Source organism: Pristis pectinata, chromosome 22 (assembly GCF_009764475.1).
Source record: "Pristis pectinata isolate sPriPec2 chromosome 22, sPriPec2.1.pri, whole genome shotgun sequence".
NCBI lineage: Eukaryota > Metazoa > Chordata > Chondrichthyes > Rhinopristiformes > Pristidae > Pristis > Pristis pectinata.
In genome coordinates, this window is record NC_067426.1 from 14,644,496 (window position 1) to 14,788,674 (window position 144,179).

Consider the following 144,179-nt stretch of genomic DNA (forward strand, 5'->3'; position numbering starts at 1 on the left):
CCCCCCCACCTCCCCCTTCACCCCCCCCCGACCAACCTCTCCAACCTCCAGCATGCCTTCCCTGAATCTCTCTATAGGACCTCTCCCTCTTTACCAAATTTAACCCAGACCCTGATGGGAATGGGCATTCTGTCGAAGGCTCAGCATGAGCAGATTCAATCAGACAGGTTGAAATTAAGCTTTAAAGGAGGCACAAAGAGGCAATAGCAAATTCCTGCTTACTATCACCAACTACATCTAAAGCTGCCCAGTGATACATGGCTTCTTTGATCCTACCCATCCAGCTCTTTTGCTTTCTTCTTCCCCTTCTGTTTCCTTTCTCATTTCACCTTTCAACTTTGACTTTCACATTACCAAACCTTGTTACGTTCTATTGTCTGAAAATCAAACACTGCAGATGCTGAAAATCTGAAATAAAAACTGAACATGCTAAAATCACCCAACAGGTCAGGCAGTATGTGTAGAAAGAGTTAACACTTCAGGTCTGGGACCCTTCATCAGAACTGGGAAAGAGAAGAAAAGTAAATTAGCTTTGGGTAGCTACTTCTCTGAAACACACTGGATAACCTCATCCAGACAACTTCAAACAAAAACACTGTGCAGTTGAAAATTGGTCTCACCTGGAGTAGAGCTATCTAAAACTAACTTGTTTTTCTCTCTTTCCCAGTTCTGATGCAGGGTCTTGGACCTGAAACATTAACTGTTTAACTTTTCATAGATACTGCCTGATCTCCTGAGTGTTTCCAACATTTTCTTGTTTTATTTCCTGTTCCATTGTCTGCCTGTCTAAAGCACATCAAATTTTCTGCTTGAGCGATGTGATCTCCAGGAAACGAGTCGACCTCATTTGGTCCAGACTGAATGGTTCTGCTGCCCACAAAATTTTGCGCAATCTCCTTCAAATGAGTCACCCCTTTTATTCTCATTCTTTTGCAAAGTCCAGCTTTCACATCTGTACAACACTACTAGGGAAGACAATGTTCCAACTGTTCTTAATTGCCATAACTGTATGTTTGTCTTGCATTTTCTTTAGCAAGCCTGATTTTTCTGTTTTTCCTAACATGAGCCTTCTTCTGGCCTGCAATGGTATGGTTTAAAATGGACGCTGCTCGCCATTGCCATTTCTCCTTGGTACTGCACTAATTATTTATTTTTGTAATTTATAGATGTTTATGACTTTGCACTGTACTGCTGCCACAAAACAACAAATTTCATGTCATACGTCAGTGATAATAAATCTGACTCTAATTCTGTAGCTGCTTCTCTAAAACACACTGGATTAGAAATTCATCCGGACAACTTGTAAAAAAGTGTTATACTATTGAAAATTAGCTTCACCTGGAGTAGATCAATTTTGCGCAATTTAAATCTTAGCACTGTTACGTTTGACTCAGGGAATTCTGGTGCTCAGTATATTATAGAGTCATAGAGTTATACAGCATGGAAACAGATCCTTCAGCCCATCACGTTCATGGCGACCAAGTTGTCTATCCAAGCTAGCCCCATTTGCTTGTGTTTGGCCCATATCCCTCCAAATCTTTTCAATCCATGTACCTGTCTAATTGCTTTTTTAAATATTGTAATTGATGCACAGGAGGCCAGAGTCATTGGCCATCACCAGGTCTGCAATGCACCCCCATAAATTCAAATCAATGTCAGTCCATCACTATGCAGCCTATTGTAGGGTAAACACACCATAACTGGGATGTGATTTCTTTTCGAAGAGGATATAACAGATATATGGCTAAGATGAACAGATAGAATGGACAATGAAGATTGTCCGTGATCTATAATAACAGCTTGAATTTATTGTAAACATCACTGTTAACAAATAAAGTTTGACATGAATAGGTGTCCAAAAGGTTGTTCAACTCAACAACCACGCCCTGAAGGCACACTCTTTATCAGGTGAAGTGCTTCAGCCACTCCCTGGGTGGATGTCAGCACTTAAGTGTGACACTGAGGCAAACTCGAATCCAATGCCTGAGAACCGTGTGGCAGGACCGAGCAATATTTCACATCCCGTGCCTTGCTGAGTATCGCACTCTACTATTGATACCAAGTCAAACTTAAAATTTACACCCAAAATTCACCCTGCCATCCAGGTCAAGTCCCTCGTCAACTCTCTGGGCGAGTGTCCATGTAACACAGCAGCTTTTTGCTGACACCAAGTGAAACTGACCCGGTTAAAATACCAGGCGGACACAGCACAGTCCAAGCTGATTGAATATTTCAGCAGAACATACATCCGACTGATTTGAATCCCAATAAATCGTCTCATCCTCAGGTCAGGTAGTTTGGCTGTATCTTTTTGTACTGAGACTTTCCAGCCACCAACAGAGATAGCCAACTCTGTAATACCACACACAAGGTGCTGAGCAACTAAACAGTGTTTCAGTGGACCGCTTCAATGCAGATCTCTGTTGGCCTTGGAGACAAACAAAGGAGCAAGGTTATACAGTGGTTGAGCAGAGCAGAAGGTTAGTGCATCTCAGCCTCTCCCAGGAGAAGCACAAGGCATGCAGGCAGACCTCCTTTCCTGTGCAGCTTAAAGGCTGCAGAATATGCTGTCATTTGTCAGTGAGCTTCCTGCTGGTGCTGGGAAGATTGCTGCATCCATCAACAGGCTCCGGAATAGAAAAGGATATTCCCCATATCCCCCTCCCCCTCTCCCCATCTTCTTCCAGGTGCTTGACCAAGAATCATTCACAGTCTGTATCTAAAACAGGCTGGAGCCCTTTCCTTTTTAAAGAAGGTAATGCTTTTCTAATTTGCAATCCTGCAGTTCCACCGCCGCAGTCAGATCTTTGGTATTTCATCAAGGAGACAGCCTGATGGTGATCACTGGTGTGCTGTTCCCTCATGGGAAAATAGGAAGCAGGTCACACCCAGTACTTCCAGCCCAGCTACTAAGTGGCCAAGTCAGCTGGGACCAGATATGAAACCTGGAACAATAACAACTTATATTTTTACCGTCCCTTTAAATGACAAAAGGTCCCAAGAGCTGCACTGGATTGTAATCAAACAAGATCTGAGGTCAGGTCTCTTGTGACTCCACATAACAATGATGTTCAAAGGAAAGTTTTAAAAGAGGAGGGAGTGATAAAACCAATAGTTACAATTCTCATATAAGAAATGTATCAGCCAAACTGTGCACAGCAAGATCCCACAAACAGCAATGTGATGATGACCAAATAAAGACGTTTAACTGAGGGACAAATATTGGCTCAGTACACTGAGGGGATCGTCCACTCTTTTCCCTGAAAACTAAGCTGAGATCTTTCAAGCCCACCAGAGAGAATGAGTGTAAAGTCGAGTTCATTGTCATGGGCACAAGTATGGTGAGGTACAATTCAATGAAACACCTGCTTGCAGCATCATCATAGGGCTTTGGTTTAACATATCACCTGAAAGGTAGCAGTCTGATGGTGCAGCACTCCCTCAGCACTGCAGTGGGAATATCATCCTGGATGTACATAGCCAGACCCATTCACTTGATTGCACAATGACCCAGACTGGAAGCCCCTCCCACCAGTGGTACTGACACACGCCACCTCATTGTTAAAACAGAGAGACATGCGACAAGCACGTGTGTGGGATGGAGAGTAGCATCTCTGTTCAACATGTTTAAGCTTGACAATTTGCATGCATCTGGGAATGTTAGGCCAGAAACTGCTGGAAGAAATCCAACATCTGCAAAATATGCAGTCCTATCCACATTGGAATCTTATTTATGCAGTGTGAATGTGCTGGGGGTTGTTTTAGTTCTTCCAGGAAAACTTTGTGCTGGAGTTCGAAGACAAGTTGATCATGTTGAAGCGTTTCAGGAGTGGGACTGAACAGCCCCAGTTTAAGGACAATTCTGAAGACTGGTTGTTTTTTGTGATTTGTTGGCTTATCTGCGCTATAGTTGTAGGCAAACTCCAAGACCTTTCCCACAGGCTGCACTCAAAAGATCCCCTCGTGACGGTGGGGTATACAGTTTATTCTGGGTCTGGGCGCCACTCTGTTCTCCATTGTGCAACTTTCATTTGGCAAGGGAGAAAAGAGATCCTTTGTGCAGCAGGGCATTTGAATGAAGGCGCTGTGAAAAAAAAGAAGGGGGGAGCTGATTGCAAATTATAAACGGTGCTTGTTGATGGCTGATTGTCTTGTATGCAGCTGCACAAAGCCTGAACAACAGGGTGAAAGAAAAGAGCTGCAGACTGACTGACGCCAGGACTTCAACTCTCCCACCCAGACTACACCAACTTCAGCATTGTTTCTCTGCCCTTGTCCCCACCACCTGATCTGCAACTGTGTGGGAAGTAATGGAATCTGAAAGCTATTGAAAGTTATAGGAACTGTACTGTCTACAGATTAAAATCACAGCAAGAGCAAGTTGAAAGAGTTCATTTTTGTTTCAACACAGGGCCCACAGTTAGAAGCTTCCTCTGTGGCTCATTGAGCCCTGCCCAACATGGGAACAAGAACAAAAGAACATCAGAAATAGTGGCAGGAGTAGGCCATTTTGCCTCCCCCCCCCCCCCCCCCATATCTGCTCTGTCATTCAATAAGATCGTGGCTGATCTTTTACTTCAGCACCACTTCCCTAAATTATCCCAAATCCTTTGATATAGGGCATTTAGAAAATAGAACAGTATGGCACAGGAACAGGCCCTTCAGCCCATGATGTTGTGCCAAACTAATTAAGCTAATTATGCCTAATTAAACGAATCCCTTCTGCCTGCACATGGTCCATATCCCTCCATTCTCTGCACATTTATGTGCCTAAGAGGCTCTTAAGTGCCTCTATTGTATCTGCCTCCATCACCACTCCTGGCAGCACATTCCAGGCACCCACCACTCTCTGTGTAAAAACCTGCCCCACACATCTCTTTTGAACTTTCCCCCCTTCACCTTAAATGCATGCCCTCTAGTATTAGACATTTCGACCCTGTGACAAAGATACCAGCTGTCTACTCTATCTATGTTCTCATAATTTTGTAAACTCCTATTGGTATTAGTATTGGTTTATTATTGTCACTTGTACTGAGGTACAGTGAAAAACTTGTCTTGCATACTGATCGTACAGGTCAATTCATTACACACTGCAGTTACATTGAGTTAGTACAGAGTGCATTGAGGTAATACAGGTAAAAACAATAACAGTACAGAGTAAGGTGCAGAGAAAGTGCAGTGCAATAAGGTACAAGGTCACAACAAGGTAGGTCGTGAGGTCAGAGTCCATCTCATCGTATAAGGGAACCTTTCAATAGTCTTATCACAATGGGGTAGAAACTGTCCTTAAGCCTGGTGGTCTATCAGCTCTCTCCTCAGTCTCTGCTGCTCCAGAGAAAACAACCCAAGTTTGTCCAACCTCTCTTTATTCTACGTGCCCTTTAATCTAGGGAGCATCCCGGTAAACCCCTTCTGCACCCTCTCCAAAGCTTCCACACCCTTCTTATTATGGGGCAAGCAGAAAGGAATGCAATACTCCAGATGCAGCCTAACCAGAGTTTTATAAAGCTGCAATATAACATCCTGACTCTTGAACTCAGTGTCTCGACTAATGAAGGCTAGCATGCCACACTGCTTCTTTACCACCCTATTAACTTGTGCGGCCACTTTCAGGGAGCTATGGACTTGAACCCCAAGATCCCATTGTACATCAAAGCTGTTAAGGGTCCTTTATAAAAAAACTATTGATTTCTATACTGAATATACTCAGCAACGGAAGCTCCACTGACCTATTGACTGGAGAATTCCAAAGATTCATCACATTCTGGGTGAAGAATTTTCTCATCTGAATACCCAATCCTCTTATTTTGTGATCCCTCGTTCCAGATACCAATCAACTCCACATCTACACAGTCAAGCCCACGTTTCGATGAGATCGTCTCTCATTCTTCTAAATTCAAGTAAATTTGGGCCCTGACTGCTTAGTCTCTCCTCATATGATAAACCTGCCATCCCAGGAATGAATCAGGTGAACCTTCTCAGCACTTCTTCTACTGCAAGTATATCCTTCTTTAAGTAGGGTGTCCAGATCTGTACACAATATTCCAGATGCAGTGTCATCAGAACCCTATATAATTGGAGAAAGACAGCTCTACTTCTGTACTCAAATCCCCTGCAATAAAGACCATATAGTTCCTGTCTCCATTCCACCCTGGCACTTCTGCTGCTCAAACCCTTTTTTGTAACCTCAAGCCTGACTATACCAATGCTCTCCTTACTTCCCATTTCCCATCCTTAATATAGTTTGAGTACTTCTGCTTCCTAACTTGCACCAAATCATGATCACTCATCACACTCCATTTCCTCACCTAAGATGTGACCAAGTCTGGCATTGCCTCCATTTTGACGTTCTCAAACTTGTTTTCAACTCCCTCATCTCCGTAACCTCCTCTGGTTTCACGACTCTCCAAGAAATCCTTTTGTAGTGTTATTCAAGAGATTGTCCCAATGTTAAATTCTGACTTTCCACCTTCATAAAACCAAATTCTTTGAGTAAGCTTTTGATCACATGTCCTTTGGCTTATTGTCAATATTTGTTTATGTACTTCTGTGAAGTACTTTGGAATCATTTCCTGCCTTGAAAGTGCTATTTAAATGCAAGTTATTGTAATAGTTTGAACCTTTGGATTCTTACCCTACTCTCATAATTAGAGTTCGTTTAATATTCTTGATTTATCTTTTTCAGTTCTTTTGTTATCCCTGACCAACAATTTTTTTTCCTGGGTTAAAGACCTTAAGTTTCTCTTGTCTTTCCTTATAATTCAGTTCATTCATTGACTGCTGCTGAAAAGTGCTTGATGACTCTATGTAATCAAGTCATTTGAGATCATGGTGTGATTTGCAATGTCTGAAAGAGATGCCAAAGGTGCTATATAAATGTAGATCTTTCTTTCAATAGGGATTGGAATGAGGAGGGATTGGGTGGATGGAAAGTTGGGAGATAGATTGTTCCACAATCAGACATAGATCCTGCAAGGAATTCTGAACCAACAACTGTCACTCAGCACATCCCAGACTTACAGTGAGTCCACGTAAGCATGGGTCGTACTTACCTGGGAGCAGCCAAAAGCTGCTGGTTCCACTTAGAGTGCTCAGCCACAGCCTGCTCATTTCAGGTCAGTGTTCTAGCTTGCTGGAGCTCATGATCAGATCAGCAACATGGACATGAAAAATGTTTTCTGTTACAGGACTCAGAGACAAGCTTACTCAGCCTAGGGACAATGCCTACCCCACAACCTTACCCATACTGGGTATCTCCTGCAATTGATAAAAGAAAGAATTGTCATAGAACATAGAACACTACAGCACAGTACAGGCCCTTCGGCCCACAATGTTGTGCCGACATTTTATCCTGCTTTAAGATCTATCTAACTCTCCCCTCTCACATAGCCCCCTATTTTTCTATCATTCATGTGTCTATCTAAGAGTCTCTTAAATGTCCCTAATGTATCTGCCCCCACAACCTCTGCTGGCAGTGCGTTCCATGCACCTACCACTCTCTGTGTAAAAAACTTACCCCTGACATCCCCCTTATACCTTCCTCCAATCACCTTAAAATTATGTCCCCTCGTGTTAGCCATTGTTGCACTGGGAAAAAGTCTCTGACTGTCCACCCGATCTATGCCTCTTATCATCTTGTACGCCTCTATCAAGTCACCTCTCGTTCTCCTTCTCTCCAGAGAGAAAAGCCCCAGCTCACTCAACTTATCCTCATAAGACATGTTCTCCAATGCAGGTAACATCCTGGTAAATCTCCTCTGCACCCTCTCTCAAGCTTCCACATCCTTTCTATAATGAGGCAACCAGAACTGAACACAATACTCCAAGTGTGGTCTGACCAGAGTTCTATAGATCTGCAACATCACATCGCTGCTCTTGAACTCAATACCCCGACTAATGAAGGCCAACACTCCATATGCCTTCTTAACAACCCTATCCACCTGTGTGGCAACCTTGAGGGATCTATGGATGTGGACCCCAAGATCCCTCTGTTCATCCACACTGCTAAGAGTCCTGCCATTAACCTTTACAGAATCATAGAAAGTGCAGCACAATACAGGCCCTTCGGCCCACAATGTTGTGCTGACTTTTAAACCTCGCCTAAAAACTATCTAACCCCTTCCCCTCACATATCCCTCTATTTTAAATTCCTCCATATGCTTATCTAACAATCTCTTGAACTTGACCAATGTACCTGCCTCCACCACTGCCCCAGGCAGCGCATTCCATGCCCCAACTACGCTCTGAGTAAAAAACCTCCCTCTGATATCTCCCTTGAACTTCCCACCCATTACTTTAAAGTCATGCCCTCTTGTATTGAGCATTGGTGCCCTGGAAAAGAGGCACTGGCTGTCTACTCTATCTATTCCTCTTAATATTTTGTATACCTCTATCATGTCTCCTCTCATCCTCCTTCTCTCCAAAGAGTAAAGCCCTAGCTCCCTTAGTCTCTCCTCATAATGCATACTCTCTAAACCAGGCAGCATCCTAGTAAATCTCCTCTGCACCCTTTCCAACGCTTCCACATCCTTCCTAAAATGAGGCGACCAGAACTGGACACAGTACTCTAAGTGTGGTCTAACCAGAGTCTTGTAGAGCTGCATCATTACCTTGCGGCTCCTAAACTCAATCCCAGGATTTATGAATGCTAACATCCCATAAGCTTTCTTAACTGCCCTATCCACCTGTGAGGCAACTTTCAGGGATCTGTGGATATGAATCCCCAGATCTCTCTGCTCCTCCACACTACCCAGAATCCTGCCACTAACTTTGTACTCCGCCTTGGAGAGTGTCCTTCCAAAGTGTACCACCTCACACTTCTCCGGATTGAACTCCATCTTCCACTTCTCAGCCCAGCTCTGCATCCTATCAATGTCCCTCTGCAATCTTCGACAGTCCTCCACACTATTCACAACACCACCAACCTTTGTGTTGTCTGCAAACTTGCCAACCCACCCTTCTGCCCCTTCATCCAGGTCATTAATAAAAATCACGAAAAGTAGAGGTCCCAGAACTGATCCTTGTGAGACACCGCTAGTCACAGCCCTCCAATCTGAATGCACTCCCTCCACCACAACCCTCTGCTTTCTACAGGCAAGCCAATTCTGAATCCACACGGCAAAGCGTCCCTGGATCCCATGCCCTCTAACTTTCTGAAGAAGCCTACCATGTGGAACCTTGTCAAATGCCTTACTAAAATCCATGTAGACCACATCTACTGCACTACCCTCATCAATCTTCCTGGTCCCCCTCTCAAAGAACCCTATCAGGCTTGAGACATGATCTGCCCTTCACAAAGCCATGCTGGCTGTCTCTGATCAGACCATGATTCTCTAAATTTATTCTGCCTTCGAATTCGATCTCCCGAAGTGTATCATTTCACCCTTATCCTGGTTGAACTCCATCTGCCACTTCTCAGCCAGCAGCTCTGCATTCTATCAATATCCCGTTGTAATCTACAGCATATTCCTCATAGATTCATTGAAGGATACAATAGAGAAACACAGCCTTCAGTCCACTGAGTCCATGCAAACCATCAACCACCCATTTACACTAATCCTATATTAATCCCATATTGTATTCTCCCCACATTCTCATCAACCACCCGGATTCTCCCACTCAGCTGCACACCAGGGGCAATTAACCTACTAACCCACACGTCTTGGAGATGTGGGATGAAACTGGAGCCCTGGGAGGAAACTTGCACAGTCCTGGGTGAATGTGCACACTGCACACATACAGGGCCTGAGCTCAGATTTGAACTTGGGTCTCTGTTGTTGTGAGATAATGGCTCTACTAGCAGTGCCATTGTGCCATTCTTATGGTGACCACCCCACTCAAATCATTTTAAAATTGTCCAATGATGCTTTGGAATATCAACCATATCCGTTTCACTCTCAGAAATCTCTGTAACCTGCTCCCAGAATTCAAGCTCAACCAATCCTCAACATGGACTGGGCTAATCTTGGTAAACCTGTTCTGTACCCTCTCCAAAGCCTCCACATCCTTCCTATAGTGGGACGACCAGAACTGAATGCAATACTCCAGTTGCGACACTTATCAAATTAGGTCAACCAACAATGCATCATTTCCCACCCTGGTATCTGCTTCCTGCCACATCCTGACTTCAACTGCCCACTTGCAGGATCCCCTCATATCCCCATATCAGAGGTAGATAAAACTGGAGGAAATAGGTTTAGGATAAGGGAGAAGAGATTTAGAGGGGACATCAGGGGGACCTTCTTCACCCCGAGAGGGGTAAGTACCTGGAATTCATCACCTGAGAGAGTTGAAGCTGGGTCACTGACAGCATGTAAGTGTCGAGATAAGCACTTGAATTGCTTTGGCATAGAGGGTTATGGACCGAGTGCTGGGTGATGGGATTAATACAGAAGTGTGCCCACTGGTTGGCATGACCTGTTTTCATGCTGTATGATTCCATGATTCTATGATTCCAACTTGATGAACCTAGCTCTATCAATGTAAGGACCCTAATTGTGAAAAAAATTCCCCTTCATACCACAATTATGCAGAAAAAGAGCTGATTGGCAGCTCTTGATTATTTGTTGTATGTGTGGATGATTCTTGTCACTTAACCCCCATTTCTGAGTCTGTTATTGGCAGCTCCTCCAACTGCCAGTCTAAACCCATATTAATGTGAGCAACTTCTATTGGAGAATATTCAATATCTTCAGGGTATATAATGCAAAACAAAGCAATTAGTATCAGGAACAAAAACAGAAACACTGGAAGAATTCAACAAGTCAAGCAGCATGTGTGGAAAGAGAAACCAGCTAACATTTCAGGTCAAAGACCCTTCATCAGAACCCTTGTAAGATTTGATATCTTGTATATAAATCTCAATCTGCAAAGGAATGGAATTGAGACTGAGAAAGTACACTCATCCACAAACGCTTTTTTAGTTTCTCGTTGAGTTGTGTGAAATGTTTACTCTGAAAATACAGGCACCAACATCCAACATATGGCTCTCGTTCCACCAATATCCCAATTGCAGAGGAATGTTGCTAGGGGAAGTCTTATCCTTTTTTCCAAATCCTTCTACAGCCTTGTCCCACTGTCTCTGTTGCTTCCCACAGCCCCAAAATCCTCAGAGATAACAGCATGGCTCCAGTTCTGACCTCTTGCGCATTTTGGAATTTCTGTCTTCAAGGACTGGAATTTTCGTCCTAATCTTCCCTCTCTCTACCTTTATGCCCACCTATTTGATCAAGCTTATGGTCATCTATCTTAATGTATCCTTACAACACTCAAACTCAGGTGATTTATGCTAATTACCCCTCTGAAGCACCTTGGTACATTTTAAAGTTAAATTGGCCATATAAATGTAAGTGGTTATTTCATGAGGCACAATGGAAAATCTTTACTGAATCTTAATTTCTAACTTCCTTCGGAGAGACTTAGTATAGGAAATGAGAAAATGAAACATGGCTCAATAAATGGATGTTTCTTCCAATGTGAGACAGAGGAATGTTGTTGGGGAAGGATCTTGAAGTCACCACTATTGATTTTTTTAAGGATGTCAGCCTGGATCCATTGGTAATGCTCTGGATTCTGAGCCTGAAGATCATATAATTAAACCCACCACCCCCCACAAAATACTGCATGCATAATCTCATTGACACTCCCACAGTGGGACTGTTGGGCTTCTGTCTTTCAGATGAACTGTTAGACTGAACCCCTGTATGCACTTGTGGGCATTAGATTTTCCCATCACATCCCTTGATGAAAGGATAGGGGACCAGAGAAGTTCATTCAGCCTTCTGTTAATCCACGTGACTATGACTGAACTGTATCTTAATCCCACTTGTGTTTCTTGTTTTCAAAACCTTTAATACTCTTGCCCAACAAAAATTTATCAGCTGTAGTTTTCAAATTTCCTATTGCTCTGCAACCCCTGCCCTTCCACTCCCGACAACTGCCCCTCCACCCTTGATAACTTTGGAGAAGAGAGTTCCAAGTTTCCTTTGTTCTCTGTGAAGAACTTCTTACTGACATCACCCCTGACACTAATTTTAATGTTGTGCTCCCCTGTTATGGATTCCCCAGCCAGAGAGAAAAAAATACTCTCCATCTACCTTATCAATGCCTTTGACTGTTCTAAATACATCAATTGGATCACCATTTAATTTTCTGTGCTTCGAGAAATAGAACCCTAGACCATGCAAAATATCCTCAGAATTAAACCCTTTTAGCTCTGGTATCAGTCTGGTGAATTTACTGAGCACTGACTACAAAATCCAAGTGGAAGACCATGCACTTCCTCATGTCGAATCACCTGCCACAGTTTTGGTGCTTCTTTCTTCTCCCATGTAAGTCACTTATAAATTTAGTAAAAAGTGCAGACCACTGGGGACATCACGAGTCAAACAACACCAATTTGAGTATATATATATTATCAGTACGATAGGTAAATCATTGTGGAAATGCGTAAATTATATATCACCCAATTCAGAAGATTGCCTTCAAATATATATCTTTCTGTTTTTCCGTGAGTCACTTACATGAAAGGTTTGCCTATTATAAGGTTATAATTCCTCAGTCAGGGATCTGCCTGAAATTTATTCTTGAGGAACAATGCCAAAAAGAGATTATCTGGTCAGTGTCACATTACTGTTTGTGCATCCTTACTGGGTGTAAATTGGCCGCTGTGCTTCCAGCACCACAATAATGATTGTCCTTGAATTAGTATGATGTGTTTTGGGATATCTGAAAACATAAGAAAGGTTCTTCCTTTTTAGCCTAGGCTCTGCTGGCATTTAATGCTAACACTACGTATCGATTGAAGAAGTATTCTCCAATCCTCAGCACTCAAAACCCTCTCCTTGTCCATATGTCTTCTCAGATAAATGTGAAAAAAACCCTCGGCACCATTTTGAATTACAGCAGAAAATGCTGGAAACATTCAGCAGGCCAGGCAGCATCTGTGGAAAGAGAAACAGAATTGACATTGCAGGGTTGAGATCCTTCAACACATCTCTTAATCTGGTCTCTGATCTGAAATGAAATGTTAACTCTGTTTCTTTTTCCACAGATGCTGCCTGACCTGCTGAGTATTTCCAGAATTTTCCAGTTTTATTTCAGATCTCCAGCATCTGCTGTTTGTTTTTTTTCCTAGGTTTCCTCAGTGTTCTGTGCCAATTCTTAGCCTCAAAAAAATTATAACTAAAATAGATTGCCTGGTCATTATAACCTTTTGTTTGTGGGAACCCTTGGTGCTCAACTCAATTGCTAAATTTCCTACAGTACAAATGTATCCACTTTTCAATTACTACTTCATTGGCTGTAAAGTGCTTTGGGACATCCTGGGGCTGTGGCAGGTGCTACAGCAATTCAAGTTTACAAATGAGTGATTTACAGGGGTTAATGTGGAAGTTGATCCATGTACTTCCAGGTGCCTTAACAAAAGACTAAAAGGTGCTAGTGCGGAGATACAGTGATATTGTCACTCAATGGACTGCCCTGAGGGGGGGGAGAGATCTGGTGAGGGGAAATTTTAAAAGTTAAAGTGAAAGGACAAGGCAATATATATCCTAGTGAAATGGGTAATGATATCCAGAATGTGCTGGGAACAGACAGCACATACACGTTCCATTTTAAGTCAGAGCAGGGAAAAATTGGAAAAGGAAAACATTGAAGACTCTTTATCTAAATGCATGCAATATTCATAACAAAGTAGGTGAATTAACATCACAAGCATAAATAAATGTGTACAATCTCATGACTCATTGCAGAAATGTGATTGCAAATGACGAAGGTTAGGAATTAAACATTCCAGAATATCTAACTTTTAGGAGAAATAGGCAAAAGGTAAAAGGAGGAGGGGTGGCTGTGATTTAAATGATGGGATAAAATAGAGAGAAAAGACCAAACTTCTTTTATTTAAAAAAAAGTGAAAGTCAAAGTTAAATTTATATGTATACATGTACATGTGCATATGACAATAAACTCGAGTTTGACTGACCTTTTTAAAATAAACTTTATTCATAACAATATGTACAGGAAATACAAAACAGTACATGGCTTTATATACATTCATGGTGTCATCAAGTCTATACTTTTATAATATTGTCAAGTCAATACATTCATAGTATCATCAGTTAATACATTCATAGTGTCATCAGTTAATATGTTCATAGTGTCATCAAGTCAGAGATCGGTGGTGGTGTGGATAGTGTGGAGGGCTGTAGAAGCTTGCAGAGGGACATTGGAGGATGCAGGGCTGTGCTGACAAGTGGCAGATGGAGTTCAATCCAGAGAAGTGTGAGGTGGTATGCTTTGGAAGGACAAACTCCAAGGCAGAGTACAAGGTAAATGGCAGGATTCTGGACAGTGTAGAGGAGCAGAGGGATCTGGGGGTTCATATCCACAGATCACTGAAAGTTGCCTCACAGGTGGATAGGGTAGTTAAGAAAGCTTATGGGATGTTAGCATTCATAAGTCGGGGGATCGAGTTTAAAAGCCGCGAAGTGATGATGCAGCTCTACAAAACTCTGGTTAGGCCACACTTGGAGTACTGTGTCCAGTTCTGGTCGCCTCATTATAGGAAGGATGTGGAGGCATTGGAAAGGGTGCAGAGGAGATTTACCAGGATGCTGCCTGGATTGGAGAGTATGGATTATGGGTTGAGATTAAAGGAGCTAGGGCTGTTCTCATTGGAGAGAAGGAGGATGAGGGGAGACATGATAGAGGTATACAAGATATTGAGAGGAATAGATAGAGTGGACAGCCAGCGCCTCTTTCCCAGGGCACCAATGCTCAAAACAAGAGGACATGTTTTAAGGTATTGGGTGGGAAGTTCAAGGGTGATGTCAGGGGGAGGTTTTTCACCCAGAGAGTGGTTGGTGCATGGAATGCGCTGCCTGGAGTGGTGGTGGAGGCTGATACATTGGACAAGTTCAAGAGATTGTTAGATAAGCATATGGAGGAACTTAAATTAGAGGAATATGTGGGAGGAAGGGGTTAGATAGTCATAGGTGTGGTTTGAAGGTCGGCACAACATGGTGGGCCGAAGGGCCTGTATCGTGCTGTATTGTTCTATGGTTCTATAGTACATACAGGATCAGAAGTTTGGGTGAAGCTAAGAAATAGCAATGGGCAAAATACATTGGCTGGAGTTGGTTATAGGCCTCAAACAGCAGTGGTAATGCAGGACATAGAAATTTAGAGGTGCGTGTACCAATGGTCATACAATCATCATGTGAATCTTAATCTGTATGTAAACTGGACAAACCAAATTAGTGGCACAAATTCATAAGAGATGTGTTGATGAACCAGTGAGGGAGCAGATTATATTTGTGCAATGAGAATAGGTTAATTAATGATCTGGTAGTTAAGGAGACTTTAGGAAAGAGTAATCATTATTTGAATGAATTCTATTTAAAGATTGAGAGTGACTTAGTTCAATGTGAAACCAGTGTCTTAAATATGAACAAAGCAAACTACAAACTTATGAAGCATGAGTTTGGGAAATTGCATTAGAGGATATGACAGTAAACAAGTAATAGCTAACAATTAAGAAATTAATGCATAATTTACTGAAAACATATCCTTTTAACGCACAACATTCCGACAGGTAAAGAGGTCCAGATGTGGTAAACAAATTAAAGACAGCATTAGATCAAAGAAAATTCTGCAACAAGGAGTAATAAGCTTGAAAACTGGGAAAGTTTCAGAATTCAGCAAAGGAGGACCATAGCATTAATAGCGAAAGGAAAAGTAAAACAAAAAAATAACAAGAAGTACATGTTCCTATGTATATTTAAAATGAAAAAAATAGCAAATGTTACTTTACAGGAAGGAACAGGAAAATTATATTGGGGAATAAGGACATGGCAAAGAAATTAAACAAATACTTTGTGTCTGCCTTCACAGAAGACAGCACAGAAAACTTCCTAGAAGTGGTGGAGAACTATAGGTCTAGAGTTAATTGGGAGCCAAGAGAAATTAGCACAAGTAAAGGAAATAGTGCTGGAGGAAATAATGTGACATAGAGCTGATAAATCCTCAGATTGTCTAATGACCTCCACCCCAAGGTTTTAAAAGACGTGGGTATGGAAAGAGTGGATGAGCTCTATTGTGACTTTGAATGAGCCACATGGAGACCAGAGCTGTAGATGTATAAGGTCTTTATTTAGTACAACAAGCAAGCATTCTGGAAGAATCTCCCTTTGATAGTCTCGAAAAAAATCTAATTGAACTCTAAAGTACATTCAGTTTTTATACTTTTTAAGCACGAAGATAGAAGCAAGTGATTGAATACAACTTCAATATTCACAATTGCAGTTTACTTCAACATTCTCAGTGTAGACATTTGGCTCTCTAGAATTACATATTTACAATGGGAGTAAATCTCAACTGCCACGAACACCTTTGCATATTCAAACACCTTTGTTCGGAATCTAGACATCCCAAACAGCCCACTTTTGCCACTGTATTGACAGATGGCTCTCTCTGCAGACAATGGTGTTTATTCAAGCAGCTATCACTGCAGTAGACTGAAGGCTAGTTCTTAATTGACTGCTATCCATATGACTCCTGAAGGATGTCACCCACCTAACAATCCCTATAATCCCTAACACACTGGCCATCATCTTCCATAATTCGATATGTTCTGGTACAGTTCCCCTTTGAATGATTCTAAGATAGTAAATGTTTTGCCACTATTTAAGAAAGGGGGCAAAGAGAAAATGGAGAAAACTGAAAACCTATTGGGCTGGCTCATCAGTAGTAGTAAAATGCCAGAATCTATTATTAAGAAAATAGTAACTGGAACTATCATAAATAGTATGATAGGTCAGAATTGGCATCGATTTCTGAAAGGAACATCATGTTTGATAAATTTATTGGAGTATTCTGAGGATGCAACTAATAGAGTAGATAAGGGGGAGTAAGTGCACGTGGTGTATTTGTATTTTTAGAATCAATTTAGTACGGTTACACGAAAGGTTACTGAACAAGATTAGAGTATATTGAGGACTGGTTTAAAAACAGAACAGGCAGTGTATGAATAAATGAAATAAGAAGAGAAACTGCTGGGCAGATCGGGCAGCATCTGTGGAAACAGTTGATGATTCAGGTCCATGAACTTTGATAAGAATTAGGCAATATTAGGAAACAAGCATGTTTTATATTGGGGTATAAGGAAATAGCACAGAAATTAAACAAACATTTTGTATTTTCTTTCATAGAAAAACACAAAACCTCCAGAAATATTAGAGTACTGGTCCAGAATTAATGAGAACTCAAAGAAAACATGCTTGCTTCTGCCTATTTCTGACCAAAGATCATGAAACTTTATTTCTCTCTTCACAGTTGCTACCTGACCTGCTGAACCACTGCAGAATTTTTTGCTTTTACTTCAAATCTCCAGCACCTGCAGATTTTTGCTTTTTGATTCCAATCAGAGTGATTTCAGGTTGGGAGGCTGTGGCTATTGGGTGCCACAGCAGTTCACAATCTAGATTAATGATTTGGTTAAGGGTTCTAGTGGAATACAGCCAGAGCTGCTGATGATATAAAGCTGGATGCCAGTGTGAATTGTGAGGATGCAGAGGGCTTGAGGGGGTTATGCGCAAGCAAAGTGAATATGTAAGGAAATGGCAGATGGATACTTTGTGGAAAATGTGAGATCATCCGCTTAGATATAATAGAAAAGCAAAGTATTTTCAAATGGTGAGAGATTGAAAAGTGTTCAGAGGGAGCTGGTATCCATGTACACGAATGAAAGTTAACATACAAGTGGAGCAAGAGGTTAGGAAGGAAAGCAGTACGTTTACCTTTCTTGCAAGAGGACACCTTACTGAACAGGGCCCTGATAAGACCATGCCTAGAATGCTGTGTAGAGATCTGGTCTCCCTACCTCAAGAAGGATAAACTTGTGATGGAGGGAGTGCAGTAAAAGTTGACCTGATTACCTCCTAAGATTGATATTTGCTGTAAATTGAGCCTGGGGCCTTTACTCTCTAGAGTTTAGAATAATGAGAGGCAATTTCACTGAAACATACAGGGCTTAACAGGGTACAATACCCTGCCTGGGGTGTCTAAAACCAAGGGTAACAGTTTCAAAATAAGGGGTTGGCTATTCAGAACAGTCAATGGGTGGTTAATGGTCAGCCTGGGCTTGATGGGCCAAAGGGTGTTTTTCCATGTCTCTGTATGAGGGAAAAGAGAGAAAAATTCTTCACTCAGAGGGTGGGATTTCTTTGTAATTCATTCAGGATTGAAAGCAAATTCAGTTTCTTACCAGTCCAGTCATATCACAAACATGGTGTCAAGTCGAGTTTATTGTCATGTGCACAAGTACAGTGAGGTACGAATACAATGAAAAACTTGCTTGCAGCAGCATCACAGGCACATAGGTTCAGAGAACACACAGAACATAAGTTTTACATAAATTATACAGCAGTGAAGGAAAAAAAACCTATGCAAAACAAGACATTAGTGCAGAGAAAAACACGATCAGAAACAAGTCCAATAGTAGTGCAAGAGGTAATCTGTAATGTTCTGTTGCTGAGGTAGGATTAGGGTTGTGTGGATCAATTCAAGAATCTGATGGTTGTAGGAAAGTAGCTGTTACTGAACCTGGTGGTGTGGGACTTCAGGCTTTGGTACCCCCTGACTCTTTCTCACTAATATGCAGTGTCAGCCCATACTGGCTTAATTTCACTTCTAAAATCACCTTTGAAGAGGACTGTGAAAGCTCAATCATTCAAGACAGGAAGCAAACGAATTTTGGTTATTATGGTAATCAAAAGATGTTGGGATTAGCACAGTGAAATGGAGTTGAGGCAAAACATAAGTTTATTGAATGAACTACTGATTTTATTTCTGCTGCTCTGTAACTCTTACACCCTGGAATCATAGCTTACTAAAGCAGAAAAAAATCTACTCATTGCTGTTCTTAATTCGGAAATCATGGAATTTACATTTGTTCACATTACAAGATTCGCCCCCTCTTTAAAAGAGAACAAATGGAAATATGCAGGTGGCCCTTCAATAAAATCATCTCCACTTGAGGTGGCATGAAGGGGACAAACACATTTCCTTACTGATTTGACACTTCCGACAAACATCCTTGGAGTAATCCCAGACTTTAGTCAAACTGCTGCAAACCAACACCCAGGCCAGAGCATGACTGACAACTACGACGCCAAGGTTACAGCCCAGTGGCTCAGCCCCCGTCCCTCGTTGATTGGGCAGTTCGGAAAAAATATTTGATTGACAGTTTTGTCAGGACTCCTGGTTACAATCACCTTGGAAACCGCCGTAGCGGCGCCAGCGCTGGCTCTCATGAATGGGTGACGTCACGGGGCTGGCGCCAGGGAGTCTGGAGCTGAATCTGCTGATTGCTTCTTGTTCCTGCCAATTCATCACCTGTCAAAACTAGCCCTGTTTGCCTTGAGAAAACGAATCTACCTAGATCAACACAGCTGGCAGGGACAGCCAGATGTGTAAAGATCACTTTTACGGTCCTAAAAAAACGTTATGACAAAATGTGTGCAAAAGTTGAAACTTTGGAAGCTTCGTAACAAGTTTAAAAACTATAAAATGTTGAATCTTTTTACAAAAATGTCAAACTCATTTGGGGTTTTTTAATACTAGAAATTGAAATAATAGAGTAAATATCAAAACTTTTGTCTAAGAGACCAAGTTTAGGCATGTCAGCCTGATATGTTTTTGAAAAGTTTCTGTACAAATTATGAAGCAACGAACTGACATCAGGCATGTGAAATATACACATGCAAATTGAAAGTGAATTTTAGGCGCCAGTAGTTTTGCAGATTAAAACCGTTTGGAATGATGCAAAAAGGCGTTTTTAAAACAACTGTTGCTTTGCACAGCTGTGTGAAACCGCCGCTTGTATTAGTCACAACGAGAATTTTTACAGCAAACGGTCTTTGTGACTTTTAATCTTTTTAAGAAGGAAGTGTATGACAGGAGCTAACTGCACGGATGGCAGTTGACAGTGAACTGGTAAAGAATGCATGGGATCTGGATGAAAAAATAAACATTAGAAATAATGGAGACGATGAAACCTGCCAACAACCGGTTAAAATAAGATGTAGCAGCTCCGGAGCGCCAGGACAAAAAAAAACTGAACTCGCTGCAGTTATGAATCAATGTTTTTTTTCTAGCTGCTGACAATAGCCAGTTCTTAAATATTGATTCTTTTGATTCGTTTTGCTTCTTCTGATTCGTGAAAAATCCAGCGGGAACTTGCCTAAATCTGTAAAAGGTTGTTGAAAATATAATTTAACATCATCTGCTTTCAACAATATTGCTGGATTATTTACTTCTGTATTCTGATACGGAGGAACTCAAAAACTGTAAAGGAATTCTCACTGCAAAGCCCGGCTCGTTCACTACCCCCACGTCTCTCCATTCCTCAGCTGTCCGGCTCTCGTCTCTTCCACCAGCGGCGCTGGTCATTCGTTCCGAACCGTCCTATGGGCTGGGCTGTCTCTGAACTATTGTCGCTCATCTTTCCAAAGACAAGTTTTCACTGGGCGCTGAGAGGAGGTGAAGTGACGTTGCCTTTCTGAGCAAATTGTGGGGGTGTGGCTGGAACTAGGCTGAGATAAATAGAGGAAAGTCCAAAACATAGCTAGCATTTCTGCTTTTAAAACGGAGGCTTATTGTTTGTGTGAACACAAAGGCTGCAATTTCCGAGACCGTGCTCCAAGCAGGAATTTTTTTATTTTTTGTCTCTGTGACAGACGATCCTCAAAAGGAAATCTGAGGGAGGAGAGATGAAAGCCATCAGCCCCATCCGATCTGTGAGAAGCTGTCACGAGGCGGTGTGCTGTTTGTCTGATCAGAGTTTGGCCATCTCACGGGGCAAGAACCCAGTGGAAGACTCCATCACCTTGTTGTATGACATGAATGATTGCTACTGTAAATTGATGGAGCTGGTCCCCAGCATTCCCCAGAACAGAAAAGTCAGCAAAATGGAAATCCTCCAGCATGTTATCGATTATATATTTGACTTACAGATCGCATTAGAAAGCCAGCAACAGGACCCCGAGAACACTGCATCGAGCAGCTCCATCCTAACATTGCAGGTAAACCACTCTCCTGATTTACTTGCAGATTATGAAAGCGTTTTCGCGCTTTTTAAAGTCAAAGTACCTCTAACTTCTCTGTTAACATCTCTCCTCTTCACTTTCAGCGATCGGAACTGTCTAGTGAAGGAGAGAGTTTGGCCTTGTGTCACTGATTAAACCGCGGTGAGTTGCTGTACTTGAGATTACACATTAAACATGCAGCAGTTGGATGCAGGGACGTGTAGCCATTAACCGTTGCTAAAAACCATTGGAAACAGTCAATTCAATTCAAATGTTTAGAAAATGTATGTCTGTATTGACCTGGGCAGTGTACAAATTTACAAAAATATGAACGTGGGCATAGTTCGATTTTGTATTTAAAAACGGAGATTTTTAAATAACTTTAGTGATATTTAACAGTTAGTTTCAAATGCAAGTCTTGCGAAGGAAAATCATTTGACTTGCAAAAATCTTTGGAATAAAGCAGAGTATATAAAATAGGTGGGAAATTGGAATTTGGCATTAGGAATTACATATAAAAAATCAAGAGGCTTTCTGGAAATTATTTAATAGTTAGGATGTGTTTAGCAGCAGGAAGGGAGTTGTATAATTTGTATCCTTACTGCACGGTGCACTAAACTCAGATGTTGAAGAACTGCAGATGTTTATCGAGATATTTCCCCCACCCGCAGGAAGGCGCCACCAAACATTAATATTTTTGTTGCTCTTTCTGGGTAATTTTAGCTCCATCTGTAAAGACTTAGGGACAGCAAACTGTGCCAATTAACAAACACTGTGTGCAGAGGGGATAGGCTTATGCATGTGTGTTTAAACCGGGTTTCTCTCTCCCTCTGCTGATGCTTTATCAGTCGGGGGCTGTGCAGGGTTCCTGCCTGGCGCCAGTCTGTCTGGCCTTGCTCTGCTCTGCTCTCCCATACTCACTGACTGACACGCCTCTCTCCCATTCAATCCTGCAGGTGTGCATTCAACTCGCTGCTCCTAGCATCGCTCCAAGAGTGTCCTGCCAGCGAATCAAGCATCAAGACCCCACCCCCACCCTTTCCGTTTCCACTTCAAGCAGTGCCTTGAACACCAACCATTTCAAGGACAAATCGTGTTTTTTAAAAAACGAGCCAGTGCATATCTGGGAAATGCTTTCCATTTGGCACCGAGTACTGAATTTAACCCTTCGTAGTTTTTTAAGCCACTAAAAGGACCAAAGACGACTAATGGAAGTCATCTGATTTCTTGAAAGATTTTTAGAAATTCATGGAGAAATTATGTGATTAACTTTTGAAAGATGCTGGTTGATTGGAATTTGATGAAAAGCAACAAATGTCAGGACTGTCAGAATGGTTTTATTTTAGTCGAGAAATCTTCTGAGGGGACCAAACAGTGGGGACTTGGCTGATCTGCTGAATCCAGTACTAGAATGGCTTGTGTATTCCCAGTTCCAAATTTATCATTTTACAGTGTTCGACATGCTAGCTCTGTTTTTGCCCAGCGCCATCTGTGGCACAGGTAACCATGTCTTGCTGCAGAGCCTGTGCCTCTTACGGTGCAGGCTATTGTTTCTCGTAGCATGGATCGCACTCTCCCACAGTATGTTTTTTGCAGGAGTGGATGACTTTTGGAGTCACTGTCCTGGGGCTGTTACCTCCAATGGTATGGGCCACTCTCCTGAGGTTACTGTTGGATGAAGTTCACTTGTCTCCAATGAGGAGGGCTACTACTTCCTAGTGCATGAGTGGAACACCTGACTAGTTTGCATGGGTGAAGAGTAACAACTTGCAATAGTACAGGGGACTTCACTGAATCCACTAATTGGGATTGCGCCCCCCCCCCCCCCCCCCATCACCTTCAAACTTGGTCAGGCAGGAAGGATGTAAGATTATTTCAGGTCATGCCCTGACATTAAGAGAATAAATAGAAGGTCTTAATTGGCTCTGAATTGCTGGTTGGGATTCTCTGATAGAGCCACCAATTACACCTCACATGCAACATCAGAATTTTACAAGACAAGGCCCAAATTTCAAACTGTGAACGCAGGGATTCTTCCACCAGCCTTGTAGCACTGTGTCTGGGAATATTCAGATCAGGGAATCTCTTGGTTAGTTAACACTTCTGATGTCTACATTTTTTTTTGGGGCAGCCCAGTTTAAAAAATAGAGCGTGCAGCATTGTGGTGTTCTTCCTATAATTTTTCCAAACAAATCACAAACATAATCCTATTCCAGTTGGAACCTTTAGAACTTCCATTTTGTATGTATTGGGAGGAGGAAATTATGTCCATTCTAGTGGAAATGCACAAATCTTGGAGAACAGCTTCAAGTAGACGCTGCTTCACTGATCTGTAGAAGAGGGAGTGAAGCTCCCCAACTTTTGCGAACTCTATACTAGAGTATCTTTTGTATATTTGTGGGGAGAAATTTTCCTGCAAACATGTATTTCTTCTGACTTTTTTAAAAAAACTTTTTATAAAAGTTTATGGAAATGTAAATTTTATACATAATAAAAAATACATTTACAAACATAATGTCAATTATTGAATGGAAACAGTGCATGAGCAAAGCATGACAGGGTGGATGCAATGTGTGAGGGAGGAACAACTGACTGCACAATTTATCTTCCTTGCTTCTTTGTTGTGGCAAAGGGATGGAAATTAATTGCAATAGTCTATGACACCATTAACATTATATTGTCTGAGAATCAGGGCAAAAGGGGGTAAACTCCATGAACCTTAAGACTTATCTGGAAATTATTCAAAATGATCGCTTCAAACAAATTCTTGAAATGTTCAGGAATCCAAGGGCCAATGGAGAGCTATTTTGCAAAGGTTCTCTTGTACCATTACATTATTTTCTCTTGATGGATTTCACCACCTATTTTCTCATCACACACCCCACCAAAAATTTACAACCCTGGAGATCCTGTAATATTATCAGCTACTTGGGAAACCAGTAAGATACTTACATTCTCAAAGGCCCCTTGAAATATTAACACACTTTCAGAGACTCCATAAAATATTAATGTTTCCCCAGGATCCTGTAAATTATTAAACTACTTGCAACACTGTGAAATATTGTACAACCTCCACAGGGATCCCATTAAATATTAACTCATAAACAATATTAACATATGCAGTAATTTTATAAAATGTTAATATGCTCCCAAAGACTCCATAAAATATTAGTAGACTCCCAGATTCAGGAAAATACTCCCACACACTCAGGAAGCTCATAAAATATTAACACACAGCCTGTTAAATATGAATATGATCCCAGGAACTCTTAATATTTTAAAATTGGAATTTTAACAAACTCCGCGAGCCCATATATAATACAAAATTCCAGCAACTCCATAAAAACACTAACCCAGTCCCAGAGATTATAAGTAACATTCCAAAAGCCCAAAACATATGAAATGGCCAGCAATTCTGTAAAATACTAACCCTCAGAAAAGCTGTAAAGCACTTGCACACTACCAAATGTCTCACAAATTGTTACACTCCTCCAGAACCAATAGAAGATAAACATTTTTAGTTATTCCATAAAGTACTGAAAAAAACCATGGGAGTTCATAATAACAAAATCTCAGTGGGTCTACAAAATACTGAAAAAGTCTCAGGGAATCCATAACAAAATCCCAGCAATTCCATAAAATATTAGAACGTTCCCAAAGACGCCATGAAATATAAACCCACTTACTCCAGGCAATATTAACACACTCCCAGGGAGCCCATCAAATATTAACACAGTCTAAGTGATTCCATGTGACATAAACACACTCCAAGAGTCTCTATAAAAAACTGAAGCACTCCCAGGGAGTCCATAGAAAATTATCACATTCCCAGAGATTCCATAAAATATCAACACATTCTCAGTTACTCCAAAACATTTTAATACAATCCCAGAAATCTCATATAATGTTAGCACTCCCAGAGAGCTTGTAAAATAATACACTAACAGCAACTCTTAAAATTGGAACAATCTCCCACAAGTCCCATTAAATATTAACACACTCCCAGATATCCCATGAAATATTAGCACATTCCGGAATGCTGTAAAATATTAAACAGATCCCAACTTAACATAAATAGTAACGTAATACCAGACAGTGTGTAAAATATTAACACACCCCCAGCAATTCCATAAAATACAAAAAAACTCCCAGGCATTCCATGACTCACTCCTGCAGATCCCATAAGGTATTAACAAACCAAGAGATCCCCTAGAATATCAACAAAATTCTAATGAGACTGTAAGTCATTAACAGTCACAGAGGTCCCATCTAATATTAACTCACTCTCAGAGACTGAAATATTACATATAAAAAAATTCCAATGACTTCATAAATTACCAACAATTTTCCAGAGGGCTGATAAAATACTAACACACTCCCAGTTATTCCATAAACTATTAACAAACTCCCAGGCATCCAGAAAGCCTGTAAATTATTAACATACTTCTGTTGATTCCATAAAGTACAAACACACTTCCAATGATCATTAAATTTTAACACACTCCCAGACATGCTATAAAATGTTAACACACTCCCAATAATCCAATAAAATGCTAACACATTCCCAGTGATTGCATAAAATATAAACACATCTCCATGACTCCATAAAATATTAATTCACTTCCAGATAACCCATAAAATATTTCCATCTGACTGAGGAAAATATTAACTAATTTAAAGAGTCTGTAAAATATTAATGCGCATTAAGAGAATTCATAAAATATTAACAAATTGCCAGTCATTCTAAAAAATGTTAATAGACTTTCAGACATTCCACAAAATATAAATATACTCCTAGCAACTCCCTAAAAAATGAACAATCTCCAAGGGATTGTGTAAAAATATTAATGCACTCCCAATAGTGTGTTAGTAACACTCGTAGCGGGTCCAAACAGTATTAGTACACTTCCAAAGATTCCGTAAAATATGAACACTCTCCAAGGGCTCCATAAAGTATTAGCACATTTCCAGACATCCCATAAAATATTTACACACTCCCAGAGAACCTGTAAAATATTAACACTATCCCAGTAATCCCATAAAATATAAATACACTTCCTACAACTCTTCAAAATATTAACACACTGACAGACGCCCAATAAAGTATTATCACATTCCTAGCTACTATATTAAATATTAACAAGATCCCAGCGAATCAGCAAAATATTGATACAATTCCTCAGAGACTATAAAATATTAACACACGCCAGAGTTTCCATAAAACATTACAGATTTCCCATTGCGCCTATAAAATTTCACCAAATTCCCAATATATGCACGAATTATTAGTCTCCGAGATCCCACTAAGTAATGACACACACCAGAAATTCAATAAATCATCACCACATTGCCAGAAATTCAATCAAATACTTACACACTTAACAGTGATTCTGAAATATTAATAAACACCCCAAGGCACCATAAAAATACCCCCAAAGAGCCAATAAAATATTAGCACACTTCCAACAAGCTCATGATATATTAACAAAGTCCCAGAGATGCCATGAAGTTTTAAAAAAATCCAGAAGATCACATAAAACAACAGATATCCTCTGATCCCATAACATATTAAGAAATCCCCAGAGAGCTCATAACATATGAAAATAATCCCAACATCTCCATAGGTATTAACGATTCCCAGGGATTCCATTAAATATTAATGCACACACAGGTACCAGAAAATATTAAAAGCTCCCAGGAATCCTGTTAAAATATTAACATACACTCAACAAGTCCATAAAATTTTATCAAACTTCTCAAAGTCCTATAGATTGTTAACATTGAACCAGTGATTCCAAAAGATATAATTGCATGCTCCCAGGGAGTAAAGAAAGTAACAAAATGTCTACGGATTCCCAGTGATTCCATAATTATTAAGAAAATTACCAGATTTCCATAAAATATGTGCACTATCAAAATACTCCCAGAATTCACATAAAATGTAAAGAAATTCCCAGTAACTCCACAATGAGTTTCAAGAGGTTCTACCTATGGAAACTCACTAATGAACTGCCAGCAATCCCATGCAATACTATCACATTCCCAGCAACTCTGATAGCTACTAAGGTGCCCCTGCATAATCTGATAAATTTTAACGCATTTCCAGTGACTATATCAATATTTATATCCTCCCAGAGATAGTATAAAATATTAACAAACTCTCAGCAACACCATGATGTATTGGCAATTTCCTGAGTGATTCCATAATTTTATACCCACTGAGACAGTCTGTAAAATAATAACAAACTTGCAGTCATCCCAAAGATCCAGTAAACTATTAACAAACTTAGTGACTCCATAACATATACACACACTCCTAGTGATGCCATAAGATATCAAGACACTCTCAGAGAATCAAAAAAATTTTAAGCAACTCCAAGCAAATATACTGTATAACTGACCAAGAAGGTTCATGCAAAAGGCAAGCTTGTTAATTGGATCCAAAACTGACTTGCTTTTCTGACTGGAAGACTGTGACCAGCAGTGTACCACAGGGATTTGGTGTAAGTGATAGACATTAATGACTTGGATGTGAATGTAAGGAGGAATGATTAGTAAGCTTTCAGATGGCATGAACATTGGTGGTGCTGTGGATAGTGAGGAACATTGTCTAAGGTTACAGCAGGATTTAGTTCAGATGGAATGTTGGGTGGGACATAGGCAGGTGGAATTTAATCCTGTCAAGTGCTAGGTGATGCAATTTGGTAAGTCAAATAGGGATAGGACATATGTCGTAAATTATAGGGTGCTAAGGAATGTTGATGAACAGACGGACCTTGGGATGCAAATCCATAGTTCCCTGGTCTATGGAAGTGGCGACACAAGTGAATATGGTGGTGAAGAAGCTACATGGCGTGCTTGCCTTCATTGGTTGGGGCATAGAATATAAAAGTTGGGATGTTATGTTGCGACTATGGGCATGCTATGTTGGCACTGGAAGCATGTCGACACTTGCGGGCTGCCCCCAGAACAACGCAAAAGATGCATTTCACTGTAAGTTTCAATGTACATGTGACTAATAAAGATGCGTATCTTATCTTAACTTTATATAACACTTGAAATATTATGTGCAGTTCTGGTTGCCACTCTATAGGAAGGATGTGGTGGTGTTGGAGAGATTGCAGAGGAGCTTCACCAGGATGTTGCCTGGATTGGAGAACTTCAGTTATAGGGAGAGATTGGATGGGCTGAGCTTGAGCGAAGGAGGCTTAGGGGTGACCTGATAGAGGTATATAAAATTATGAGATGTATAGAATGTGTAGATTGTCAGAATATTTTCCCATGCTAGAGGTATCAAAAACAAGAGGGCATAGGTTTACGTTGAGAGGAAGGAGTTTTGAAGGGGATTTGAGGGGAAAGTTTTTTTCACAAGAGAGAGTGATTTATGACTGGAACATGCTGCCAGGGGAGGTGATGGAATGTAGAAGGATACTGGCAAATGGGATTAGTGTAAATGGACAAAAAGGTTAGCATGCATATGATGGGCCAAAGGGCCCATTTCTGTACTATAGGACTCTATGAGCCTAAAGGCCCAAATGCTCCTAAATATTAACACACCATCAGCAATTACATTAGATACATTTGAACACTCCCAGATAGCCATTAAAATACTAACACTCTCCCAGAAATCTCTTAAGTTATTGACAAACTCCCAGAGAATCCATTAAACATTAACAAACTCCTTGGGACTTCATGAAGTATTAACAAGCTTCTGGCAAATCCATACAATATTCAAAAGCTTCCAGAGATCCCATTGAATCTTTAAACTATTAATGTACACCAGGTAATTCCACAAAATATACTTATACACTGCCAGCAATACACTCCAGAGTGCCTGTAAAATAGTAAGAAACTCCCAACAATTCCATAAAATATTAATGAAATCTGAGAAATCCCACGAATTATTAACAATGACACCATCAGGTATTAACGGTCCCAGAGATCTCATAATATTTTAATACTGTGGTATCATAAAGATTTACACATTCTGCATGATCCCATAATTCCCAATTACTCCACTGACTATTGACATTGCTTGAGGTCTTATCAAATGCTGACATCCAAGATATAGTGTATTAATATGCTCCCAAAGACCCTATAGCATATTCATTCATTCCAAAAAACTTCTCAGCTTCATAAAATTAAACCTTCATTACATATTGGTTTGACCACAAGCTGATCATAATGTTCTGCTCTGGATGCTCCATGTTAAAAATGGTGAGGGTGAAGAAGAGATTTACTATAATGATTCCAAGCATAAGGTACCTTTAGATAACTGGATAGATTAGAGAAGCTTGAGCTGCACTCCTTGCATAAGAGGATGTCGTGTGGTTTCTAGTCAAAGCATTCAAATCATGAAGGTAGAAACCATGTAGATAGAACATAGAACAGTACAGCACAAGAACAGGTCCTCTGGCCCACGATGTCTGTGCCAACCAGGATGCCGACCTAAACTAATCCCATCTGCCTGCACAAAGTCCATATCCCTCTATTCCCTGCCTGGTCATGTGTCTGTCTAAATGCTTCTTAAACATTGCTATCATATCTGCTTCTACCACTTCCCCTGTCAGCTCATTCCAGGCACCTACCACCCACTGTGTAAAACTTGTCTGATAAATCTCCATTAAAATTTCTCCCTCTCACCTTACACCTATGCCCTCTACTACATGACATTTCCATCCTGGGAAAAAGACTGATCATCTACTGTATCTATGCCTCTCATAATTTTATATATTTCTATAGATCTCCCCTCAGCCTTCAACACTCCAGTGAAAGCAATCCAAGTTTGTCCAGTCTGATGAACTTAACGCATTCTATTCGCATTTTGAACAGAAGGGAAGAGGATTGTCACCACCCACCCTAATAGCATCCAATGCAACTGAACCCGTGGTCGCCGTTGAGGATGTAAGATCAGTCTTCCGGAGAGTGAACACGAGGAAAGCATCTGGCCCAGATGGTGTCCCTGGCCATGTGCTCAGATCATGTGCTGATCAGCTGGCAGAAGTATTTGCAGACAAATTTAACCTCTCCCTGCTTCAATCTCAGGTTCCCACCTGTTTTAAGAAGACCACTATCATCCCGGTACCGAAGAAAAGTAAGGTAACATGCCTCAATGACTTCTGACCAGTGGCTCTGACATCCACCATCATGAATGCTTTGAGAGGTTGGTCATGACACGCATCAACTCCAGCCTCCCAGACAATCTCGACCCACTGCAATTTGCCTATCGCTGAAACAGATCTACAGCAGACGCCATTTCCCTGACCCTACGCTCATCTCTGGAGCATCTGGACAGTAAAGACACCTACTTTAGACTATTGTTTATTGACTACAGCTCTGCCTTCAATACAATAATCTCAAGCAAACTTGTCACCAAACTCCGAGACCTAGGACTCAACACCTCCCTCTGTAACTGGATCCTTGACTTTCTAACCAACAGACCCCAATCAGTGAGGATAGGCAGCAATACCTCTGGCACGATTATTCTCAACACTGGTGCCCCACAAGGCTGCGTCCTCAGCCTTCTACTATACTCCCTATACACTGATGACTGTGTGGCCAGATTCTGCTCTACCTCCATCTACAAGTTTGCAGATGATACCACTGTCGTAGGCCGTATCTCAAACTGCGATGAATCGGAGTACAGGAAGGAGATAGAGAGCTTAGTGGAATGGTGTCATGACAACAACCTTTCCCTCAATATCAACAAAACGAAAGAGCTGGTCATTGACTTCAGGAAAGGGGGTGGTGTACATGCACCTGTCTACATCAACAGTGCTGAGGTCGAGAGGGTTGAGAGCTTCAAGTTCCTGGGAGTGAACATCACCAACAGCCTATCCTGGTCAAATCACGTAGATGTCACGGCCAAGGAAGCTCACCAGCACCTCTACTTCCTCAGAAGGCTAAAGAAATTCGGTTTGTCCCCTTTGACACTCACCAACTTTTATCGATGCACTATACAAAGCATCTGGATGCATCACGGCTTTGTATGGCAACTGCTCTGCCCAGGACTGGAAGAAACTGCAGAGAGTTGTGGACACAGCCCAGCGTGTCACGCACACCAGCCTCCCCTCCCTGGACTCTGTCTTTACTTCTCGCTGCCTTGGTGAAGCAGCCAGCATAATCAAAGACCCCACCCACCTGGGTCATTCTCTCTTCTCTCTTCCATCAGGTAGAAGAGAGGGCACGTACCATCAGATTTAAGGACAGCTTTTAGCCACTGTGATAAGAGTGTTGAACAGTTCCCCTATACGATGAGATGGACTCTAACCTCACGATCTATATTGTTGCGACCTTGCACCTTATTGCACTGTACTTTCTCTGTAGCTGTGACACTTTACTCTGTACTGTTATTGTTTTTACCTGTACTACCTCAATTCACTCTGTACTAACTTAATGTAACTGCACTGTGTAATGAATTGACCTGTACGATTGGTATGCAAGACAAGTTTTTCACTGTACCTCGGTACAAGTGACAATAATAAACCAATACCAATACCAATCTCTCCTTATAGCTAATAATTTCCAATCCAGGTAATATCCTGGTGAACCTCTTCTGCACCCTGTCCGAAGGCTCCACATCCTTGCAGTAAAGTGGTGATCAGAACTGCACACTATTCTCCAAATGTGGCCTAACCAAAGTTTCATACACCTGCAACATGACTTGCCAACTTTTATAGATAAGGAGAAACTATTCCTATTGGCAAAAGGGTTAATAAGCAGTGGACATAGATTGAAGGCAATTGACAAGAGAACCAAGAGAACACAGGAATATACATTCTATATTGTCAGTGCTTGGAGTCTGGAATGCACTGTCAAGTGTAACATTGGAGGCAGATTTAATTGTAGCATTGGAAAGGGAGCTGGGTAAGTATTTGAAAGGAAAGAACTTGCAAGAATTTGTGAGGGGTGGAGGGCATCTGAGAGGGAGTAGCTGGATTGTTCATAGGGCGGCACAGCGATGCAGCAGTAGACACAGGTTCAATCCTAATTCAGGTGCTGTCTGTGTAGAGTTTGCACATTCTCCCTGTGACTGCTCTGGTTTCTTCCCACATCCCAAAGACGTGCAGGTTAATTGGTCAGTATAAATTGCCCCTATTATGAAGGTGAGTGGTGCAACCTCCAGGGAGTTGGAGCAAATAAAAAAAGGATTAATATAAGATATCTTTATTAGTCACATGTACATCGAAACACACAGTGAAATACATCTTTTGCGTAGAGTGTTCTGGGGGCAGCCCGCAAGTAGAATTGGTGTAAGTGGGTGGTTGATGTTTGGTGTGGGCTCAGTGAACTGAAAGGCCTATTTCCATGCCATATCTCTCTACGACTCTCTGAGAGTAGAACTGGTATGCACTTGATAGGTCTTCTTTCACACTGTAACCATTGATTCATTGAATGTGAAGGAGCACCAATATCCCACTGGATTGCAGGGTTAACAGTAGTTACAAAGTTAAGAAACCTCAACCCCACTCAATTTGCCTGCAGTTTGAGTGCATACATGTGGCAGCTCTGTCACTTCCCCTTACTGTGTGCAACAGGATCCTCAACTGCTCACAATAGGATGTGAGCAACTGCTCACTTGGATGCCCGCAGTGAAGAAAACAAATGATGGTCAGAAGGGTTGATTGCAATCTGACTTGGAGGAATTAACATCTGACTTGCTGGGTTCAGTGGCACATCCGTGTGATTATTAAACACCTCATTGCAAAATTACTTGTGGGATCCTACTGACCATAAATTGTCTACCTATGACTTGCTTACAAATTGAAAACAACTTGTTGCTGGTGAAGCACCTTTTGAATGTCCTGAGGATGTAATAAGATTCTCTATAAACGCAGTTAATTTGTTTAATATGTATTTCATCACGTGGGCCCGTAATTCTATTGCACTGGTTTGCAGTATCAATGCCCTTACTCTGAGAGGTGAGTTCAAGCAGTTGGAAGTATTAGGTAGTTCTAGCCCAAATCAAAATAACCAGTGGCACCAATCTCAGAGGAGCAACCTCACATCACTTTCATATTCCCATACAACTCATTTAATGAGTTTATCTATTTGTAAACAGTGTTGAATTGTGGACCCCCCCACAACCATTTCGTTGACACTACCATCATGGTACTGAAGGTGTGCTGCACTTTCAGTACCATGATGAGACATTAAACCATTTGCCTTCTTAAGCAGATGCAAAAGATCCGACAACCACTTTTCATCCAGGATAATCCCTGGTGTCTTGGGTCAATATTTTCCCCCCAATCAGTATCAGTGAAAAAAGTAGTTTTGGCTTTTGTTTCACTTCATTTTATGTGACCTTGCTTTGTGCGAATTGGCTGTTGCATTTCCAACATCAAAACAACAGTTTAAAGGTATTTCACTGACTGTGAAGCATTTTGAGACAACCAGGGGTCTTGAAAGGTGATAAATGTCTTCTTATAATGAACCTGAAGAAACTTTGTTCGGTTGTCAGAGTTCAGCATCCAGCTGTGTCGGATTTCCTTGGAAGCTGAGCACCTCTTTGGAGAGTTGGCATTTGGATGTTATTGAAACTTGTGGTGGTAGAGTGAGCTTGGGATGGGGCGTGTGGGTGTGTGGTGCGTGTGGGTGCATGGTGCAGTGGGGATGGTGTACCATCACAGGTTCTTCCCACTTCCACACACAGATCATCAGATAGTAAAAGGGAGCCGGTACACAGGACATGTTTCTTCCTCCATATCGAGAACCGGTGAGACTAATTCTCACTTTGCATCTACGGTTCAAGGAGAAATCAATTCATTCAATGTGCGTCAGGGTTTGAACCTCTGTTCCCAGGGAGAAAGTAAACTGCGGACATGGCATTGAGCTGAACTGAAGCAACTTCAGCTGAGTTTTTTCATGAATGGACAACTCATCTGCAACTTAACCACCCTCTTGCAGTCGATGCAACCATTCTTTGTATCACTCATTCTCTCCAGGGTCTTACCTTCTCCCGGGCATTTTCTTTGTTACCTGCACCCCTCCCACTTACTACAACTAAAGACATGTTTGATTTCTAACTTTTCCTAGTTCTGATGAAAGGTTGATGACCAGAAACATTAACGCTGTTTTTCTCTCCACAGCTGCTGCCTGACTTGCTCTGCACATTTCTATCTTTGTCATCATCAGAAATCACCAGATCGTGTAGCAAGTGTTGATGCCAATGCAGAGATCAACAATAATACTGATAATCTGAGTATGAATTTTTTACCCCCAGCACTCATCGGAACAATCAGCCACAGGTATATGTCTGCGGCTCACAAATGTATTGGTTATTATAGGCACATCAGTGAACATGATGAGTGAAGAAACCTTCAGCAATCTTCCCTGTTATTCTATTCTAACTAAGTGAGAAAAATGGTTCTACGTTTTTGTGAAAATTAATAAAAATCTGCAGATGCTGGAAATCAAAAATATAAACAGAAAATGCTGGAAATACTCAGCAAGTCAGGCTGGAAAAAGAAATGGTGTTCACAAGACAAGACAAAGCAGCAGAAGTAGGCCATTTGGCCCATCGAGTCTGCTCCAATATTTTCAGGTCAAAGACCCTTTGTCAGAAATCTTGCCAGTTCTGATACTGGGCCTTTAATCTGAAAAGTTAACCGTTGCCAGTTCTGGGAATATTTTCATTGCAAATGACATTCAAATTCAAGAGGGTTAATACAACGTTTTATGTAATCTCAGCTGTCTATGATACTCTTTAAGTTTCAGTACAGCGTCATTTTAGAGATCACACATTCAATCACCCCATGAATAGCAAAGAAGAAGTTGCAGAACAGCCTGGCGGTTATGCAAGCAAGGACACAATACTCAGAATGATGACACTAAGTGAAACTGAAGCTGCAACAAACTGGGTGCTGTTCTGTCCCAGAGTATAACGGCAATTCAGTTACAACATAGAAGCTGCACCCTCTAGTGATGGCACACATATGCTGCAAGATTTGCATCAAGTTTGCAATGAACTTGTGAATCCACCTACCTCAGATCTCAGACTGCAAGGTAATTATATTGTTATTCTGCAGTCACTAACCGAGCATGTTATAGACATTGCTCATGAAGGCCATGAAGGAATCATGAGAACTAAATAATTGTTAATAGAGAATGTATAGTTCCCAGGAATACTGCAGGTTGCTTAGTTGAACACAAAACCAATGAATATGTAGTGTGCTAAGCAACCACAATGTTAGATCTACAACAATAGGTAAAACTGTCAGAGTTACCCATTGGACCATAGGTTGATGTTGATTTTGCAGATCCACAAACTGCTGATCACTTGCTTCTCATTGCCACTAATTATAGTAGATTTTCAGTTCCGTATCTGCCATGATTTCAAATCCTAATCCTGCTTTTGCTTTGTTGGATGCACAGCAAAGAGAGAGGATGGATAATGAATGAACCACCATCTAAGACCAATGATTTCACCAAGTGTGCACCTACACAGGTTTCACAGATCACAAAATTGCACCTTGCTGGCCTCACACCTGCAATGAAGTGGAAAGATTTATGCAAGTACAGAAGAAAGTCACCCGCTGAAGGGAAATCATGGAAACAAAAACTTTATTGGTTTTTAATGAAAAGTGGGATTGGTGACAGGGACACTTGTTTTTCCCCAACCTATGCCATATATCTTAAATGCCGTGAGGTAAATAATCAATATTTCCGTGAGCATGACACTATGCAAGGCAATGCAGAGAAGTGATAGAGCGTAGAGAAGTCCATCAAATGTTCCTTGGACTGTTTGTCTATCATAACATGGGAAATTGGCAGACAATTAGTACATCCACAATGAATTATCTGCTAACAGCTAGATAATGTGTTGTTTGGCTATCAGTATGTTGGAGAACCAATGAAGGAATGGCATTTTTTAGATCTATTACTGTGTAATGAGAAAGGCTAAATTAATTAATAATCTTGTAATTAAAGGGGTTTAAGTGATGATGTTATGAAGATAGAAAGTGGTTTAATTCAATCTGCAAATAGGTCTTAAATCTGAATAATGCAACCTACAAAGGCATAAGAATTGAAGTAGCTTTCGTAGATTGGGAAACTATATTAAAAGGTATGAGAGTGAAAAAACAAAATGATTAATATTTAAAGAATTAATGTATAGTTTACAAGTAGTATATATCCCATTAAGGCATAAAGACATCAGGAATAGTTGTCTAGCTGTGGCTATCAAGGTAAGTTAGAGACAATATTAGATAGAACAAAAAGTATAATGTTGTCAAAAAGAGCAATAAAACTGGGGTTGTTGAAGGTTCAGAACTCAGCAAAGGAGGAGCAAAGCATTGATAAGGAAAGTAGAATCTGAGAATAGACTAACAGCTTGTATATTTATGTAAAATAGAAAAGATTAGGTAAAGTTAATGTGACTCCTTACAGACTGAAACAGGAGAAATTACATTGGGAATAAGGAAATGCTAGAGAAATTAAACAAAGATTTTTTGTGTCTTCATGGAAGAAGGAACAGAATATCTCTCAGAAATAATAGTAAATTACAGATCTACAGTAATTGAGGAGCTCAAAGTAATTGACATTAGTAAAAAAAAAGCATGGGAGAAATTAACCCAGTATCTAATCTGCTTTTGTAACCAAAGTTTTTATGTGGCTGGTCCAAGGTGACCCCCACAACATTGATTATGTGGGAACCAGGGAAAAATAATATAACTGAATGCCAATGGGAATGGGTTAGACTTTTTTTTAAACTGGGAGTGATCATTGACTGGCCATTATGTGGCACACATGTTTTCACATATCAGCCTGTCAGATTGTAGGAAGTGGGGCAGCCAATTTACACCTGACATCATTTAAATACTTTTTAGGCATTATATTAAGGCAAAATAACACTCTAAGTAGAGTAGAGGCAAAGCTCAGTTGGGATTTAATCAAATGGGAAAACAGTCTTGAATGGCATCTTCCCTTGATTTATACAAGGACGGAGAAGTACTGGCATGCTCTATACAAAACCAGCATGTGACAATGTACAATGTGATCTCTTCCCTCTGTCTGGGGATGGATGCCTCCTGATGGAGTCAGCTTAATGGGAAATAAGAAAATCATTCTGTGACCTGAGCAACCTCAGCAATGAGCATCAAGTAGTTTGATGAGTGCTGCAACTGGACAGCTCAATCCAAACCTCTGAAGAAAGAACTTTCTTAAAAAAAATACCCATTCATAGACAGCCTTCCAGTATGTGTATTAGTGAGTGGCACTCCGACCAGCGTTAAAATATTATGGGTATGAGCCCACAAAATCCAGGCCAATGTTTCCTTGGGAGTGAGGAACTGCTTCATTATCTGCAACACCATCCATTAGATGAGTTATGAAATGGAGGTCCCATCTGCCCTTATGAATGGATGGAAAAGATCTCAAAGCACAATTTTTAAGAGCAAGATAATATTATATGTCCTGAGGTCAATAATTACCCATCAACCAACATCAGTGAAGACATTCCTTATTCATTGGATTTTATAGAATCTGACTATGCACACATTTGTTGTCAACAGATGTATTTTTTTGGATGTAAAGCACTTGATGATCTTATTGGGTTCTGAAGGGGCTGTATAAATGCTAATCTTTCCTGAAAATGGCAGATACAGAGCATCATCAGCGGATCTCTGGAAATATTCGACTTAACTCTCCTCAGGTGAAGTTCCTGCAAGTTGCTGCTGAGTGCAGGACGAAAGACAAGCTGCTGAGTAAACTCAGCCACTGTGCTCATTCACACAAAAGTGGATGGCTGGATTTTGTGAACACACTACAAAATACATTTTCACTGCTTTTGCACAATGATTCCTTCCTGCTCCTCTCCTGAAGGTGCTGACATACTCCCTGCACAGCTCACGCCATGTCCTCCTCCCTTTCAGTGCAGGAGACTGGGGAGTGGGGAAGCAAGAGTTCGACACCACCATCATTGAAGTAAACCTCCAACATACCCTTGTTGCAATTCACTGAACTGATTGGAGGGAAGGAACCAAGGAACCATTTTCTCTTCATTTATCAATGGGCATAACCAAATTTTATTTTGGAGTTAGAATAAACAGACAGCTAAATTAAAAAAAATTTATATTGAACACTAAATTTACTGCATTTTCCATTTTTACATAGAATTATTGTTTATTTGCTTATAAGGTTCTTTGCCAGCTACAAAACAATAAAAATTAATATCTTTTTTGTCCCTATGGTATAAAACAGACAGAAAAGGCACTGTTTATGCCTACCATCACAAATCATATCTAGATTGGAAATGTTTAAATAAATTCTGAACTATAATAAGCCTGAGGCAGGGGCTTGAAGTAAAGAGGATCAGATATCATGCAGTGAACCTTTCACATTCACCATTTTCACACTGACTATAACTCTACCAACTCTCAGGGGAGTACAGTTCCACAGGTACTCACTTCCAACGTTACTGAGTCTCACTGGGCTACAGTTACACCGTCACTGACTTTCACTGGCCTACATTTCCATGGGTAGTGGTTCTCCCCAGACTGTACTGCAATTTGCTGAGTTAGAAACAAAAAAAACCCCAAACCCATGATTTAGTAAAAAATCCACTTGACTAACTCTGCTGTCAGTTGTTTGCAGCAAAGGTATCAGCTACAGCCCGAGTTGAGCTTGGGCTCAGAGATTACTGCTATAGGACCAAGGAATTTGGACAAAGTTTGAGTATAACAACTTCCAGTTGCCCACTGTGCAGATATAAACATCTGAACAGCCCACTGGTCATTTACAAATATTACATAAAGGAAGCCCTCTATCCATCTGCACCGTGTACAATGTGTTAGACATGCAACAGGATTATGATGCAGCACACGAGAATGACACGCAGTGGTCATGGTACTGGACTAACCACTCAATGGTACCAGCTTATTGTGAAATGGGATTTAATGAATCTAATAATTTATTTTCCAACAACAGATCACAAAATCCAAATTGGCTCACTAATCTCTCTCAGGAAAGGGGACCTGTCACCGTCTCCCTGCTCTGACCTATATATGACTCCATTTCTACTCAATCTGCTTGACTCTACAAGGTAGCAAGGAATAAGCAATTAATGCTGAACTTTCCCGATAACCTGGAGGAAATGGTGGCTGAATGAATTCTTTCAAAGGGGATAATTTAAAAAAATGTATTGGTAAAAGCTATAATGATGGACAGTGGTAAAAAAGTATCACGTAGGTATAGTTATTTTCTGGTTCCTGTTATTTTCCAATGGATGACATCTGTTGGCGAATGTGGATCATCCTCTTCCTATTCCCCACATCCCCCTCAACTTCTGCCACCTGTCTTGTGAGGCACTACAGGGGTCTGGGGAGAGAGTAGCAGAGAGGATGGCTAGAGAAAAAGGTAGTTCCTGTGTCAGAGGCCTCGTACTTTGGTCTTAAGGAGCTTGTGTTGTTACAGCATCTGAATCTCCCATTGTTGAACTGGATTTTGCTCTTCATGTTTACAGATCATCGCAGAGTCCTGATCATAAGATTTCCCACCTAAAACAAAGGAGGCAAGAAAGACATCAATGCCGACAAATGTGGTTAGCATGTTATTCAAGTGCATGGAGGCTTCTTTTCCCAGTTTTCTGAGGACACTGGCCCTTAACGTGTCCATTGCCATGACCACAGACAACCAACCTCTCAACTGCTGATTTGGGTGAGAATTCATTGACTCCTTACAGACCAAAAGATTGGACACTGTAAGACCTAAGATCAGAAGGGTTTCCCCTTTCCTGGATTTGGGGAGTTGGGAGCAGTGGACAAAAATAACATAAGCCAGGGGCTAGATGAATGTATAATTGAGAACAAGGCTGTATTGTGTATGAAATCAGCAGTGGGAGGAGACTAAGTGGTTGGTGTTCTCTTGGTAATGGGGTGAGTGTAAGTGGGCTGCATGAAGGGATGGGGGCTGAAGGATGGAAAGCCATTCACATTGTGCTTTACGCTGCCTCAATTGGTATGAAATGTTTCTCTTCACCGCTCAAAAACAAAGTTCTTTTATTCTGCTTTAGTTTTGTACGTAATGTAATTCTGTTTTGAAGTATGAAACCAAGGGGTAAAGCAAAGGCCCAGTGTGTGGGTCGCCATTGTGGTGAAGGGGAGAGTAAAATAACTGGGAGCAATGCGGGTTATGAGAAAACAAGCTTTCCTGCATTTGCTGAGCTCTGAGGGATGTGACCCCAGAGCCCAGGAAGGGACAGGGTTTTATACAGTCGCAGGTTGTTGAGGACTGAAGAAATTACCATCTAAAGAGATGGGGAAAAGAGAGCATCAACAGAAGAAGCCGGGTGGGTAAGGAAAATAGCAATAATTTGCGTTTTTGTAGCACTTTTCGTAAAATATCGCTAAGTATGGTATTAGAGGGCAGCAAGCACAGGACTGATGAAGGCACGATTTAGGGTTTAGACCAAGGCAGGTGTGGAGTTGGGTGAGGTCATCTTGACAATGATGCTTAAGTGTGTTTAGAAACTCATCTTAGAGTCCAATATAACACCAAGCTTGTGATCAGTCTGGCTGAGTCTTATGTATTTGCTGGAAAGAGGAATGGAATTGATGTCCAGGCAGTGGAATTTATAGCTTGGACTTGACGTAACAGCTCTAGTCTTCCCAGTAGTTAGATATTTAGGAACTAGCTACTGTCTGAGCTGAAGAACAACATACACAAACTAGTGGCTTATGGAACACTTACCTTTGATGTCGAGCACAAATCCTTCATACAAGAGGCTTCGGATAGTGCCACTGAATTCAAACGTCCAGCAATGCTTTGGTAGCCGTGTCTCCGACCAGATCACCACCTTGCTGCCAGTGTCACCCACAATGCCAATGGTCTGAAGACTCATGTCTGGAGCAAACTGCAAATCCAAACATAAATAAAGACTGGATGATTTATCCACTTTAAGTACTGCCAGACTTTCCTGTAACTCTTCTATTTTAAGTCATTCCATATTCCAGTAACATCCTCATTTTACCTAAGTGAAAATCAAAAAAAGGATACAGATGCTGGGAATCTGAACTGAAAACAGAAAATGCTAAAGAACTTCTGATGATAGGTCTCAGACCTGAAACATTAACTTTGTTTCTCTTTCCACATGTGTCTGGACCTGCTGAGAGCTTCCTGTTCTTATTTCTCATTTTCCCCAACTCTGGCAAAGCCCTCTACTTTGACAAACACTGGGACAAAGGATTTATGTGGCACCTTCTGCTGACAACAGCAGATTTCCAATTTGCTCCCTACAGCTCTGGCAATCCTTTCACAGCGGGTGTGCTATAGACCACTGGTGGGTTCTGTTATGTTAGCTCCCAATCTATTTTCATACCATCTTTGTTTCTATTACTTCCCTTTTCCACTCCCCCATGTGCTTTTTGTATTTTGTCTGCCATCTGACATTTGCTCCTTGACTGCTTCATGTGAATCCCCAGCCCCTCAACATCCTCTGGCTTTGGTGACCCTCCTTTTCTCCTTGTGGGGTACACCTAGACTGCACCCAAACTATCTCCGTTTCAAAGGCTGCTCATTGCACCAATTTGCTCTGCCTGCTTTTGACTCCAATTTACCTGACCCAGTTCTCTTCTCAGGTTGATGAAATTAGTTCTTCTCTTGTCTTGCTGGTGGTTTGCAGAGTGTAGAAGTCAGTGTTGACAAATGGCCTTTTCTAATGCATGGCCATTTTAATGTTGGCCTGGTTCTAACTGAACCCAGGCAAGGAACGATGGTAGAGTGGAGCGAGAGATGGTGATCAAAGACCAAAAAGCCCTCACCACCTTAGCACTCCCTCCTCATGTCATTACCCCTCTCTCACTCCATCCCAGCATCTTCAACCCCCGAATCCTACCAGCTTTAAGCATTTCACCGCATATTAACACCCGACTCTCCAAATCGACACAAGTGTCATTCAGAAAATTTTTTGAGCACTTCAGAAACATTTTTGAGGAGGAGTCTTGGATTATGAATTCCCATTTAAGGCAGAGGTGCCACATGGACCCTCACTGAGCCATAGAGGATCCCCTGTGGATTAGGTTAAGCAACAAGAGGCCCTTACCTTGGGCTTCAACAGCCCTTTCTCATAGAACCAGAGCTGCTCCAGTTCCTTATTCTCAGGAGCAACAATGACCCGTCCTGACTTTATATCCTCCTCACATAGAATTACTGACAGCAGACCATCAGTCTCCTTGTTTCTGATGTTAAAAAATCTTCGTTTCTGTAAACACAAAGATGTTAAGCGGAGGGCATTGGAACAGGGAGTACATGTTCTCTCTTTGTAATTACGTTAAACATTGAACAAGAGGAGTCGGAAGAATAACAAGGGAGAGATATCACTCTTCCCTCCCAAGTTCTTCACAGCTCTGAAGCTGAAGGACTGAGGTCCTCAGTGCAGAGCACCAAGAGGGAGACAGAGGACACAAGCCAGCCAGTTACACCTGCTGGATTGCAAGCTCGGGTTTAACAAGCTAGTTGTTTGTAGGAGGGAAGGAAAGCAAAGGAAGGGAAGGAATTCTAAAGATTAAAGGTGGAGAGTTCCACCAATTAAAGGCCAGGTAGTCCATGGAAAAGTATTCCATGCTTTAGAGGTGAGGGCTTCTCTTTGTTTGTGGTCATGTGTCCCATGGGTAAGAAGCGAAGGATCCCAAAGGCTAAAGCTGCAGAATTCTATGGGCAGAGGTCAGCCTGTATACCCATTCACATTATGGGGGTGGATATCAGGGACGGCCAGTTTATTACATCGTGGTCCTGATAGGTGGCAAGTTAGGGGTGAGGGGCCAGTGATTACACTCCAGTCTGGATCAGGTTGGTGCTGAGGTTCACATTCCTGAGTTTGGCAGCTGATTTATAAGCCCAAGGCTATGCACTAACCTGTATGACTGGCATTAAGGATCCGATCCTAGTGAAGCTGCTGTACTTGGGCCAGTTTGAAATCTCAATGGGTTCCAGGAGCACCTGCCGACCTCGGAAGTTGCTGTACTCGTAAATAACCCAGCTGCAGACAAGAAGAGAAAGAGGACAAGGCTGAGTCACAGCTTGGCAGATGAAAACAAGCTCCCTCAATGCTCTTTAACCTTTGTTCACTATGCAGCCTGCCAGTTTGGTTTGGACAAGCATCGCCGAGAAACACTCTAGCTGCATGCAACAACACAGAGTAAGTAAGTGGGAGATATTAGTGCTAAGGGTTTGCTAGCTCCACCTGCTTGTGCAGGAGTGTTATCCCATGTCACGTGCACCAAAAGCCAACACACAGCATAGACTCATGCTGTGTAGTAGGGCAGGAATATGGTTTACCTAATCCCTCAGGAATCCCTAGAAATAGAAATTTTTCTCCGGGTTTTTACTGCGAGCACCACAAAATAAAATCATTGGCGCATTTAAAAACTGTATCTTTGCATTGAATGTCTGTTTGACTGAGAGCCAGAACTATCCAATCAGTGAAGAAAAAGAATGTTCATTTTCCAAATGGGTGGAGGAGGAGGCAGTCAAACCTCTCAGGCAACAAAGGGCTGCACTGTGAAGGCAGGATGATCTTAAACAGGAATTCATCTGTTGATACCTGTGAAAGAAAGTGTTCAACTAGAGTCAGCAGCTCTATGCAAGGCCCATAAAACTATGTATCTGGTAAGTGGAAACAAGTACATAACACTCATGACAAAACGTGTGAGCATTCAGTAAAGTAGGAAGATTCCTTCCTGTACAGTGAAAAATTACTATCATAGGGCAAGATTCTGGTGACACAAGAGATTCTGCAGAGCAACACACACTAGATGCTGGAGGAACTCAGCAGGTCAGGCAGCATCTATGGAGGGAAATAAACCATCGACGTCTCAGGTCAAGACCTTTCATCAGGACTCTGGATTAAGATTCCATCAAGATTCTGGTGTTGTTTTCTCAAACTGTCTTGTGGTTCTCCTGATCAGACACTTATGCCTTTTCCTGAGATCTTACTGCCTCCATAATTTGAGCTGGAGAGAACCCCACTGGTCTGACTCCACTGGATGTATCCGCTGAGAGATACCACAGCCTTCATCTAACACCTGGCTTTTCAACACAGCTTAGAGAGGAGCTGAAGAAGAAAATCTGTGAACTCGCTTGTTCAGCTCTTTGAAGCTCAATGCTGCAGGTAAACATTCTGATGTTTAAAGATTATACATACAAGGTTGCAGAAAAGGAAAGAGGGCAAATACTGAATACCTAAACTGGGCTGAAGTGCTGATAATACAATAATTTCCATTGCTCCTAACTGGGATCACTCCTACAAGTGGCTGGGAATGATTTTGTGCACATAATTAGCATTATGTATTGACCCTCCACTCTGCTTGTCACTAGATGAATTACCCTGCTTTTGTTGGGAGAAGTTGCTGTAGTTATAGAGACAGGATCAAACAACACGGAAACAGGCCCCTTGGCCCATTAAGCCCACGTTGACCATCAACCACCCATCTGTACTAATCCCATTTTATTCTCCCCACATTCCTATTAATGTTTCACCCCCGCATTCCGATCAACATTTTCCCCCCTCCCACCCCCCACTTTCTACAACTCAACTACACACTTGGGGCAATCTACAATCTAAGCCAGCAACCCACACATCTTTGAGATGGTGAGGAAACTGGGGTTCCCCAAGGAAACCCATGTAGTCACAGGGAGAATGTGCAAACTCCACACAGACAGCACCAGGAGTCAGGATTGAACCCATTTCACTGGAGTTGTGAGGCAGCAACTCTACCAGCTATGCCACTGTGCTGTCCGTGATGACCAAGTACATAACACTCATGACAAAATGTGTGAGAGTGCAATTAGTATGGAAAGATTCCTTTCTGTACAGTAAAAAAATTACCCATGATAGGTTTGAGATCACTATGTCAATGAAAGAGATATTGTTCATTAAATTTAGTTCCATACTTACACTCCACCAAGGACATGGAGAGACAGAACCTGATTATTGTATCCTTCAGAGATCAAATTCTTCTCTTCTGATTCCAATTCAATCTCCTTTCCTTCAAAGTTCTCCAAACTGTGCAAAGTGATTAAAGGCTGGGAGAAGACCTGTTCAACACAGTCAGTCAGTCAGTCAATCTGCTGATGGACCAGTACCAACCCCTCCATTACACTTCCAGTTCCAATCTCAATGATTTTCAGCACTATTCTTATGAGGGACACTTCTTTTGTCATTGTTGTGGGGAAACCGAGTGAGGATCAAAGGCAAGCTTTCCTCAAGAAATTAGCAGTTACACAGCAATCTCCTTGTGTCCCAACATCCTTCAAACACAATGAATTACTTTTTCATTGCAATCATTGTTGCCAATTAACTAATCAGAGTAAATGGACAGCACACAGTAGGATACAAATTTACTGCTTTACATTCTGCCCAAATTTCTTTTTCATGTTCATTTTTTTTAATCACTGAGGTGTATTCATTCTGCACCAATCTCTCAGAAACAGCAGAGAGTTGATGGAAGACAAGCAGCTTCAGGGGGTAATTACTGGTCATGACAACAGGGTAAACTCCCCTGTTCTGCTAAATAATAGCATATTATGCACCCGAGAAAACCAACAATAAACGTCTCATGCGAAATAAACCTGTTTTTGACAATGCAGCACTTGTTTGATGCTGCACTGGATTCTTGTGTAGATTTTGTTCTTGAGTATCCAGAGTGAAACTTGTCTCCACAACATCTTGATCCAAAGGAAAGAATTTGAGAGACAGCTCAGGGCTGAATGTAAGCAGTGGGTCTTCCAATCTTCTGCACTATTCCTCCTCCCTGAATCCTCACAATGTGGAAATTAAAGGGGGAAATTAAACTCCAGAGTGGAAATCTGGTAAGACATCAAGACCTTTATGCCAAGGCTGCAGCTCCATTCCTTTCAAAGGCTGTGCTTCACTACAAAGTAGTCATTGCACAGAAACAGACCATCCGGTCCAACAGATCTATTCTCTTATTTATTTTTATTTCAACCTACTTCTACCTTACTTCAACTTATCAGTTTCTTTCTCCCTCATATGTCCAACTAACATCCTCCTGAATGTATCTATGCTATTTGCCTTAAACACTTCATGTAGTAGCAAGTTCAACATTTCTCTGATGAGGGAAGTTCTGAGGAAAGGTCATTGAACTTGCTGGTGATTGTATGTCTATTTTAAGCAGGAATTACGTGGATAGCAGCCATTAATACAAAAGAGAACCAATCTTCAAAAACCTGCTCACATAAAACTTACAAGCAGAATTCAAATGGACACCATTGTCCGTTTGATCACAGACTACCATTTCATACCAGAGGATTATTTAAGAGATATACTTTGGAAACTGACAAGGCAATCTCTTCTACTGACACTTGAGTTGTGAATGCAGCCCAGTCCATCGTGTAAACCTTCCTCTCCATTGACTCTGTCTACACTTCTCACTGCCTCAGGAAAGCAGCCAACATAATCAAGGGCCCCTCCCACTCCGGTCATTCTCTCTTCTCCCCCATTCCATTAGGCAGAAGATAGAAAAGCTTCAGAGCATGAACCACCAGGCTCAAGGACAGCTTCTAACCCACTGTTATCAAACTCTTGAACAGGCCTTTCATACGCTAAACAATGAACTCTTGATCTCCCAATCTACCTCATTGTAACACTTGCACTTTATTTGTCTACCTTCACTGCACTTTCGCTGTAACTGTAACACTAGATTCTGCATTCTATTTCCCCTTTTACTACCTTGAAGCACTAATGTTTGGAATGATCTGTCTCAATGGCAAGCAAACAAAAGCTTTTCACTGTATCTCGGTACATGTGACAATAATAAACCAATTACAATTCTTTAATAAACAATATAACATCCATCGTTACTTTAAGGACATTGAAACCAGTTATTGCATTTGTGGCATTCTGGTTTTGTGCTATTGTAACTTAGGCTGGACAAAACGATAGATAAATGTTTATGTTAACCGGCCCATATTAAAACTCCCAGGATGAGATCAGGGAAGGGAAGTAAGTGGCCATGCTGTCACTTAATGCACAGTTAAGGACATATTCCTGCTGCTTAATGCATAGTTAAAGACATACTTGTCCTGTCAATCAATACTTGGGCATATCCAGGGAACTGTCCCTCAATACTGTTTAAAAGAACTGTAATTTGAGTGCCAGAATTTTGTGCTCTCAACCCTTTGGACGATCCACAGATGTTTGAATATTCAAAGGTGTCTTGTCAGTTGAGATGCGCTCCTATTGCAAATATGTTATTCTACAAAATTACTTGTCAACACCCAAAATGTTAAAGTGAACTATGCAATTATAACTAATTATAACTGTATTTAATCCTGCACTGTTATCTTTGAGCTTAAAGAGTATAAAACTTCAATGTTCAACTTCAATGGGATTCTTCCAAAAGATTCTTCCAGAAGGCCTGCTGGTCATGCTGAATAAAGACCTTGTGTTCATTCAAAGTCACAACAGATCTGAAATGTTATCTCTGTTTCTCTCCCTACAGATGCTACTTGACCTGTTGAGAATTTTCAACAACTTCTATCTTTATTTCAGATTTCCAGCATCTGTGGTTTATTTATTTTTAATATTCTAACTATTGTCTCCTCAGTTCCTCATCAATGACCTATAACTTTTATCTCCTATTGAACAATGTTTTAATCCATCCTCTCAAACTCTTTCATAGTCTTATTTGCTTCCCATTGGCTATTTGCTTACTTTGGGCCTGCAAAATCGAGTTGTCCATTGGCTGCCTGACTGGACGCGAGGCTTCAGGAGAGTTCCAATGATCAGAAGGAATGGGGGAGGTGTGACCCAGGACAGCAAAAGCCCGAACTTTATGTGTAGCTGCTCCTGCACTTTGTGTCACAGAAATGTAGGTAACATTGTACTCTATCAGGTGTCACAGAGTAGAGTTCCTGCCCAATAGGCCTTTAAAAGTGTAAGAGCATGCAAACGGGAATAGACCATTCGGCTCTTTGAGCCTGGTCCACCATTTGTCAAGACTAAGGCTGACCTCCTGCCTCAACACAATTTTCCTGAACTATCCTCATATTTCTTCATTCCCTTAATATTCCAGATATCTATTGGTCTTTGTTTTGAATGAACTCAATGAATGAACCTCCACACCTCTCTGGGGTAGAAAATTACACAGAGTTGCTACCCTTTGCATGAACAAATTTTTCCTCTGCTCAGTCCTAAATAGCCTACCCCTTCTTCTGAAACTAGGAACCCTGGTTCTTAGCTCCTCCAGCAAGGGAAACATCCTTCCATACGTGTAGCCTGTTGAGCTCTGTAAGAATTCTGTATGTTTCAATGAGATCTCCTCTCATTCTTCTCAACTGTAGAGAATGCAGGTCCAGTCTCTCAATCTCTCCTCCTATGGAAAACCCATCATCTACAGAACCAGTTTAGTGAATCTTCTCTGCATTCCTTCTAATAGCAAGTAGATCCTCTCAAGTAAAGAAACCAAAACTGTACACAACACTCCAGGTGCCATCTTACAAAGACCCTGTATAACTGTAGTAAGTCATCTTTGCTCCAGTACTTAAACTCTCTTAAATAATGGCCAATGTACCATTTGCCTTCCTAATCACTTGTTGCACGTGTATATTGGGTTTCAGTGGCTTGTTTACAAGGACATCTAGGTCTCTGAGCAAAAATGCTACTCAATCTCTTAACATTAAAAAAAATACTCAATGGCTGTTTTCTGTACCAAAATGGATAATTTCACATTTTCCCACATTATAATACATCTGCCACATTCCTGCTCAAACACTGGCTTGTCCATATCTCCTAGAAGTCTCCTCATATCCTCCTCCCTACTCACAATCCTATCTAGCTTTGTATCATCAACAAATTTGGAAATATGATATTTGGTCTCCTCAGCCAAATTGTTGCAATAAATCAAGAATAACCAGAGACCATGTATCAATTCCTGTGGTACCCAACTAGCCAATGCCTGCCCACCTGAGACTGATCCATTTACTCCCACTCTTTGCTTTCTGTGTGATGTCCAATTCTCAGTCCATGTCAGTGTGTTAACCCAAGTCCACGTGCTCCAACCTTATTGATCAACCTCCTGTGTAGGACCTTATCAAACGCCTTCCAAAAAATCTAAACAGACCACATCCTCTGGTTCCCCATAATCTATTCTTCTAGTCACATCCTCAAAGAACTCCAGCAGTTTAATCAGATGTGATTTTCCTTTCACAAATCCATGCCGGCTCTGCTCAATCTTATAATTCTTTTCAAGATGTTCTGTTGTTACATTCTTCACAATTCACTCCTACAGCTTCCTCACCACTAACAGTAGGAAGTGGTTCCCAATGTTTTTGTGGTTATGAAGAAAGACTGGGGATGAGTCAGGTTTTTTATTTGGTGGAAGCTGAGGGAAGACTCGGGTGAGTTGTGTATAATTATGAGGCACCTAAATGAAACAGGAAGGGGCGAAGCAGAAGGGTGAAAAACCAGGAGGCATATATTGACAGTAATTGGCATAAGGATAAAAGGAGAGGTGAGGAAAACCTTTTTCACCCAGGTAGTGGGTAGGAGTCCAGAATTCTGCCTATGAGGGTGTTGGAAGCAGAAACTCCAAGGATCTATCAACAATACTACAATGTATGCTTGAAGAGGTATGTCCTACAGGGTTAGATGCTGGAAGGTGAAATTAGGATGGAGAGCTCTTTTCAATTAGCACAGAGGGATGAATGGCCTCCTGTGTGTCAGACATGTTCTATGATTTCTATAAAGAGATTCCCACTGAAGCCAAGTAAACACCTCAAAGATCCAGGAATAGACTTAGCATGGATGAGATAGACCAAAGAGCTTGTTTCTCTATGACTCTATGAAACAGAAGGATTAAAGTTGCCCAGCAGGGGCGTGGGGTGGGGGGGGGGGGGGGGGAAACAGACAGCTTACTGTTCAGTCTTTAACATACATTCTTCTTGTCTTTCACTGGGAGGAGAGAGACAAGTTTAAAATTATCCCTCAGGACTAATCATGCCATCTGCTACTGTAACTCAATTAACCAGATGGACTAGTTAGTTTTGGGTTCCAGGGTCCAGAGAAATTAAGAATTAATGTTGGATACTTACATGTGGAATGGCCTTGACACATCGGATGTGAGTGGTCATCCTGCAGCCCATTGATTGGAGGTCTGGATACTCTCCTTCACTAACCACAAAGACCCTTCCATTGTATTCCTGGCCTTCATAAAGGGCCCAGCTGAAAGATAAACCTCATTTGCATCAGTGAACACAAATCCAGGCTGGAATACAAGGCTCTAGTTTCCTTCAAGATAGCAGACTAAATTATATATGACTTAATGCTGAGAAAGTGACAATTTAGGCCTAACAGATCCAATGTTGGGGTTTATCTTCCATGAGAACCTCTTCCCGTCCTTCGTCGAGCTCTGGGAACATAGTCAATCTTCCACCCTTCTGTCCTCTTCCCAGCCAGCCCTCTATCTTCACCACACCTTGGATTTATCTATCTTCCTCCCAAGTACGAAATTAATCGAATAATTAATGGAGTATTTAACTTTACTCTGGGGTACTGAAACACAAAGGGAGAGAACTGTTGCTTCATTTGTACGATTCACAGTCAGGGTCATTTCTTGCCACCACTCTTTGAGACAGAAGCCTACACAATTTCACCAGGTTGACATCATGAGGGCAGGTTACATAGAATTGGCTTGCATTTCCTTGAATGAAAAATATTGATCAAGGTGTTTACAGTGATAAATAAATCTACATTTCTTCTGGGGGGAAGAGACCAGAATAAAGGGGTAGATTCTTAAAATTAGACACAAGTCATTCAAGAGTAAAATGTTGACTCCCTTCTTCACACAATGTGTAGAGAAAATCCAGAGCACTCTTCCTCAGAATATGTGAATACTTTAGGGTAGTTGCAGCTACCAAAATATAACTGGAGACATTTATATTATTGGTATGGGTTTATTATTGTCACTTGTACCGAGGTACAGTGAAAACTTGTCTTGCATACCGATTGTACAGATCAATTCATTACACAGTGCAGTTCGTACAGAGTGCAGTACCAAATTAAGTTGCAGTACCAAAGGGCAAGAAAGTCATATAAATGGAGTTGAGCTGCCGATCAACTATAACTTGCAGAACAGCGTAAGGGTTTGTTTAGCCTACCCCAATTGTGAAATGAAAGTTTGGTGATTGAGGAATGCAATACTTCAGGCTTCCAGTGTGAGGAGCCATTGAGCAGAGAGGCAGCTGATTCCCTCTGTGAGGAAACAGGGGAAAAACGATTGCTGGGTTTGTCATAGAGCTTCCAGTGACTAGCAAGAGTACGGAGTCTGCAGAATGTCCTAAACCCTCTATCCCACAACTAGCTTTACAAAAATAGCGCCCTCAATCTCTATCATAAGACAGAAATGCTTTGAATAGCCCAGAGTAACTTCATTTGCATGGTTAAAATGAATTAATCTCACGACAGATTTGGGACAGTTACAAGTGCATGAAGCTTTTAAACATTGGGCTGGATCATGCTAGGTCCGGCCTAGTGTCATGAATTGTCATCCACAGAGCCTGCCCTGGCTATTTCCAGATGCACAAAGCCAAACAAGCTGACCCTCCACATGTGGGGACAGTGTGTGCTCCAAGAGATGAGTGGACCTCAGGTGTGTATGTCAAAGTTTTCCCTGAGAACCACACCAAGTCTTGGACAGCCTGATGGTCAGAGACATTTGAAAAAAAAACATTCAAACAGAAGTAAATCATGAAAAAATGTTGCTCTAACAAATAATTAAAAACATTAAAATAAAATAAAACTAGTTAAGCACTTTTTCCACAGAGTTGGTAATCCCAATGACTGGGATCCGCTGACTGTCGGCAGGCAGACAGCCCTGACATGAAGCCGAGGGGCCAGATACAACGTACAGCAGCCCTTCTCTCCACTCTGCTGCTGCTCTCAACGGTGAGTCCAGTGGCAGTGCAGGGAGGTCAGCTGTGCCGATATCTGACCTCCAGTTTATCTCGGACTTCCACCTCTGGCCGAGCAAGTGCAGACGTCTGAGATGAGATGAGCCGTGAGCAGCTGACAGCCAGCAGTGGCCAATGGGACCACTGGATGCTGATCAGCTTGATTTGGCCCAGTCTGACACCTGATGACTGCCCATCAATTTCTATGATACCAAAAACTAACTAGTGTAGCAGCAGAGTCTCATTCCTTCAGGTCATGTATAGGTCTAGGAAATTTTTTTAAGAACAAACTTCATATTGTAAATGTTTTTCATTTTCTCTCTTTCCTCCCTCTCCGTTTCTCTTATTGTTCCTGATTTGTCATTGAATTCACACTCTTCAGTCCAGCTGCTATTTATTTAAATCTCATTGGTAAAGGAAATGAGCCATGTTCACTCAGGAATCTGATGTCTTGTTTGCATTATTAGCTCAGTAACTTAAGCAAAGTACCTGAGCTCAAATGTGCAAAGCAAACATAACTAAAGCCAAAAACTTGTTAAAGTTCTGCTGGGGCAAAATCTGATCCAATGCACCCAGTATTTACCCTGTACCTACTGGTCCATTTATGAAGCAGGTCTTGAATAATCCAGATTTACTGGAGGGAACAAATCCATGGGTATCACAAGGTATTGACCATCAGTGCACTTACCTGCCACTTAGGACCCTGCAGGATTGAAGCTTAAAATCTTTTGGGATCCCCATCTTGTTTTCTTCGATTACTAAGCAATGTCCATTGAAGTCGTACTCAGAGAAAATCTGGATCTAAGTGATGAAAGAAATTTGAGACTTGATTTAATTGCATGTGGATCAGGACAGCAACCAGAAGCTTTGGTAGCTTTGTTTTATACTTTCCTGTATAAATGTTGGTTTTAAACTGAGTTACAGAGAAAAATGATACATTTATTCAATGCCCCGCACCTCCTCAGAAATCTTCTAGGTGTTTCACAGCCAATGAAAACATTTTAAGTATTGCCACTGCTGTAATGCAGGAACACAGCAACCAATATGTGCACTTGACTTCCACATACAGGGTGAGATTGACCGGTTGATTTGTTTCTTGTGAAGTTAGCGGAGTAAATAATAATGGGCCTCATGTTCCATCTAATCTCGAAGATAATTGTAGAAATTACCTCAGTGACTAACCCTGGAAGTTAATCCCTTAGCTTCAAGGTTTTTGGTATGAAGATATGTCTTTTGACCTCTGTTTAAATCAACATTTGATCATCAGTGTACAGCCCCTCATTCTTGATCCCACAACTAATGAAAAATTTCCATTTCTAATGACTCTCCTTCATCCTATCTGAAGTTGAAATATTTTTACTTTTTGGGACTGGTTGGATTGCCTTGATTGGTTGATACTTGAAAAAAAATAGTTATGGGCGATGGCTAAGAAGCAGGAAATGGAATTAATTGGACAGCCCTTTCTGCGAGCCAGCATAGGACGATGGGCTGAATAGCTCTTTTGATTACAGGGAGTTCCTGGTCTCCTTTGGACTTTACTGAGTCAGACAACTGTGTAAAGATGGGGGTAACAGTACTGTAAATAGCCTCTGTGTCCATGGTATACAGTGGAGATCAGAAGGGTTTCCGATTGTTCTCTTCCACTTTGGTTATTAACCACTAACACAGAAAATCAGGTTTAGTTTCCTCAACAATGATGCAGATTTTCATGTCTTTCTAAGCTTTCATCAACCATTACAGCTCACCATAAGATGTGTCAGAATGTAAACAATCACCCCTCCCTCCCTAATAAACCCAATTTAATCACCCCTCCCTCCCTAATAAACCCAATTTAATCAAGTCCTTACAGGTATGATCTGATGCTTTATGGCAATAAACTTTCTTTTGTATGCTCTGGTTACTGCCAACAGAAACAGTTTCTCTTCATTCTCATCCCATTCTGATTTTCAATACCTCCCTCAAATTTCCCCTTCACTCTTTCTGCTCAAAGTGAGCAACCCCAGCTTCTCCAACCTCTCTTCATATCTGAAGTCTTTCAGCCCCAGCACCTTTCCAGTTCATCTGTCTGTATCTTCTCCAGGGCTTTAGCATCTCTGCTGAAGTACGATGCCCACAATTGGTCTGTATTCTCCAGCTGGGACCCAGTCAGTGTTCCATAAAGGCTCAGCATAACTTGCTTGCTTTTGTACTCTCTGCCTCTATCAATAGAGACACATTAATCTCATTTAAAAATAAAAATAACCAGCTTACATGGAGAATGATTCTTACCTTCAGTCTGAACTGCTGACTACTTGGCTCCACCTGAACACACAAAATACAAGAGAGTGTCACTCTCATAGTCAGCCTGTGCATTAAGCATGATAAATAATACAGAAGACAGTCAAGTGGAAACCTGCGTAGATAGGTTTATTGCTGGATTTGTAATAGTTGTGAGAGTTATCTAATGAAGGCAGGTAAATGGATTTGTGCTAAGATCAGCAATGATTAAACTTAAGGAAAGAATAACCTCAAAGAGCCAAATGGCCTTCACCTAATCCTATGATTTTAAAACCCTAGAAAAATTATGTACAAAGTTCCAATGGCTTGAAGTTTCATTTTATAAGAACTTAATTGTGAGACAATTGCCCTTTCAGTGTGTTTGTGCAGCAGGCTGATGTCTTGATTGCATCCTTTCAGAGTGTCAATGGTTCAGAGTGGACAGGATTACCTGCTCACCTTTCTGAAGCAAGTTGCAATCACAGACATACATCGCATTAGACCTTTACTAATATCAAAGTTAAAGTTGAGAAAAGTTGTCTTCTCAACAGGGAAACAGCTTCACCCCACACTGAACTCTGTCTCCAGAATTTGGTTCTGATTACTTCCATCAAGACAGGTTTCTATAAAGCACCTTTGGTGAACATAACACCTGGGGTACAGGTTCTATCAGTACCATGCACCCGTTATACCCTCACCACTTGTAAATGAAAATAATAAGATGCTGAAACTTTGAAATAAAAATAGAAAATGCTGGAAGCGCTCAGCAGGTCAGGCAGCAGCTGTTGAAAAAGAAACAGGGTCAATGTTTCAGGTCGCAAACCCTTCATTAGCTTACCACAGTTCAATCCAATTTAGCCTCGGCCATGACAGTTGATTTGCCATTCAACGGTTTAAAGTTAATTTGCTAATCGGTTAGTTTGAATTTTCTCCTCATCAAACAACCTCCCACCATCCCCCCAGGGAAGCTGTTACAGAAATTGGGAATAGCAAACACGATCAACTTCGAGATCCTTCTTCCTCAGTGAGGACAGGAGTCACTAATTCTGCTTAAATATATTCCTGGAGATTTCATCATGTGATCTCCCGCCTCTGATTATCCCATCTTTGCATGTGTCACCTGAAGTGCTCATCCCCAACTTCCCTGCCTTTCCTAAGCAAGTTGTACCTGATTGGATGGTTCTGGACTGCCAATCAAAGAGCCTTTTTTTCCACAATTAATGTACAGATGTCATTCAAGAACATTTTACAAATCTCTATTTATTTTAATGCCCAATGATTCTTTTGGTGAGGGTAGGTCTGGGGAGGGGGGCATTATATTCCTGGAGATTTCATCACGTGATCTCCCGCCTCCGATTATCCCATCTTCGCATTTGTCACCTGAAGTGCTCATCCCCAACTTCCCTGCCTTTCCTGAGCAAGTTGTACCTGATTGGATGATTCTGGACTGCCAATCAAAGAGCCTTTTTTTCCCACAAGTATAATTAATGTACAGATGTCATTCAAGAACATTTTACAAATCTCTATTTATTTTAATGCCCAACGATTCTTTTGGTGAGGGTAGGTCTGGGGAGGGGGGGGGGGTTGCTTGTAGTGTTTTTAGGAGGGTTGGCAACCCCAGTCAATTGGTACCAAAGGCAAAACAAGGGGAAAAAGATTACACAGCATGCTGGCTGTCCTGCTCATAAGGCTGCTAGGAGTACCTGGGAATCCCTGGGACAGACCCAACTCTGTAAAAAGATTGATCACCTCTGGGCATTTAAGGAGATTGCATACTTTACTGAGAGTGGGAAAACGGGGCTTTCATTCATAAAGTCTTGGAACCAGTGATCAATACACAAGACATCCACGTAGTTATTCTACTTACCAGTAAAATGGGGTGCAGTGAGCTAATCTTGCAGCTCTGGGCACCCCAGTCTTGAGGATTCCGGTAAACTCCTTTCTCTAATATGTACTGAGCACCAGAATAGTTGGCACCCTCATAGGCTACCCAACTGAAAAAGGAAATGTGAGCTTAGCAGCAAGCAAACGACATTGAAACATTCCACACCTGAGTAATGGATACTGAAGAACATTCCCCTCAGCACTAGGGACTGAAGGACATTCCCCACACCTCATCATCATACATACACTTTCACCTCAGTGCTGGGAACTGTACCACAGCCTCTGCAGACACCTGGATACAAACTCTTCAGTCATCCATTTTTATAACAATCTTATTTTGTTTCTGTGATTTCCTCCTTGGGACACTGAAGGCCAATAGTCTCTTGTTTTTCCCTCAAGATCCTTCCTCAGCTCGCCAGTGTTGACTGTGTTTGACTATGGAGTACAACCCAGTCGATGCCCAAGTCCAACAATACCAGTTTCACTGGGAACACACGGCACTCCACAAAGAACCATTGCAAATTCCATCCCCCCCACATCCAAAGCACTTGAGATGGATTGCAAGATTCAGTTAATATTAAAAATCAAAAAACTGTGAATGCTGGAAATCAGAAATAAAAACAGAAAGTGCTGCAGATATTGAGCAGGACGGGCAGCATTCTGTGATCCTTCATCATCGACCTGAAAAGTTAAATCTGCTTTTCTCTCTCTACATCTACTGTCTGCCACCCTGAGTATTTGCAACACTTTCAGGTGAAATTATATCACCAAGAACAGATCATCCTGCTCAGAAAGACAGTGGAACAATATCGGTTCCTCTACCACTAGGGGACAGCAGATCACACATGTACAGTTAGTGTAAAGAGAGAAGCCTTTTCTAAATGAAGCAGCAGCCATAATGTATGTTAAAGGGCACAGCAGCTGCACACTCCTTGCCTGCGCTAATTAAGGTATAACTCAGAGTGCTTGCTGCTACTTACGTTCCACTCAGTACATTAATGTATTGTATTAAATCCCCAGAATTAGTTTCTTCCAGGTCCGGCACTGAATCAATCGCTGTAGTTGAATTCTCCCCCTCACAATTATTTCCAGGGTATAGAATGATCATCGGATTGGAAAAGTCCTTCAGAACAAAAGATATCAAACAGGATCACCCTCCACACACTCTTTAAAATTAAGCGATTATGAAATTCCATACCCATTTCTCCCCTGGCACCATAATGATGCATTTGCCAGGGCAACATTACTCAGGAACGTATGGGTCATTTCCCCAGGTTCTTACTCTTTCACTGTTAATAATACTGGAAAACATTCATTCAAACTAACAATAAGGGCGATTTGTTTTTAAATAAAAGAAAAGCTTACAGAGATAGTGGGTATTATTACCATGGTTTTGTTCCACAGAGGGAACTTCTAGCAGGTCTCACATTAAATTGAATGGTTTTCACCCTCAAGCCTGTTCTACTTATCTGAGCCTGGAGTGTTAGGAGGCAGTGGCTGTCAACACAGAGTGCCTGTCCCCAGTCCCCACCATCACACACAGGCACAACCATTGCACATACACTACACAATCCCACCATGTATACTAATCAAGAGCAGGAATCATGGCTGATTTCCCCCTGCCCCTGGGTCTGGGATCATCAGGACCAATGTTATTACTTCCAACAGAAACATATTGCAGAGAAAGAGGGTATTTGGCTCATCATGTTCTTTGACAATGCCTTCCAATTTGTCCCATTCCTTTTGTCCTTTTCTCATTATTAATGAATTCCCTTCGGCTCCCACTAGCCTTCCATCCCTCGGCTCAGATGACCAACTAGAAATCAGCTAATGGTCTGTCTTCCCTCTCTCTGGCTGAACTACTCACCCACCTTCACCCCCATGCACAGTCATCCTCCCCCCATCTCAATACTTACTGCCCGAATGACACGCAGTGACTTTAAATCCTCATCAGAGCCACCCCACGACCTCCAGTCCAAGTACTCGCCTTCCTCCAAGAGATACTGGTGGCCTCTGAACCCTTCCTTTGAGTAGCCAACCCAACTGCAACAACATTTTAAAGAAACAAATGTCAGCTTACACCATTTAAAGGGCAGCAAGCTCATCAATAAAATTCCAACTTTTTCAGGAGGGTGGGAGCAGGAAGAAGCTCTACATTTCTACTTTCAGAACCTCACAGCTGATGAAATGCTTTATAAGTGCAGTCACCGTCATACAGTGAGAAAGGCAACTGTCAATTTTCACACAGGGAGATCAACAAATAGCAGCTGAAATCACCCCTTCAAACTGTTTCGTGATGTTGAGTGAGGGAGAAATATTCTTCCAGAAGAGAGACACAAGAGACTGCAGATTCTAGAATGTGGAGCCACACACAAAATGCTACAGGAACTCAGCAGGTCAGGCAGCATCTATGGAGGGAAATGGGTAGTCAAGGTTTCAGGTTAAGACCCTTCATCTGGACTGAAAGATAGAGGGAAGGTAGCCAGTGGAAAAAGGTGAAGGAAAGGGGTGAAGCAAGAGTTTCTGAAGCCATTCCCACTCCCCCCTCCGCCTATTACCCCCTCACCTGGATCCACCTATCACCAGCCAGCTCTTGCTCCACCCCTTCCCTCCACCTTTTTACACTGGCTATCTCCCCTCTATCTTTCAGTCCAGATGTAGGGTCTCGACCTGAAATGTTGACTGTCCATTTCCGTCCATAGATGCTGCCTGACCCTCTGAGTTCCTCCAGTGTTTAGTGTGCTGTTCCAGAAGATATGGGAGAACAATCCAGCTCTTCTTTCGAACAGCGCCACAGGATCACTTACACCTGCCTGAATGGGTCAGTGGTGCTGCAGTTTGTTTCATCTGAAAGGCAATACTTCCAGTGATGTAGCACTCCATGGATGCACCAGCCTAGGTTTTGAACCACTTACCCTTTGACTTACAGCCAAGAGTGCTAAGCATAAGCACACAGCTGGCACTCACTGCAGAATGCCTCAGATGGGTGAAAACCCTTCACCATGCCAATGATTAATTCCTCAGATAACTGTCAACCCCCCAATAATTGGCTCATGAACCGGGAAATAATGTGGGCAAATGGTTAGTAGTCCTTCACCCACCGCTTCCCAACAACCTTCCTCCACTCGTCCCTCTACAGGATCAGTGATCAGGAGGCTCCACTGAAAGGCAACTTTAACCCTTTTGCTACTGTATCAAATTCCTGTGGCAAGGTACTTACATTCCTCCATACACCTTTATAGAGCCTGCGTTTGAGAGGGGTGCACCATTGTTGGGGTATCGGGATAGGAAGTCTGAGGAGTCTCCATGCACTTCTCTGCTTCTCCCCACATAATAAGCTTTCTCAAAGATGATGAGCTGAAAGAAAAACAGGTGGCCTTTTAAAAATCAGCAATCCAGGGCAAAGGAGCAGAATCCATTGGAGAGGACAACGGTGAAGAGAAGAGGGCACATTACAACTGAATCGTTGACTTAGACATACGCAGTATGCAATCTATATATGGTGGTGTTCCGATTACGGTGCCTTGTTAGTTCTGAGGGCAGGAACATGCATTTGGATTCCACGTTGGAAGCTTGGGAATCTTGCTACAATTTAAAAAACTTGGAAATAAGATACCTTTTTAAAGGCAAATTTTATTTATACAGAAAGTGGTAGATGCCTGGAACACACTGCCAGGGGTGGTGGTAGAAGCAGATAAGATAGCGACGTTTAAGAGGTATTCAGACAGGCACATAAACAGGCAGGGAATGGAGGGATATGGACCACGTGCAGGGAGAGGGGATTAGTTTGGATTGACATCATGGTTGGCACAGACATTGTGGGCTGAAGGGCCTGTTCCTGTGCTGTACTGTTCTGTGTTCTAACCGGTAAAAGTAACCATCAAACCACATTTTCTTCCTTCAGTGAAGGAAGCTTCTTACACAGTCTGGACCTACATAACACCAGTCCCACATCAATGTGGGTGAATCATAACTTCCAACTTAAGTGGTCCTTTGATTTCTCTCACAGAATGTACATGTCACTCATAAGGCCCCACATTTATTGGCCTTCCCTCACTGCCCTAGAACAGTGGCTAAAGCTTCACTTGTCAATTCAGAGCTGTAGACCCAGAGTTATTTATAGAATGAGAGAGTTATCACAGCACTGAGGAGAACAGTCAACCCATTAAGTCTAATGTTACAACAATCCCACCAATCCAGACCAAGGAACAACAGCAGATTTCCTTCTGTAAAAGGCATTATCAAACCCAAGGTGCTTTTGCAACAATCCACTAGTTTTATGGTCATTATTGATTAGACTAACTTTTTATTCTAGATTTATTTCATTAGTTGAATTTAAACTTCCCATTTGCTCTATTGGGACTCAAGCTTGTATCTCTAGCCTAAGTATTTGAATTACTAGCTCAGCAACATGACCACTATGTTACTATAGTCTGTTACTTACCATATTCTGCTGCTGCACACCAGAAGTTTGGAAACCTGAATTAAACTTTCAAGATGCAAAAATAAAAAGATGGCAGAGGCTAATGTGACCACAAAAATATTGGCCGTTGCATGAACACGTTTAGTTCACTCAGTGTCCTTGTGGAAAGGAGCCCTATTACCCAGGCTGAGCCTACAAATGACTGCAGCCCGACTTTGATGTGGTTGACCTTGAACTGCCCTCTGACGAGGTCTAGTCAGGCCTTCAGCTGTACCAAACATCTCCTGTTGCTGCGGTTCATTAGGGCAGAATGAACAATAAATGTTGGCTTTGCGAGGTGGGAGAGAAGGCAGGAGAGAGAGCAGAGAAAGAGGGAAAGTATTTTCTCCAGCACCATCTTAAAGGATTTCATATGCAACAATACAGTAATCTTCTCTGCTTTTCTTGAGATGGTTTAATGCTATTGATTGGCAGTAAAATAAATGATCCATTCCTTTTGATGATTTCATACCTTTGGTTCATACGGCTTCTCCACTCTGGGTCCACTCTGTAAATACATCAGCAATATGGGATTCAGTGTTCAATTAACAGTGTGGAACCAAAGACAGCTTAGACATCAAGAGATAAGCTATCTTTATTAGTCACATGTACATCGAAACACATAGGGAAATACATCTTTTGCGTAGAGTGTCTGGGGGCAGCCCGCAAGTGTCGCCACACTTCTGGCGCCGACATAGCATGCCCACGACTTCCTAACCCGTACGTCTTTGGAATGTGGGAGGAAACTGGAGCACCCGGAGGAAACCCATGCAGACACGGGGAGAACGTATAAACTCCTTAAAGACAGCGGCGGGAATCGAACCCGGGTCGCTGGCACTGTAATAGCATTACGCTGACCGCTACACTACCATGCCTGCAACAACCAGCACAGAGCACAGCACCGAGGAAGCCCACTAATCCTCGGCATGAGGTGGCTTGGGACCTGAACCAGACCCAAACCAATGGCTGGGGGTGAGAGTGGTGGCTGGGAAATTGGAAGGGTTGGGGAGTGTGATGGAGGGAGGGAGTTTGATGTACAATGATCCTTCAAAGAGTGGAGGGGAGGGGTGAGTGAAACTAATTGGATAGCTCTTTGAAGAGAGCAAGAACAGGTACAAAAAGCTGAATGGCCATTAAATAGATTGGGGCTATTTCACGCTGGGACAATATGGAATGCTCCACTACTGAGCAGCAAGGGATTGAGAGCTTAACTTGCCAACAGATTTTTTAATGCAAGATTCTATCCAATCTCAACATTCTGCTCTGTCATATTTACAGTCAGAAAAGACCACAGTGAAGTCAATAAAACCCTCAGCATGTGGAGAGGAAGACCAGGTGAAAGCTTCAGGTCCAGCTCATAGAATCAGACCTTTCTACTACAGAAAGAAGCGATTCAGCCCATCTAATCATGCTAGCTCTTTGGCCAACTTTTGCACCATTCCCGTGCACTTTCCCCGAGGCCTTGCATATCTTTCCCCTTCAAGTATTTATCCAATTCTCTTTTGAAAGTTATTATTGAATCAGTTCCCAGCAGCATCTCAGGCAGAGCAAGGACCTGAACAGCTCTCTGTGTTTGAGTTAACGAGCCTCAAAACTTGACCCTGTCTCCTCACTGCACTGGAATGATTCCCCTCTTATTTCTCATCATTTGTATTTTTATGTTGCATGGGTTTATATACCATTTGTAGGGTTATCAGCGACCCCACTTGTGCTTTCTCTGCTCCCCATTCCTGTAGCGTGCGATAGCCACCCACTTCCAGGGCACACTGCTGCCCTTCGAAGAAAGGCTCGGAGTAAACCAACCACCTGCAGAGATAAAGATGTGTTAGTGCAGAGCTTTTAAACTGACTTTAAAATTCTCATCCTTGTGTTCAACATCCCTCCATGGCCTTTTCCTCTTTCTTCTTTGTAACCACCTCCCTCTGAGATCTTGGAGCTCCTTCAATTCCAGCCCTTTGCATCACTCCACTATTTGGTCACCTGTGGTGATATCTTCCCATGTGGCTTGCTGTTTGATAATGTTCCTGTGATTTATATGTTCAGGTGCTATATAATTGCAAGCTTTTGTTCCCCCTCCCATCCACCAACCCTTTCCTTTCCCCTCTTCTCTTGAAGACATCAACTGTTTCTTAGTTATCCACACAAATGTTGGCTGCCCTCCAATAATCCATGCCCTATGCAGTGAGTGTCACCAATGTATTCAGGAACGAGGGCAACACAGCCAGGCCTGATCCTGTCTTCATTAGATGTGCATAGAATTCTGGAACAGTTATGGCAGCAGACTTGAGGTTAATTCTGACACCTTTGCTGGGGTTCATATGGGCAGAGCAGTTTTGATCTCAGGACATGTCTGCTCAGTACTATCAACGGCTGCAAATCTCTTCAAATTCTGCTCCCACTCTTCCACCTCAACTTGGTCAGAAGCTCCCAGAATTCAAAGGGTGCCTCATAGGGTGGTGCAGACAAACTCATTGGGGGCTTTCAAGAAGGGCTTGGATGGGCACATGAATGAGAGGAAAATAGAGGGATATGGGCATTCTGTAGGCAGGAGGGAATAGCTATGGCAGCACAACATTGTGGCCTGTTCTGTGCTGCACTGTTCTATGTTCTATGAATGTCCAATCCTCAACCGACACATCTAAAGTAAATCATATCGTTCTTATCATTTTAATATTTACATGTCTTTGCTGAATGCTAACTTACTGCTGCCTTTTCCACATTACAAACACCTAATGAAAGTGTGCAGCTGACTGCAAAGCACCTGTGGGTTGTCCAGACACTTAGATTGGTGCTGGTGAAACACAAGAGCTTTCCTTTCATCAGATTTCCATAGCTGTCTCATAATGGCACAGAGAGGTGGGCAGTGAACAGGGTTCACCACCTTTCTGTAGGACCAGACATAAAGAGCACTGGTAGGATGGGATTACATTCAGCACCGCACTTGGTCCACATTAGATCAACCAAACCTTCAATAAGGTTAACAGCAGAGACGAGGGACTCACAATCCAGAATTCACGATGATGGAGGTGGTTTTTGGTGGATAGCCAAATATTCGAATATCCTCAGATCCACCATAGAACGACAGCTTCTTCCCCTCTCCATTGGCGTCTGGGAACAAAGATATTTGTGGTATGGTGTAGTCCTGAAACACAATAACCCGAAGAATAGATTTGTCTAATTCATGAATATCTTTTGTTGGGTCATCTTTTTGTAGGCTTCATTCCGATTTGGATATTGGGAGCTTGCACAGCAGAAGGACCACCACAACCCCACAGGACTGTTCTGCCATTCAAGTAGATCATGGATGACGTGTCCTAACTCCACCTATCTACCTTGATTCCAGAAACCAAGCTCATTCCCTTAAAAAGTTATATCAATGTCAGTTTTGAAAGTTTCAGTTGGCCCCCAGCCTCACCAGCTACAGAACAAAAGAGTTCCAGATTTCCAATAGTGTTTTTGTTAAGAAGTACTTCCTGACATCATCTAATCATAGTTCCTTAAGTCTATCGTTTTGAACAAGCTGTTGGTCTCTGTACAATAGCTCTGTATGCTCAATGTCAAAATTGTGCTTAATTATTGTTCCGTGAATTATTCCTTTGTTACTAGTTTGAACAGTCTATGTAATTGCAATTTGTTATTGTTATTAAAATGATACTCATACTTGGATACCAAAGTTCATTTTTACAGCTTTCTAATCTCACATTGAATACAGAGAAACTACAGAAATTATTGGCATACTCTGACATCAGGCGAGAAAATTAAATCACAGTTTGGAGACTGAAGCAAGGAAAAGGTCACACTGGCTGTGAGTCATTGTGATGGGTGTTGCCTTATCTCCATGTGGGATTACGCAGACATTTGTTCAGAGTTCAATCCCTTTCCTGTGTTCTCTCAGGGAAAGCTGGCCTCCCTGTAGTGTATGTATATTGATTTCTGGCTTGTGCAAACTGGTTGTTACGTGTAACTGTTACCTTAAGAATGGCAAGGTTGTTATTACCTTAGGAAGCTGCCTTAAGTGGTTAACTTAGCACCACTGTATGTATGACACCTCAGTAATGCTTGAATACATGACTGCCATATTGAAGGCATGTACCCTTGATGCTCCAAGTAAGATTATGTTATGCTCCACGATATAATTTCAAATACACCACATTCTCAGTCTTTTGTTCCCTTTTGTGTGCAGTATTAGTAGTGTGTGGAAACAATATAGATCAAACTCAAACATCATATGAATAATAATTAGCCATTCAGCCACCACCAACCCCCCGCCACCACCAACCCCCCACCACCACCCCCCACCCCCCGGCTTGTTTTCCATGCAGTTAATTGTGGCTGATTCTAATGTCTCTTATTGTTCCAAAGTCCCCAAATCTAACACCCCCCCCCCCACACACACTCACTCACAAACACACACACCATTTTCCAACAAAAAAAACTAGAAATACTCAGCAGGTTAGGCACCATTTGTGGAAAGTAAAAATCAGAACTGATGGAAGGCCATCGACTTGAGACATTAACCCTGTTTCCCTTTCCACAGATGCTGACCGACATTGAGTCATTCGGCACTTTCTGTCCTTGTTTTCAGATTTCCAACATCTTTAATTTTTTGTTGTCATAGTTTTGAAATTTTAAATAAATGCTCAACAGTTTTTCTGAGGAAGAGTGTTCCAGATTTCCACTACTTGTGCAAAAAAAACCTCTTGAATTCACTTGCCCCTTTCAACCACTATAACCTGTCTCACACATGCAATCCTCTGAGATCCTTCCCCCAAGTATTAATTGCCCTACTACAGGCAGCTACACATACAGCCACCTAAGTGCTACATCCTAGAATTCCCTTTCTAAACTCTCCCTCATTGCCTCTTTCCCTTGTTGTACTCCTTCGGCTTTGCCTCCCTGACCAAGTGTCTGATCACTTGTCCCATTGTCTCTTTACACGGTTCACAGTTACATTTTGTTTCTTAGTGCTCCTGGTTACATTTGCTTTGGACTGGGAAATGGACACGTAAATGCAAGTTTTTACAATATGAAGCAGAATATATTGAACTCTGACAAAATGCAGTTCCAAGCCAGCAAGACTCTTCAGGGTCTCAGATATTTATGACTGATAAAGTGAGGGATCTCTTTCTACACTTTTTTCATGCTGGACAATAACATCAAGAATGCAAATTCAAGTTCCACCAGGGTAGCTGGCAAATCTGACATCAGTTTTGAGACACCTGGTATAAAAAGATGGTATCAGCAAGTGTCACTGTGAACCCATAAAACACATTTGGGTTCTCTAATACCTCCTTAAGGAAGGAAACCTGCCATCCATACCTAGCCTGGGACTATATGTGACTTCAGGATGTCCCTGTATTTGAAGTTCACTTTTAAATTGGTATTGGCTTTATTAATGTCACATGTACTGAGATACAGTGAAAAGGTTTTGTTTTACATGCCATCCAGACAGATCAGGCCGTACATAATTATACTGAGGTACTAAAAGGAAAACAGAATGCAGAATATAGTGTTGCAATGCAGAATCTACATGTAAAGTGGCCTAGCATGCTATTCCTAACTGAACTGTGTGTGTTTAGGTTGACAACTTCATCATTAACTTAGTATGACAACTAAAAATTATCTTGAAATTATCTTGAAAATTATCTTGAAAAATGCACCAAGGAAATACTTCTCCCAACTTCTCTTACCCTGACTGCTCTCCGGAGGGAGCCAATGACTGTGGGTTTGGTAGAAGGTGGCTTGGAGTCTTGATCTTCAGTCTCTTCTTCCTGTTCCTCTGCCCAGGGGTTCATCAATTCTACATCTTCCTCCACAAGGAAGATCTTCTTTCCTTTATAATTTGGCTTCTCGTACATCACCCAGCTAAGGACGATCAGAACTTTTTTCAGTCAAGGCTTTTTCAGTTAGATGGCCATCAGGGATTGTGTGACAGGACCACTGTCCCTCTGTAAATAAAATCACTCCTTCTGCCTCTGTGAATACCGTGCACTGTTTGTTAAGAGATGGGGCACCTGATGATCAGGTCATATGTAAGGTGTGCTCCATGCAAATAACACAAGGTTCAAATCTACTGCTTAGAGCCTAGTGGTTCTCTGCAGAACTCCAGGAATTCCATTGAGAAACAAAGGACTGTAGATGCTGGAATCTAGATGACAAACACTATGATGCTGGAGGAACTCAGCAGGCCAGGCAGCATCCGTGGAGAAAAGCAGGCGGTCAAAAGCAGGTAGTCAACGAAGCATTGACTGCCTGCTTTTCTCCACAGATGCTGCCTGGCCTGCTGAGTTCCTCCAGCATCACAGTGTTTTTCATCCAGGAACTCCATTCCTGCTGAGAATTTTTGGATTCCTGTGCAAATAAACTTCTGTGCCAAACTTCCACCCAGTTATCTCTATGCCAACATCAAACCCCTCACAGAATCCAAAGGAAGAGCCTGAACTTCCATAGATTTCCCAGCAGTGACACTGGGAATTCTGCCTGCACAACCTGCATCAGATTAGACCCAACTCAGGAGCAGCTAACCCATTCATTTGGATGGCAAAGTACTGTTGCAAGGGAGAAGGACAACTCAGGTAAAATCAATTAAATACATTTAAATTAAACTTTCTAGAATTACAAATCTATTTTGTGACTCTTTTGTTCAAAAAGGGAGGAAGACAATTAACTTAACATCTGTCATAAGGAAAATGTCAGAGGCTGTTAAAGCCATTATAGCAGGGCACTTCGAAAAATCAAATTAATCAGGAAAAGTTAACATTGTGAAAGGGAAATCATCTCTGACAAATCTATTGGAGCTTTTGAAAGAAGTAACGTCTTGCAGACAAAGGGGAACCAGTGGATGTATAAATATACTTAAATATTCAAATAGCAATTGATAAAGTGCCACATCATGTCCTATGGCTAAAGGTGGAACAGACTAGTTTTTTGTCTAGTGGAGTTTAGAAAAATGAGGGGTGACTTGATTGAAACACAGAAAATCCTGAGGGATCTTGACAGGTTGAATGTGGAGAGGATGTTTCCTCTTGTGGGAGGAACAGGGGTCAGGGGTTTAAAAATAAAGGATGGTTCTTTTAAGACAGATGAAGTGAAATTTTTCTTTTAGAGGGTTGTGAGTCTTTGGAACTCTCAAAGAGCAGTGTTAGCAGAGTTTTTGAATATTTGTAAGACAGAGGTTGATAGGTTGTTGATAAAAGACCCTATCGTGAATAGGTAGGACTGCGAATTGAGATTACAATCAGACTAGTCACGATCTCATTGAATGCTGGAGAAGGCTCAGGGGGTGAGAATTCCTGCTCCCAATTCACATGTACAATAATTTTAAAATCACTTTTAGGATATTGTTAAACAGTTTTGGAATGTTTTTAAATGTCAGAGACATTCAGAAATGATATAACTCACTGACAGCCACAAGCATGGCTTAAATGGCTTTCAAACACTTCCGTGGGGTGCTTTCTTGGTTAGAGACTCACTCATCAGGTGGGAACTGGTCTTCTGGAGAAAGTTTACACTATAACAGTTGCTGTAGGTCAGAGCAGCTTGACTGAGGTGACAGTTGCTCAGAAATGTTTTTATATATTGTAAATCACATCACTTACTCATCAGAAAACAGCTTTTTCATGCACCATGACAGGACAATAATCCTGGAATGACATTGGCTGCATCTCCAGATGTCTCTTAATATTTCCAAAATTGGGCAGCATGTGCAGAGAACCTGACATTTTGTTTTCATCCAAAAACGTGGGCATGCTATTTAACCACAGGATTGGAAGGTTGGCTGATATCCTAGCCAAGGTCTTCCTGGATACTAATGTGGGCATTTTCCAGCAATTGCAAGTCAGATTCCAAGCCAATTCTTTCTCACTCTTACTCCACACTAGCCCAGTGGTACTGAGGTTGGTGTTAACCCCATCTGCTGGTGTGGCAAGGATTGGTTAACTCAGAACCGAGTGGGAATATCAACTATCAGTATGGTTCAGTAGTTTAGACATAGGTATACTTGACCACTGCATCACTGAGTAAAATCCATCAAAATAGCTAGGGGCTAAATCCATGTTTGGATGCCACAGCATGCACATTGCAAGATTTGGGGTGTCTTGAATATTGGACTATGGATACCATGATGATGAAGCCAGGCTACAGAAGCACATGGTGTTAGTAAGTGTTCTGAGGGAAGTTGCACCATGAGGTCTCATAGATTCCCATGCAGACAACCCAACCCATCTGTCAGGCTTGGTTCAAGAATGCCACTTGTTCTTTTCCAATACGATGGATGGCATTTCCTTCTCAGGGGTGTGCACACACTTCTGTCTGCCATTTTTAGTCCTGAGGAGACTGGGTAACGCCTAAAAAATTTGTGCATGCAGCCCAATTTAACCCCCTTAAATAGTAATTATCAGTAATATAATCAATATCTTTTTGAGAGAGGAAACAAGGCATGGGAATTAGAACCAGAATGAGTGATTAATCTTGCTTCAAAGAGTAGAATGTAAATATCTAATTGTGAAGTGTCTGTTGGACTTACCATCCTCGAATAACCTTTATGGAAATGGTAGCAGGAAACGGCCAGGACGAACAATCGGAGACGTCACAGCTAATTTCTCTCTTGAAACCGGAGAAGTTCGGCTTGTCATAAATGACGATCTAAATCCCGATATTGGTTTGGGAGACAGAAAACAATCAAAAGTTATGAGCAGCCACCAATTTCACAGATGGACGGAGTACAAACTGTGGCCCAACCGGTCTGGGCCACAGTTCATACACCGTCCATCTCCATCCACTCCACTTCATCTCATCTTGTCACATATCCTTACATCACAACTTTCTTCATTTTAGAATTTAAAAACTCAGGCAGCAGATATCTGAAACTCTCTGCCTGATGGGGGTTTGGGGGAGTGGAAACAGAAACAGTGCTTCTGAAGAGAACTGGACAGGCACTCATGGAAAATAATTTGCAGAGCTGCAGGAGAGCAGGAGGAATGGAACTGAGCGGATGACTCTACTGGGAGTTGGCCACATAGCCTCCTTCTACCTCATAATAATTGTCTAACTTCTGTTCACCTCAACCACACTGTGTGGTTTTTGAGCTCCACATTCTCACCACTCTGTTAGTGTTATATGTATTACGGTTGAGTGTAGTTGTTACTTTCAGGTTGATGAGTGTTAATTTGAATCTCCACACCTAAATGAATGATTCAGTGACTAATATTCTGCTCCAGAGACTAGTTCAGAAAAACCCATAATATACTGCGTCCAATAGAGAAAAGTTTCTCCTGAATTTCTTATTGGATTTATTAGTGACCCATTTTAAAGTTCTGTCCTCTGGTTTTAGATTCTGACATGTAAATACAATTGTTCAACATCTTACTATCAAAACACTTGTATAATTTTAAACACTCCTTTTGGGTCACTTCTAGGTCATTAGATAAAATTGTCCCATTCTGGCAATTATTTCCAGATGGTTATAAATTTTAATTTCTGTAATTGATGCAATTTCTTTTTTTTTTTTTTTACACAGCATTACAGTTCTGCTCTTAACTGTGTGAACATTTATTGTACTTTCTCCAGTTACTCATTGCCCTCCTTTGTATTGCAGAGACCAGAACTATCCACAGTGCAGAGCTGTTCTAGACTCCAGCCAGTTTTGCTTAATAAACTGAGATCATATTTTGTAAAATACTGGGAGACAGGCAACATTAGTGGTAAGAAAAATAGAGTGGTTGCTTTTCAGATCTCAAATTCGATATGTATTTTCACTCTCAAATATATATCGCTGTCTGATGTGCTCAGTTTTTACCAGCAATTTCTGTTTTTACGTCAGATCTCTTACGTTCACAGTACTTTTGCTTTAGCTCTGAATTTCACTGAGGGTGCATCCCCTTGATTTAATTTACAATTCTTGTTCTTTTGATGCAAAACAACTGCTTTGACTCAATGTGAAAGCATTTGATGATATGAGATGTACCATACTTTCCTGAAGGGACTGTAATGTTCTATGTTCTATTACTTTATGGTTGTGATGGAAAGCTGCCATTTTGCTTTTAATTTTTGTTTGATTTTATTTGAAAAAAGAGGGAACAGAATTTTCCTTTTTTTTCCAAAAAAGAACACCTCGGCATTGCATGATAAATGCAGTCTGTGTCTGTGAAGCAATTAAAGCATTCAACTTAAAACCTAGAGCTTGTTACTTGGAATGTTTCTTGGAGAGGAGAGGAGAGGAGCAAATAACTTGATTTTTTTTTAAACATAGAATTTACAGCATTGACACAGTTCTCTCAGCCCAACAACTCAGTCCCAGCGTTCAGCCCTTCACAAGACACCTCCCAGTTTTTCATCTCACTCAATCAACACAACCTTCTATTCCTTATTCATATTTTGAGCTTTGCCTTGAATTAATTAATGCTAGTCACCATGTGAATGACACATTCTGACCACTCTGTGTGAACAATTTCATCATGAATTTCGTACCGGATTCATTATTGACAATCTTATAACTATGTCCCTCACCCAGTCATCAGCCCCTTCAGCCACCCCCACCCACAATCCCAGAACCAGAAATATCTCTGTATTTACCACTTGACCCTTTTCTAATAAAGACATCTGTTAGGTCACTCCTCAGTATTCTGGTTTTTCACAGGTATGAATCATTGTATAACCAGAATGTCTTTAGACTTAGATAGGTTTCCAGGCCACAGGACCTCTGCTGTACCCGTCTGCACCTTTAACTGCTTTTTAACTTTCAGTTCCCCTTTCCAAGTCCTGCTCACTGTTTGAGCCTCAGTCCTCTCTTCCACCATTTTGTCTCTCTGCAAGTTGCATTACGTCAATGATTTTACCCGAACTTGCCTCTTCATGGTACAGGACTGAAATTTAGGAATTTTTGGAGTATTTTGCTGATGTTGATCTGTCCCTCCAAGCATCTGTGCACACCAAACTGGCTATGTTCTATACAAGCCTTACTTCAGTTCCTGAAGGCACCGGACCCAGAGTTCAGATTGTTTGGTCACCTCTAATTATTATTATTCAGTTGTGTGACAAAGCATTAAGCACCCTTGGCATAATGCGTTGGGCAGTTTGGCTCCACACTGAAAATCCCAACAATAAGTCAGAAGTCTTCTGTCTTAAGTTATAATTAGGTAGGTAATTCAGTAGAAGGGAATGCTGCATTGTTAGCACACTGTCTTTCAGAGGAAGAGTTAAATCACCTGTCTGCCTATAAAATGCCATGGGATTATTGGAAGGTGAGAAAGAGGAATTCCCTGTATAGAGGGTATCTGCTAATCCACCAATGTCACTGGTCATGGAATTTTGTTCTACAGCAACTGGTTACCAGGTCAGTCCTCATAATAAAGGTTCAAAGGTAATTGACATTGTTAAGTCCTAAGGATATGAAAGGAATTGGACTTTGACTTTCTAAATCCCCGATATCTACTGGCTTGCATAAAATAGTCTATCTTCATTGAATAGAAGTTGTGCATTCTCTGATCCATAGGTCATTGCTCAGGTTTTTGTACCAGTGGTAAATGTTTTCTACCATTTGTTACTGCTGGACTCCTGTAGTACAGAGGAAGCTATTCAGTCCATTGTACCCATACCAGCTCTTTGAAACACCCATTCAATTACTCCCACTCCCCTCCTCCTTTGTCCTTTACAATTTTCTCCTCTTCAACAGTGGATTCTACTGTTAACAATTGTTAGGCATGGGACATCTTCAGGAGTTATGTCGGTAGCAGCCATTAATACAAGAAAGAACCAGTCTTCAATTGAGCATGGGGATAGCGACATGAATACACACCTTTGTCTGCGGAGTGCCATCCCTCAATACGGTGCTAAACAAAGGCCGTTTGGGGTGTCTGGATTCCCAGTGTAAGTATCTAATTCTACAGAGCCACTGAGCCACACTAAAATGTTGAAGTTGAAACTGTATTTACTCACTTGCTGTTGTCTTTGTGCTTAAAGAAATAAAACGTCAATGTACTTTGAGTTCAGAGAGGTTCTCCAGAGTTTCTCTACGAGAGATTCTTTCAGAATGCTTGCTTGTTGTGCTGAATAAAGATCTTTTACCTCTGGAGCTCCAGTCTCTGTATGGCTCATTCTAACTCACAACATCTACCCCTTTTTGATTCAAACTTTCAATTTCCTTCCATCACCCTTTCAAGCAATGTAATGCCAATCCTTAAATCTCCAGCCAACATTTACTGATACTTCTGGTGATGAATGTTCTTTACTTACACCATCAAAACACTTCATTTTCTCATTTACCCACTTTGTTCTGATGAGAATGATCCTCATTCTTCTCACATCTCCATATAACTGGTCTCTCATCATTCCAGTTGCTCTAATAAATCTCTCTAAGACCTTGACACCATTCTGCAATTGGTTCAAAGTTTTAATTCTCCAAATATATTGGAGTGCCATGAATTTGCTTTTTTTGGGGGGACAGTTGAAAGATACCTTTATGTCATCAAATTATTGACATCTGGCAGTTCAAGGGCAGGTTCAAAATTACTTGGGGAAGGCAAGCAAGGCAAACTGCACATTAAATTTGAGATTAGACTCAGTGATTTTAAGAAATCCAAAGGCATTCCTTCCCCCTGCAATCTGTATTTCTTACCTTGCCAGGCCGTGGGTTAATTTTTCCCTGTTCTTTTGGTTTTGAGTTCTGAAAAGCAAAGTGACACAGAGGTGAAACTTTAGATTAATTACAACTGCTTCACAATCAGTGACACGAGTTATACATTAGGTAGTGAGTGTTGAAATAGTGTATGTGTCTGTAACTTAAAAACATACAGCTCTCTTTGGGAGATCACTGCTTTTCTTAGACACTTAACTCACTTGATTTGTGCTCACTGCACTGGTTTGTACATTGAGCTAAATGGTGGTTCCCCATCTTGTGGACTGCCTCACATGCAAATGACTCCATTGTTTTGCTTTAAGTAGCTTCGCTAGCACTCTCTGGAGTTTATTGACCTCACTCAGTGCAGTTTATAAATGGCAACATTTACTGTCAGAGGAAGAGGATTCCTGCTCCCAATCCTAAGTGACCTCTTTTAGTCATGTTTCTCAAATCGGAGAAGACGCCATTTGGCCTATTGAGTTTATGCCAGTTCTTGGAGCATTCCCATCAATCTCATTCCTACACTTATTTCTCTGTAAGCCATTCTCTCTCACATGCTCATCAACTCCTTGCATTTCTCCTACCACCTACCTATAATAAGAGTAATTTACGGTAACCAAACAATCTACCAACCAGCATATCTTTGGGATGTGGGAAAAAACCATAGCAGAAGAAACCCATCTGATCATAAGGAGAGCATGCAAAATCCATACAGCACCTGAGGTCACAATTGAATCATGTTGTTGGAGACATGAGGCAGTAATAATCCTTACTAAACCATTGTCCTGACCTGATAGAATGTAAGTTGGTAAATTGGTTTATTATTGTCACATGTACTGAGGTACAGTGAAAAACTTTGTTTTGCATGCCATCCATACAGATCATTTCATCTCATCAGTGCATTTAGGTGGTACAAGGAAAAGCAATAACAGAATGCAGAAAAAAAGTGTAACAGCTACAAAGAAAGTGTAGTGCAGGCAGACAATAGGGTGCAAGGCCATGACGAGGTAGATTGTGAGGTCAAGAGTCCATCTTATTGTACTAGGGAACCATTCAAGAGTCTTATAACAGCAGGATAGAAGCTGTCCTTGAGCCTGGTAATATGTGCTTTCAGGCTTTTGTGTCTTCTGCCCGATGGGAGAGGGGTGGGGTGTCTGATTATGTTGGCTGCTTTACAGAGGCAGCGAGAAGTATAGACAGTCTATGGGTGGGAGGCTGGTTTCCGAGATGTGGTGAGCTGTGTCCACAACTCTCTGCAGTTTATTGCGGTCTCGGGCTAGAGCATGGTGCCATACCAAGCTGTGATTCATCTGTAGACTGCTTCACATGCGAATGAATCCATTGCTTTCTGTGGTGCATCTGTAAAATGGTGAGGGTTAAAGAGGACGTGCTATTTCTTTAGCCTAGTAAAGGCACTGGTGCATTTTTTTTTGGTGTGAAGGTTTGGCTTGGAGGAGAAAAGAGGTAGGATTGGATCCACAGCTGGATGTGTCTCATAATCAACTAGATTGCCAACACTCTCTGTCTGGACAGATGCTTGAAGAATGGTCACTGATAGGAGGTGTGGGGGTAGCTGTTGCTGGTAACTGGAATTGGCAAGAGCAGACGTAAACATAGAATGAGTATTATTGACACTACATACATCACTGCCATGTTTTCTTCTGTGGACTTTGCCAGAAAGAAGAAAAATAAATGGCTGGTTGTATCAGACAGGGGGCCAATCCCCCAACACATGGTTTTACAGACCCATGCAAAATGAATGTTTATGCTAGGCATCTTCAAAAAAAATTAGGGAATTAAAATTGGAAATGACAGATGAAAAGAAATTATTTTTAAAACTGCTCCTAGGTAACAGCATTCCAATCTCCTCTCAAGATCCAACTTTCCCTCAGGACATGACACGAGCCAACCTATAACCACCCTACTCCCACCCCAAGTATTGGAAATGGTGGAACAAAAGGCTCGCTTGATTGGAATTGAGGAACATCCAGTTGGATAATGAAAGATCTATTGATTTCTCAGTCAGTGTGTGTGGAGGTGAAGATGGACAGATCAGGTGACTTGGAGCAAGGAGACAATGAACATGAGAGGTCATGTGATGAAACTTCTTGAAAAAATTTTCAACCAATGTTTGTAACTTACCTGACAGGCAGGCAGGCAATCTGAGTAACCTCAGAATAAAACATTCCAACAGGTAATCGGACAAAATTCTGATCCCAATCTCACATCACAATCCAGAATACTTGACCTGGATTATTTGCATTCCCCAAACCACATAACCTGCTAATAATTGAAATTTTAACCTGCAAGAGTATTGCACAATCTTCAGATATTCAAGAAATATCAATTGTCAGAATCAATACAATGGTTCTTGGAACCTCTCTCATATATAGGATACTGTTTCATGGGTCCCAAGGATGTGCCTCTATGGAACCTCCATAATCACCCTTGCAAAGAGTGTGGTTGCAGGAGGTTTTTTGATCTGGTTCTCCCGGCAATAACTCAAGTTCTTACCCCAGGTATACGTCCTTTACTGGTAGTCCTGAAGCTTCAAGACTAGGAAGGCTGAGTTCAAACCCTGATTTGTGCTGAGTTGGTTGGGAGGAACACCAGGGGCAGTGCAATTGCCCTCTACATCTCTGGACCAAGTGAGAGGTGGAAAAATGCCAGCCCGGGTTACTACCCAATCCATTATGAACTTGCAGATATAGACTTCACAAAGGTAGGATTTGGCCCGACTGTGAATCCTGACCCTGCTCCCAAATAGGGTTGCTTGTGAACGTCCATTCTCACCCCAAGAACAGAGAGATAAGCAGTGAATTGTCAGCAATCAGGCGGGGATCCCAAGAGCCATTATCTTCAAAGAAACAGAGAAAGAACATTGCTGCTGTGTTTGTATCTTTGCATTTCCCTACAGAATGCTGTAAATAGTGGAAGGATTCAGAGTTTGCCATTTGAAACATAAGACAAGAAACTGGAACAAGACACCATTGAAGACATAAGATCAGTCATCCAGAGAGTGAACTCACAGCCCGGATGGTGTCCCTGGCCGTGTCCTCAGAGCCTGTACAGATGAGCTGGTCAGGGTAGTTGCAGACATTTTTAATTTCTCCCTGCTTCAATCTGAGGTTCCCACCTGCTTTAAGAAAACCACTATCATCCCGGTACCCAAAAAAAACCAAGGTAACATGCCTTGATGACGACTGCCTGGCGGCTCTGACATCCACCATCATGAAGTGCTTCGAGAGGATGGTCATGACACTTACGTTAGACTATTGTTTATTGACTACAGCTCTGCCTTCAATACTATAATCCCAAGCAAACTCATCACCAAACTCTGAGTCCTGGGACTCAACACCTCCCTTTGCAACTGGATCCTTGACTTCCTGACCAACAGACTGCAATCAGTAAGGATAAACAGCCACACCTCTGGCAAGATTATTCTCAACACCGGTGCCCCACAAGGCTACATCCTCAGCCGCCTACTCTACTCCCTATACACTCATGACTGCATGGCCAGATTCTGTTCTAACTCCATCTACAAGTTTGCAGATGATACCACCACAGTGGGCTGACATGGTGTCATGACAACAACTTTTCACTCAACATCAGCAAAGCAAAGAGTTGGTCACTGACATCAGGAAGTGGGGGGGGGGGGGGTGGTGCACATGCTCCTGTCTACATCAACAGTGTTGTGGTCGAGAGGGTTCAGAGCTTCAAGTTCCTAGGAGCGAATATCACCACTAGTCTGGTCCAACCACGTGAACGCCATGGCCAAGAAAGCTTACCAGTGCCTCTACTTCCTCAGGAGGTCAAAGAAATTTGGCATGTCCCCGTTGACCTTTACCAATTTTTATCGATGCGCCATAGAAAGCGTCCTATCTGGATGCATAACGGCTTGGTACGGCAACTGCTCTGCCCAAGACTGCAAGAAACTGCAGAGGATTGTGGACACAACTCAGCACATCACAGAAACCAGCCTCCCCACCATGGACTCTGCCTCGGTAAAGCAGCCAGCATAATCAAAGATCTCACATGCTGGACATTCTCTCTTCTCCCCCTCCCATTGGGCAGAAGATAAAAACGCCTGAAAGCACGTACCACCAGGCTCAAGGATAGCTTCTATCCTGCTGTTTTAAGACTATTGAATGGTTCCCTAGTACGATAAGATGGACTCTTGACGTCAAAATCTACCTTGTTATGACCTTGCACCTTATTGTCTGCCTGCACTGCACTTCCTCTGTAGCTGTGACACTTTATTCTGCATTCTGTATTGTTTTACCTCAATGCACTGTGTAATGAATTGATCTGTATGAATGGTATGCAAGACAAATTTTTCACTGTACCCCAGTACAAGTGACAATAATAAACCAATTTCAATACCAATTGATAAGATTATGGTGGATCCAATATCAGCTTCAACACCACTTTGCTACCCTGTCCCTCTATCCCTTGACTCCCTTGTGGTTTAAGTGTCTGCCAGCCTCCACAGCTGTCTGGGTTAGGGAATTCCACAGATTCACAACTGTCAGAGAAAAAATTCCTCATCTCAGTTTTAAATGGGCTTCCTCTTATTGTGAAACTCTGTCCTCTAGTTCTAAGAACCCAACAAGAAAAAATATTCTCTCAGCATCCATCCAGTTAATCCCTCTCATGATCTTCTATTTCAAGAAGGTCACTTCTTATTCTTATAAACCCCAATGGGTTAGACCCAACCTGCTCAACCTTTCTTTATGTGTCAACCATTCTATCCCAGGAATCACTCCAGTGAGATAGCCTGTGATAAAGACATATTCATTGTCATAACTGCGTATGTTGAATGGGAACCAAAAACACAGAATAATGGCACTTTTCTGCACACGACTTGCCATACTGATAAAGGAGGAAGATCAAAACAAGTTCTACATTACCGATGATAATCCTGGGAGCACTCACCTCCCAGTCGCCCTCAGAGGTGGCACAATTTACGACCATCATCCCCTTGAGCTCTGCAGATTCCTTCACAAAGTCTTCACTGGTTAACAGCCATAAAAGGTTTCTGAATACTCACCAACACAGAGTGCCTCCCCAACCTGTGGTGCCAATACATGAATATACATTCACATGCCCTCAGAACATTTTATGGAAGGGTGGCCTATCTTTATGCAGGTTCGTGCAAGTCTTCAGAAAAATATTTGGGATGTTTTCCCAAAATCTTCAAGGCAATGGAACCTATATAAGAAACTCAAATACTAAACTGTTCAGAATGTTGGCTCCCCATCTGGGCCTCAGTTGAAACTTTGCACACATCTGCCCTACATATTTCTATTTCATTGGTTAATCCCTGAATGTTCACCAATACTCTCAGAAACCCACTTAGCACAAGCTATTAGAAAATATGAATCTTGAAAAGATGCCATGAACAGCACAAATGGTGCACATTCAGACCAACTGGTCCACGATGAGTTTTATGCTCCACAGAAGCCTCTACCCACCAGTTAGCACTATCTAAATATTCTGCTCTTCAATTTCCCTTCATGTGGTTAACCAACTTACCCTTAAATTAGTTGATACAATTTGCCACAACTCTTCCTTTCGGCAGAGAGTTCCATGTTCTAGCCACTCTTTAGGCCACAGAAATTCCTCCAGGAAGCCCCATTGGATCTATTAGTGACCATTTTATGTTCCTAAATTTTGAGTTTTTACACAAGTGGAAAGGATTCCTCCATGTCAATCCTACCGTAGAAAGACATCTTTCAGGTCACTCATCAGGCTCTGCTTCTCTTGAGAGAGAATAAATAGAGTCCCAGCCAGTTCAGCCTTCCCAACAGATACAACTGCGTAGTTCTGGTAATTGTTGATTTACACCTTCACCAGTACCTTTATATCCTATTTTTTCCCACCTAATAGGAGACCAGTTTTGTGCACAATTCAGAGCCCAGATTTTCCTCAGAAATGCCAACAGTTTCTTGTGCAATTGTTGGCATTTCCTCACACAATTGTCAGGAAGCTAGAACCATGAAGCCCCATCTTCCTGAATGCTTACAAATGGTGCAAGTTCAGCACTTCACTCACTCCTAATGGGGAGGAATGGCTGCATTAAGGAGAGGTGTTTCGGGTAACTTGCATTATTGAATTGAATGAAGAACAATTAAATACATTTAAGCTATGAGACAATCACAAATATTCAGGTTGTTTGAGAGCTTTGCCGACTGGTTCAGACTGGGGTCATGGCTTAACCAGCAGATAATGCATTTCCATGGGTGAACTTAGTTCAGGCTATTCCCTTCTGTTGGTTGTGACCGGAAAGCCTTTTATGATAGTGTTGGAACCACCTTTGGGATTAAGCTATCACTAGAAGACCCACACCAGATATACGTGGACCTACTATGTAGGGCAAACCCAGCAAATACCAGGTCAATGCACACATTATATTATTCATCACTCATCCTTTCCCCAGGTATTTATGTTATTGGCAAGCTGCAGACAATAGCTCAGAGTAAAATTCAATGATATAATTCAGGGGTCTCATGATGAGTTAGAGAACCAAATGGTTTGATCAAATGACAACTAAAAGACTTGCTGCAAAGATGAAATTTCTTGGAATTAAAGGTATTCTTGGATAAAAGGGAATTAATTGAGCAGTAGTAACAGGCAAGTACTTGAATGGTGGCATGTAACTAGTGTTGTATCCTAGTTTGCCAAATACAGAGTGATTTGTACATGGGCATAGAAAGCCAGCATCAACATTTGCAGATGGTATGAAATCAGAGGACGGATGCAAGAGGACAGAGGAAGGTTGTGAACTAGCAGATAAGCAAAAATTGCATGGAATCATTGGATAGTGATCAAGAGCAAGGGAAGCTTTCTACTCACCCATCCTTCTGGAAAAGCTGTCAATTTTCCTGGTTTTCTTTCAGGAGGTAGAGAAATCCTATGCTTCGGAAGATCGTGTCCACTATCTGACAGACAAGAGTATCCCGGTATCAATCTCTCAGAGATGCTCAGTGGAAGGCTAGCCCTTCTGGTGTACAAACTCTCATTGGCTGAGTGGGCAAATAAATTCAATGTTGATAGTTTATCCCCAGCCATTATTGTCGTGGCAACATTCTCTTGTGACAAACTTCTCTGCACACTATTTTGGAACATTGTTGGCGGTGCACTGCTTTGATTTTTAGTCACTGATCCCTGGCTGAGATCCAATGACCTGCTGGAGAAAGATTCTGTGGGCTTCCCATAAGTGGAATACAAGAAGCTACTGCTAATTCGAGATCGATTGCTATCTCCACTGAGGGCTTCAGTGCCTTCCAAATTTGCTGTGTATTCTAAGTTGGTTCGCCTCGAAAAAGAAGATTGGAAGACTATGCTGTTCTCTGCAGAAGCACATTGGATTCCAATTTTGGGCTTCTCCTCAAATTGCATCTTCATCATCTGCCCAGGGGTGAGAATTTCTTTTTTTGTCAATGTCTTTGAGAAATCCATTTGAGGAAGCTCCGAAACTGACTCGCTGGGTGAGTTTGGCAAAAGTTTTCCATCAACGGCCACGGGCTCTGGTGGCTCCTCAATGATTGATGAAGATGGAGAATGCTTTGGATTAGTTTGATCCTCTTCAATTGGAGGCAGTGTGGAAATGGGAGAAGTGAGGGCATGAGATCTTTGGATCCTTGAATTTTTATTACGACTCAAGAACATGGGAACCTCCAAGTTACGAATGGTATCCACAAAGCCATCGATTTCTGATTGACTATCAGGGTCATCTGTGGCATTGGTGAGCTTTTTCTTCAAGTTATTTTCAATGAAGACATCATTGAATGATGGATGATTTTCTAACAGGGGGCTTCTAGATAGATGAAGCTGTTGGCCACTATTTCCTTCTGGTCCTGTATTTTCACATGTGAATTTGGCTGCCGGTCCTTGAGGCTCTGGATTGACCATTGAGGAGCTTTCAACCTTTATGTCTTCTAAATTCTCCATAGGCTTTTGCAGCAGCATACTTTGCAAACTGAGCGTTGGGGTTTCAGTAGCTTGTACTTTCATAGAGTCCGTGGGGAAATTTACCACATTTTGTAGTGGCTCTTGGAGATTGATGAGAGAGCTTTCAACCAATTGTGATACAGAATCCAGTTTTATCTTTGAAGGTACACTTTCCTTATCATTTGGAGAAGTAACTACTTCAGCAACATGACCATTCTGATCAGGGGTCTGTTGATGCAAAGTGTTTATCTGCTGAGTAGATCCAGAAGAAGTCACGTTCTTCCAAGCATCACTTTCATCGCATCGAGGGTCTTTGCCAGACTGCTGAGAAGGTTCACCTCCAATCGTCCCAATGCAGATGAGTGAATTCATGGTACTCTGGTTTCCCACACCCTCACTCAGTGTTGGACTGTCTGACGAAGAAAGAACCTTCTGACTGGTGTTTTCATTCGTTGTGGTTGGATCACTTCCATTCACAAATCTCTCATCCTTAATGAATACATTATAAACTTTATATTTCAAATCTCTTTTGCTTGGCTGCAAGGAGCTATTTGTCTGTTCTGAATTTCCACTCTCACTGTCACCAAGGCCTCCATTGATATCTTGCTGAGCTGTGCTATTTATAGTATGTGTAAAGTTAGGGTTATCAGCAGGTTGAGAAGGCACGTGACTGGATGGGTGCTGGTCAGTCTCAGGATCGATTTTGCTGTTGGTGCTCATTATGCTGCTGTCACCTTCCCCTTTGTTGCTGTTGACAACTGAACCTCCTACTTGCCGTAGGGGCTCAGGCAGGCTGGCCAGCTTCTGAAGGTCAGGTTTCCTGAGAAAACAAATGTTTAAAAATATAACACAATTCCCCAGGAATCTTGAGATACATGAAAGGTAGCGATACAACTTCAAAGGGAACCCATTATTAGATAAACAGACAAGGTTGAGAAGTGATGCATTTCCCAGATCTACTCAGGACATAGGCCATTCAGCTGATCAAGTCCATGCTGGCTCTCAGAGCTTTCCCATCAATGCCATCCCTCCACTTATAACCTATTCTCTCTCACATACTCATTAAGTGACCTCACTGACTGTCCTACCTAACACCAACACTATGGGCACTTTACAGTGGCCAACTAACTTACCAACCTGCAGGAAAAGCAGAAACTGCTGAAAAATCCCAGCAGGTCAGAAGGCATTGTGGAAAGAGAAACAGTCAACGTTTCCGGTCCATGACCCATTGCAGATCCAAAGCATTGACCGTTTTTCTTTCCGCAGATGCTGCCCGACCTGCTGAGTCTTTCCAGCATTTTCTCCTTTTTTTGTTTCAGATTTCCAGCGTCTGCAGTTTTTTGTTTGATTTTTCACTTGCCAACATGCGTGTTTTTGTCATGTGGGAGGAAACTGAAGCACCAGGGGAGACCCACGTGGTCAGTGAGAACACGTGAACTCCACACAGACAGCACCGGTGGTCAGTGGAGCTGGGCAGCAGCAGCACTACCTGCTGCATAAACATATTGTCTCAAGAGTGCAGAGAAGTTTTAAAATTATGAAGCAGCTTTATAGACATTGAGAAAACTCACACTGGAGGCCCATAACCAATGGGCGGCATGATTGTTAAGTTTGCTAATGAAACTAAAATTGGTGGTACAGTTAGTAGTGAAGATTGGTATCTAAGATTACAATGGGATCTTGATCAGCTGGGCCAAGGAATGGCAGATGGAGATTAATTCAGATAAATGTAAGAGAAACTAGAGCAGGACTTACATAGTAAATGGCAAGCCGCTGGGGAGTGTTGTAGAACAGAGGGACCCAGTGGTGCAGGTATATAGCTCCTCGACAGTGGCAACACAGGTAGGCAGGGTGATGAAGAAGGCATCTGGCATGCTTGCCTTCATCAGTCAGAATATTTAATATAGGAGTTATGACATCATGTTACAGCAGTGCAATACATTGGTAAGGCCACTTTTGGAGGATTGTGTTCAGTTCTAGTCACGCTGCTATGGGAAGGATGTCATTAAACTGGATAGGGTGCAAAAAAGGTTTACGAGGATGTTACCAGGACTGGAGGGTTTGGGTTGTAAAGAGAACTGGATAGGATGGGAATTTTTTTCCCTTGGAGCACAGGAGGCTGAGGGTTGCCCTTATAGAGGTTTATAAAATCATGAGGGGCATACATTAGGTGAATAGCCAAGGCGTTTTCCCCAGGGTAGGGGAGTCCAAAACTAGAGAGCATAGGTTTAAAGCAAGAGGGGAAAGATTTAAAAGGGACTTGAGGGGCAATGTTTTCACACAGAGGGTGCTGAATATATGGAATGAGCTGCCAGAGGAAGTGATAGAAGTGGGTACAATTACAACATTTAGAAGGTATTTAGACAGGTACATAGACAGGAAAGGTTTAAAGGGATATGGGCCAAACACAGTCAAATGGGTCTAACTCAAATAGACAATTTAGTCAGCATGGACGAGTTAGGCCAAATGGCCTACTTCCATGTTGTATAGCTCTATGACTCTAAAACATTTCCACTTATGGAGGAACTCAAAACTAGGCACCATCAAAATACAACCACTACTGAAATATCAAAAAAAGAATTCAAGAGAAACTTCTTGACCCAGAAAGTGGAGGGGACGAATGGCATAGATTAATGTAAGTGGAAGCTAAATAAGCATCTAACAGTAGTGGTGATGTGAATAAATTGAGATGAAGGAGGGTTGGTGACAGAAGTGGCAGGTAAGCACAAATTGGTTTGTTCCTGTGTTGCAAATTCAATGTAAACGTATGTAAGGAAATTCATCAAGAAGGTAAATGTAATGTTAACCTCTATTTGAAGAGTCTGGAATACAATGTTATGCCAGCTATACTCCAGTCATACAAAGCATTGGAAAGCCTAAAGTTCATTCTGGACACATCTCAGATGATTCCTGGTGATTCAGGGCAGATTCACAAAAAAAGCACCAGAGGGAAAAAGGATTAAATTTGGAAGCTGGGTTGCAAATAGACTTATTCCCCATTGTAGAGATCTAATTGAGGTGTTTAATAGCTTAAAGAATTAAGGCTGGTAGAGAAAGCAAAATTATTATCCTTGGTTGAGTGTTTGGTGAGCGAGGGGCTTCTAAACTAGGAGGAGAATGGCCTTTAAACTAACTAAGGCTGCTCAGGACTGGTCAGCAAGCAAGTCTGCACACAAACTAAATTTGGAATTCTCTCTCCAATAAAATGCAAGCAAGTGATTTAATGAAGAGTGAATCAAGGCACTTGAATCAACCACGTTCCAACTAAATGACTGAACAAGCTTGAGTGGTTCTATGTGTTGACCCAGATCCAACAGTCCCACCTGAACTCTTTTGTCTAGGGCAAAACTACAAACCAAATGAACTCAGTAGCCTTGGCTTTGAGGAGACCACCTGTTATATCATTGAAATTCAAAGTAAGATTGGTCAAGCATCGCTACATGGTTGAAGATGGGAACATCATTAACCGGTCTTGACTGGTTGATGACCACAAAAGGAATGTTTCTGCAGGTGAGATGACCATGTACAGGAAGATTCTAATGAAAGAACAATAGACCCAAAGCACAAAAGCTTGCAATAGTAGAGTAAATAAAAGCAAATTCAAACATGGGTATAATTGACTGACTGTTCCAAGCTACAAGTTACACTTCTACAAAATAGAAAGGGACAGAACACAAATCTGAAAATTAGTCCCAAAAAAGCTAGAATGCTTTATCTGATGAAAGGTCTGCTCTTGTTGCCGTTAATTCTTACAGCAACACTGGGCATACAGACATTAATTTAATCAGAAGACAAAAGAGACTGCAGATGCTGGAAGCTGAAACAAAAAAACAGAATGCCGGAAGAACTCAGTGAGTCAAACAGCATCTGTATATGTTGATGCTTTGGGTGAAGACCCTGCATCAGGACTGAGAGGGAAGAAGAAAGATTGACATTATAAAGAAGTAGGAGGGAGGGATGGGACAGAAGCTGTTAGGTGATAGGTAGAACCAGATTTGGGGGGTGGGGGTGGGGGTACGGGGGGGGGGGGAGGGGAGATGATGGGCAGATGGAACCAGGTGGGGGAAGGGGAGGGGAGGGGAGAGAATGGGAAAAGTGAAGAAAGGGAGAAGGATCATAGGTGGACAGGTGAGTGTGTGTAATTTAATCAGATGCGAATGTTGAAAAATTTTGAAAATGAGTAAAATCCCTTGGAACATCAATAATATTTTAAATCCCGCTACATCTGCTTGTAGTTGCCATCAATATTTTACATCATAAATTCCTAATTCCACTGCTATAATGGAAACTGCCTCTGTAAAATAAAGGAAAATAAGTCAACCTGGCATTGAAGCATCAGACACTGATGTGGGCAATTCCCAGTTTAACCATATACCATTGATGCCCAACAAATATGGCACTTGGGACATCTCTAGCTTCTGAGATCTTTCCTTCTAGTCTGCTTCGGAGCCTCCAACATGACAGTAAGTGCCGGGTAGGAAGGAAGTCCTACAGATTATCTTGGCTTCTTTCCACATGGATGTCAAACTTTGAGTTAGCTTATTGAAAAGCCAATATTCTTTTATGGAATTGACAACCCTCTGTAACACAGATGCACACTATGTCTTGTAGCCAACTGCCAGGTTGTAACCACCATATTGTCAATGCAGGTTAGAAATACCAAGGCCATTCAGATGACTGTGCTTTGCATCTTTCAGTAGTCCAGTGACTAAATGATGTTGGTAGCTTGTTCCACATTTCCAAGTATTCACCAAAAATTGGCATCAGTAGATTAATAAAGACCAACCCCATTTGCAGTCAAGCAGATGTCTAACATGCTACCCCAGTAAGGAAGGAAAGCTTATAGGACCAATCAATAAAATGGATAGAATATTCTATTTAAGAATGAGAGCAACTGCACTCTGTACATTGCTACAATATTTCAATGGAGAAGTTTGAAGAAATTGTCTGTCTCTGTAAGAAAGCCACTGTAAGAAATGTTACTTTGCTCAGTAAGTAAATAAACTAATTTATCAGTTTAAGTTACCAGCTATTCTCCAGTATTTCAGAGACTGAATGAGAGAAGATAATAAGACAGGGGGGTCAGAAATGCCATCTAACAAAATGTTGAAATTTGGACATTGTACTCAGATCAGAGTAGATCCCAGCTCAGGCAACATATGGATGTGCTCCAAGAGACAGTGAGTTGCACAAGTCACTTGAGATAATACACAATGGAAAAAATAAAGATGTCTGAGTCATTAGATTTCCAGGCATGTAACCTGCTATAGAATGGAAACAATTGAAGGGAGCGCTTCCACTAGATATTGAACTGTCAATGGCAGAGAGACTAGGATAGATGAACATAAGGATGTTATTGTATCTCATTGGTCACAAGGCCAGAGAAGCCCTTAAATGAGACTTTGAAGAATACATTAGATGTATTACAACCAAATTGCAAGCATGCTAATAGTAAAACAGTTGATCATAATGAGTCCTTATTTACAACCAGAAGCACTGAGAATCCTGGATACTTCCTTTATGGAACCAAGGTAACTGTGATTTCACAGATTTGAACAACTTACTCATCAGGGATCAGATTATTTTTGGAATCCAGGACTCTTGCATGATAACTGCTCCCAGATGCTGGACAGTTAGCTCCAGTGAAGTGTGTGGGGATGTGTAAAGCTGTAGCCCCATCCAAAGCCAATTAGAAATGTTGGATGGCCAACAATGGATGGTATGTGTGATGGAACATGATACAAATGCACAAAGGAGGAAACCACGGCCGGCGATGCAGGTATTATGAATGGCATCATGAACAGCCAAAGGCGTGCTCAGAGTAACCTGTAAGTTGATGTCCAAAACCTCTTACGGGGGTGAGAGGGGTCAGGTGAAGGGGTGGGGGGGGAGGGTGAATGGTATGTACAGCAGACCAGCCAAACAGAAATTCTAGAAGTTTAGATTTTTCAGTTGTTTGATCAGGAAATGTTTAAAGATGATGGGGTTTTGTGGTCAGAGAGTCAAGTGGACAAACAAAAAATCAAATTGAAAGAGAACTGAGTACAGGGATGAACTTGGATTATCTTAATGATTGAAACAATTTAATTTCTAAAGCAATTGATATTTGGGGAGTTTTCTTGATACAGACCCTGATTGCTTTAAATTTTCTGGATTGATAAAGGTGAAAATCTGGCCAATCAAATACAAAATAAAAGAAGAAAAAAAGATCCTCAAAGGTAGTAGCACAGGTAGATAACATGGCTAAGAAGGCAAATAGGGTACTGACCTTCATTGCTTGAGGTATTGAATACAAGAGAGGGAGGTTATGCTCCAGCTTTATAAAACCTTGGTCAGACCTCAGATGGAGTATTGCATGTAGTTGTGGTCACCAAAGTATCCAAAGGATGTGACAGCGCTGGAGATAGTGCAGAAGAGATTCACCAGGATGTTGCTTGGGATGAAGCATTTCAGTTATGAGGAGAGACTGGATCTGTCCTCTCTGGAGAGGAGGAGGTTAAAGTGGAACATGATTGAAATATATCAAATTGTGAAGGTATTGATAGAGTAGACTGCAGGGAACTTCTCCACATATTACTTCCTCCAATATGGGGAGAAGTTCCTTGCAGTCTACTCTATCAATACCTAGATAAAAACTTGAGGTTGGGGATTTAGGGTAAGGGATCTGAGGGAGATCTTTTTTTCAGGTACTCACCAGAGAATGGTGCGTACCTGGAACACACTGCCTGAGACAGTGGTGGAAGCAGAGTCACTGACAGCATTTAAGATGCATCTAAGCAAGCACTTGAACTGCCTGGGCACAGAAGGCTGCAGGCCAAGTGCAGCTTGATGGGATTGATTTCGATGGGTGCCCACTGGTCACCATGGACGTGGTGGGCAGAATGGCCCGTTTCAGTGCCGTACGACTCTAATTCTTGATACATTAAATAAGGAAAATAATATTGACTTTATGTTTGACAGCACTAGGAAAAGAAACTAGGCTGTTGATAAATTCGGGTATTTCTTTACGTACACATTATGTTAAAACACAGTGCAGATGAATTTAAATGCCTTCCTGGTGAGTTGTCATTTGGAATGTCAATCACACCAACTTTTGGGAAAAAGAAGTTTGGCACCACTGCGATACACACAGCAGCTGGATCAGTTGAACATGGGTGCTGGATAATATTTACAAGGCCCAATTATTTGATGCGCTTTAACTATGATTCACTTTAAGATTACATTCCCCAAATGCAACGTCACAGAAGACCAAATAAACATTTTAAAAGCTTACTTAAAATCTCAATAAGATTAAATTCAATGTTTGTGCATTTATAATTAACAAAAATACTGATTTCTTCATTTGGAACCGGTGTTAAAATATTTTAGCCAAATGCGTGAGTACTTCCTTGTTGCATTGAATGGGTGATACTTATGCAACACTGCCCTTTCATCCTTTCAATAAGAGTTCAAACCCAGACGCAACATTGTGGCAGGAGATTCCAGTGTTTCAAGACTGCCGTGGAATGGGAAACAGTATCCACCTCTCACCTGACGGTATTTAATTCCTCAAACACTCCAGAAGACGACCTCGGTAACCCTTCACACTCCAGGGTGACTAAGGTCAACCCAGTCCCCCTTCCTCCCCGCCCCGCGACCCCTTAATTCCACCCAACAGTCCCACTTTATCCCTTCAAACAAGAACTGAAGTTTCTGACAGTGCGGCAGGTGCCTCTCTCTCCCAAGTGCATTACATCAGACTCTGCTTGAAATCTGCAGCAGGAGTTCCGCAATCCACAACTCGGACGTGGTCCCAGTGTTTGTCCCGGGGAGAGGTCAGTAACATCTCTTCAACCCCACAACTTACTTCCAGATTCCAGTCACAACAGAAATCCAACAATAACAACAGGTTGATATGGATCCGCGCGGGGAGCCACTCACCTGTCAGTTTGGACAGCGGAAGACTTCGGTAGGAAGCGACTGAAGCCCGGGTCGCGGCAGCCGAGACGTGGTAGGACGTATCTCTGGAGGTGTATCGAGGGCTCTCCGCCCTGGGCTTGCCGCCCGGCGGAACCAGCAAGGGGCGGCTCCCAAGCTTTCGGCGCATTCCTCTGGCATTCCACAGCGACTCGCTCCGCAGGTTTGCTCGGGTTCGAGGTTCCATTTTCCGCCATCAGCACCTTACTGGATTGTGGTCTCTCTCGGTCACCTGCCTCTGCCGACACCAACCCACCCGCATGCCCGTGTGCTCCCGCCTGCCCACACCCTTCCTCTCTAGCGAGCGTGATAATGATGTCGAATCTAGTCTTTGTAACCCGGGGAGTAGTTTGATCTGGGGGCTGACTTTGCAAAGTACTCAAGGGCTCACAATCGCCCTCCAAAACTGGGGCAGAAGAGTTTACTGCGGATTCAGCAGACCCTGGGAGACAGCAGAATCTTTGACCTGTGCTCTCCACTTTCTCCAGGTAGGTATTTAGAATCTCCGCAGCCCAGTCCGGGAGGTTCTGTTCTGTATCAGATACTGAAGAACTTGTTTGGTTTTGGGTGTCAGGAATGCTGTGACTTAGGCACACGATGTGTTTTACTGGGTGTGACTCGAGCCTCCCGGAATTTGAGAATAGATTCTGAGCGTCTAATTTACTGGGATCCTCTGAATCAAGTCTGTGCGGGCAGTGTGGCCACTCTCTCTGGCTGGCTGCTGGATTCCCCGCTCCCTTCGACTGCTCGGCCGCCGCTTCCCGGGACAAGACCTTCCTCTCCTCCCACTGACTACTCAAACTTCCAAACTCTTCCAAAACCTTTCCGTCGCTGCTCAGGTCTGATTCAGAAAAGCTGATGTTTCGTTTCTATTGGAAAAAAAAGACACAAAGGGAGCTTTAAACATGAGGTTTAATTGATCAAGAAATGTCTGAAGGAATTGGCCGGCTCCTCGCGATGCGTGCGAGTTTCCGTTTGGTATCAGATTTAAATGTGATGGACTACTTAATAAACGTTGGTGCGTCTCTCATGGGACAAAAACAGAAAATGCTGAAAAATTTCAACAAGTTAGGCAGCGTCTGTGGAAAGAGAAACAATCAAAGTTTGGAGTCTTGCGTGTGCCGGCATAGCTATCACATAGAAAACCCGAGGGCCACAGTCAGCACAAAAATATTGTAGGTTTTTCTATTCAAATCCCTCCTTGGTGCCACCTCTACTTACCTCTATAACCCCCCCCCCCCTCCCCTCAAGAACGCTGCAGGCCTACAATACTGGACACCTGTACATCTTTAATTTCCAGAGCTCAGTATCATGCTCTAAGCTGCGTGGGACCTGAGCTTCAGATATAATTCTTGCCTCTTAAGTTACAACTTTAAACTCACCTTTACAACCAAGTTTTATATCATCTGCTCCAGTACCACTACTTGACTGGGAATTTTTTTTTTGACTGTTTACAGTTCTGAGGTGCTGATGGCAGACAGTGGAACCTCGAACCCAAGCTGCTGTAGTGCTGGGAAGCCAGACTGGTTTGATACACTAATGTCTGGGTGCACAACATGTGTTCTTTTTTTTCAATTTACTGGGGGGTTAAACAACTGTAATCAATGCACCTGCACCTAATTTGCATTAACTGTGTAGACATCAGATTGGTCCTCAATGTTTTTCGGTTGATTTCTATCCCACTCTGCAAAGCAAGCCTGGGCACCTCTGGATTGTATGTTTTGTTCCTGCAGTGGGGCATGTGTTTAGAGCTTTCCGACACAGCTAAGGCTGGCACATTGCAGCAGAAAACCCTGGAACCAGGCGCCATTCTGCACCGGAGATTTTATTGTAAAACAAAACAAAAAGCATTTATAGGTGCTTGCAGGTCAGCAGGGACTGTTGGGCCAAATGGCCTGTTACTGTGCCGTGTCACTCAATGGCACTTGGACATGTTCCTGTCATAATGAAGGGAAATATGGGAACCAATTCATGTATAGCAAGGCCCCACATCAGCACCCACGATCAATGGGCATTGAAGTCATGGAATAACACGGAACAGAAGTGAAACCATTCAGTCTTGCATGCATTATTATATGGTAGAGCCACGCTATTAGATTCACACTCATAGAGTCATGGAGCAACAGGCCCTTCAGCCCAACAAGTCCATGCTGACCATGGTGTCCACCCAGCTAGTCCCAATTTCCTGCGTTCAGCCCCTTTCCCTCTAAGCCCTGCCCCTCCATGTACCTATCTAAGTGCTTCTTAAATGATATTATTGTTCCTGCCTCAACTACTTCCTCTGGCAGCTCGTTCCATATACTCACCACCCTCTGTGTGAAAAAGTTGTCCCTCGGGTCCCTTTTAAATCTTTCCCCTCTCACCCTAAATCTATGCCCACTAGTTCTGAACTCCCCTACCCTGGGGAAAAGATAGCTACCATCCACCTTATCCATGCCTCTCATAATTTTGACCATTACTATAAGGTCACCCCTCATTCTCCTACACTCCAAGGAATAAAGACCCTGCCTGGCCAACCTCTCCCTGTAACTCAGGTCTTCTAGTCCTGGCAACATCCTCGTAAATATTTTCTGCACTCTTTTTAGTTTACCAAATCTTTCCTATAACAGGGTGACCAAAACTGTACATTGTACTCCAAGTGCGGCCTCATCAAAGACTTGTACAACTGCAATATAATTTCCATCTCCTGTACTTAGTGCCCTGACTGATGAAGGCCAGTGTGCCAAATGCCTTCTTCACCACACTGTCTACCTGTGATGCCACTTTCAACGCTGCCACTCCTTCCCTACGGCATGTGATATTTTTCCCTATCTGTAATTCTCAAACTCCTTTTGAGCGTTACTATTGAATGTGGTTCCACTGAACTTCAGGCTGCATTCCAGATCACCTGTGTGACATTTATTTTGTTGTTGCTCCCACTTCTTTTGCCGATCAATGCCCTTTGGTTACCAGTCCCTCTGCCACCAGAAACAATGTCTCTGTGTTTACTCCATCAAAGACAATCATGAATACATAGACCCAGAGCATGGAAACTCGCCCTTCAGCCCACTGAGTCCCTGCTATCATGCATCCATTTGCACTATGACCAACAGGAGTATATAAAATTATGAGAGGCATCGACAGGGTAAACAGTCAGAGTCTTTTCCCAGGGTGAAGTCAAATACTGGAGAGCATCGGTTTAAGGTGAGAAGTGGAAAGTTTAAAGGAGATTAATGAGACAAGTTTTTTTTTATTACACAGAGGCTGGCAGGTGCCTGGAACATGCTGCCAGTGGAAGTGGGAGAAGCAGATTTTTTTTTAAAACTTTAAAAGAAAATTTATTTATACAGCACGGTAACAGGCCCTTCCAGCCCAACGAGCCCGCGCCGCCCAATTACACCAATGGTAACCTACTAACCCGTAAGTCTTTGGGATGTGGGAGGAAACCGGAGCACCCAGAGAAAACCCACGCAGTCACAGGGAGAACGTACAAACTCCTTACACACAGCGGCAGGAATTGAACCCCGATCGCTGGCGCTGTAATAGCGTTACACTAACCGCTACACTACCATGCCGCCCAATAGCAACGTTTAAGAATCATTTAGACAGACGCATGAACAGGCAGGGGATATGGACCTTGTGTAGGTAGATGGGATTTGTTTAGATTGGTATCATGGTCAGCACAGACACAGTGGGCTGAAGGGCCTGTTCCTGTGCTGTACCATTCTATGTTCTACTAATTCCATTTTATTCTCCCTACATTCCCATTAACTTCCCACAGATTCTACCATGCACCACATACAAGAGGCAATTTACAGCAGCCAATTAACATCCCAAATCACACACCATTGGGATCAGGGGGAAAGTGAAACACCCGGAGAAATAAATGTGGTCACAGGGAATATGTTCAAACTCCACACGTACCAGCACCAGAGATCGGGATTGAACCCGGAACACCAAACCTGTGAGAGGCAATAGCTTTACTAGCTGTGCCACTCACAAATATGAACACCTCTATCATATCTCCTTTTAACCTTGTCCATTTTAATGGAGATATTCTGTTTTAAAGATTTTTTGGGGGGATAGGTACCTGCCAAGTCACTTTGGAGATCTCTGGTCTTCAAATAGTGTCATACAAAAGGTGGCACCTTTGCTTGTAAAGCAGTCTCTCTGCACAGCGCAGGAAGTGACAGCGTGGATTTTGCATTCAAGTTTCTGGAGCAAGACTTCAACCCACATCCTTTTGACACAAGTGAGAACACTGTCACTGAGTAGGACTTATTAAAGTCCTACTTTAATGCTTATTAAAATAACACAGAAGTGAAAACAATTATGATGGAATCATTGTCACAAATTTGTCCTCTGCAAGTCTGGCACAGTCATGAAAACACCACCTGAAAACACTTCACTATTACTATTGTGTGACTCTAGTATAAATATTTACCTTAATAGTTGCCTGTTTCAATCTTATGAGATGCCCCTTTAAATACACTTACCTTTAATACTTAGATTAATTTTCATCAACCAGTCAGTCAGCTTTAGGGAGTCTTCTGTCTCAGCTTGAAATCTCTTTGAGTTAACGTTCTTGGGATAAACACAAGCCTTTTATGTGAGTTGCATTGTTAAAATGCTGCAATAATGTCCGGGACTGTGGGTGGAATCCCCTTGGGAGCCTATGATCTTGATCTGATACATTTCAGATTTTTGTTCTTAAGTAAATTTAAAATGGTTTGAATTGAAGAACCTCCTTCCCAAGTTATTTCTTAATTCGGATTAGTGTACGCCCACACAGTCATGATTGGCCAATCCACGTGCCTTTAAGTTAACCTGATGTTTTATTGTGTGATTATGTTGTTCTACCTCCTGCCTGCGGAAAAACATAATCTACATTAATTTCCCTTCCTTAGTCAGCATTTATTTCAAACTTCCAATAAATTTGAAAATTCTTTCCAATGCTATTTTAGGCAACTTGATTGCGAGACCCCAGACATTGATAGACCTGTGGTAACTACTGCAAAGGAAGCGGTCATTCAACATTATTACTGGTGTTTGCCACCTATTTATTTCTTCCCCAAGATTCTCCTTGGATGCATTTATGCCGTTCATCTCAACCACTCCAGGCTAAAGCTGTTAAGAATAAACTTAATGGCATTCTGATTTTTTAAATTAAAAAAAGAGATATTAAAAGCTGGTCCAGACCATTAATTAGTCAACAGGTAGAACATTGTGTCTGGTCTTGGCTGCAAAAAGGATGCAAAGATGATGGTGCAGAAAAGATTCCAAGGATTAGGAGCTCTAATCAAGAAACCAGAAGAATATTAAATGAGGGAAGGGTATGAAGAAAGTGGATGGAGATATTCAAAATGAGTATTATGATATATTGGTTAATTTTCAAAAATAGCATCCAAAGACACATGTTCAAATTTAAATTCAGTTAATTAAAAAAATCAGTAGGCAAGTAAGGGATTATGCACTTTGATAGGAAGAATAAAGTTGTAAACTATTTTCTAAATGGGGAGAGAATTCAGAACTCAGAGGTTCAAAGGGACTTGGGAGTCCTAGTTCAGAGAGTGGGCCTGGAGAGGATGTTTCCATTGATAGGAGAGTCTAGGATCTGAGGGCAGAGCCTCGGAATAAACGGATGTCCCTTTAAAACTGAGATGAGGAGGAACTTCTTCAGCCAGAGGGTGGTGAAGCTATGGCATTCATTGCCACGGAGGGCTGTGCAGCCCAAGTCATTGGGTGTAGTTAAGGCAGAGATTCATAAATTCTTGATTGGTAAGGGGATTAAGGGTTACCAGGAGAAGGCAGGAGAATGGGGTTGAAAGTATCAGCCATGATTGAATGGTGGAACAGACTCAATGGGCCAAATGACCTAAGTCTGCTCCTATATCCTATGGTCTAATGGTGATTGTGAAACTATTGCATTGTTGTACAATGCCATCTAGTTCGCTAACGTCATTCAGGGAAGGGATTTTTGTACATCAGAGCTGGGAAGAATGACATGTTACTCCAGACTCTCAAAAGTGGTAGCCTCCTCAGTTCAGGGGCACTTAGGGATGGACTGGTTGCTTTGCCTGCAATCTTTGAACAAAAATTTTTTAAAATGTTGTCACAGGATTTGAGAAGGCAGCGAATCGTTAAGTTGTTTCCACTGACTGGTGAGTCTTTAACAAAAGTGAATACATTAAGGATCATCAAAAGAATAAAGGGGAAAGTTAGAATCTTTTAGTTGGAGGATTGTGTGGACTTGGGAAGTACAAGTAATGATGACGGGGGAGCAGTATGGAAGAAGTTAAATGTTTGAAACAAACGTTTACAAGAGCATGGGCAGAGACATGGGAGTGGGAATGATTGGACTTGCTTTTAATTATGGGTGTGACTGGCAAGACCAACATTTATTGCCTAACCCTAATTACCCAGGCAGGAGAAGGTAAGACACCGTGTCTGTATAAGTCACAACAGGGCTTCCAAACCCAATCCTATCTTTCATGTCCCTGAAGGAGATGGCTCTAATACACTACAAATATTTTTTAAGAAATCTGATGCCCTTTGAGACTCCTCCTTCTCAGTTCTTCTCTCATCCTTCCATCAGACGTTTCAGTTAGAAACCTCCTGATTTCTGAGACCTATGCTCAGGGTACAGCTAGTGGTGCTCCCACTTCTTCCAGTTGGAAGTTGCAAGGTGAGAGGGGCTGTTGGAAAAGTGCCAGTGAATCGCTGCAGTGTATTTTGCAGATGTACATGCTGCAGCTACTGTCTGTTGATCAAGGAAAGTATTAACTTGTAAGGTGGCAAATCTGATGCTGATCAAATGACCGCTTTGATGTGTATGCCATCTAGTATTTTGGTATTGTTACAACCGCAAGTGGAGAGTTTCCATCAGACAACTGATTTATGCTTTGTAGATGGTGGAAAAGCTTTGAGGAGATGACAAGCAAAACATCCAGCCTTACAGCTCAGAAGGGCATTCAGTCCATTGGGTTTATGCAGCTCCCAGCAGTGGACTCCCATTAGTCACACCCCTTTCTCTTTTCACCTGTAGCCTCACAATTTATTCCCTCTCACAGGCCCATCAACTTTCCTTTGGTTCTTTTAGCCACTTACCCACAATAAGGGGTAAATTACATTAGCCAATTAACCCACTAGCACGTGTTTGGGATGGGGAAGAAACCAGAGCACCCAGTAGAAAGCCACATGGTCGTAGGGAGAATGTGCAAGCTCCACAAAGACAGCACCCAAGGTCAGGATTGAACCTGGGTCCCTGGAGCTGTGAGGCAACAGCTCTGTGTCACCATGCCACCAACCAGTTTTTGTAACCATAGTATTTATGTAGCTGGTTGAGGTAAGTTTTTGAGGGCTTTGAAGATGGTATTGCTGAATGCCTCCTATTTGGAGATGGCATTGCATGACATCTGAGTGGCACAAATATTATTTGCTACTTTTCAGCCCAAGTCTGAATGTGGTACAACCCTTGCTGTATACAGCTATTTTCTGATGCCACATCTAGTCAATAGCTGCTTTCATGGCAAGGGATATCTTGACGCATCACATTTCACCCCTACAATTTTGTTCATTCTTACCACTTCCAAAGAGTCAGCAAAAGCATAATGGTCCAAATGGCCTCTTTGTAGTTTGTTTTCCAGGCTACCAAGAGGGAATCAAGGATCATGGAGAAAAGGCAGGAAAGTGGACTTGAGAAACATTGGATCAGCCACGATCCTGTTGAACTTGAAGCAAGCCACCCGAAAATTTTATGAGAAAAATCCCATAATTATGCCTAAGAATTTCCTGTAATTTCCCAGAAGTTTATCTTATAATTCCACATAATTGAAGCTAAATTTGATTTATCCAGTGACCAGTGGGTTGTTCCTGACACTTTGTGGATAGACAATCAGGTTTCATTGCTAAGGAACAAAGCAAGATGACAACCTATTAGACTCTTACAGACAAAAGCAGCTAATTGATTCACAGTCAATTCATTGCACTCCCTCACTCTTTCCTCACAGTTTGAAAATTCATTCCTTCATGTGTTCATCCCATTCCCTTTTGAAAGTGAATTGAATCTGCTTCCACTATTCTTTAACACAGTGCCTTCCGAATCATGAGAACTCACTGTGTAAAACAAAATTACTCACATCTGGATTTGCTAATCATCTCGAATCTGTCTCCTCTAATTATCAGTCCTCCTACATTGGGTGTATTCTCTATGTTACTTTCACCCATTGTGATTTTTGAGCACTCCTTTAAAGTCTGATTGATAGTATGTGGGCAGGTGTGAATGAGGGAGGGAGTCTCTCCTCAGATATATTTTTCAGTGTTTTCTAAAGCAAATACAAAATAACATAAGTTTTTAATCCTTTTGCTTGTGACAACCTGAAGTGCAAGGTCACTTTAAGACCAAAGGAGTAACTTAGTTTGTAGTCCTATTGTCATCAAGGCCTTCTAGTAGAGGCATACACAAAAATAAAAATCTCTTTATTTTGCAGACTCCAGATAAATTAAAGTACTGAATCATGAGGGTTTTTAGTTGTTAGAACACAATGAATGGCACCATTAATGACAATTAACAACAAAGATGATCAAAGACTAACCAAGAAGCTTTTGGGAGTAGGTATTAGTTACCTTGCACAAAATATGGGGTTCTTTCCACAGGACTGTGGAGTAGTATAGTTTACTAAAACCATGATGAATTTCACTGATTTAGTGCTTGGTGTGTTACTGGTTGTGTTGCAGTATGTTCAAGTCAAAAGACCATGATTAGACCCTCAGATCCTGATGGTTCAATCAAGTCCTGGACTGAACATGTTGAAATACCTTTTTTTTGTTACAAATGACATTGCAGAAGAGGAGATTCATTTTACTCAGATCAGTGAGTGCTGAAACACATCTCATGTTCCGGAATATTTTTTCTTTCAAACTGACGCCTACAGACAGATCATCCATTCACTTATCTCATTGTTGCTGACACCTTGCTTCATACAGACCAGCTGCTCTAATTCTCTACTGTCAAAACTGCAGGTGGACTTTATTGGCGACTTTGAGGCCTCCCATGTTTATGAAGGTGTTAAATTAATGCAAATATTTCCCTCTATTATTCCAAAGAGTTAATAAGATGGATTTCTGTTTTTATTCTCCTGACTGAATAATGCTGCTGAGTGTTTCCATTAAACAGATCTTAAGTGAATCATTTTGAGTGAAGCTTTAGAGCTGAGGTATCAGGTAATGTCAAAGGCATTAACATAGTACACTAGCAAAATGCATCTTCAAATGTTCCATCGCTGTGTGTGGGAGCTTGCTGTCGCAAACTGGCTCCTGCATTCCCTACACTACAACCGTTACTGGTCGGCACTGGCTGTCAAGTACTTTGGGATGTCCTGGCATTGGGAAACCTCGATATTCATGCAATTATCCTTGGGAGAATGCATACATTAAAACCTACAGCAAACACCACCTTCCATCCAGCACCAACTACCTGGAAACTCAAAGGGTGACAAATTAAGTGGTCCAGCTATATTTCAATGTATATGCGTGCGCTGCATATTCACCTCATGGTCTCTCCACACACAGAGTTTTAGTGTCCAATGATGACTCCTGGTTAATGGACATTCCCGATCAGGATAGGATGATCCGGTGATCTTTTGTCAGCACTTACATCTCCTCCCTCCCTCAAATACCATTTCCTGGATCACAACTTGGAACACCTCCTGCTTACCCATAAGCTGACCACCCTACTGTAGCTCCCCTTCATCAATGCCTTGACTTTAAAACTGCCATATTCAAATTTCTCAATAATCTCACTCCTAGACAATCTTCTGAGGGCTTTATTCTCCTCTTTTCCTCCATAGATTTAAAGTAATGGCTGGAAGGTGGTTGTAGTCTGGAACTCATTGCCTGAAAGGATGACAGAGGCAGAAACTTTCCGCACTTAAAGTGCCTTAACGTATACTTGAAGAACTGCAGGGCTATGGATAAAGTGCTGGAAAGTGGGATCAGGGACAATGATAGACTGAATGGCCTCCTGTGTCATAAACTTTCTATAATTCAATGAAGACTGGCCTCTTGCACATCCATTGTTCCACTTCTGATAGCCGTGCCTTTAGCTGCTATCTAAGCTAAAGCAGTTCCTTCTTTGAAATCGTTTCACCTCTCTCTTCCATTTTTGGACAGGCCTTAAAATCTGTCATTTTGGGTAAACTCTTGATCACCTCTCTTAATATTTCCTTGGAGTCAAATTTTGTTGGGGAAGTGAAAAGTCTTGAGTGCTTTACAATGGTAAGGGTGCTATACAAATTCAAACTTTTATTGTTGTAGGATTGATTGCAATTCTCATGCCCTTCATAAACAGATATCCTGCTGTCACCTACTGTCCAAACTCTTGCAAAAGCTTGGATACTTGGGCTGGGGAGTAGGAGATGTTGAGAGAAGCCAAATCCCAAGCAAAGGCCTCAAAGCTTTATCAGAGGAAGGGGAAAAGGAATCAGCCCATGTAAGGGGCTACAGCTTGGGTTTAATTGTTAACCCCAACGAGGCTTGGTAAACAAGACTCAGGAATGAAATAAACTAAAAATTGACAAAGAAATCGATCACATCAGGATGTAACAGGCTGGGGGATGGTCAATCCAGATTAAATAGCACAGTTTTATAACATGCATTCCACACATGTACATGTGCATTCTTGCACTGGCATAATCTCACTTGGACACACACTCACTCCTGAAGGTGAATGAGCCATACCTTCAATTGCACAGGGTTTTCATACAAGCGACAAGGTCAGTGCAAAGACCACAGATTTTCATCAGAATCGTGCAGCAGTAGCAGCAGTATAGTGAAGGCCTCTGTACTATCAGCACAATACTATCAAACAGAGGAAGCACATAGTGAAATATTGCACCCAAGGAGGAAGCAAGCACAATTCATTCTTTAGCTTTTGTTGATAGTTACAGAGTGGAAACACAGCATTCACTGCTTCACACTAGTCTCAGGTGTTTCATTCTGAGAACCTGCCTGAGGATTGAGTTTTGATTTGCAGACACTTTAACAGGAATCCAACAAAACAACCCCGTAATCACCTCCCAGCCACTCAAAGTGACATTAAAGAAACTTGATACCTATTTGACCATTGTATACACACAATCAGATTTCCCCATCTGACTACTTGGAAAGAAAGAACAAATCTCTCATGGAGGAAGCCACTACTGTGTAAATGAATCAGTCACCAAACTGTTCTGAGAATGCTATGCTCCTCCAATCTTGTTCTCTTGCGCCTCTTCAATTTTCATGGCACGCTACTAATGCCACACCTTTAGCTGACCAGGGCTCAAACTCTGGAGTTTCCTCCCTAAATCTTATCCCCTCACTTTCTTACTCAAAATACTTCACTCATTGACCAAGCTCTTGATTACCTGTCCTAAAATATCTCCTCCTGCAGCTCATTGTCAAACATCGGTAAGTTTCTGATAAATGTGGAGCATCTAAGACAATGTCAAAAGTGCTATATAAATGCAAGTAATTATTGCTCTTCACTGTCAGATATGAGGCTGCAACTTCTTCCGTTTCTCATCCCATATGGTCATCCGTTAGACTGCACAGTAAGATCATAATACAGCACAGAGATCTTGGAGACTTGCCTGATGTTACAGAGAGGAGGAGGAGGTGAAGCTAAAGGAGGATTTGAAAATTAGGATATGCACTTTAAAATCAAAGCTTTGTCAAACTGGTAGCCACTGCTGGCTGAGAGTATGGGTGGTGGGTGAACGGGACTTGCTGCAGGTTAGAATAGAACCTGTAGAGTACCTGGATGCAGCTAGTGGTATGCTCAGTTCTAGGCTAATTGTTGCTCTTTCAGTTCACTTGAATTGAGAGGGCTGGACAGTATTTTAGTAACAAAAAAAAATGAGGAGTTGCTCCATGAATTAATCAACCAAAGACTTAAAACTTTGCCACAATGACAAATATGGAGGCTCTTGCATCTTCCGCACCTCAGTGTAGCTTGGCATAAGCAACACTTCCAGCCCATGTTTAGGAATGTACTAAATATATGCTCTCATCTTTAGCATTCTGAGCTAGAAATTGTACAAAATTAACTGTAAAGTCATATTGAAGTGCCACTGCTTAGGAACACCATGATAATTATGTGCTAGGGCCAAGGCATTGTGCACAACAAAACAGGCTTTACACAAGGGTCTTTCCTCTGTTAGCTCCGCCACTGTAGAGCTGGCAGAGGAGGTCAGGTTGTAGACCACAGCTTTGGTGAGTATGGAATGAGGAAACAGTCACATCAATAGGATGAGGGGCTCAGTCACAGAGGATCAGGGTTAGTGGTTGCCTGGATATGTCATTTGTTGTTGTGGAGATATGAAGCAGGCCAGTGGAGTGGGCCTTATGGCTATATAAATATGCAATCAAGAACCCTGAGAAGGTCAACAGCAAGGAGTGGGTGGTGGGAACAAACACAAAGAAAACTACTTCAAAGCAACGAAAGACATCTTGAATCTCACGGAATGAACCTAATGTCAAACTTGACCTGTTTTGATGGCAGTGGTTCAAACATTCTCAGGCCCTGTATATGCAAAAGGAAATGTTGTCAGAACATGAATTGCATAGTGTTTGACACAACTACACATTCCCAGTACCTGCACGGAATTCCTGACCGAATTTACAGAACCATACAATGAGCAGTCAGGTTTTTGATTATGTTAACTGTCACGTATATTACAAACTGGTTGTTATGTATATTACATTAGGGAAATTCTAGACCAAGTTCTTTCTAAATTCTTTCTGGTTGTGTTTCCACTACTAGTTTGTGCTGTGCTCACCCAGTTCCTCAAGAAGTACAAGCCTCATCACATAAAAAAATAACTGGATGATGTGTGATAACCAATAAGGATACAAATTGAAAGCTGGAAACAGTTTTTTCAGCCATTGGAAGCAGTTTCTCTTTATCTACTCTTTATCAAAAGTTCATTCACTTTGAATGTTACATGGTCAAGTCTCAAATGTAGGGTTGGGTGGGTTGAACACATCAGCCTCCAATTTGGAGGCAAGTGACACTAACTAGGGTCTAACGTCCTGCACTACATGGTGACCTGTGAGCTAAATGACCCCAGAACCCTGTGGATTAAAAAGTTCTGATGCTCAGAAAAGGAGTTCTGAATTGATGTGAAAAAATATGAAATAAAAAAATCAAGCTTCATTTCTTCCTCTAGGGGATGATAGATCCTTGGTGAGTCACTTGGCTGACATTTAAAAGCACTTTGTTCTGCAAGCTTCATTTAATCCAGTTTGTGAAGGAAAATATATGCATCAGCACCTTCCCAGGATGACAGGGTGTTGCCAGTTAATTGGGGTCTTGTCTATTGGTTTTGCATTACAAAATTCCTACAGAAATCTTATTAAAGACCTCTCAAAGTTGTGCTGAAGGGAAGATTTGACCTTTTAGTTTTCCTAATGCACTGGTGAGAACAAGGTTGCCACTATAAATTATTGTTTAGCCCCAGCATATTTCCCAGCCTTTCAACTGCCATTGGGGCAAGTAAAAGGGAGGGATTAGCATTTTTCCTCGGGTTGTTGGATAGATGTGAGCAGTATTAATTAACACTCTCTTCTGGACTCAGAAAAGTTAGTTCCTAGTCTTGAGCACCAGACTGGACTGGCAGGACCAGAGGGAGTGCTTCACTGTCAGAGGTATCTTCTTTTGCCCATTTTCATTAGGACAGGGCACCAAGGAATGTTGAGGAACAGAGGGACCTTGGGGTTCAAGTCCATAGTTCCTTGAAGTGGCAGCACAGGAAGAAAGGGTGGCGAAAAAGGCATATGGCATGCTTGCTTTAATGGGGTGGGGTACAGAATATAAAAATTGGGATGCTATGTTGGAACTTTGGTTAGACTGCACTTGGAATATTGGGTGAAGTTCTGGTCACCACACTGGGAAGGAGGTGGTTGCACTGGGTGGGGAGGGGGGGTGCGGGGGAAGAAAAAAGAGTGCAGAGAGGGTTCACCAGGATATGGATGGGAAAGATTGGATGGGTTAGGTGTGTTTTCCCTGGAGCAAAGGAGGCTGAGGGGTGACCTATAGAGGTATCTTAAATTATGAAAGGCATAGATGTAGTAGGTGGTCTGAAGCTTTTTCCTATGGCAGGAGTATCAAAACCAAGATAACATTGGTTTAAGGGGAGAGGAAGGAGTTTCAATGGGGATCTGAGGGGGAAAAGGTTTTTTTTTAATTGTGGCTAATATCTACAACTTGCTGCCAGAAGAGGTGATACAATCATTACGTTTAAGAGACATTTAGACAGGCATTTGAACAGGCAAGGTATAGAAGGATACAGGCCTAACGCGAGCATGTGCGATCAGTGCAGATGGGCAAAAAGGTTGGCAGGGATGGGGTGGGCTGAAGGGCCTGCTTCAGTACTGTACGACTCTATGACTCTAAACAGCATTTGAAGCAGGGATGGGGACATCAGTTGAAAAGTTCAAAACCAATAGCTGAAGAGATTTGATCATACCATGCAATTGGCAGTTGACTTTACCTAGAGTGAACCGTGGAAACAATCATTTCAAGATGATCCTCCAGAAACTCACCAGAGCATTTCTGGAAGTGATTCACTGTTGCCTGTCCGATACGAATTCCATTGTCAGTCCATGCCGTTCCCTTTGCAATGTACCCTTTAGAGCACCGGGAAGGACATTAGACCAGGCTGAACTGAAAGTAACCATACCCCAACACTCACAGGACATCTATGTGTTCATAAAGCAGCACTGGATTGGGTCCTTTGTATGTTAACCCCAACTATGGTTTTTCATGCCTCTTTCATGGTGTGAATGAGTGTGCACTGGCTTGTAGGAGCGAGGATAATGTCTGACTGCAGGGAAAGTCCAATGTCAGTAGGAAGCAAAAATTTTTTTAAAAACTGCAGATGCTGAAAGTCTGAAATAAAAGCAGAAAATATTGGAAATATTCAGCAGATCAGGCAACATCTGTGGAGATGGAAACGTTTCAGGGCAGACCATTTGTCAGAACTGGAAAAGTGAGAAAACAAGTTAGTTTTAAGTCATAGAGAGGTTGTGGGAGGTATGGATAGGACAAAGAGTATTTCTGATAGGGCAAGGAAAGGGTGGTCATGGGGATAAACTGTTGGTGAAGCAGTCTGGTTGATAGATTAATGAGGATTGGAGGGGGAGGAGGTATTTTAGGGATGTGGATGGAGGTACTCCTGTTCCTCCAGCCAGGCTTCCAGGAAGTGCTGGAAAGACATTTAATTCTTCCAGGGATCAACTTTCACCCTATTCCCTGCTCCAGTCCCTTCAATTACTGCATTTCCCAAGGCCCAAAAGCTGAGTTAAGCAGTGTTGCAATGCAGCAATTACTTTTCAACACAGGGGGCTGATTCATTCCAATCAATGATAATCAAATCCAGCACAAACGTATCTCCACCAGCTGAGGCCTGGGGTGGGAGTACCTGCTGTGAAGTTGCCCTGCCATTACTGCTAAGTTTTAGCTTTGGCCAACATCACAGTCAGAAGCTGATGGGTTCAAGGCCCACTCTATCAAGATATCAAGAGGGGGCATAATTTTAAGGTGATTGGAGGAAGGTATAAGAGGGATGTCAGAGGTAAGTTTTTGTTTTTACACAGAGTGGTGGGTGTGTGAAACGCATTGCCGGCAGAGGTTGTGGGGGCAGATACATTAGGGACATTTAAAGGACTCTTAGATAGACACATGAATGATAACGAAATGGAGGGCTATGTGGGAGGGAAGGGTTAGATAGATCTCAGAGCAGAATAAAATGTCGGCCCAACATTGTGGGCTGAAGGGCCTGTGCTGTAATATTCTATGTTCTATGTGCAGTGGCAGGAAAGCATTCAACAAATCATCCCAGTACAGCTAGAGGTATAATCTCAAAGAAAAAAACAAAACGGATCCATAATTGGGAACAACTGCTCCACAGAGACATCAGCACAGTCCAAATTAACAGGTGGGAAACAGAAAGCTTCCTGACCAAACCTGGAGTTGGTCACAGCTACCTTTACTCCCATCTTTTTTCCTGCACTATATTGCCTTTAGTCGCATCCGTTGGGAAGGACCCAAGCACAAGGAGGATGATAATCCCAGGCAACAGGAGCACCCACGTCAAAGCCTCCCTGTATATGGATGATGTTGCTGTCTTCTGCTCGGACCCACGGTTGGATTAAACAGTATCTGTGACCAGTTTGAATTGGTCTCAGGGGTCAGCATCAATTGCAGCAAAAGTGAGGCCACGCTCTTTGCAACTGTTCAGACTGATCCTTTGTTCTCTTTACTGTCAAGTTCAGTTACCTGTAGGCACTGGGGACCTGGTTCACAGGCACCCGGACATGCAGCAGGGAACGACTGGAGGGAACCGAAGCTGGGAATGTGGGAGTGGTACTCCCTCCTGATGGCGGGAAAGAACCTGGTCATCAGGTGTGATCTGCTCTCTGCGTTGCTGCACGTGACGCAGGTGTGGCCCATAACCAGCTCCTGAACCATGGCAGTCACCTAAGCCATCTTCCATTTCATCTGGAGATCCAAAATGGATCATGTCCGTACAGATATCCAGAGAAAGTGAGGGGGTCAACCCAACACGACCTTCATTCTGATAGCCGCCTTTGTGTGTGGTTGCATCAAGCTGTGCCTAAAACCCGAGTATACAAACACCAAGTGTCACTACATACTGAGGTACTTTCTGTCCCTGGTGTTAGGATGGATGAGCCTGGTCTTGCTGCAATGGAACATTTCATTCAGTTGGACCTTACCACATACTTGCCCCCTTTAGAAAAGTTTCTGTGGAGTAACGCCTTTCCCAACAAGTCAATCAGGCAGTGGTGCACACAAAATATTCTGGAGGCCCTCTGAGAGAAGGATTGTAGATTCTGTCAAATTGCTCCCCAAGCAGAATGTCGAAGTCATTTTCCAGAATGCCTCATCACAAGAACTCGCAAATAAATACCAAGACCTCGCTTGGCTGGTGGTGAGAAGGGTCCTCCCCATCAGATCTTTCATGCACAAATGAAATCAAAGTCCAAATATACTCTGCCCTTGAGGTGACTGTGGTGCAGATGAGACCATCTTTCACATCCTTGTGGATTGTGTGTTTGTCAAGAAGGTTTGGAAAGGGATGCACAGTCATTCTGCGTAGTGTGTAACACAGGACTGTGCTCCACAGGTTTTCTCAGACTCACACACTGAGACAAATGTTGACAGTTGCTGGAAGATGATCAACTCTGTGAGAGGCACACCTTGGTCTGTCCAAAACTTGGTCTTTCAGTGCAAGGAGTTGTCCACAACCAAATGCTGCCGACTGGTACGTTCCAAGGTGCAGAAGTACATAGAGGGATGCACTGATGCTTGGTGCAGAGATTCTGTCCAAAAGGCAGCGCTACAGGGTCTGTTGCCACTTAACACTGAGGGACTGGGCCCTGTAGGAATAATCTCTCAAACGGTGATGGAATTTTTGGACTGAAAAATTGATGATTTGCTGACATATTGTAGCAAATGTAATGGCATCTTTGGTACAGAGAATCAAGGTAATGCCACATCCCATTTGTATTACTAGATATTTTATAAATATGGTATATTTTTGAAAAAATATAGCATCTGCTGAAATCTTAAAGTACAAGAATTGCTGGAAATATTCGACAGGTCAAGCAGCAACTGTGGAGAAAGAAAAAGAGTTTATCCGTTGTGCAGAATGCTCTTACGTAGGTCATTGAGCTGAAACGTTGATTCTCTCTCCACATATACTGCCTGACCTGTTGAAATTTTTCAGCATTTTCTGCTTTTCTTATATTATTTTTGTATTAGTCATTAGCTCTTTCAGGTAGACACAAGATCAGGGAAGGTTTGGAGGAGATTTGATGAAAGTGAGGACGTGGTAACCGGAGGATACAGATGATTTAACGCGATTGGCAGAAATCAGAGGGGATAAGGCTAAATATTTATTACACAGCAGGTCATTACTATTTAGAACATGATGCGTGAAGGGGCAGTGGAAAAAATTTTAATGGTAACTTTCAAAAGGGAAGGCAAAACAGGCTCACTGAGATTAATGGTGCTTTCAAAAAGGCAGTACAGACATGATAATGGATTCTTTTATGCTATAAACACTGAAAAAGCAGATCATTTTTCATTGCTGATTATAGGACATTTCTCTGTACCCATATTTCTGCATTGTAAGTGATTACAGTTCTAAAACATTGTATGGGACGAATGTCTTACATATGTTTGTTATTTTATTTACTGTAGAGCATTGGATTCAAAAACACTAATTTGCAACCATATGACCTGGAATGAGGTAAAACATCCATGGGGAGCATTATCAGCTCACTGCTACTAACCAGCTTAGGCCACCAGCTACATCAGATTGATGACCATGTCTCAACAATTGCATCTCATTGATAACTTGTGCTTGTACACCAAGGGAAAGGCTCAAAACTCTTCAAAAGTGTGTTATCAAACAGAACTTGACACCAAGCCACATTAGGACATAATAGGATGGGAGATCAAATGCTTGGTCAAAGACAGAGGGCTGAAGGAACAAAGGATGAGGGAAGTAGCATGGTTTAGGAAAGGAATTCTAAGGTCTTTGAGGCTGAAGTTACAGCAGACGACAGTGGAGTGATCGGAATGGAGGATACACAAGAAGCCAGAACTGGAGGAGTTTGGCAATTATGGAGCATTGAGGACTGAAGCCTGGGAAGATGGAAGCCACAAAGGACGTCTTCACAAAGCTAAGAAAATTAAGGATCTGCCATGATCAATGTAGGTCCACGAGCACACAACTAAGGGGGAAAACAAAGCTTGGTGCGAGCTAGAATATGGAGAGGAGTGCTTGTAAAAAGAAACTGGAAATGTAGGGGTAATGTCTGGAAATGTAAGGGTTATGACTGCAAGATGTGCAGGTGCTTAAGGCATATCTTGCAGTCATAACTATAGTCACACCATGGTTGAAGAGATAATAGCTGCACACCATTAACCCTTACATTTCCAGTTGCCTTTTACTAGCTCATTTATGGAGGATACCTAAAAGGAGACGGGCTAAGAAACTAGAGAAACAAAGGACTGCAGATGCTGGAATCTAGGTGAAAATCACGATGACGCTGGAGTCCTGAAGAAAGGTCCTGACCCAAAACATTGACTGCCTGCTTTCCTCCATGGATGCTGCCTGGTCTGCTAAGTTCCTCCAGTGTCATTGTGTTTTTCATCGGGCTAAGAAGCATTGGATTAGTGGTTACTTGATGGACCACTGAAAACTTCTGGATCTAAAAGTCGTCGATTAGCACTTCGTGAACGCCCTGTTGTAAAATGCTGAGCTATGCGATTACCCTTGTAGTAAACTAATAATCAGCACTTTCTCCAGTTTGCACATGTTGCTCACAATTGCTCTGGGCATTTCCAGAACTAGAAATATTGACAAATTCCTTAATGACCAAAATTTGGCTGCATGCAACTGGCAACACGCATTTTAGACGACAGTCCTGGATAACAATGCAGAAGCCCCTTGCAATACGGCGGGGAGCCCTGCATCATCGTTCTGAATACTTGTGTAGCACTGAGCTTTTTAAGCTGTGAATTCAAACTATTACCTAGCTATTCAATATATAGAAACAGGCTTCACACAAGTTCACACTCGTATTTACGCTCCATATCATTAATGGTTACAATTCAAACCAGACTGCTATGACCCAATCCCATCAAATTAACCCTTCATTCCTTTCATCCAGCTTCCTCTTAAATGCATTTATGTTTTTCACCTTAACTCCTTTGTGGTACTGAGTTCCACATTCTTGAATCCTCAATTGGATTCACCACTGATTTCTTTAATTCGTGATGCCAAATTTTGATCTACCCCTATAAGCAGAAACATCACTTGACCTATTAAACATCTTAACAATCATGCAGACATGTCAGTTCAACCCTCACTCTTCTTGTTTCTAGAGGAAAAAGCCCTGTTTATTTAACTTCTCCTGGCAGTTATAACCTCTCTCAACTTCGACATTCATAGTTGCTAAGCGCATGGCATAAATATCTACATAAGCACACCTTATCTGTCCTTTCAAGATCCATTCACTATACTACATTTTGGTATCTCATTTCATCAGTAAAATGATGGGATTGGGGGGCATGAGCTAAGTTTACCAATTATGCAAAGATAGACAGCATTATAATTGCTTTTCCATCAATTATTTTAATGAACTACAATTACGATACAATGGGATTAACTAGAATTGTATAAATCCCCAATAAAAATCAATTGAAATAGCCTCACTCTTCATTGCTCACCAAACTGGGCACAAAGTGACTATTTTATGTTTGTTAATCTTCCTATAAACTCCAAGGCCCTTAATGCCTTTTCATGAAGAAGTTGAATGACAATAGTCCCTAGGACATGGACACTGAGGGTAACTGATGTACCAGGCCAGCTGAAACTTGTCCTCTCTGCACAGACTTCCCAAGCTGTTCCAACCCGACTGGCTTTTTACGCTGGAGGTACAGCAGAAAAGTGAAGTGGAGACTGGCTCATTGGATTTCCTGGCCACAGTATTATATCAAAAAAGAATATTTTGTTTCTTAACTCCTTGGGGAAATCAAACAAATTACTGAACTGGCCAGAACATTAGCAGAGACACCGAAAACGATGTGGTGCAGAGGGCAAGTACTCAAACTTGCGGGATGTTGTGGTCATATTTATTCGCCAGATTCACAAAACACTTCATTGATTGGGAAGCCCTTTGGAGCATTATGCTATATAAATGTAAATGTTTCCTTGCTAACAAACAGCTATTTCCACTAAACGATCTTGGGGATATTTAGTAATACAAAGCTGTTTCTTTACAATATCAATAACGAGAATTTAGTTTGCATGTTCTGTATTGATCAACTCCCTTGGAATCATCCCTTTTCCAGCCCTCTTCTAATGCACTGCTTCCCAGCAATGAAATCATTTATTTTCCATCTCTTCATAGTTGCCACACGATTCTTGCAAGTTCAACAAAGAGCTCTCGTTATCTTCAGTTCTCTTAGTCCTTGTTCTTTTATTCATGATCACTCTGTCCTCTGAAAAGTCTTCACTACCATCCTAATTACAGATCTCTTTCCATTCCTACTGGAGATGTCGTTTCTTCCAACTCTCCGGGAATTAAAGATGAATCCCTTGGAGACCATGCTACCATAAGCAAACTCAGCCTTCACAATCACACCTCCGTCCCCCAACTTTTCCTCTCAAATTTACTTTGAATACATATCATTTCAAATTGCTGGAAAAATCATGACCCATACTCAACAATTCAGAAACAGCTTCTTCCCCACTGCCATCAGATTTCTGAATGGTCCATGAACACTACCTTGTTATTCCTTTTGTTTTTGCACTATTTATTTATTTTTGTAATTTATAGTAATTTTATGCCTTTGCACTGTACTGCTGCCACAAAACAGCACATCATCTAAGTCAGTTATAATAAGTCTGATTCTGAGATGGGAGTAATACCCATTTGACTGGGCTAGGTGATTGGAGGGGGAAATCATGTGATAAATCCTCCAGGAAAATACCCATCCACAGTTTGCAATCCCAACAGCAATGCAAATTATAAACTTTACAAGGGAATCGGTTTAAAGTTGGGCGAGGTCAGAACAAAGAGTACAAAAATAAACAAACTATGGTGGAAATTTATTGAATAGGTTTCTGCGATCCACTTGTTTTAAGGAATGGTGAGTGGAACACATGTTCCTGGGTTCCTAACACCCAGCAGATCAGCCAGTGTCTGCAGAGGAAGGAAGGTTGTGTCATTTCTATAGTCGAGCAGCCATTTATTCTATTCCCATGCTGAAGTCAGTTTTTCCTCTGAGATAGTCAAGATATTTGGCAACAGGTGGTCAGATAAGCTCAGAGGGTGGCTCTCTTACCTCAGAGGTTTATGGGTTCAAATCCCAATCCTGATACCTGAACCATTGAAAGCATACCATAGAAAGCATCCTATCTGGATGCATCACAGCTTGGTACTGCAACTGCTCTGCCCAGGACCGCAAGAAACTGCAGAGTTGTGGACACAGCCCAGCGCATCACGGACATCAGCCTCCCCTCCTTGGACTCTGTCCTTACCTCTCGCTGTCTTGCTGAAGCAGACAGCATAATCAAAATCCCCACCCAGCCAGGTCATTCTCTCTTCCATCAGGTAGATGATACAGGAGCCTGAGAGCACATACCACCAGACTTAAGGACAGCTTCTTCCCCACTGTGATAAGACCATTGAATGGTTCCCTTATACGATGAGATGGACTATGACCTCATAATCTACCTTGTTGTGACCTTGCACCTTATTGCACTGCACTTTCTCTGTAGCTGTGACACTTTACTCTGTACTGTTGTTTTTACCTGTACTACATCAATGCACTCTGTACTAACACAATGTAACTGCACTGTGTAATGAATTGATCTGTACAAACAGTATGCAAGACAAGTTTTTCACTGTCCCTTGCTACAAGTGACAATAATAAACCAATACCATTGCCTGCAATGCCCATGGATCAATAAGAAATACACCACTGCTCCTTCCCCAGTATTGCGAAGGGATCTTTCAGATTCACCTGTAAGAGTTGATGGGGCTTTGGTTTAACAAATCTTGCTCTGGCAGTGCAGCAGTCTATCAGTACAACAGTTCAAAGGTCAGTGATCAAGGCAGAGTGGGGGCTGGGGTTGGTGAGGTGGTGTTAGGTGAAGTTGCAAACAAATAATTGATGATAGATCCGAGCTGGGAAGGCCAGGTGGGGAGAAGGAATGGGGAATTTCTGTCTGAAGGTCTTTCAAACCTGGAGACTTCCATTGAAGGCAGCAGATATGTTAATTGAAGTATTTCTGTAAACTGATTCACTCTTAATGCAGAAGATTAGTTGGCTGGCATTCTTAAACCAGTCACCTATCACCCAATGACAATGGTGTAGTGACATTTCGTGTATGAAACTGAATTGTCCCATTGTAAACCCGGAGAGACAGGTTTGCACGAAAACACTGCAAGCAAGCAAGTTCAACGAGACTGCCCTGAAGCATATCAATCTCTCCTGGGGTTAGCTGAACTTTATAATATTAGAACATAACAGCACAGTACAGGCCCCACGACGTTTTGCCGACATTTTATCTTGCTCTAAGATCTATCCAACCCTTCCCTCCCACATAGCCCTCTATGTTTCTATCATTCATGTGCCTATCCAAGAGTCTCTTAAATGTCCCTAATGTATCTGCCAGCAGTGCGTTCCACACACCCACCACTCTGTGGAAAAAACTTACCTCTAACATCCCCCCTATACTTTCCTCCAATCACCTTAAAATTATGGCCCCTCATGTTAACTATTTTCACCCTGGGAAAAAGTCTCTGACTGTCCACTCGATCTATGCCTCTTATCATCTTGTACACCTCTATCCTGTCACCTCTCATCCTCCTTTGCTCTAAAGGGAAAAGCTCTAGCTCACTCAACCTATCCTCATAGGACATACTCTCCAATCCAGCCAGCATCCTAGTAAATCTCCTCTGCACCCTCCCTAAAGCTTCCACATCCTTCCTATAATGAGGCAACCAAGTGTGGTCTGACCAGAGTTCTATAGAACTGTAACATTACCTTGCAGCTCGAACTCAATACCCTGACTAATGAAGGCCAACACACCATACGCCTCCTTAACAACCCTATCAACCTGTGTGAAAACCTTGAAGGATCTATGGATGTGGGCCCCAAGATCCCTCTGTTCCTCCACACTGCTAAGAGTCCTGCCATTAACCTTGTATTCTGCCTTCAAAGTTGATCTTCCAAAGTGTATCATGTCACACATTTCAGGGTTGAACTCCATCTGCCACTTCTCAGCTCAGCTCTGCATCCTATCAACGTCCCATTGTAACCTACGGCAACCTTCTACACTATCCACAACACCACCAACCTTCATGTCATCTGCAAACTCACCAACTGACTCATTTATAAAAATCCAACTCATTTATAAAAATCACAAAGAGCAGGGATCCCAGAGCAGATCTCTGCTGAACACCACTGGTCACCGACCATAATATTGAAAGCTTTAATACATCCTGTTGTATGGCAAAGGCTCATATCAAGACTTTGTTTTCTCACTGCAGTTTGGAACTGCTGCTAAAGCTTCCTGAACTTCTATTTATTTGTTCAGAGGCCAGGTGGGTTTCCACTTTGTTCTCCCAAGGACATGGCCTCTTTCTGATTTATAAATACTGCTTGCCTTCTCAGTTTCAAAGACAACTTGAATTTAAGTAGCACATTAAGAATGGTAAATACTTGAAGGCAATAAGCAATTAAAATTTGACACTGAACATACACAGGAGATATTGGATCATGCACTAAAAATTTAGTGAAAGGTTTAGACTTTAATATGCATCTTGAAGGAACAGAGTGAAGCAGAAAGGTTTATGGAAAGAAAGGCAGAGCTAACCACCTAAGCAACCAAAGGACTACCCGACAATGGAGGTGCAGAGAAAATTGAGAAATCTGCAGAATACCAGAACTGAGAGTGCTGAGTCCTCAGAGGATTGTATGAGATAAGGAACGAAGTGAAACCTTGGATGGGTGCGAGCGCAAAGGTGAGAATTTTAAAAATGAGGCTTGTAGGAACCAAGATTGGTCAGTAATGGATGAACAAAACATGCAAGCTCATCCTCAAAGCTGCTTCTTCATTTTACAGATTGAGTAACTCAGTTGATCCCCTATTCTTGCCACGATTTGCTCTTTCTTCCCATTTTCCTAGGTTCTGTTCCTGCTCTGCTAACACCAAGGTCTCATTTTTATGCATAATCAGGTCCTTCATTTCAGCTACGATAAAGTTGTAGTGTTGGATTGGGAGAGGCAAATTTGGAAATCCTAAATGCATGTCAGCATGTCATTATCTACCCAGGAGGGTTGTGGAGGCTAAGTCGTTGGAGGTATTTAAAGAGGAGGTAGATAAATTAATGAAAGGCTGGGGAATGGAGGGCAATCTGGAACTAACACAGGAGTCGAGGCCTGGAGCAAGTAAGAAGTGATCATTTTGAATGAGGGGCCTGGTGGCCTCCTCCAGATCCTATCTTCTTGTGATCCCTGCAGAGATGGTAAATAAGAGGATTTAGGAAGAAGCCAGGCACTTGTGTTGGGAACTCAGAAGAGCAGTTTATAAATAAGTGTGCAAAAAGATAAGATTAATTAATTATCACATGCTACCAGGTAGTTGCAATTATGATTCAAATATGATTGAATTTTACATTCAGTTTGAGGGACAGAACAATGAGTCCAAGGCTAATATTTAAACTTAAATAACAGCAACCATGAGGGCACAAAATCAGAACTAGCTAAAGTGAACAGGCAAATTCAGTGAAGGGATCAGTCAGTCAAAATGTAGTGGCAGGTTTTTAAGGGGATCTTTCAGGGTGCACATGTTAGATACATTCCAGTGAGGAAGAAAGTTGCAAGGGAAAACTAACTATCTGTGGTGGTATCAAACTTAAAGAGAAAGCACATCATTGAAGAAAGGCAGGCAAATTTTTTTTCCTCTGAGAGAATCATGGACCTTTGGAACTTTCTTCCTCAGGCCTGTGGAAGCAGAATCTTTCAATATTTTTAAGGCAGAGATAGATAGGTTCTTGATAAGTAAGGGGTGAAAGGTTATCAGGAGTAGGCAGGAATGCAGAGTTCAGGTTACAATCAAACAGTCATAATTTAATTGAATGGTGGAGCAGGCTCCAGTAGTAGAGAGATCTAATCTTGCATATGTACATACTAATATAATTCATATGTTGGTATGTACATAAGCAAATAAATTCAGTTGGAACTTACTCATTCATGTGAAGTGGATATTGCTGGAAGGCCAGCAATTATTGAGCAGATGATGGTGAGCTACTTTATTCTCTAATGCAGGTAGCTTTGTGAAATTAGTTCCACAGAGCTGATAGTTGGCATGTCCCCAGATTTTGACCCAATGATAACAAAGGAATGTGGATGCACGATAGAATTTAACTTAAAGAGAAACCTGCAGTTGGTGGTGGCATTCTTGTGTACATACCAACATTGTCATTCTAGGTTGTAAAGGTCATGGGTTTGGGAAGTGCTGCTGAAGAAACCAATGTGGGTTGCTGCATTGCAGTGTTGAAGGTAGACAGTGCTGGTGATGGGTGATGTACTAATTAACCAGGCTACTTTGTCCTGAATGATGACTTCACCTGTAGGTTGGTTAGAAATTCTGCTAGTACAGGCGAATAGCCTTTGGCATGGCATAAACCAGGAAATGAGAGTTGTACGTAACAGGAGTGAAACAGTAATCATGAGAGACCCTAGTCTTAGTCAAAGTAGTAGTGAAGACAAGGCTATTTTAGATCTCACTTTGTGAGAAAGGACCAATTGATCATTTTGTTGTAAACAGACCAGAACATTAGAGGATATTGCATTGTGTTTGAAAATGATGCAGCTTATTCAGATACTATGGTCTTAAATCTTACCAAAGGAAACTATGAAGGTATGAGGGAAGAGTTGACTGTGGTTGACTGCGAAAAAGATTCTTAGCACATCTGAAACTCTACCCCGGATTGTTTCTTGTGGATTTGAACAAATTAACAGTAGACTCTTCAGGCTCTTAGGTCTGTCCCACCACTTTATCAGATCATGGGATAAGGGACAATGACGTGTAACTAAGTCATACATCATCTCTGTACCATCATTCAAGAAAAAAAATCTGTTGATCTCAGGTTTGAAAGCTTAAATTAACTTCCTCAATCCAATTGCTTTAAGTGGAGAGTTTTCCAGATTTCTTCTATCCTCTATGTAAAAAAATTGTGAATTTCCCTCCAGAATACACTCACTCTCATGCTAAGATTTTACCCTCTTTTTTTTAATATGGTCAGGCTTCAGGGGTGGAGATTAAACACATGACCTTTGACTCAGGGAAAAGTACAGGGGTAAAAATTTGCCCTCCATTGTATCCCCTGAATGGACAACATTTTAATATATACAACTTGAACTCTGCTTCTGACATTTATTCATTAGACTCCAGTGGAACTGGATTTCAGAAGTGGAGTTTAATGCCATTCCAACATTCTAGTGTTCAGTGCAGACAATAGAAAGGAAAGTTCTACCCCAGGTATAGTTACACAGATCAGTAGCAAATGGAGAATCTACTCAAGGCCAACATTCATCAGGTGGCAGATTGCATTTGTAACTGAGCCACTATTGATCAAAGTAACTCTTGCCAATAAATACAGACTTATTAATTGGGCATAACAAATCTTAGTGTCAGAGTCATACAGCACAGAAGCAGGTCATTCGGCCCACCATGTCCACACTGTCCAGTGGGAATCAATTTGTGATTAATCCCATTTTTCAGGACTTCTGTGCCAAGGCAAATCAAGCACTCATCAAGACACTTCTTAAATGCAGTCAGCGACTTTACTTCCACCACTCTCACAGGCAGTGTACTTCAGGTACTCACTGATCCCCTGGACCTTCTGGAATGAAAACATTTATTTTCCAAACCACATAGAAAGGTCCCAATGAGTCTTGGTGGGATATTTAATTGGGACTTGGGATAACGTAGCAATCTGCTGAACTCTAACCTCAATTCAGCCTTAGTGCTGCGACATGGTTCCGTGACTATAACTGCCACCATGGCAGAAAGAGAGATCCGGCATCATCTGTCTGTTTAGTTGGTTGCAGCTTGAGTCAGAAAATAAGAAGTTCAACTATCTCTCCAGAGTCCTGAACACAAAAGTCTGAGAGATGTCCAGTACACTACAAAAGAGTTTGTGCACTAACAGGGGTCCATCCTTCAAAGGACGTGTCAAACCAAGGACCCTTGTCATCTCAGGTAGATATACGGATCATAAAAGTATCCTTGGAGCTCTGGGCAACATTTATCCCTCAATCAACATCATCAAAACTGATCTTCTTGTCATTATCTCATTGTTTGAGGAGAACTTGTGCGCATATTAGCTGCCACATTTCTTCCATTTCAGGCATGGCTACACATCAAAAATACCTAATTGACTGGGAAGTGCTTTGGAACATTGAGGTTGTGAAGCATTTCACAGAAATGCAAGCCTCTCTATTTTTCTGCACAAGGTGATCATAATGCCAACACAACAACAACTTGCATTTATATAGCTTGTTAATCTGAGGTGCTTTACTGGAGTGTTATACAGAATTGATGCCAAGCCATGTAAGGAGTTATTTGGAAAGGCAACAAAACCTTAGACAGAAAAGTAATTTAGGAGATGGAAGGTTGGCTCATTCTGCCAAATGACTTTATTGAGCGCTTGTGAAGCCATCAGTAACCTCACACCATTTACTAGCCTCTTGCCACATCGCTCTCATCAAACAGCTTGGATCCTATTTACACCATCTACTTCAGTGTCCTTTCATGGTAGTTTATTTTATACTTTCGTGTGAAAACCTTCCTCTTCCTAACCTTGGGAAGATAAACAAGTGATTGATGGTTCTCCCATGTATGAATTAGAAAGATATCAGCCAGCACCTTACAGATATTCTAACCATTACATCCCCATCTCCCATTAATCAACATTGAATACTCCTATTATTGTCTGAATTGCATCATGTTTCAAAACAATAAGTAGTAATTTGATTTGGCAGCAGGTTGGCATGAAAATCGAAAATTAGGGCGTGGAGATATCAACTGGTGCATGAATTGACAAGTGCAGCATACACAGAATCTGCTTCCACCTCAGTAACACTGACAGATTCTGATCCTGCTTCTGCTCATCTTTTGCTGAAATCCTCATCCCTGCTTTTGTTACCACAGGAGATGGCTATTCCAAAGCATTCCAAGCTGGCCGGCCACTTTACCCCCCAGAAACTTGAGATAAGCCAAAAACCTGCCATCCATGTCATGAATTACTCCAAGTTCCATAAACCTTCATTCACCGACCAATATTGGTTCCCAATCCACTGCCACCACACTGATTTGGAAATTCTAACCCTGATTTTTGAATCCTTTATTTTCTCCGTAACGTCCTCAGCCCCAAGATCTCTGTGATCCGATAATCATGGCTTCCTGCACACATCCGGTATCCATCTTCCCCCTACAGCAGTCACTTGCACATCTACCCATGCCCCAAGCTCTGGAATTCTGTCTCTAAACTACCTCCTCACCTTGCTCATTTCCTTTAAGGTAATCCTTAAAATATCTATTGGAAAGAAAAAATGACCTGCAGATACAGGGGGAATCTAAAATAAAAACTAAACATGCTAAAATACTTAACAGGTCAGGCAGCATATGTGGGGAGGGAAACAGAGTTAATGTTTCAGGTCAAAGATGTTTCATCAAACAGATGACCTCTCAAATCAATGAAAGGCCATGGACCCAAAATATTAGCTTTGTTTTTTCTCTCAATGGATGAAGCCCAAACTTCTGCGTGCTTCCAACATGTCTGTTTATCCTCTTTAAACCAAGATCCTAGTTTCCCCTCGAGGCTTGCTGCCAATTTGTTTTTTTGAATAATAGTGGTTTTGCCATGTTAAAGGTGCTGAAAAACACACCGTGGTGAGTACCGTGGGGCAGCACGGCAGCGTAGCAGTTAGCACGACGCTATTACAGTGCCAGCGATCGGGGTTCGATTCCCGTCGCTGTCTGTAAGGAGTTTGTACGTTCTCCTGTGTCTGCGTGGGTTTCCTCCGGGTGCTCCGGTTTCCTCCCACATTCTAAAGATGTACGGATAGGTTAATTTGGGGTTTAAAAAATGGGCGGCGCGGACTCGTTGGGCTGGAAGGGCCTGTTACCGTGCTGTAAATAAAATTTTTAAAAAAGTTGGTGTTGTGACAAATAATCTGCTTCGATATATTTAAAGATTCAGAGTGACATCTGGTGGTTCAGTGCAAAACGCAGAATCAGATTCACAAATCAGAGAGGCTGAAGTAACAAAGGTACTGTGGCTGGGAGGGGGGTGGTTCCACATTTTTCCTTATTTACAGCAGGTTATTCTCTGAAGCACTGAATATCTACAGGGTCCATCTGGTAAACAGGAGTTCTAAACTGTATTGGACACTTGTGTTGGAAACTGGATTTTTATTAAACCACAATATATTCTGGTTTTCAGTTGACGGGAACTCACTCTTGTTCCTATTTTCCATTTCCCATCAACCCTTCACACCAATTTCTCCCTCTCCACCTTGCAGTGCCTCCCAAATACCACGTTGCATTGTCTTCCCCATGGAAGAACCATCAAAACTCCATTAGCTTCACTATTTCTTACCTCTTTCACCCAATTTTCACTGCTGCCTCTTCGACATCTTACTTCATTGATGGGCTCCAGCCTACAATTCTTGTTTGGCCTTTTCTCAAGCCATGGGGTCACACAGACCACAAAGGGAGGCTTTAGACAGTCTTCCCCCCTTCCGTTCGGGCTCCCACATGAACATTAAGCCCTCCCCCCCCCCCCCCCCCCCCATTATCCTATTTCAAGCTTCAAAGATTAGTTTAACCTCACTCTTGGGAGTCTCCATCTTTTCCCTTCCTGGGAGACTCCATCACCAATGTCTTTCCATACCTACCTGTCCCTCCATGCCCTCACATAGCTGTATTTTGGTGGGGGTAAGTACTGACGTCAATATGGAGCTGAACTGCATCACTTTTCAGAATAACTCTGTGGGACCAGAGAGACTTTGGGGCTTCAGCTGATCAAAGGACAGCACCTCTAACAGTGCAGCACTCCTGCATTGAAAGCATCACCTCAGATTACATGCTCTGGTCCCAGGCAGCATCAGTGGAGAGAGAAACAGAGTTAATGTTTCAGCTCAATGACGTTTCACCCAAACAGATGACCTCTCAGTTCAACTAAAAGCTATTGACTTGTTTCTCTCTCAATAGATGCCTGACCTGCTGAGTGTTTCCAGCATGTTCTGTTTGTCCTCTTTAAAACATTTTGACCAAGAGAAACAGAGTTAATACCTCAGGTCCACGTTGGGCCTTCAATTCACAACCTTCCGACAGAGGCCCATTCTAGAGGCTTGGTTCACAGACCAGAGTGTTAACAGTGAACGTCTGCACCAGCCAGACTTGCATTAAAAATTACCACTTGCCTCTTAGGCCAGAGAGTCATCTCTTGGACCTAGCTGAGGGTAGAGAGTGGGGCAGTTGGTATGCTAATTTACTCTTCCCAAACCCCCTTTAAGGAGCCAAGTCTGCAGCAGTTTTGAAAGGTAATTAACATTTTTTTGGTGTTCCAGGAAAAGACCCATTCTCTTTGCTCATTTATACTGCAGATTTATTCTTCAATGCCCCTCCTTTCTCACCTCTGATTTTAAAACCGAGTTCCAGTGGGAACCATCCTCTGAATCCAAGTCCAGTGATTTATTCATCCCAAGTGAAGGCTCCAAATGATTTGCTTGTGAACCGCCCAGCTCCTGTTTTCTCCGGCTCCAATCCAAATACCTGAATACAAAATGGAAAAACCTTAAGACATTTGGTTAGAAGATTGATTACTTCACAGTGAAGGGAAAAATTCTCCTCCCCATTGGATCAGCTTTCCAGGGCTCTACTGTTGACCAGGGAAGTCTCACAGCGAATCCATAGACTCCCCTTGGGATTGGACATATTCCCAGAAGCATCATCATGACACTTGCCCCAGATACCTGCCTCTCCCCTACCATTGGTCACATAATGTTCGCATTCTCATAGTGGCCCACCCTCATAATTATGCCATTAGTCTCATGACACATTCAGTCTTGTGGCATCCTGCCTTCCCATGGTGATGAGAAACTAAAGTCTCTTTATTACCCAATTGCTTCTTGATTATCAAATAAGTTTTTTATACACCACGTCATTTTACAACACGGTGATGCAGCTACCTCACCACTCCAACCATCCAGGTGCAATCCTAACCACTGGTGCTGGGTGAAGTTTGCACGTTCTCTCGATGACCACGTAGGTTTACTCCATATGTTCTGGTTTCCTCCCACATTCCAAATACGTGGGGGTTGGTAGGTTTATTGGTGAGTGGTGGAGCTTAGGGGCTGTTAATGGGAATGCCAGTAGAACAGGTAAGAGGGAAAGTTAGTGGGTGAATAGGATTGCTCCAAGAGACATCGACTCAACAGGCTGAAATGGCCTCCTATTTTGTAATGAAATTTGGAAAATTGTTCAATGCATTTTTGGAAGAAAATTCAATTATTTATAATATCTCAGAGCTTAATATTCAGTCTTTAGATAGTTGACAACCACCCTGAAGGTTAGAGCATGAAGTATAGACTGAAAGTATTTTTACCAGTGAGGATGTGTGAAACTAGAGTGTAAAGGTCAAGGTAACCATTGGTAAATAAATAGAACAGTGAGAGCACAGAACACATGGAGTGCTCAGCATGAATTGCACAACTACAATTAAATCTGTGCCTGTAAAGGGAGCGTTGTGGTTCCTGGCTCAATGTAATTATGTCCATCCTACTTTAGTAAATTATATTGTATCTGTACTCCATACAATGTATTTTCAAGGAGAGTTATATGACATTAGGTTATGAGAATGGAGAGGGACACTAAAAATTGCCTCTAGTGTGTAGGTGTGTGGTAGAATCTGTGGGAGGAAGGGGAGTTGATGAGAACGTGGGGACAAGTGGGTGCCTGGTGGTTGGCACAGACATCTTCATGTTGTATGACTCACTAACTCGATGATTCTTCCTCAAACGATCTTATTGGGTTTGGCTCTGTGCAGGCTGGGCAAGGAATTCAACCTCTTTGTTAACCATTCATAGAACCGTTGGGTGACTGCAGCCGACTGTTGGCTGGTCTGTCCAAACTGACTCCCTGCCCCACTTCCAAGATTACGTCTGTACCCAGGTGTCCCTGGAGAGGAGACACGTGGTGTCCATTGACTCATTGGAAGCCTTCAGGGATTGGTGTGCACCCTGAGTGCCAAGGACAACATGTTAATTCAACAGTTGTTGATGTTGTAATAAAAGATAACACGTTATCTTTCACTACTCTTGGAAATGGGGTGGCAGCAGCTCTACAGGTCTCTCCTCAGCAACTATGGGCAGGACTCCAGCACATGCCGAACGTGTATGAACCATCACAGCTTGAACACATGCCACCAGTAATTCAGATTGTTTGCCAAAGACATTGGCTTCATCACGTTGGACTAAATTATGAACAGAACAAGACTGCCACCTTTTGGAATCCTCCAATATTTTAAATAAATAATAAGGGGGTCAGGGACATTGACAGTCTGACCCATGTGCATTGTGATGTCTACCCACTGACAGTCTGAAGGTGGAAGGTTGGGGTTGAGGGGGCTTCAGACCAGTATTGGGAACAATCAGCCCTTACCCCAACTCACAGATGGAGCAGCTCTCTGGGATACTGATAAGGGTGCAACAAAACTTGCCTTGCCAAGTCATTTTCTTCTTAGGGGAAGAAATCTAGCCTGATGTAGTCTACATGACCTTTTAACCCACATTAACATGACTGCAGTTATTAACTGCAGTCTGACGTGGTGCAGTGAGCCCCTCAGTTGTGTCAACTTATGACAGATAGATGGCAGGCTTTAAGAAAACTCACCAAAGGAAGGAACAGGGAATGGGTAATACTGTTCTACTTTTCATGCAGAATCATAGCTCATGCAGAATCCCTCAGCTCTACTTTCATTAGCTCTGTAACTTAGTGCCCTGCCAAACCAAAAAAATCTATCAATCTCTCCCCTTGTGAAACTTTCAGTTGACTCCAAGGGACTGCATAAGCTCTTCACCTTATGTCTTTTTTTCCCTTGTCTGGACCTAAATCAGGCTTTTAGTAATGGGGACAGACAGCCAGTGCCAATCGTAAATACAAGCACAAGCAAACACAGACACACACGGTCACAAGGCAAAGTAGGTTGTGCTTTCCTCTCGAGTCAGAAGGTTCAAGTTCAAAAGCAGATACTTGAGCATAAAATTCCAGGCTGGCACACCAATGAACACAAAGGGCAAAATACTCAGCAGGTCAACCAGCTTATGTGGGAAAGAATCATACCTCAAGGTATTAGAGTGCTCGTCACCATCACTGGGTAAATATGCACAGTGAAACACAGGCAGAAGCAGTCCTCCACATCAACTCCAGACTCCTTGAACAGGTAGAATACACACCAACTTTTGGTTCATTTATTCATTGCTAAATGTGACTCACACCAAGCACAAGATGTGGGATCAACCCCTGAAAATCAAATTTGACTCCCACACTCTGTTCTTTCTCTCTTTCTCCCCCTTGTACGCATTGTGCACTTCAGTAAACACTTCAATGTGTTTGATATGTTCACAGGACTAGGAGATGACTTGGAGCAGAGAAGGAAATTAAATTGTGGCCACCTTGAAGTTGTACTGTGCACTCTCACTGTGCATCTGCCACGAATCTGGAATTCCTCCCCCAGACCCCTCCATCTCACTCTCAGCAGTCAAAGATTTTCTTGCCTGGAAGCACTACACCACACACTATTCCAAGTGCTTACTCTGCCTTTGTAAATAAATTTGCTCAACAAAGGCTGTGAAGTTGCAAGGCAAAACCAATGAGCACTGCAGCACAGAAAAAAAAGCTTTCCCAATTGTTCAATGCATGATGTTTCAACTTGCTACACTGTCCGTTGTGTAGTCGGCTGAAAACCAGTCTGAGCTCGGCCAACAGTGGACATGGAACTTCTCCCCATCTCCCAGAGCATGAAAATGTGGGGAGGACTTCAGAGGTGGTGGGGGAGAACAGAGTGTCAGATGCTGGTGGGAGGAGAGGGGACAGCCCAGTGGTCGGGTGCAAGGTGTTGGGGGTGGGGTGGGGAGAAAAGGGTTGGTGTCAAGATTGGAAGGACTGAAAGTGGATGGCAAGAAGTTATGGGGATGGAGGAGACCCTGAAGGAGAGGAGATCCTGGGACAGGGAGGGAGAAGGGTTACTATCCTGATATTAGGGAAAATGGCTAAAATTTGGCCAGAAGTTGATTCTAAGGAGGAGAGAAAGAAGAAAATGTGGAATCAGAAAAGGACTTACATTTACTGTTAAAAAAAATGCCAATGGGGACACAGGGAGTGTAACTAAATCTGTGAGCTACAGGAAGGGCACTTGGGAAGGCTGAATGCTTAAAGGGATGGATTTTAAGAAGACAAAGAGATAAAAGGAGAGAGGAAAGGAAAGAAGAAAATTCCAAACTACACATCCCAGTCAGCTGAAGGAAGGCTTGGCAAGGTTGGGTGAAGGAAGGGCTGGCGATCAAAGCCTTACCGAAGGCAAGACAATACCAAAATAAAAACAAAATGTTGGAAACACTCAGCAGGTCAGGCAGCATCTGTCAGATGAAGGATCTCCAACCTGAAACATTGGTTCTCCCTCCACAGATGTTGTCTGACAGGAGTGTTCCCAGCAACTTCTGCTTTTATTTCAGATTTTCAGCATCTGCAGTTTGTTTGGCTTTCTAGGTTGTACTGAGGTTGAATGGATTGCGAGATGATTCATTATTTAAGTTTGGGGAGTGTTAGCAGGTTATTTGGCTGCAAGGGACATTTCAGCAGTATCTAATTCTGACTTCATCACTAGTTTATACAAACACTCTGCTGATGCAGGTGCAAAGCAGCAGCCAGATGCAAGAACTCTGGCTGGACTCATCTTCTCTTTAACGCAGTATTGATGGAGATGGAGCCTGAGATTGGTCGTGCGTGGGGATGGAGGTGAGTGGGACTCGGAGCCAATTCACCATGGACCAAGGGTGAAACCAGATTTGCACTGCTCAATCCCACTCTCAATTCACATGTGCTGAACATTGAAGCCTTTCAGTCATTCTCCCTCTACTCCACATGCCAAGATGGCACAGTGCCACAGCTAGTGGAACTAATGCCCCACAGCGTCAGCAACCAGGGTCCAACCCTGACATAATAGAGCCAGCAAGTTAAATGATGTAAATCATCCAATGGCATTGAACTTTACATTAGCCTGATATGTAGTCATCATTTTAAGAAACCTCCAATTTGCATGCATCATGATCTCACAAACATTGCAATGGTCAGCACACAATCTCTTTTAGATGTGTTGATTTTCAGAGATAAAATACTGTCCAAGATACTGGGAGATAGCACCTACACGTTTCTCTTTGACATAATGCCATGGGATCTTTTGCTCCAATTGAAACAGCAGACAGATCTTAATTTAACATCTCACACAAAACAGTGGATTGCCCACAATGTGTTCCTTAGCACTGCAGTGGAGTGGCAACCTACACCTTCATTCTCAGGTCTTGGGAACAGGACCTGAACTCACAACCTTCTGATTCGTTAGTGAGAGTACCATTGGTTCACCCACAATTGTCACTGTGGCTTAGTTAGTGGCAATTTATACCCTTGCTAGCAAAAATCTACCAATCTCAGATTTAAAATTATTAACTAATAACTTAATTATCAAAGTGCTCCACAGATCCAACAGTTTGAAGTCTTTCCCAACTTTCCATCTGAACGACTTGGTTCCTACTTTTCCCTTCATTGAAAATAAAACTCGGAGACAGACCATTTCCCCAGTCACTTCTATTAAATTTGCGATTCTGTTCCGACATCTCACCCAAAGCAGTGCTATGCTAACACTTTTCAGCTTGCACTGACTGGAAGTTATACAGTTTCTCCAAACTGAAAGAAAGAAAATCAGACAGGTACTTAACATTGTCTAGTTGCACAACACTTTTTAAAGTTTCTGTCTTCTGCAAAATTCACAATCAGCTATCCAGACATTGAGAAATAATTTCTGTTCCTGCTCAAGATTCTGTTCAAATTGGCTTGAAAATTACTGAATGTAAAAACCCGCCAGGAACCAGGGTTGGGCAACATTCTTTCCTTTAAACAAAAGTTGTTTAAAAAGTATTCCTTAGTGTTTCTAAGAATGAAAACAATGTAGTTTTTAAAAATAGCTTAAAGAAGATTAGTCACATGGGAATCACCACATACAATTGAGCAATTTTGTTTTAAATCCCCAAAGTGACAGTGAAACTTATATAACACCTGTGTTATACAGTGGTCAGCTTCTGATTAAACTTAAACATCTATGATTTTGAAGGATTTTATAATTATCTTATAATATTTTTAGACCTATAGATAATGCTCAATGACCAAGGCCTCTCTCAAGTGGGCAAAATTACTCAAGTCTCCCAATGGGAAATAATTCGGTCTGGAAGCATGGCCAGTTTTTTTTTGAGCAAGGTTCTCGGACATTTGATTCAAGTCAGAGTGAGTTTTACACAGATTGTAACTTGCACTTGAAATTCTGTGACTATTGGTGATGGTTTGGCTAAATGCAAACAGACAATCAAAAATAAATTCTAGGCCAGTGTGTGTTAATGGTGCAAGGATTAGTGGAGATTTGCTTTTACCCCCATGTCTCCCTGCAGATTGTAAAACAGATTTTGACTAAAACATTAAACTGAAGAGGAGATGCAGATTAGCTTGTTGAATGATACTTTGGTATAAGTGATAAAGGTGAATTTGTTTAAATGACTTTAACCCACAAATAGCAGCTTTACTGCACTATTCTCCAACTTCTTCTGATTCTGATAAGGTTCTTTGTCCTGAAATATGTTAACTGATTCTCTTCCATAGATGATGGTCTAATCCCTGAATGTTTTCAGCATTTTCCAATATTTATTATAAACCTTGACTGGTTATTCAATGAAGATATCTTGGTAAGATCTAGTCATTCACAAACCATAATGCTGCACAATAAAAATGATGTGCAGAAGAGTGAGAAACACCAAAGACAAACTGTCAGTTCACACAATTTTTTTCTCATTTCAACAGTTTTGTCAGAGGAGTTTGTTGTTAAAATTTTGCCAAGGCTTTGAGCAGATACAAGTAGGATACATTGACCATCACCAATAGCCTGTCCTGGTCAAATCATGTTGATGCCACGGCCAAGAAAGCTCACTAGTACCTCTACTTCCTCAGGAGGCTAAAGAGATTCGGTATGTCCCCTTTGACACTCACCAACTTTTATCCTTGCACCAGAGAAAGCATCCTATCTGGATGCATCACAGCTTGGTATGGCAATTGCTCTGCCCAGGACCACAAGAAAATACAGAGAGTTGTGGACACAGCCTGGCGCGTCACGGAAACCACCCTCCCCTCCTTGGGCTCTGTCTTTACTTCTCACTGCCTTGGTGAAGCAGCCTGCATAATCAAAGACCCCACCCACTCAGGTCATTCTCTCTTCTCTCCTCTTCCATCAGGTAGAAGGTACAGGAGCCTGAGGGAACATACCACCAGGCTTAAGGACAGCTTCTATCCCACTGTGATAAGACTATTGAACGGTTCCCTTATATGATGAGATGGACTCTGACCTCAATCTACCTTGTTGTGACCTTGCACCTTATTGTCTACCTGCACTGCACTTTCTCTGTAGTTATGACACTTTACTCTGTACTGTTATTGTTTTTTTTACCTGTACTACCTCAATGCACTCTGTACTAACTCAATGTAACTGCACTGTGTAATGAACTGACCTGTACGATCGGTATGCAAGACAAGTTTTTCACTGTACCTCGTGTGCAAGTGACAATAATAAACCAGTACCATATAGCTTTTGTTTCGTGGATAGGTGCTTGGGGTTACTTATGAAATATCACTATTAGCGCTAGTCTGACTCAGTAACTGTGCCTCAGGGTAACATACACTGATGGGATTAGATGGAAGATGGCTCACATGGACCAAGAATGCCAGATTGGGTCCCATGTTTTTTTTCTTTGCTGGATAATTGATGCAAATCCATGAAATCAGACCAGGAAGCAAGCCATTAGCCAATGCCTCTTCTGAAGAGAGGTGCATTTCATGGCATGGGATCAGACTTGTGGAGTATAAAGTGGTATAGTTGGGAGTCTGAAAGCCAATTACAGGGAGGTGGGGTGTTCATGGGTGATCAAGTGATGAGTTTAAGGATTGAGGTAAATAAACTGTTTGCAAACCACCTACTGCAAAATAGCCTTTCCATTAACATCCTTTTGTGGATTGACCATTGTTTGAAGTCAGCAATCCACTGAAGCACAAGGGCTCCAAACCAACCCTTTTCATGAAACTGTGACAAGGCAAAGACCGCCATGAACTGGAGAAGGCAATGAGTGGTACAAGGATCCAAGGAGAGTGCAAGGAAAATGAAGAGGCTGGGACGTTCATTCAGAAGGTTTGAAGAGAAAGGTCAGTCAGAGGAACCACAACAGTAAAGAAGTGATGGACTTTGGCAGTGATGCCAATTGTTGTTCAATAATCTTTTGACAATTTGGTTCCATAAATTGAATGGCCAATTGGTAGATCCAGCTTGGTGAAACTACATCTGAACATGGAGTGAAGACCCTCAGCAGGGCAAAGAGGGACTCATTGACACCTCACCCAAGATACAACAAGGCGCAGCCAGGAGCCGTATCCCAATTCCTTCCTTTTCTGCAACCCCCAATTTGCCTACTTAGCAAACATCTAACAATGTCCATTTTGCGATTTTCAATCAAGTCACTACAGATATTGTTACTGGAGGTGGGATATGGAAGAGAGAGATTCCCTCTGCCCTGTGTGTGAGGAAGTCCTCCAAGGCATCATCCAGACAGCCAACTCCTGTTGTAAGATTGCATCCCCAATTATGAACCCCCAATTAGAGGATTCAGTTTCAGACTCTCTACCCCACTAAATCCTTTAATTATTTCAATCACTTCCATACTCAAGAAAATACAAGTTCAATCTACGTAACCAGATCTCATAATTTAACTCTTTAGTCTTGGCTTTGCTCCAGTAAATTTGCACAGTACCTTCTGCAGAAACAATACATCTTTCCCAAGAGTACAGAGTGAGAATTGACTGCAGCCTTCCAGATTGGTTTGCACACCTCCCCTACCCTTGTACCCCTCTCACGCCAAGGACACAGACCAACACTCCATTCATCATGTACTTTTACATCTCTTCCCTGGCTTTTAGTGACTTCTGTATGTGTTCTCCCATATCCCTCCACAGTTCCCAGCCTCTCCTGTTAACCGAGGTCGAGTCAGGTCATATAATTAACGTGGGCGAGCCTGTCCCTTTAACCAACAGATGTGGTTCACTCCCTCCCAGCTGAACAGAGAAATACCAAGGCACTCAATGACTTGTTACCGTTCTGCTACAGCAGTCTGACCGCCAGGCTTTCTCTGGATTCTTTTCAGTCTTCTCGTCTCCTCTCCTCCTAGATGCCTCTTGGCTGATTTTTCTGCCTCATCAAATTCCCCCAAGCTGCTCTCACTTCTAGAGAATAGCCTGGAGATGACTTTTGCACAGAAGTCCTTCTGGGCACTGTCGTGGTTTCACGAAACCCGCACGAATCCTACACTTGTTTCAGACGAGCTGCCCAGGGAGTCGGCTGAAACTGACCACAGGTGCACCTCAGGGGAAGGGAAACAGAAGGAGTGAGACACAAAGGGGCAGGACCCGCTTGATATCAACTCAGTGTTAAAAACTATCTGCAAGTTAAATAAGAGAGGGAGGGAATTAGATAAACAAGCTCAAACACTAGGGTGGAACGGTTGTCAACCTCATAGTAATTTGTTAAAAGTTAAATAGAGAACATATATCACGAGCAAGGCGGGGCCGGTTTTGCATCTACTGAGTTAGACAGGCAGAGACTAGGGTGAAAATATAACACTTTACCCCGCTGTGTAGAGATTCTTCGCGTTTTCTTTGGAAATGTTCCCTGCAAAGCTCCGTTCTACAGGGGAGCAGGGTCTTACCAAACCTTGCCTGAGCAAGGAGCTGCTGTTGACTGCATTCTGCACCTGTCCTTGATCTCGCCTTCCAGCTGGAGACAGACAGCACAGAAACCGTCCCTTCGGCCCACCTTGTCCGGGCAAACCATCAAGCACCCACTTACACTAACCCTGTTTGTTTTCCCCATATTCCCATCAGTTTAAGCCAGATTCTAACACACGAGGAACAATTTCTATCCCGCTGTTATAAGACTATTGAACGGACCTCTTGTACGATAAGATGGACTCTTAACCTCACAATCTACCTTGTCATGGCCTTGCACCTTATTGTCTGCCTGCACTGCACTTTCTCTGTAACTATAACACTATGTTCTGCAGTCTGTTATTACTTTTCCCTTGTACTACCTTGATGTACTGATGTTGTGAAATAATCTGTGTGGACTAAATGCAAAACTGGGTTTTTCACTGTACCTTGGTACATGTGACAATAATAAACCATTTACCAATTTACAGTGGTCAGCCAGTCAGGATTGAGCTGTGAGGCAGCAGCTCTATGAGCTGTGCCACTGACATGAAGCTCAGAGGCTCGTGTGTTACCATCCCAGGAGATGGCAGGACCTCATCTTTAGATAGGTCTGATCCTGAGCCTGAAACATGCTTCTATCCTTCTTGTTCAACCAAGGCTTGGCTTGATTGTAAAGCATTGCGCCAGCCCCTGAGGTTACATATTGCAATGTGTACATTTCTGCTGTTGCTAATGTGCCCAACATGTCAAAGGTGCCCAGTTTTGAGCTGCTTTGTTCTGGGTCTACCCATTTATTATTTTTTCTAGATATGGATGTTGCTGACAAGCAAACATTTATTGTCCATCACTAATTGCCACACAGTTGAGGGTATCCTTGTTGTGAAGGTGGAACTTTGTTCCCACAAGGATGGTGCAGTGGTCATTCCTTCCAGAGCTGTTATGGAGAGATATATCTGCAGCAGATAGATTGATGAATATGAGATCAAGTAAGTTTATCCCTCATCTTGGTTTGATTACTATGTGGCACAGAACCAATCTGGCAATTATATTTATCAACATTCAGCCAGCCTGCTTGATGGTGCTGCTGTAAAGCTCTCCTTAATGTTGCACCATTGAAGTTGCTACCCAGAGTACGTTCTGTGGTCTTGCTGCTTTCCTTGGGTTGACCAAGTGTTGTTACAACATGGACGGGCACTGATTTGTCAACTGAGGGAGGGCAGTAAATGGTAATCAGGATGAAGGTTTTCTACCCATGTTTGATCTGATGCCAAAAGACTTTATGGAGTCTGGAGTCAATTTAGAGATATCCTAGTGTTATTATCTCTTCAGTTTACCACTGTAGCATCCCTTATAATTGGCGTGTCCTGCCTATGAGGCACAACGTACATGGAATTGTTCAAGAGTGTCTGGTGTGTTGCGTATAAAGTATGATTCTGTGAAACAGATCCCCAGATGTTCAGAAGGAGGACATCACAAGGTCATCTGGTCTGAGAGTGACTTTGGCATTTATTGAAGTCAGTGCCTACATTGATGCCAGATGGTCCATCTGGGTTCATCCATTTTCAGTTTGAGTCGGGTAGTGTGATACCATTGAATGACTTACTAGGCCATTTCAGAGGTCAGTTAAGAGTCAAGCACATCACTTATAGTCCATGCTGGGTAAGGATGGCACATTTTCTCTGCCGAAGGGCATCAATTAAGTGGATAGATTTTACCAAAATCACCATAACCACCATTTTTATTTTGTCAAAAACAAATATTAATCTAACTGAAATTACTTTCTACATCTGCCACAATGGAATCTAATCTCAGCTCGCTGCACTTTATTTAGGGTTCTGGATTCCTGGCCCAATAACTTAACCACTTACCCTGTAGGCAAGCATTTCAACGCAGTGCTGAGAGAAACTAACGCCATCACTGGTGCCTGCTAAACCCTGGTGAATGTAAAAGATTCCATGTCAGTATTTGATGGTGAAGAGAGCCATTCTCTTGATGTCCTGTCTTCCATTCATCTCACAACAACACCTAAAGAAACTTAGTTGGATAGTTACATCATTGCAGATTGGAAGCATTGCTGTGCACAAGTTAGCTGCCATTACAATGATGATGATACTGAAGACAAGAGAGACCACAGATGCTGGAATCTGGAGCAACTCAAGGATCAGGCATGATGATACTGACATTTTTTTCCCTACCTCCCTCCCTTTCAACCCCTCCTTCCCTCTCTCCCCCTCCCTGTTTATTCTTTCCACCAACTGGAACCCAGAATGATCACGGAATGAAGTGGGAATGAGGATACTCCAGACCTTCCAACTACAGCAGAGCTACAGCGGGTGCTTTTCCAAGTCAGTGGAAGACACTGGTAAAATCGCACAGCAGCCACCTAAAGGTTAATGCTGCTCTTGCATTTTATCACATATCAATTGCCCAATCACAAAGGTAGTTACTGATCTCATTTAAACAAACATTTTCAAACCCATCAGGAATGGAAATGAGCAAGAATTTGCAAATGTTGTTAGTTATTGGGTGATTTTTTTTTCTCCCCATCTAACCCAGAGCTCAACGTTAGAATCACTTCAATCAGGGTTCCATACCTATCTCTTATCAAAGTCACCAATAATCTGAAGCAGGGTATGCTACTCCTTCTTGCCTTTCCAGACCTGGTTTCAACACACCATCCTCCAATGCTTCTCCACCTTCATCCAACTGAAGGCAACACTCCTGCTTCCATTTTAACTATTCACTCACACACGGAGAATGCAATAGTTCTCCTCCTGCCCTTGCAGTCATCCCCGTTACCCTCCAAGGATCTTGCTTTAGCCTCCTCCATTTGCCTGCTCCTTGATAAGACAGCACCACTGAGAGACGGTGGAGAGCTTGAGCTGGCTGCCACTTGTGCACAATGACAGCGAGCTCGATCTCTCCACCATCTCTCAACCCCTTCCCTTTTTTTCAGCTGTAAGATTGCCTAAATGACCCACTGTACTGGCTGAGTAGATACTTCTTCCCCACCTCCCCCCCCCACCAAGAAAAAATTGGGAAGATTGAAGCCATTGCCTTCAAACCCCATCACAAACTTCATTTTGTAGCCACTGGTTTTGTCCCTCTCCCCATCAACTGTCTGAAACTGAAACTGAGGCAGACTGCTTGCAACGTTGGCATTGTATCTGGGCCAGAGATGAGCTTCAGGCCACATATCTGTGTCATCACTGAGACCCGATAACACTGAGCTGCACCCCCACCGCAGTTCCTCTGCTGCCAAACCCTTCATTCACACCTTACTTTCCACTGCACTCCTGCCCCACCTCCTTTGTTCTCCTGTCAAACATCCTGCTGCCTAATTCTTAACTTGTGCAAGCTCTGTTCACCTATCAGCCCCAGTGCTTGTTGTCCTAGTTTAATTAAAGCTTAGGTTTGACCAAGCTTTTGATCAATTATGTGACTCTCTGCAAATTTTGTTTGATAATTCTCCTGCGAAGTACTTTGGGACATTTAGACCACTAAAGATATAATGTCAGCACAGATTATTGTGAGCGCAGAGAGTGATCAGCTCTTTGCCAAATGCAGGAAGGATTGTATGTATTGTGCATTATTAACCTGCATCACAAAGTGCAACAAGAGAAGATAGATAAGATACATTTATTAGTCACATATACATCGAAACACACAGTGAAATGCATCTTTGCGTAGAATATTCTGGGGGCAGCCTGCATGTGTCGCCACGCTTCCAGCGCCAATAGAGCATACCCACAACTTCCTAACCTGTACATCTTTGGAATGTAGGAGGAAATCGGAGCACCTGGAGGAAACCCACACAGACACGGGGAGAACGTACAAACTCCTTACAGACAGCGGCCAGAATTGAGCCCGGGTCGCTGGCGCAGTAATAACGTTACGCTAACCACCACACTAAGTCAGCCATTTATTCTGCTCTTGATGGATATGCATTGAAAAGCATGCGTGTGTGCGTATGTATACAGTAGGTGTGTGTGTATAGGTGTATGTGTATAGGTGTGTGTGTATAGTGTGCCCTCACGCACATGCGCAACAAAAAGGCAGCACTGCTTCATTATGACAAAAAAATCTGTCCTATCTACATTCCCGTCAAACCCCTCTGTCCAGCATACCTACCGGAAATTAACCAAATCTCCCTCCTGATCCATTGTCCTGCCCTACCTCTACCTCCTTAGACTTGATCACTGGCCTGCTTCATTTTGTACTCCAGAATGATTGTTCAGTCGTGAGCAAGGACTTTATCAGCCAGGATGCAGGAGCAGAATAAATAGTCGACTTCTTCCTGGAGGTATTTAAATCAACATTGTTGCTTTACTGGGAACTTGGTTCCATGTGGTGATGCCTTGCCCCTGCCTGAAGACTCTCTGCCTTGCCCACAGTTTGGATTATCTATCACCTTCCTCTCCTTCAAATATCTCAATGATCTTTGCTCAGAAGGTGTAAAATCCATTTGATGGAGGTAAAAAAGGGCAAAGCAAGACAGACAGTGGCAGGTGTAGAGTATAGAATCCCCCCTCCCCCCAAACAAAAGCCATACTGTAGGTAAATATATTAATTAAGAAATAATGGGAAGGAGGCAGGGGTAAAAAAAGTACTGGATCAATTATGTGTGACTTTAATAGCACCATAGAGTTGTATGGTATGGAAACAAGCCCTTTAGTCCACTAATCAAATGCTCATTTACACTAATCCCATTTTTTATTCTTCCCATTGGTACTCCATCAATAACCCTAAACATTTGTACACAGAGCTCATTGAGTCCTAGAACATGGAAACAGGCCCTTTGGCCCAACGAGTCAATGCCAACCAACAATCACCCATTTACACTAATCCTACACTAATCCCATTTTATTCTCCACAAATTCTCATTAACTCCTCCCAGATTTACCACTCATCAGTGCACCAGGAACAATTTATTGTGGCTGATTAACAACTAACCCACACACCTTTGGGATGTGGAAGAAAACCGGAGAATATAGAGGAAACCCACGTGGTCACAGGGAAAACATGCAAACTCCACACAGACTGCACCAGAGATCAGATTTGAACCCAGGTCATTGGAGGTGTGGGGCAGCAGCTCCACTGGCTGCACCACTCTGCTGCTCTTCATGTAGATTGGGTTCATCAAATTAGAAATCATAGCCATGAAAATGAATTCATAAAGTACATTCAGAATGTCTTCAGAATGGTTAGAGTAATACATTCTGGAGTCAACCAGGGGAAAAAGGCTATCTTGGATCTGGTAATCTGCAATGAAACATATTTTATCAAAGATCTCAGCCTGTAGGAAGTAGTGATCACCGCAAGATAGAACTTAGCATTCTGCTCCAGAGTGAGAAACCTGGGTGTGAAACAACTGCGTTCAACTTAAATAAGGGGAGTTATAGAGGAATGGGGATAGAGCAACAAACAATCTGCTGGAGGAAGACAGTGGGTCGAGCAGCATCTGTTGGCGATGAGGAATTGTCGATGTTTCAGGTCAAAACCCTGCATCAGGACTTTTTAGTGAATTTGAGAGCAGGGTCGAAGTTGGTGGCGAAGGTGATAAAATTGATGAGTTCATGGGTGCAGGAAGCAGCGCCAATGCGGTTGTCGATGCAGCAGAGAAAGAATTGGAGAGTGGTGCCAGAGAAGGTTTAGAACAGGGACTGTTCCATGCAGCTAACGACTAGAGTTAGCTAAAGTGGAATGGGCAAATGGATTAGCGGGTAAGACAAAAGAACAGTGGCAGATATGTAAGGAGATCATTCAATCTCCCAACAAAACTATATACCGATGAGGAAGAAAGACTCTAAGAGAGGAAGTGAGCTAATCATAGTGAGACAAGGAAGTTAAGGCAGGATATTAAGTTGAAGGAGAAATGTAGAAGTGGCAAAGGTTAGTGATAAGCCCAAAAATTAGGATCAAGTTCAAGGTTATTGTCATAGGTATACATACGCAGGGTATAAATGCCATAAAAATTAGCTTTTTTGCAGCAGCAGCACAGCACATTACAAACATAAGTGAAGAAATTACAAGCATAAATACAGAATTCAGCAAAGGACGACCCAAAAAAAGTAGAGGAAAATAAACTGTGAGGACGAATTAGTGAGAAGTATAAAATCTAATGAGTTCTATATCTTTAAGTCCATACAAAGGAAGAGAGAGAACAAGGTGAACATAGAACCTTCAGAGACCGAGGCTGGGGAAATAGTTATTGGGAACTAGGAAATGGCAGAGAAGATAAAACAGGTATTTTGCATCAGACTTTATGGTAGAAGACACTACAAACAGCCCATTAAAATTGAGAAATACAGGGAATGAATGAATTACCATCACCATCACTGGGGAATTGGTATTGGACAAACTAATAAGGCTAAAGGCCAAAAAGTCCCCTGGACTTAATGGTTTTCATCCTCGCATTCTAAAACAAGTGGGGCTTGACAGGGTAAATGCTGGGAGGGTATTTCTCCTCATGGGAGAGTCTAGGAGCAGAGGGTATAGTCTCAGAATATAACGGGGGAAGGTGGAGGGAGGGAGTCCATTTAAGACTGAGATGAGGAAGAATTTCTTTCAAATTTTGACAGTCTTTGGAATTCCTTGCTCCAGAAAGCTGGGGAGACTGAATCCATGAGCTTATTCAACGCTGAGATAGATTTTTAATCACTAAGGGAATCAAAGGTTATGGGGAAAGGGCAGGAAAGTGAACTTGAAAGCTGGATCAGCCATGATCTTACTGAGTGGCAGATAGGCTCGAAGGGCTGAAGTCTTATTCCTACTTCTTACTATGATGTGATATTTTCCCAACAGCCTCTGTAATAAGATCTTCTTATTCACTTCAACATATCTTCTTCTCACTTTTTCATTGTCATTGACCCCTCCTTTTTGCCTCTCCAATCGTATGAACCCTCCTGCCCACATTCAAGGTAATCTTCATGCCATCTGACATAACCCATTGTCAAGATCATTAATCAAATTCTTTCATCCCTCAAATCCTCCTCCTTTAGTCTCCTTATAAAGGCATCTTCAGGATAAGTGTAGAACATGTGCCAATTGTAATTTACTGGTCTTTCACCTTTGATGCATGTCCTTCTCACATCCTGGTCATTCCTGTTGGTACAGCCCTGAGCTTTGCTTTGTTTAGTTGTCCGACACCTGCCCTGGCAGTAACATGTCAGGTTCCACAAAACCTCAACTTTAGAATCATCCTGGAGAACAAAGGTGTCCCTCTTTTTTCTACTACCAAAGATTTACCATAACGTCTCAACCCTGCCCTTTCCACCCTCAGCTCAGTGTCTAAGCTTCCTTCCTGCTTAATCTCATCAATTTAGAATCCTCCTCACCCTCCTTGTAAAACACCTTGCTGTTTGTGTGTTGAGTTGGGGTAAGGTGGCCTGGGGTGGAGTCAAAATTTATGATTTCTTGTTGCTGTGAGAGAATGTCCTCAAACTAGGAAAAGTTGTTAATTTCATTTCAGTCTGTAGATGGGGCTGTTGCATGAAATATCTGCATTGTAGTAGTGACTGTCCATTCCAGCTTGTTTGTTGCTCCAGATACCAACATCTGCAGTCTCTTACGTTCCCACTGTGGATTCGATTTACAGTGCTGGATTTTGTTCCTTGAATGGATAAAATGAACTGTAGAATGTTATTCAAGATCTCAGGATCTTCCAAAGTCAGTGCATTCTCACAGTGTTGTGTCAGTAGGTTACATGACAGAACTCCTGTAAAGTGTATTGTGACAAATTACCAGGTAATCAATTGTCACAAATGTCACTGAATCACAAAGCATGACAAGGATGTCAATGTCCATGAAACACAATCAAAAGGTTCTTTTTACAGTTCCACCTGAGAGAGCAAAGTTTAATATTCTGTATGAAAAATAGTTCCTCCAAGTCTGTCTCTCTCCCTAAGTAGCATTATGAAATGTCATAGAAAATTCTGCATTCAGGTCTCTGAATCATAGAAATTAATGCCATATAGAAGGAGCCTATCACGCCCACACCAATCATAAAAGCACTATTCACTGCACAGCTCTCGGTCTCCAACCCTGTCCTTCAAGTTACAGTCCTTCAAATGCTAATCCAGCTTCTTATCTGTGATGAGGTTTTCTGCCTCTGCAGCCCTTCCAGACAGTGAGCTCCAGAGTCCCACCACCCTCTGGATGGAAAACATTTCCCTGTCACCTCTCTCATCTTTCTGTCATTACAATAAATCACGTCCCCCATCATCGAATTCCCTGCAGTGGAGTTCAAGTCCGCAATCTTTTGACAAAGAGATGAAAATGCAATCTTAGTTACTCATTTCAGTTACCTTGTGTAAAAACAATTAAATAAGTTCTTTAAAATTAAAAACTTTGAGAATAGCTTCAGTAAATTATAGATCAAGAAGAAAATCATTTAATTCTTTGTTTACCAGTTATGAAAACAATTGCTGCATCCATAGCATGTCAGTACTTTCTTATCTCCACACGTTAAAACTAACAAGTCGTGACAGAATGATCTAAATGATCATTTAAAACTGCACATACTCCCTCTGGCCATAATATGCACTGGATGCAATACAGCAACTGTCCAAGTTTTCACCAGCATCATCTCCCAAATCCTCTACCTCTACTGCAGGTCCTCCCCAGCTTACGAACACCTGACTTATGTACAACCCGTACGTATGATTGTGCATTTGGGAGACCAGCAATATGGATTTGTGAGCTGCTGCAGGGCTGCAGGCATCTTCTGCCATGTGGGAACTCGGTTTATGACTGCATTTCTGATTTGTGAACCGTTCGGGTTACGAATAGTTTACAGAAATTGAACCCTGCTGTAACCTGGGGGCCTGGGGGTGGGGGGAACACCACAGCTCCGAGTTCCCTGAGTTAGAAGCCATCCAGACTTTCAACTACTTTTCGTCTATTTTTTCATTGTTATTGGTTCAAAGTCCTAAAACTCTTGATTTAAAATCAACTCTGCCAAGTGGATGGCAACAGATTAGGTCTCTGTCTCTGTGCCTAAATTTGAGTGGTATCATCCAGATGCTTTCAGTGGGCCGACTGCAGTCATCACTCCTAAAAACAGTAACTACTGGAAAAAAATCAACAAGTCAGATGCAGCCCAAAGGAATGTTAGTGTCTCAAATACAATTTGCATTTTATGACTTTGACTTAAGTTTCCAGCAATAATTAGAAGCCAAATACTACCATTGCTTATTTAAGATTCAACCATATATTTGGGCATTTAAGCTTCAGTGTAAAAATTGGGAATACTTCCCAAGAAGTTTAATAGTCAAAGCAAATCATTTCTGGAATAAAACATGCTGATTGAACAGCACAATGACACAGGGTATGGGTAAGATATCTTTATTAGTCACCTGTACATAGAAACACACAGTGAAATGCATCTTTTTGCATTGTGTTCTGGGAGCAGCCCGCAAGTGTCGCCATGCTTCCGGCGCCAATACAGCATGCCCACAACTACCTAACCCGTACGTTCTTGAAATGTGGGAGGAAACCGGAGCACCTGGAGGAAGCCACAACGACACAGGGAGAATGTACAAACTTACAGACAGTGGCCAGATTTGAACCCAGGCCGCTGGCACTGTAAAGCATTATGCTAATCACTACACTATCGTGCCGTGCGTGGTAGGTGGGCAGCTAAGGGTCCAGAGAGGGTTCTGATGCAGCCAGTGACAAATGGGATGGTAACCAAAGGCCACAGACATGAGATAACTGACAAAAGAAGATGAAGTACAGTTATTGGCACACATGATCCTCCTTCCATTGGCTGGGTGAAGTGGGTACCTGAAGGACACGGATTTGTGACTGAGGAAAGGATCAGAAAGTGAACCATACAGTGTTTTTTTACACAGCAAGATGGTGTGGAATCCATGCCTGAATGGTTAGTTCTTAAAAAAAGCAAACTTGCTGGACTAAGGGAAAAAACTATGGGGAATGGGATTACTTCAAGGAGCCAGTTTGTGGACAATGGGCTGGAAGGCCTCCAGTGCTTAGAATCCAATTGAAGGCAAAAGCAACTGTGGAGGAATACACAAAATAGGAGGTTAAGAGTTAGGATTCCCTCGCCTGGACTCCCCACCAATTCATGTTGCACCTATCCTCTCCTCAACACCACTCAGGTAGCATGGGAATAAACAAGATATATTGGCAATTCCTGCTATCCCAATGCTCGCTGCCTTACACTAGGTGGCTGACAGTCTGGGCAACAGGACCATCCAAGGTCTTTCTTACAGGTGGGAGAGGAGGGGCCAGCAAAAGAAAAGGGGTAAAAAGTACACGTCAAGTTAGTATTGACGATGAGGTTACTTTGCATAATGATTACTTAATGGCTGTGTGTGTGAAATCCTTTTGATGTTTAGATCTCTCCTTATATTAATACTCAGATTGAAAACAAGGTGTGCAATGATTATTTATCACCCATCCCTGAATTCCCTGATGAGAAGAGATGTGGCAATTGAAATCTGGATGGTGGGTTTTAGCTGTAGGATGTTGATGACATTTCCCTTTCCAAAGCACCTAATCTGTGTTTTTTGAATGAGAGGAAAATCACTGACCAGCAAGCACATAAACAGAAAACTTTAGTATCTGGCTATGTAGTTTTGTCATGTTAACCACATTTTTTCAGTTTTATAGTGCCTTTAATGTTGTAAAGTTCTCAAAGCATGTCACTGGAGCATTATGAAACAAATTTGGAACCAAGGCACAAAAGAAAATATCAGGATGGGTGAACAAAGTCCTCGTCAACGGATTAGATTTTAAGACCTTCTTAAAGAAATAGGCAGAAAAGTTTAGGGAGGGAATTCCAGAGCTCGGGGTCTTGGTAGCAGGAGGCATGACTACCAAAGATGATGCAATGAAAATCAAGGATGTGCCAGAGACTAGAATGGAAGATCTTAGAGATCTCAGTGGGTTGTTGGACGGAAGAAGGTTACAGAGATAGAACAGGGTGAGGCCATGGGTGATTTTTAAACAATCATGTGGTATTGTTGTGTCAGGAGCCAGTGCAGTTCAGCACATACAGAAACATTGGGTTAATAACACTGTGTGCTTGGGAAGTAGAGATTTTTCTGAGCTCCAGTTGACAGAGAATGGAAGAAGATGGTGGCCCAGCAAGAAGAATACAGTGTTGTTAAGTCTATAGGCAGGGATGAAGATCTCTGCAGATGTCCTGAGGCAGGAATGGAATCAGACAATTTAATCTGCAATGGCCTGTTAGTTGGTGCAAAGGATAACAATTTGAATAAAAAACAACAGAACAAAATGAATACATAGTTTCGAGTAACTGCCATGCCCTAATTGCACTGACTCAACCTAAAGCCACAGGCAAGCTGTACAGAAATAGAGAGTGACTAACTGCAAAAACACTTTAATAAACATTCAAGAACATGGAGCAAGCTTTCACACGTCATCAAAAAAGAATTTTATTTTCAAATGTCTGTTGTTGTTCATTTCAAGTCTCTAAACATTCTTTTTGGTAGCTGACTTGTTAACACTTAACAGTTGGAGTACATCTGAGACCAAAATAATACAGCTTTTCTTCCTCACTTGGTGAATTATACACTACTGCTTTGTTAATATAGTTTGCTGGAATCTTCAAAACGTAAGGATAATTGATATTGAAGCATTTCATTGATTTTGTCTTGTTTTCAGAAGTGATTAGCCAACTTGTTACCAAGCCTAATATAAAATTTCTCCCTATAACCTGCCCTTACTTCACCATCATCTTTGACTTCCAACCTAACCCTAACCTCCTTTCTCATCCTTGCGCACATGATAGCTTCCCAATTCTATGTCCATCCCTGGTAAAACTGTCAGTTTGATACCCACCAGTTTAACTCCATGGTCTAGAAATTCTATCATGCAGTGTGCTACCAATACATTTTCCTTGAAAGAACTGTTTCTGGAGGAAATTGGTGACTTACCATGTGGATTGCAAAGTCTGCTGTTTTCCCTCAAAATCCATTGTGCATCCAGCGCACTAATACATGTAGGTACTCAGACGCGTGGAGTGGTATGCAATGGTGTGTAACGTAAGCCTGGATGCCACCCACAAGATTTTCTATCACATATGCATGGCCCATGGATGCCTCGGAAGAGACCTCCAAATCACTCCCTGGCCTTTGCCCTTTCCTTTTTCTTAAACCATCACCAGCCCTGCAAACCCCACCACAACCTTTCTGTTTCCCTACTTCTGGTCTCTTTCTGTGCTTTCAGCTGCCGAAGCATTTTGTCAGACCTCCCTCCAATGACTTCCTTGCCTTTCTATTTCTCCCTCTCCTTCTTTAAGACGCTACTTTAAACTATCTGAAAATCAAATTTCCGATCACCAATCGTCATGTTTGTGGCTTGGTATTAAATTTTGATTGATTGCACTTCTGCGAAGATTGATGGGACATTTGACGATGTCAAAGGCATTGTACAAATATAAATTGTTGTTAATTACCCAGTCAGAGGTGCTCTTGCTAAGAAATTAACATACAAATTCATTGCTCAGTGGAGGAAAAAATATCCTTAAAGAGGTCTAGTCCTTTTCGCAGTTTGCTAATTTCATACCCACATGCATTAGTTCTCCACTTGTAATTCAATTTAAAGAATCTGCTCACTCCCACATTAACCATTCATTATTCCCCATTTATTTTGCCACAGGTTGAGTGCTATATATAATATTTTACAATTGTTCTTTTGGAAGTCTTGTCATCATGAATGTCAACACAGCCTCAAGCAAGATCTAACACAGTGTGCCTGGAAAAGAAAGTGCTCCTTTGACCACTCTCTGTGGTCAGATTGTATAAGTAGCTCATGCAGCTTATGCTGGCTCTTTGAAATGAGTATACAAGAAATAAAAGTAGCAGGAGAGCAAGTGGCCTCTCAAGCCTGCACTGCCAAATCAATAAAGGTTGATCCCGTATCTTGTCCATATTTTCCTCAATCCCCGATTTGCTTTGTGCCCCAAATCCTAACAATCTCAGTCACTGAACATCCAGAGTCCGCTGGCATGTCTCAGTTAGATCAAGTGGTACCATTTCTCCTGTTCTTTCACCATAGACCTGCAAAGTTTTCTCCTTCCCAAGGATTTCTCCAATTCCATTTTGTAAATTACTGTTGAGACTTGCTTCATCTCTCCCCTGCTGGTGATGCACGTGCGGTAAAGACATCAGTCCCAAACTCTGAGCAGGGATCTACACTTGGAGAGTTCAGACCAAAGTTTCCCTGGTCTGGGGAGGTCCCTACCAGGATTGAAGAGAATTTCATGGGTTTAGAGGAGAGACACCAAATCAACCTGATTCTTATCTGATGGTTTAACTAAAAATCACAAGTGGAATGTAAGCAGTCAGGTTTGCATCACAACATAGGGTGGAGGAATGTGACTGTTTTCGCTTGTTGCATTGGATATCAGGGAGTGTTCTTCCAAACTTTCCCTCAGGAGATTAAATTGGTGGGGAAGATTCCAAATTTTTCCTTCTCTATGTCATTGTTGTCATCATAATCAATAAAAACAATAACAACTACAAAAGGCAGAACCTTTCCCATCCCCAGGACATCAAAATTGTCTCAAAATTAATCAACTACATTTGAATTGTTGATATTGAGACAAATACATTCATATGAAACCAGCAAGCTCCCAGAAAATTCAATGGTCAAAGGAGCTTGCATTCATATAGCACCTGTCAATGAAACACTTTCTAGCCAATACTTTTGAAGTTAAGCCATTGGTGTAATGTAGAGGTTACAGCTGCCAATACGCACGTCAAACTCCCACAAACAGTTGTAAAATGTGTAACCCGATAATCTGTGTTTAATGACAGTTGAGGGATAAATGTTACCACAATATGAGGAAGAGGTGGCCTTACATTGGTGGAATAAAATTTTTATACTTTCCTAAGAGGTTTAACATCACTGTTAAAAGTCAGCATTTCCAACAGAGCCGCACATTCATGGCACTGTGATGACTGCACTTCAGGGAACTGTACACACAGCCTGTATGCTTCTGTCTTTCCATTTTAGCAGCTGGGAAGTCATCAGCTGCCTGCCTGTCAATTGTCAAGATGAATTTCCATGGAAATGGCACTCCCAGCTGGTAGACCAACAATCCAGAGTCCACCTGATTACAAAGTTTGACACTGGGATTTTAATACTGTGTTTTTACCAGGAGGAAACAAGCAAGATAATTGGCTAGGGGACATGCATATAAGGTGAGAGGGGAAAGTTTAAAGGAGATGTTCAGGGCAAGCTTTTGACACAAAGAGTGGTAGGTGCCTGGAACAGAATACCAGGGGTGGTGGTGGAAACAGGTGCAATAGTGGCATTTAAGAGGCTTTTAGATATGCAGGGAATGGAGGGATGTGGATCACGCGCGGGCT

General features: G+C 42.0%; 2 protein-coding genes across 2 annotated transcripts; one reads left to right on the forward strand and one right to left on the reverse strand.

Moving 5' to 3' along the window:
• The first annotated feature begins 20,591 nt into the window (after nucleotides 1-20,591).
• id3 (inhibitor of DNA binding 3) lies at nucleotides 20,592-23,598 on the forward strand. The gene is made up of 3 exons (XM_052036226.1): nucleotides 20,592-21,080; nucleotides 21,188-21,245; nucleotides 22,040-23,598. Exons 1-2 carry the CDS (start codon nucleotides 20,769-20,771, stop codon nucleotides 21,233-21,235), a joined length of 360 nt encoding a protein of 119 aa, XP_051892186.1. The 5' UTR covers nucleotides 20,592-20,768; the 3' UTR covers nucleotides 21,236-21,245; nucleotides 22,040-23,598.
• A 14,373-nt stretch (nucleotides 23,599-37,971) lies between these two features.
• Nucleotides 37,972-105,602, reverse strand: LOC127581890 (beta/gamma crystallin domain-containing protein 2-like). Its single transcript, XM_052036719.1, has 21 exons — nucleotides 105,411-105,602; nucleotides 89,078-89,982; nucleotides 80,060-81,977; nucleotides 73,202-73,249; nucleotides 69,113-69,231; nucleotides 66,279-66,453; nucleotides 63,591-63,730; nucleotides 62,268-62,394; nucleotides 61,061-61,096; nucleotides 59,347-59,483; nucleotides 58,043-58,169; nucleotides 57,107-57,249; nucleotides 56,110-56,236; nucleotides 54,255-54,287; nucleotides 52,675-52,787; nucleotides 50,130-50,259; nucleotides 44,974-45,113; nucleotides 42,933-43,056; nucleotides 42,121-42,279; nucleotides 40,770-40,932; nucleotides 37,972-39,577 (listed from the first exon to the last, which is right to left on the reverse strand). The coding sequence occupies exons 1-21, from the start codon at nucleotides 105,600-105,602 to the stop codon at nucleotides 39,489-39,491; spliced, it is 5,145 nt and encodes a 1,714-aa protein (XP_051892679.1). The 3' UTR covers nucleotides 37,972-39,488.
• Nucleotides 105,603-144,179: the final 38,577 nt, after the last annotated feature.

Excerpts from the sequence above, each read along its gene's own strand:
- id3 (XM_052036226.1), top strand. The coding sequence starts at position 20,769 with ATGAAAGCCATCAGCCCCATCCGATCTGTGAGAAGCTGTCACGAGGCG. Across the intron at positions 21,081-21,187 it reads GCTCCATCCTAACATTGCAG|CGATCGGAACTGTCTAGTGA; the intron begins GTAAACCACTCT and ends CTTCACTTTCAG.
- LOC127581890 (XM_052036719.1), bottom strand. The coding sequence starts at position 105,602 with ATGGTTCAGGAGCTGGTTATGGGCCACACCTGCGTCACGTGCAGCAAC. Across the intron at positions 66,454-69,112 it reads ATAAAGGTTATTCGAGGATG|CTGGGTGATGTACGAGAAGC; the intron begins GTAAGTCCAACA and ends GATCGTCCTTAG. Across the intron at positions 40,933-42,120 it reads AAGGGCTGTTGAAGCCCAAG|TTTGCTCCAGACATGAGTCT; the intron begins GTAAGGGCCTCT and ends TTGGATTTGCAG.